This window comes from Lotus japonicus, chromosome 4 (genome assembly GCF_012489685.1).
Source record: "Lotus japonicus ecotype B-129 chromosome 4, LjGifu_v1.2".
NCBI classification, from domain to species: Eukaryota; Viridiplantae; Streptophyta; class Magnoliopsida; order Fabales; family Fabaceae; genus Lotus; species Lotus japonicus.
In genome coordinates, this window is record NC_080044.1 from 41,050,368 (window position 1) to 41,194,546 (window position 144,179).

Consider the following 144,179-nt stretch of genomic DNA (forward strand, 5'->3'; position numbering starts at 1 on the left):
CGTCACTCCAAACGGCATCACTAGGTACTCGTAGTGTCCTTAACGTGTCCTGAAAGCAGTCTTCGGTATATCCTCAATCTTCACTCTGATCCGACGATAGCCTGACCTCAAATCTATCTTGGAAAATACGGTAGCCCCTCGTAGTTGGTCCATCAAATCATCTATCCTCGGCAACGGGTATCTGTTCTTGATCGTCGCCTTGTTCAATTGTCGATAATCCACCCACGATCTCGACCTTCCGTCCTTCTTCTTGACTAACAACACTGGCGCTCCCCACGGTGAAACACTCGGTCGAATGAATCCCTTTTGCCGAAAGATCCTCTAACGACTCCGCTTCAAAACTAAACGCCCTAAAATCCTACGATTCGTACCCATAAGGAATTTCCCTGAGATCCTAGCTTCCTTATCAACGCCTCGGTAAAACAACTCCCTAGCTCCGCGTGCTATTCTAGATCTCGTGTAACCTCTATAGTTAAATCACGAGCAACTTCGAATAAGGTCCTACTAGGGATAATAATCATAGGATCATAGTCTAAGTAGTAAATACAAGTTAGGCGCGTCACACTCGCTTGAATATAAAATAGTAAGTTATTCTAGAATACGAGAACAGTTAAAATATTACCATCGTTCCCACGTTCTTCCTCGTTCGACTCCTCAACTCTTGCTCCTCCCTTGATATGAATCCTTTCCTCTGTAGCAAGTTGTTTTCCTTTCCCAACATTCCCTGATGATTCGCCCCTGAGTGCCTTGCAATCTTGGGAGAAATGTCCCGGTTGGTTGCAATTGAAGCATAGACTTTCTTTGGTCTTGCAGTTCACAGCTAGATGCCCCTCTCGGTTACACTTGAAGCATCTCCGTCCAATCACTGAGCATTTGTTAGCAAAATGCCCAAACTTTCTGCAACGAGTACATGTCACTCCTTTGTCACCAACTGGCTTCCCCCCCAGTATCAGCAGTCGTCGGTTTGTACTCTCTTGAGATAAGATTTCTTCCCTCGGAACGCTGATATGGTCCCCACTTATGGTAACTCTTCCTTCCGTTGTAGCCTTGGGAACCTGACCTCATTGGTCCCCCAGCTCCAGTTCGGTTCATTCCTCTTTGTTGATACATTGCTGTCGCCATCAGTCGTTGATGATGCTCACGTGTAGCCTCCGCCATCCGGTTAAGATCCACCATCCTATATCCCATCGAACGTCCGATTAGTACTAACCATACGGTAGCACTAGACAAACCACTCAATCCGATTGAGTAGTAACGCAAGCAATTAGAGCGAAAATCGCTCTGCAGACAATCAATTTTCACTCTTTGCAGAGTCACACAACCTAGCACAAAAGACCTATTCCCCAAAGACTCCCAAAAGACTCGACTAAGCTCTGATACCACAATGTAACACCCCGATTTCCAGGTGTCACTTTAGTAACCAAAAATAGACTTTACGCTGAAAACAGGTAATTTTTTCGTTTGATACCTTTTAAATCAAGCAATAGAAAATAAAGACAAAACCCAACCAACACACAAATATTTACACATGTACAGCCTCAGCTGCACTCCCATGTCACGCGCACTCGCAGTGACTCCAAAGTAGTGTGCCCGTAGGCAAATAGTTACAGATCCAGAAGTGTGAGTGAAAAGGTTATAATTACAATCCACTGGGAGAAAGTCGGCCTCAAAATGGCCTAAGCAAAGGCCCCTATAGTCCGACTGACTCACTGTGATCCCTCAATAAGAGAACCACACAAAAGCCATGCGTCGGGAACCTACCCCGTCCCAAAAGCAAAACGAATCAGAGCTCTACACAAATATGACGCCTGCCTAACTCTACCAACCCATAACTGCTCACACATCCGAGTCCTCGGCGAACTGAAGACGGCAAGTTGAAGCTCAGCTCCATGCGTTGTAGAACTTCTTTCGTCAGATGTTCACACTCGTCAGTCCGGTCCTCCATGACCCTTCCCCGGTACGTCGCTCGATGACCCACAACATCGATCACCCAAGCGGTGGGGGCATCCCGATCCGCAAGCTCATATCTGATCCCCCCCGAGGGAGAGACCATCGAACGCCAGTCGACCATCGACATCTGGCAGCAGGCCGACCGCCCAAACACAAACATACAAACAAAGCCAAGGCGCTAGGGTCAACTCACAGCAATAAGTAGATATACACTCAACATGTGATATGGGGTATAGATATATGTTGATATATATACATATAAACAATCCTAGCATGTTATGGCTCTAACATTGCTTCAATAAACAAACAGCACACAATCTCAGTCAGCATGAATGTATGCGTGAAATGCACAATATGTATCCGGATTTGTGACGCGTTCCCGTTCGCCACAAGTGAAGCATTTTCACTATGGATGGACCATTCCCGTTATCCATCCTGGATGAAATCCATCCTGGATGAACCATTCCCGTTATTCATCCTTGGTGAACCATTCCCGTTATTCACCGAATGATGAACCATTCCCGTTATTCATCATTAATGCAAGGTGAACCATTCCCGTTATTCACCATGATATGCACAGGTGAACCATTCCCGTTATTCACCCGATTGAATGCAACGTGGTTAGCCAAACAACGAATCGTCCTTACCACGAAAGTGTTTAGCTCACAACCCAATCTCAACAAACCCATGAGTTAGTGTCGGTCAATACAACACAACTCGGAGTAAGTGTCGGTCAATACAACACAACTCCATCCACAGAATACACAAGGGTCTAGTGTCGGTCAATACAACACAGCCCAAACAACAAGAGCACTAGGTGTCGGTCAATACAACACGGCTCCACAACACTCCCCAAGAGTACTAGAGTACTCGGTGACTTTCAATCATCACCATAGCTCACCTTAGTGGCTTCCCCCAATTCCGATAACTCTCCAAACCCACAACAAAGTCGACTTTTCCCCGTCTTTCGTAAATATTTTCCCCTTCAGTTCTCCTATGCTTAAACGTTAATAAAAATTGTTTCAATTCGAATTAGTCAAGTTATGAGTTTATTTCTCAAAGTCTAAGTTTCCCAAATCTTTAGTTTTTCAAAGCTCTATCATTCTAAGTTTTCAAAGATCAACCACCCAAAATACATTTCCCGGGGAAAGTCTAAGAATTCCAACATATGGCTAAGTCTCAAACCCCACATTTGGACTTGCCTAGGGTTGTTCATCCAACCCGAAATATCAAAGATCACCAGATCAATGAATCTCCACTCCGAAATTGCGTCAAAACGCTCAATCCAACAAAAGCACAACATCACAAGTATGGAAAAGCATCATAACATCAACTCATCATCAAAAACAACATCAGATAAAACATAAGTCGAATTTATCGATGCCTATCATGCAGTCATAGCTAATATATAGTAAGTTGCCCTAACCTCGAGCAGATCCAGCTTCGCAAATCAAATCTCCTTCACAGGAATGCCTTGAAACTTCCAAAGTTCCTTCAACTGAACCTCGGAGGAAAAACAAAGCAGAATCCACACAAAATCGATTAGTTCGATCGCAATACAATACATAAACGATAGACAAAGCATCAAAGCTTCAGAATACGACAAACGGGTACGAAAGGACAAGTTTTCGAAAACGAAAAACTCCCCTCCCCTTAGGAAAAACCCACGGCCATAAGGAGAAAAGGGCTTCGGCTCTTTTTCTTCGATCAAATCAGTTTACAAGGTAGTTTTAGGGTAAAACTAAGGCAAAGAAACTGTCAGAACAATTTTCGGACAATCGGGCCGAAATACGACTACGCAGGGGCATTTTGGTCCAAAATAAAGGCTCAAAACTTCAAAGTTATCAGTTCTGAAAACAAATTTGACAGCAACGATCCTCATGATATCCGTGACAACAAATCCTAAAGGCACGAAGTCAGATTAAGTCTTTTCGACAATAAAGTTTCGAAATGTGAGACAAAAAGAGTTTTGAGTCAATTTTTCAGATCCTGGACAACTGAATCGCAATCAGAGTTTACTGACAGAGGTTTTAGACTCAGGGGAACATAAGGAACATAACCCAAGCGAGAAATCAGAGAAATCGGACAATTTTAGAAAAAGCTCAAAACTTAGAGCACAGAAACGACTTCAGAAACTCAGCAGAAACAGAAATCAGAGGCAGGATTCATGATAGTTACCTCGATACCTAGAAGTAGGGACGAACTGCACGAAGATTGGTCAAGTTTTCGCGGAAATCCCCTCCCCCCTTGCTCCCCACGAAATCAGCCACAAATGGAAAGAAAATGAGAGGATTTTGCTTTTTCGCGCTATTTATAGGCGGGTGAAATCGCGGGAAAATGAAAATTTCGCGATTCCGATTTTTGCAGCACGATCACCGAGAAATTCTAAGAGAGATTCTGGCGTCGGAATTCCAGAACTCAAAACAAATATCTAGGATTTGGGAAAAACGATATCGAAAAACTCAAAAGCGGTGTCGGTTAATCTGCCCCGAAAAACTACTTTTTGCTGTGATGCTCAAACGACAAAACTTCCAACTGAAGAAAGATTGGAAACGTCGAAACAAGTCTGGCAACGCGGACGGAATCTTCGTTAGAAGTCCCGAATAGAAAAAGTCTTCATCCATTGCTCGAAAATAGGGTTTCGAAGCAAAGAAATTAGCGTCGGCGGACATCCGAAAAGTGAAACCTATCGTGCGTACAGTCCAGAGTTCCGAAATGAAACGCTGGTCGATGGAAAAATAAAGAGAATCTTTAAATTTTCCGAGAGTTCGAAATCTCACTCAAAACGTTGCTTTAAGAGCGAAATAGTCTATTCTGGACACGCTCGCCCTAAGGCAAGTGTGCAGACGACTCGCACTAACTCCGAAAACAACTACGCAACATTCCTCAAGCAATTCCTGAACTTTCTTCTTCATTAATCTTCCTCAAATGTCAAACTCCTGTCACGCTTACACTGATTCTACGCGTGAGTCGGAAACTAGCTTGTTCTGAAAATCCAGGTCTTACAATACTCCCCTCCAAAAAGAAAGTTTCGTCCTCGAAACTCAGAGTTCTGCAAAAAGTTCGGAATACAGTTCCTTGATCTTATCTTCCAATTCCCATGTAGTAGTGCCTGTGTCATTGTTCCTCAAAATCTTTACTTAAGCAATCTGCCTTCCCCTTAACTGTTTCACTCTTCTATCCCCACTGCTAACTATCGGCGTCTCAAAAGACAAAACATCATTCAACCTCATGTCGTCTGACTCGATTACTTGCGTCGGACCTCTGCTTGAAATGATACCGGTTGGCATTCCGTGCAGTCGCACAACCTTAGCCACTTACTTCTTTACTTTCGGTCGTCCGGAATTCTTCTTAAACTCAGTGCCTCTCTGTCATCTCAAAGTAGATACTCAACTTGTCCTCGTGATCTTCATCTACAGTCCATCACTTGTTCGTTCGATAACTCTTAGACGAAACATTGCGTTGGAATCTAATAGTCCATTAACGTCACATCCAACTTCGTAACTATCATCACTCGCACAATGAAATCAATCTCCTACTTAGTCACCATTCGAATTAAAAATCGACTTATGTCCTTATTTCTTGTCCTTCACTAATCTTATCCCCTTCAACATCAAGTTATCAACAACTTATAAGATAATCCTCTTCTTAATATCTAACAATCCATTATTATCGTCTTCTTCCTTAGAACTTCCCTCACTCAAACCTATTTACACTTACTGAAATCCCTAACACTTCGCACGAATCGAGACTTATCCTCTAGAAGATTAAATCATAACTATACCTCAAGGGACTTAACTAGCCATTACATCTTCCGATCCTTCAACATTCTGAGATTTAACTCTTATCGTAACCGCTAACACCACTAAATCTCTTATGTGTACATGAATCTCAGCTCACTAGGTCAACCTTAGCCCTAGGATTCTCATTCAACTTTAGTAAAATTCACTTGTTACTCGTAATATGCATTATCAAAATCCATAACAAAGTCCCATTGACTCTTATACTCTACGAAACTCGTCAAAATATAACAACCTCAGGTATTCATCTTAATACTAACACCTTCCTTTCTGTGACTCAATCACCATCTCGTCAATCAACTTCTTAATCTCCCAATCAAATTCTGACAAACTTTGAGTCCTTCACACCTTAGACAGACATTCATAGATTTAAAACCTAAACCTTCTCCAAGTTTGGTCCTCTAATGTCCTTTAATCCTTCAATACTTCTTAAATGAATATCCGTTTCTTAAAAACTATAACTCCTTCACTTACCCAAACGACCTGACCAGTGTCGTCATGCTTTCACATCCACAACTTATTATGCTAACATCATTCAAATCATATCACATGGCTCATTATGTCTGCAACCTCATGATCAACATCAATCGATCACCAACTTATAACCAACCTTATGACCCTACACAACCCAAGATTCATTTACTTCAAGATCACTCTTATATTATACCTCAATGGTCTTAACCCGAAACCCATCTCCAGGTCTTCCTTCTTCTAAGATTCAACTCCTATTGTCACAGCTACAACTGTAAGATCTCTTACTCGTATGCGATTCTCGACTCTCAAGATTCAATCTTAACCCTAAGATTTCAATCCAACTTAGTAAATCTCACTTAGTAATCTCAGCATATTTCCTTGGAATCCATATCACCAACCTCAAGTATTCAACTTATGCTAAAACTTTCTTTCTCCAACTTAATCATTAATTCAACACTTTTCAAGCGAAAATTCATCTCTTAAGACTATAATGTCTCCACATATTAATCCAACGCTTAGCAAAACTTATTCCTCGAACTCGACTATAACAATCTAGTTCAGAGTTAATTCTTCTCAATCTCGCTACCATCAAACAATCATCTATAACCGGATATTAAATCCAACCTATCTAATCTCTAATAATCCCACGTCAGAAATCACATAACCTATGACTTCATAACTTCCGAGAAAATACTTAAAGATTTTCCAACATCAATTCTATTGGCTTAGTCTACCTCTACTTGGAGTAATCACACGAACTAACCAATCAATGTCTATACGAAAATCATCAACTTCCAAAGGTTCAAATCTTAATCTTGTACAATCAAATGCTTAACACGAACTTTCCTCCCAAATCCGACTAATCCTCAATCAATTCAAATTCATCTTACCCGTCCTTCTATCAAAGTCCATAACCAGCTGTGATTCCGAATATCACCCCCTCAATATTAGGTTGATCAGGCCTAATACATCGAAGGTGGAAATTTAGAAAAACCCACTGGAACAGACAATGAGATCCTAACATCCAGTAACCACAATTATCCTGATATCAAGTTCCTAACGATTCCGCTACGGAACCACACACCCTCAATCCATGTAAAAGATTAATCCTTCCTCGTCAATTGAGTCAAAGGTCCAACAATCTTGGCAAATCCCTCAATGAAGCGTCTATAATATCCAGCTAAATCCACAGAACTTCTGATCTCTGTCACCATCTTCGGTTGCTCCCAAGCCAAAACAGTCTCCACTTTCGCCGGATCCACAGCTATGCCCTCCTTCGAGATAGCATGGCCTAAGAAATTGACTTCCTCCAGCCAGAATTCACACTTGGAAGGGTTCTCATACAGCTTTTTCTCTCTCAACAATTGTAAAACTTGGCGCAAATGTCCTTCATGTTTATTCGCGTCCTTCGAATAGATCAATATGTCCTCAATAAACACCACCACACGCCGATCTAAGAACTCCTGAAAGATGCGGTTCATGTAATCCATGAAAACAGCAGGTACATTCGTCACTCCAAACGGCATCACTAGGTACTCGTAGTGTCCTTAACGTGTCCTGAAAGCAGTCTTCGGTATATCCTCAATCTTCACTCTGATCCGACGATAGCCTGACCTCAAATCTATCTTGGAAAATACGGTAGCCCCTCGTAGTTGGTCCATCAAATCATCTATCCTCGGCAACGGGTATCTGTTCTTGATCGTCGCCTTGTTCAATTGTCGATAATCCACCCACGATCTCGACCTTCCGTCCTTCTTCTTGACTAACAACACTGGCGCTCCCCACGGTGAAACACTCGGTCGAATGAATCCCTTTTGCCGAAAGATCCTCTAACGACTCCGCTTCAAAACTAAACGCCCTAAAATCCTACGATTCGTACCCATAAGGAATTTCCCTGAGATCCTAGCTTCCTTATCAACGCCTCGGTAAAACAACTCCCTAGCTCCGCGTGCTATTCTAGATCTCGTGTAACCTCTATAGTTAAATCACGAGCAACTTCGAATAAGGTCCTACTAGGGATAATAATCATAGGATCATAGTCTAAGTAGTAAATACAAGTTAGGCGCGTCACACTCGCTTGAATATAAAATAGTAAGTTATTCTAGAATACGAGAACAGTTAAAATATTACCATCGTTCCCACGTTCTTCCTCGTTCGACTCCTCAACTCTTGCTCCTCCCTTGATATGAATCCTTTCCTCTGTAGCAAGTTGTTTTCCTTTCCCAACATTCCCTGATGATTCGCCCCTGAGTGCCTTGCAATCTTGGGAGAAATGTCCCGGTTGGTTGCAATTGAAGCATAGACTTTCTTTGGTCTTGCAGTTCACAGCTAGATGCCCCTCTCGGTTACACTTGAAGCATCTCCGTCCAATCACTGAGCATTTGTTAGCAAAATGCCCAAACTTTCTGCAACGAGTACATGTCACTCCTTTGTCACCAACTGGCTTCCCCCCCAGTATCAGCAGTCGTCGGTTTGTACTCTCTTGAGATAAGATTTCTTCCCTCGGAACGCTGATATGGTCCCCACTTATGGTAACTCTTCCTTCCGTTGTAGCCTTGGGAACCTGACCTCATTGGTCCCCCAGCTCCAGTTCGGTTCATTCCTCTTTGTTGATACATTGCTGTCGCCATCAGTCGTTGATGATGCTCACGTGTAGCCTCCGCCATCCGGTTAAGATCCACCATCCTATATCCCATCGAACGTCCGATTAGTACTAACCATACGGTAGCACTAGACAAACCACTCAATCCGATTGAGTAGTAACGCAAGCAATTAGAGCGAAAATCGCTCTGCAGACAATCAATTTTCACTCTTTGCAGAGTCACACAACCTAGCACAAAAGACCTATTCCCCAAAGACTCCCAAAAGACTCGACTAAGCTCTGATACCACAATGTAACACCCCGATTTCCAGGTGTCACTTTAGTAACCAAAAATAGACTTTACGCTGAAAACAGGTAATTTTTTCGTTTGATACCTTTTAAATCAAGCAATAGAAAATAAAGACAAAACCCAACCAACACACAAATATTTACACATGTACAGCCTCAGCTGCACTCCCATGTCACGCGCACTCGCAGTGACTCCAAAGTAGTGTGCCCGTAGGCAAATAGTTACAGATCCAGAAGTGTGAGTGAAAAGGTTATAATTACAATCCACTGGGAGAAAGTCGGCCTCAAAATGGCCTAAGCAAAGGCCCCTATAGTCCGACTGACTCACTGTGATCCCTCAATAAGAGAACCACACAAAAGCCATGCGTCGGGAACCTACCCCGTCCCAAAAGCAAAACGAATCAGAGCTCTACACAAATATGACGCCTGCCTAACTCTACCAACCCATAACTGCTCACACATCCGAGTCCTCGGCGAACTGAAGACGGCAAGTTGAAGCTCAGCTCCATGCGTTGTAGAACTTCTTTCGTCAGATGTTCACACTCGTCAGTCCGGTCCTCCATGACCCTTCCCCGGTACGTCGCTCGATGACCCACAACATCGATCACCCAAGCGGTGGGGGCATCCCGATCCGCAAGCTCATATCTGATCCCCCCCGAGGGAGAGACCATCGAACGCCAGTCGACCATCGACATCTGGCAGCAGGCCGACCGCCCAAACACAAACATACAAACAAAGCCAAGGCGCTAGGGTCAACTCACAGCAATAAGTAGATATACACTCAACATGTGATATGGGGTATAGATATATGTTGATATATATACATATAAACAATCCTAGCATGTTATGGCTCTAACATTGCTTCAATAAACAAACAGCACACAATCTCAGTCAGCATGAATGTATGCGTGAAATGCACAATATGTATCCGGATTTGTGACGCGTTCCCGTTCGCCACAAGTGAAGCATTTTCACTATGGATGGACCATTCCCGTTATCCATCCTGGATGAAATCCATCCTGGATGAACCATTCCCGTTATTCATCCTTGGTGAACCATTCCCGTTATTCACCGAATGATGAACCATTCCCGTTATTCATCATTAATGCAAGGTGAACCATTCCCGTTATTCACCATGATATGCACAGGTGAACCATTCCCGTTATTCACCCGATTGAATGCAACGTGGTTAGCCAAACAACGAATCGTCCTTACCACGAAAGTGTTTAGCTCACAACCCAATCTCAACAAACCCATGAGTTAGTGTCGGTCAATACAACACAACTCGGAGTAAGTGTCGGTCAATACAACACAACTCCATCCACAGAATACACAAGGGTCTAGTGTCGGTCAATACAACACAGCCCAAACAACAAGAGCACTAGGTGTCGGTCAATACAACACGGCTCCACAACACTCCCCAAGAGTACTAGAGTACTCGGTGACTTTCAATCATCACCATAGCTCACCTTAGTGGCTTCCCCCAATTCCGATAACTCTCCAAACCCACAACAAAGTCGACTTTTCCCCGTCTTTCGTAAATATTTTCCCCTTCAGTTCTCCTATGCTTAAACGTTAATAAAAATTGTTTCAATTCGAATTAGTCAAGTTATGAGTTTATTTCTCAAAGTCTAAGTTTCCCAAATCTTTAGTTTTTCAAAGCTCTATCATTCTAAGTTTTCAAAGATCAACCACCCAAAATACATTTCCCGGGGAAAGTCTAAGAATTCCAACATATGGCTAAGTCTCAAACCCCACATTTGGACTTGCCTAGGGTTGTTCATCCAACCCGAAATATCAAAGATCACCAGATCAATGAATCTCCACTCCGAAATTGCGTCAAAACGCTCAATCCAACAAAAGCACAACATCACAAGTATGGAAAAGCATCATAACATCAACTCATCATCAAAAACAACATCAGATAAAACATAAGTCGAATTTATCGATGCCTATCATGCAGTCATAGCTAATATATAGTAAGTTGCCCTAACCTCGAGCAGATCCAGCTTCGCAAATCAAATCTCCTTCACAGGAATGCCTTGAAACTTCCAAAGTTCCTTCAACTGAACCTCGGAGGAAAAACAAAGCAGAATCCACACAAAATCGATTAGTTCGATCGCAATACAATACATAAACGATAGACAAAGCATCAAAGCTTCAGAATACGACAAACGGGTACGAAAGGACAAGTTTTCGAAAACGAAAAACTCCCCTCCCCTTAGGAAAAACCCACGGCCATAAGGAGAAAAGGGCTTCGGCTCTTTTTCTTCGATCAAATCAGTTTACAAGGTAGTTTTAGGGTAAAACTAAGGCAAAGAAACTGTCAGAACAATTTTCGGACAATCGGGCCGAAATACGACTACGCAGGGGCATTTTGGTCCAAAATAAAGGCTCAAAACTTCAAAGTTATCAGTTCTGAAAACAAATTTGACAGCAACGATCCTCATGATATCCGTGACAACAAATCCTAAAGGCACGAAGTCAGATTAAGTCTTTTCGACAATAAAGTTTCGAAATGTGAGACAAAAAGAGTTTTGAGTCAATTTTTCAGATCCTGGACAACTGAATCGCAATCAGAGTTTACTGACAGAGGTTTTAGACTCAGGGGAACATAAGGAACATAACCCAAGCGAGAAATCAGAGAAATCGGACAATTTTAGAAAAAGCTCAAAACTTAGAGCACAGAAACGACTTCAGAAACTCAGCAGAAACAGAAATCAGAGGCAGGATTCATGATAGTTACCTCGATACCTAGAAGTAGGGACGAACTGCACGAAGATTGGTCAAGTTTTCGCGGAAATCCCCTCCCCCCTTGCTCCCCACGAAATCAGCCACAAATGGAAAGAAAATGAGAGGATTTTGCTTTTTCGCGCTATTTATAGGCGGGTGAAATCGCGGGAAAATGAAAATTTCGCGATTCCGATTTTTGCAGCACGATCACCGAGAAATTCTAAGAGAGATTCTGGCGTCGGAATTCCAGAACTCAAAACAAATATCTAGGATTTGGGAAAAACGATATCGAAAAACTCAAAAGCGGTGTCGGTTAATCTGCCCCGAAAAACTACTTTTTGCTGTGATGCTCAAACGACAAAACTTCCAACTGAAGAAAGATTGGAAACGTCGAAACAAGTCTGGCAACGCGGACGGAATCTTCGTTAGAAGTCCCGAATAGAAAAAGTCTTCATCCATTGCTCGAAAATAGGGTTTCGAAGCAAAGAAATTAGCGTCGGCGGACATCCGAAAAGTGAAACCTATCGTGCGTACAGTCCAGAGTTCCGAAATGAAACGCTGGTCGATGGAAAAATAAAGAGAATCTTTAAATTTTCCGAGAGTTCGAAATCTCACTCAAAACGTTGCTTTAAGAGCGAAATAGTCTATTCTGGACACGCTCGCCCTAAGGCAAGTGTGCAGACGACTCGCACTAACTCCGAAAACAACTACGCAACATTCCTCAAGCAATTCCTGAACTTTCTTCTTCATTAATCTTCCTCAAATGTCAAACTCCTGTCACGCTTACACTGATTCTACGCGTGAGTCGGAAACTAGCTTGTTCTGAAAATCCAGGTCTTACAACTTTCCTTCTTGTAACTTGATTACCATCTTGTCGATAAACTTCTTAATCTCCCAATCAAATTATGACAAACTTCAAGTCCTATACACTCATGACAAGAATTAATAGACTTAAAACCTAAACCTTTTCCAAGTTTGGATCTCTGATGCTCTGTAGCTCTCCAACATTTCCTAAAAGAATATTCATCTCTTACAACGACAACTCCTTCCCAAGGAAAATCAATTACTTAACACGAACTTTCCTCCCAAATCCGACTAATCCTCGATCAATTCAAATTCATCTTACACATCCTTCTATCAAAGTCCATATCCAGCTGTGATTCCGAAAATCACCCCTCAATATTAAGTTGATCAGGCCTAATACATCGAAGGTGAAAATCTAGAAAAAGCCCACTGGAACAGTCAATGAGTTCCTATCATCCAGTAGTCACAAATATCCTGACCTCACATCCTCAACGATTCCGCTACGGAACTATACGCCCTCGCCATCATACGTATACTATCCATAAGAAATCTCTATAAGATTCATTCTTCAGCTTCTAGCTTCTTGTTAAACGCATTGGTGCAAAACTACTTTCTAGGTTTAACGTGTCATTCTAAACCTCGTATAACTTCTATAGCTAAAATACGAGCTACGGTCAAATAAGGTATTAATAGGCGTAATAACTATAAGGTCAAAGCTTAGACAGTATAAGTAAGTTAGGTGTGTTTGCACACGCTACGAGAGTAATGGAATATATTATACTAAAATGAGAAAGAATGGTTAGAAGGTTACCGTCGTTCTTGCGCTCTCCTCTGGCTAACTTCTTCGATCCTCCTCCGTCCATGATATAAACTCTCCCCCTAGTAGTGAGGCGCTTTCCCCTTGCAGTGTTAACAGATGGCTCCTTCTTGGGCGCCTTACAATCCACAGCTCGATGTCCCACTCGGTTGCAATTAAAGCATCTTGGTCCAGTCACTGGGCACTTGTCAGCAAAATGTCCAGTCTTCCCACACCTGAAACATGTCACATCCGTGTTGCCGACTTGATTCCCTGCACCTCCAGTAGCAAGGGTCATCGGTTTGTACTGTCCTAGGGTATAACCTTCCCCCATAGGGCGCTGATAAGGCTTCTTCATCTGAAACCTTCCTTTTCCAAGACTGTCTTGGGAACTCGACCTCATCGGTCCCCCAGTTCCAGCTCCATTCATCCTTCTATTTTTCATCAGCTCCACCTCTGTGGCCTTCTCCACCAAAGCTTGAAATCGTATAATCCCCAAAGGCCTCACTGAATCTTCGATGTCTGCTCTCAGCCCATTCAGAAACCGCTTACACATGTAGCGTTCATCAACATGGTTGTTGAAAAACTGGAAGTGCTTAGCCAATGATTCCAGCTTGGAAGCATACTCAGGTACGGTCATGCTCCCTTGACCCAGGGTCAGAAATTGTGCCTCCCGCTCGTCTCGAGCGCTAGTTTGAAAGTACTTCTCTAGAAACGCAGTACGAAAGGAGTTCCAATTCACCTCTTCGTGGTTAGCTCTCATAATTCCTCTGGTACCCTTCCACCAGTACTCAGCGTCGCCCAGCAGCAGATAAGTTGCCAGGCCCACCTTAGCCCCTTCAGCAGTCTGCAGTACTTCGAAAATCTTCTCAATTTCTTGGATCCACAAATCCGCATTGTCCGGGTCAGTCCCACCCGTGAACTTGGGTGGATCCTGCCTTCTGAAATCATTCAGTCCTGTGTTTTGTCCAGGGCTACTTCTCTCTGAAGCCGGTGTAGCTTGCGTGTATCCTCAGTAGCACGCCTATGAGCATTGTCATTCGTCTGTACAGTAATTGCTTGGACCAAAGTGGCCACCATCTCAGCAAGTTGGTTAGAGTTCACCATGTTCTGTTAAGTTAAGCAAACAGTTAGTACTCATCATAAGATAGCATTTCCATAACTATACAATATGATTAAGCAATAACTTCAATTAATTTTTAAGCGAAAAATCGCTTGCAGACAATCAATTTTTTTACTCTTTGCAGAGTCACACAACCTAGCACAGAAGACCTATTCCCCAACAACTCCCGAAAGACTCGACAAGCTCTGATACCACAATGTAACACCCCGATTTCGGTGGCGTCACTTTAGTAACCAAAATAAACTTAATGCGGAAAAACGTAAATATTTTTTTTTTGATGACAACTAAGACTGAAATTAATAAAACCCAAATGCGAAAAGTAACAGAACTAATACACAATACATATAACATTCTCCGCTGTAAGTAGCGACCTCGTCACGAGTAACCTCCAGTGACGGAAAGTAGAAAAGTGTAACGCCCGTAGGCAAAATGTACAATCCCAAAATGTTAGGTCAGTTGTCAGCAACACAAGCCCTCAAAAATAAGAATAAGTCAGAGCTAGGACACTAACACCCAACCTTAATAGACTCTAATCACCCATCCCCCATACTTCCATCATCGACTCCCATCTGGTCATGCATGAAGTCCGGGTCCACGTCGAAGGCTCAATATTAGTCATTTCGCTCCGGGTCTTCCCCGAACGACGAGGAATTACGGAAGAATCCCCCAACGACATCTGACAAAAAGGGCATACATAGCCCCCCAAACACAGGTAGCACGTGCAAGGGTCAACTTACGGAATATAGGATAGAGAATACAAGACACCAGATAAAGTATAAGGGGTATATATATATATGTTGTCTATATACATATAAGTTCTGCATTGTCTACCCTAAGGTTTAAACATAGCATGTTATCAACACTCTAGTACAATTCCATCATCAAAGCACATAACGATATCTATCAACATCTACTCATCAAAACACATAACGATGTTTATCAACATCAACTCATCAAAACACATAACGATACAATTAGAGTGCATGATATGTCAATGCAACGTCACTCTCGACGGTTCCAGAAAGAGTAGGCTGGGCACGTTTGAGTCGGTCCTAACACTGGCATTGTGTCGACCATAACTCCCGAGTGTCACTTACAACCTTGACATAGCCGGATCAGTCCTAACCCTGCGGGTCGACTTTTCCCTCCGCTATGCCCGACAATAAACAGGTCGATCCTAACCTCACGGTCGATCATATCCCCCGTCGATGTCCGAATTACCCGAAGGTATAAACTGTACCCGAAGGCATAAACTGTACCCGAAGGCATAAACTGTACCCGAAGGCATAAACCGTACCCGAAGGTATAAACTGTACCCGAAGGCATAAACTGTACCCGAAGGCATAAACCGTACCCGAAGGCATAAACCGTACCCGAAGGCATAAACCGTACCCGAAGGCATAAACTGTACCCAAAGGCATAAACTGTACCCGAAGGCATAAACCGTACCCGAAGGCATAAACCGTACCCGAAGGCATAAACTGTACCCGAAGGTATAAACTGTATCTCATGATGATCTCCAAATCATCCGACTCATCTCTATCCGATGGTCAACACTGCTCAACGAGCAAAGAGCATCAACATGCTCGGAAACTACCCGTTTCCCGGCTTATCTCTCAGATAGCCGAACAACACAACTGCTCCCAGAGCACAAGAGTATCAACATACTCAAAACCTCTCAATATCTCAACACTTGGATCCGACGACACTTCTCGTTTTCCAAAACTAAGATTCGACTCCTAAGCTTCCTTCGAGATTATTATCATTACTTAAAGATTTAGAGGTTGTTTAAGGTCTTATGAGTTTTCTTCACAAAATAATATCCTTTTAGCCTTATCGCAATTCTTATAAGTTCTCGGGATCTCCAAATCCCCAAATGACTCCAGAGAATGTCTCGATCCATAAAACACCATAACAAGGCCCGAATCTCATTCGTCCTATCAAACTTTCCCCAAAACTCTCAAAATAAAATCGGCATGACCTGCCCGCTATTCTCACTATTCAGAAACTCAGATTTCATTGCAAATGCATAATTAACTCAGCACAAACAACCAACATGTCAAATCAACATATTATGCAATAACCACATAGCACTTAGCATATTGTAACACCCCGATTTCGGTGGCGTCACTTTAGTAACCAAAAGTAAACTTAATGCGGAAAACGTGAAATATTTTTTTTTTGATAATAACTAAGACAAGACTGAATTAAATAAAACCCAAATACGAAAGGTAACAGAACTAATACACAATACATATAACATTCCCCGCTGTAAGTAGCGACCTCGTCACGAGTAACCTCCAGTGACGGAAAGTAGAAAAGTGTAACGCCCGTAGGCAAAATGTACAATCCCAAAATGTTAGGTCAAGTGTCAGCAACACAAGCCCTCAAAAATAAGAATAAGTCAGAGCTAGGACACTAACACCCAACCTTAATAGACTCTAATCACCCATCCCCCATACTTCCATCATCGACTCCCATCTGGTCATGCATGAAGTCCGGGTCCACATCGAAGGCTCAATAGTAGTCATTTCGCTCCGGGTCTTCCCCGAACGACGAGGAATCACGGAAGAATCCACCAACGACATCTGACAAAAAGGGCATACATAGCCCCCCAAACACAGGTAGCACGTGCAAGGGTCAACTTACGGAATATAGGATAGAGAATACAAGACACCAGATAAAGTATAAGGGGTATATATATATATGTTGTCTACATACATATAAGTTCTGCATTGTCTACCCTAAGGTTTAAACATAGCATGTTATCAAATCTCTAGTACAATTCCATCATCAAAGCACATAACGATATCTATCAAAATCTAATCATCAAAACACATAACGATGTTTATCAACATCAACTCATCAAAACACATAACGATACAATTAGAGTGCATGATATGTCAATGCAACGTCACTCTCGACGGTTCCAGAAAGAATAGGCTGGGCACGTTTGAGTTGGTCCTAACACTAGCATTGTGTCGACCATAACCCCGGAGTGTCACTTACAACCTTGACATAGCCGGATCAGTCCTAACCCTGCGGGTCGACTTTTCCCTCCGCTATGCCCGACAATCGACAGGTCGATCCTAACCTCACGGTCGATCATATCCCCCGTCGATGTCCGAATTACCCGAAGGTATAAACTGTACCCGAAGGTATAAACTGTACCCGAAGGCATAAACTGTACCCGAAGGCATAAACGGTACCCGAAGGTATAAACTGTACCCGAAGGCATAAACTGTACCCGAAGGCATAAACTGTACCCGAAGGCATAAACGGTACCCGAAGGTATAAACTGTACCCGAAGGTATAAACTGTACCCGAAGGCATAAACTGTACCCGAAGGTATAAACTGTACCCGAAGGCATAAACGGTACCCGAAGGTATAAACTGTACCCGAAGGTATAAACTGTACCCGAAGGCATAAACTGTACCCGAAGGTATAAACTGTACCCGAAGGCATAAACGGTACCCGAAGGTATAAACTGTACCCGAAGGTATAAACTGTACCCGAAGGTATAAACTCTACCCGAAGGCATAAACGGTACCCGAAGGTATAAACTGTACCCGAAGGTATAAACTGTACTCATGATGATTCCTCGAATCATCCGACTCATCTCTATCCGATGGTCAACACTGCTCAACGAACAAAGAGCATCAACATGCTCGGAAACTACCCGTTTCCCGGCTTATCTCTCAGATAGCCCAACAACACAACTGCTCCCAGAGCACAAGAGTATCAACATACTCAAAACCTCTCAATATCTCAACACTTGGATCCGACGACACTTCTCGTTTTTCCAAAACTAAGATTCGACTCCTAAGCTTCCTTCGAGATTATTATCATTACTTAAAGATTTAGAGGTTGTTTAAGGTCTTATGAGTTTTCTTCACAAAATAATATCCTTTTAGCCTTATCGCAATTCTTATAAGTTCTCGGGATCTCCAAATCCCCAAATGACTCCAGAGAATGTCTCGATCCATAAAACGCCATAACAAGGCCCGAATCTCATTCGTCCTATCAAACTTTCCCCAAAACTCTCAAAATAAAATCGGCATGACCTGCCCGCTATTCTCACTATTCAGAAACTCAGAGTTCATTGCTAAAGCATAAATAACTCAGCACCATCAATCAACATGTCATATATCAGCATAATAGGCAATAACCACATAGCACTTATCATATAAGGCATGCACCACACATCCTAGATTACCCACATAGCACATAGCATGTAAGTCAATCTCCAAAAACATTCAGTAGATGAATCATCTACATTGTCAGCCGAAGCCTCAGAAAACATTTTCCCAATCATACACAAACAAGTGCATAAACAGTAATTCAAGTCGAATGCGTCGACACCTAAAGCATTAGCTAGTAAGGTAAGTTGCCCTTACCTCTAGTTATTCCAGCGTTCTCCTCAAACGTTCCTTCACAATGAGCTCCTTGATCTTCAGGAAATTCTTCAAAAGAACCTTTAAAGTAAAACCACAGTATTCTATCAAAATCTATCGGAAACTAAGCTATCAATGCTCACTAAGGTTACACGAAGTAGTTCATACTCCGAGGTACGATAATCTAGCGCGAAAGGACAAGTTTTCGGAAAAGGAATTTTCCTCCTCCTCCCCTATAGGGCTCGGCCACTTTTCACAATTGTGGGGCTCGATTTTTCTTCGATCAAACTTGGTTCCTATGCTTTCATTAGCCGTAACTAAGGGTATTCTGAACTCGGAAAAATTATCGGATCAAAAACTGTCGCAGGGGTATTTTGGTCATGATTTTTAACTTAGAAATTTCAAAACTGAAATCCCAAAAACCAAATTTTGCAGGGACGTTACTAACGACGTTTATGACAACTAATCCTACTAACACTAAGCTAAGGCGATAGTTTTTAGCCTAAAGGTTGAAGCTTTACCTCAAAAACTCCAAAAATGGGTATTTAAGGCTAAAATTGATTCCGGCGGAATTCCGGCGACATAACGGAAAATCTAATCCGGCAGAAGTGATCTTGGGCACATATAGAAGAGGTTTAGAATCAGAAATGAAAGATTCAGGATAGTTTTGCAAAAACCCATAAACTATCCACTCAGAAAACTCTACAGAAAAGCTATGGAAAAAGCGATCAGAGGTAAGGATTAGCGACTATACCTCGAAGCCTTGAAGTAGCAACTGATTGATCGACGATCAAGCAAGAGATGACGAAAAACTCTTCTTCCTTCCTCTTCAATGGAGCTCGCGGGTTTGGGAGAGAAATGGAGGAGTTCTTGTAAATTTTCTCACCTTTCTTGCTATATGTAGAAGATGGAAATTCGCGGCGAAATGAAAGTTTCGCGAATCTGATTTTTCCGGCGTCATTCTTCATGAATTCTAAGATATGTTTTGGCGAAAGAATTCCAAAACTAAAATGAGGTCTCCTTATATTTTTGGCAACAGATGCATAGTCGGTGTAAAACTATTTTTCCCGATAAGTTGCTTTTTGCATCGAATGTCGGAATAGAAAACTTCCTTCGGAAGAAAGATTGAAATCATCAAGAGAAATGGGTGTACGCGTGTGGAATATTCATTTGAAGCTCTGAATAGATAAAGTCTTCATTTTCGAGAAATTCTAGGGTTTTGAAATACCAGGGATTCGGTTTCGGCAAACTTCCGATGATTGGAATCGGACGTTCGTAGATCCTAGAGTTTCGCCTCGAAACGATTGTGATATATGGAAAAAAAAGAAGTTCTAACATTTCTCTGAAGATTTTTGGAATTAACTTCCATCGTGCCTAAAAGTGAAAATTAGCTATATACTAGAGTTTCTGACCTAGGTTTAAGCGTACAACGATCGTACTATAACTTTTATCGATCATGGTGTAATCCTTTGACTTTTCCTGAACTTTCTCCTTCATAAATATATTTCATTTAATAAACTTTCGTTTAGGTTTCCCTTCACATTACATCAAGCCTAATCGTAAATGGAAATCTCTTCCACTTATTCTAAGCTTAAAATCTTGGGTCTTACATTACTACCCTCCAAAAAGAAAGTTTCGTCCTCGAAACTTAAGGGTCAGTAATAGTTCTGGATATTATTCCTTGATCTTTTCCTCTAACTCTCACATAACACCGTCCGTGTCTTTATTCCAAATAATTTTCACTAAAACACTCTGCTTTCTCTTCGATTGTTTCACTCTTCTAGTCCCAATGTTGACCAACGGCGTCTCAACAGACATATCATCTTTCAACTTGCCGAGGTTTAACTACAATCATCAATGATAACACCACTAAAACTCTTACTCGAATATGATCTCCAGCTTCTGAAGTCAATCTTTACCCTAAGATTCTTATTCCACTTAGCAAAATTCACTCGCTAATCTCTAGCTCGTATCACCAAAATCCATAACAAGTTTCATTCACTCTTAGACTTTAAGCAACTTGTCCAAATATGACAACCTCAAGTGTTCATCTTAATACTAACACCTCCCTTTTCTGTAACTTGATCACTATCTCGTCAATCAACTTCTTAATTTCTCTATCAAATTCTAACCAACTTCGAGTCCTAGAAACTTAAGACAACAGTTCATAGACTTAAAACCTGAAACTTCACCAAGTTTGGACCTCTAATGTCAGTTAATTCTTCAATGCTTCCTAAATGAATATCCATTTCTTCAAACTATATCTCCTTCGCAAGAGAACTTATACTTAATGCGAACTTTTCCTCCCAGCTCGACTAATCCTCGATCCAATCAAGTTAATCTTACCAATCCTTCTATCAAAGTCCATAGCCAGCTCTGATTCCGAATATCACCCCCTCAATATTAAGTTGATCAAGCCAATACATCGAAGGTGAAATTTAGAAAAACCCACTGGAACAGTCAATGAGTTCCTATCATCCAATAGTCACAAATATCCTGACCTCACATCCTCAACGATTCCGCTACGGAACTACACGCCCTCGACATCATACGTATACTATCCATAAGAAATCTCTATGAGATTCATTCTTCAGCTTCTAGCTTCCTTTTAAACGCATCGGTAGAAGACTACTTTCTAAGCTTAGCGGGTCATTCTAAACCTCGTATAACTTCTATAGCTAAAATACGAGCTACGGTCAAATAAGGTATTAATAGGCATAATAACTATAAGATCAAAGCTTAGACAGTATAAGTAAGTTAGGTGTGTTTGCACCCGCTACGAGAGTAATGGAATATATTATACTGAAATGAGAAAGAATGGTTAGAAGGTTACCGTCGTTCTTGCGCCCTCCTCTGGCTAACTTCTTCGATCCTCCTCCGTCCATGATATAAACTCTTCCCCTAGTAGTGAGGCGCTTTCCCCTTGCAGTGTTAACAGATGGCTCCTTCTTGGGCGCCTTACAATCCACAGCTCGATGTCCCACTCGGTTGCAATTAAAGCATCTTGGTCCAGTCACTGGGCACTTGTCAGCAAAATGTCCAGTCTTCCCACACCTGAAACATATCACGTCCGTGTTGCCGACTTGATTCCCTGCACCTCCAGTAGCAAGGGTCATCGGTTTGTACTGTCCTAGGGTATAACCTTCCCCCATAGGGCGCTGATAAGGCTTCTTCATCTGAAACCTTCCTTTTCCAAGATTGTCCTGGGAATTCGACCTCATCGGTCCCCCAGTTCCAGCTCCATTCATCCTTCTATTTTTCATCAGCTCCACCTCTGTGGCCTTCTCCACTAAGGCTTGAAACCGCATAATACCCAACGGCCTCACAGAATCTTCGATGTCTGCTCTCAGCCCATTCAGAAACCGCTTACACATGTAGCGTTCATCAACATGGTTGTTGAAAAACTGGAAGTGCTTAGCCAATGATTCCAGCTTGGAAGCATACTCAGGTACGGTCATGCTCCCTTGACCCAGGGTCAGAAATTGTGCCTCCCGCTCGTCTCGAGCGCTAGTTGGAAAGTACTTCTCTAGAAACGCAGTACGAAAGGAGTTCCAATTCACCTCTTCGTGGTTAGCCCTCATAATTCCTCTGGTACCCTTCCACCAGTACTCAGCGTCGCCTAGCAGCAGATAAGTTGCCAGGCCCACCTTAGCCCCTTCAGCAGTCTGCAGTACTTCGAAAATCTTCTCAATTTCTTGGATCCACAAATCCGCATTGTCCGGGTCAGTCCCACCCGTGAACTTGGGTGGATCCTGCCTTCTGAAATCATTCAGTCCTCTGTTCTGGTCCAGGGCTACTTCTCTCTGAAGCCGGTGTAGCTCGCGTGTATCCTCAGTAGCACGCCTATGAGCATTGTCATTCGTCTGTACAGTCATTGCTTAGACCAGAGTGGCCACCATCTCAGCAAGTTGGTTAGAGTTCACCATGTTCTGTTAAGTTAAGCAAACAGTTAGTACTCATCATAAGATAGCATTTCCATAACTATACAATATGATTAAGCAATAACTTCAATCAATTTTTAAGCGAAAAATCGCTTGCAGACAATCAATTTTTTTACTCTTTGCAGAGTCACACAACCTAGCACAGAAGACCTATTCCCCAACAACTCCCGAAAGACTCGACCGTGCTCTGATACCACAATGTAACACCCCGATTTCGGTGGCGTCACTTTAGTAACCAAAAGTAAACTTAATGCGGAAAACGTGAAATATTTTTTTTTTGATAATAACTAAGACAAGACTGAATTAAATAAAACCCAAATGCGAAAGGTAACAGAACTAATACACAATACATATAACATTCCCCGCTGTAAGTAGCGACCTCGTCACGAGTAACCTCCAGTGACGGAAAGTAGAAAAGTGTAACACCCGTAGGCAAAATGTACAATCCCAAAATGTTAGGTCAAGTGTCAGCAACACAAGCCCTCAAAAATAAGAATAAGTCAGAGCTAGGACACTAACACCCAACCTTAATAGACTCTAATCACCCATCCCCCATACTTCCATCATCGACTCCCATCTGGTCATGCATGAAGTCCGGGTCCACGTCGAAGGCTCAATAGTAGTCATTTCGCTCCGGGTCTTCCCCGAACGACGAGGAATCACGGAAGAATCCACCAACGACATCTGACAAAAAGGGCATACATAGCCCCCCAAACACAGGTAGCACGTGCAAGGGTCAACTTACGGAATATAGGATAGAGAATACAAGACACCAGATAAAGTATAAGGGGTATATATATATATGTTGTCTACATACATATAAGTTCTGCATTGTCTACCCTAAGGTTTAAACATAGCATGTTATCAAATCTCTAGTACAATTCCATCATCAAAGCACATAACGATATCTATCAAAATCTAATCATCAAAACACATAACGATGTTTATCAACATCAACTCATCAAAACACATAACGATACAATTAGAGTGCATGATATGTCAATGCAACGTCACTCTCGACGGTTCCAGAAAGAATAGGCTGGGCACGTTTGAGTCGGTCCTAACACTGGCATTGTGTCGACCATAACTCCCGAGTGTCACTTACAACCTTGACATAGCCGGATCAGTCCTAACCCTGCGGGTCGACTTTTCCCTCCGCTATGCCCGACAATAAACAGGTCGATCCTAACCTCACGGTCGATCATATCCCCCGTCGATGTCCGAATTACCCGAAGGTATAAACTGTACCCGAAGGCATAAACTGTACCCGAAGGCATAAACTGTACCCGAAGGCATAAACGGTACCCGAAGGTATAAACTGTACCCGAAGGCATAAACTGTACCCGAAGGCATAAACTGTACCCGAAGGCATAAACGGTACCCGAAGGTATAAACTGTACCCGAAGGTATAAACTGTACCCGAAGGCATAAACTGTACCCGAAGGTATAAACTGTACCCGAAGGCATAAACGGTACCCGAAGGTATAAACTGTACCCGAAGGTATAAACTGTACCCGAAGGCATAAACTGTACCCGAAGGTATAAACTGTACCCGAAGGCATAAACGGTACCCGAAGGTATAAACTGTACCCGAAGGTATAAACTGTACCCGAAGGTATAAACTCTACCCGAAGGCATAAACGGTACCCGAAGGTATAAACTGTACCCGAAGGTATAAACTGTACTCATGATGATTCCTCGAATCATCCGACTCATCTCTATCCGATGGTCAACACTGCTCAACGAACAAAGAGCATCAACATGCTCGGAAACTACCCGTTTCCCGGCTTATCTCTCAGATAGCCCAACAACACAACTGCTCCCAGAGCACAAGAGTATCAACATACTCAAAACCTCTCAATATCTCAACACTTGGATCCGACGACACTTCTCGTTTTTCCAAAACTAAGATTCGACTCCTAAGCTTCCTTCGAGATTATTATCATTACTTAAAGATTTAGAGGTTGTTTAAGGTCTTATGAGTTTTCTTCACAAAATAATATCCTTTTAGCCTTATCGCAATTCTTATAAGTTCTCGGGATCTCCAAATCCCCAAATGACTCCAGAGAATGTCTCGATCCATAAAACACCATAACAAGGCCCGAATCTCATTCGTCCTATCAAACTTTCCCCAAAACTCTCAAAATAAAATCGGCATGACCTGCCCGCTATTCTCACTATTCAGAAACTCAGAGTTCATTGCTAAAGCATAAATAACTCAGCACCATCAATCAACATGTCATATATCAGCATAATAGGCAATAACCACATAGCACTTATCATATAAGGCATGCACCACACATCCTAGATTACCCACATAGCACATAGCATGTAAGTCAATCTCCAAAAACATTCAGTAGATGAATCATCTACATTGTCAGCCGAAGCCTCAGAAAACATTTTCCCAATCATACACAAACAAGTGCATAAACAGTAATTCAAGTCGAATGCGTCGACACCTAAAGCATTAGCTAGTAAGGTAAGTTGCCCTTACCTCTAGTTATTCCAGCGTTCTCCTCAAACGTTCCTTCACAATGAGCTCCTTGATCTTCAGGAAATTCTTCAAAAGAACCTTTAAAGTAAAACCACAGTATTCTATCAAAATCTATCGGAAACTAAGCTATCAATGCTCACTAAGGTTACACGAAGTAGTTCATACTCCGAGGTACGATAATCTAGCGCGAAAGGACAAGTTTTCGGAAAAGGAATTTTCCTCCTCCTCCCCTATAGGGCTCGGCCACTTTTCACAATTGTGGGGCTCGATTTTTCTTCGATCAAACTTGGTTCCTATGCTTTCATTAGCCGTAACTAAGGGTATTCTGAACTCGGAAAAATTATCGGATCAAAAACTGTCGCAGGGGTATTTTGGTCATGATTTTTAACTTAGAAATTTCAAAACTGAAATCCCAAAAACCAAATTTTGCAGGGACGTTACTAACGACGTTTATGACAACTAATCCTACTAACACTAAGCTAAGGCGATAGTTTTTAGCCTAAAGGTTGAAGCTTTACCTCAAAAACTCCAAAAATGGGTATTTAAGGCTAAAATTGATTCCGGCGGAATTCCGGCGACATAACGGAAAATCTAATCCGGCAGAAGTGATCTTGGGCACATATAGAAGAGGTTTAGAATCAGAAATGAAAGATTCAGGATAGTTTTGCAAAAACCCATAAACTATCCACTCAGAAAACTCTACAGAAAAGCTATGGAAAAAGCGATCAAAGGTAAGGATTAGCGACTATACCTCGAAGCCTTGAAGTAGCAACTGATTGATCGACGATCAAGCAAGAGATGAAGAAAAACTCTTCTTCCTTCCTCTTCAATGGAGCTCGCGGGTTTGGGAGAGAAATGGAGGAGTTCTTGTAAATTTTCTCACCTTTCTTGCTATATGTAGAAGATGGAAATTCGCGGCGAAATGAAAGTTTCGCGAATCTGATTTTTCCGGCGTCATTCTTCATGAATTCTAAGATATGTTTTGGCGAAAGAATTCCAAAACTAAAATGAGGTCTCCTTATATTTTTGGCAACAGATGCATAGTCGGTGTAAAACTATTTTACCCTATAAGTTGCTTTTTGCATCGAATGTCGGAATAGAAAACTTCATTCGGAAGAAAGATTGAAATCATCAAGAGAAATGGGTGTACGCGTGTGGAATATTCATTTGAAGCTCTGAATAGATAAAGTCTTCATTGTCGAGAAATTCTAGGGTTTTGAAATACCAGGGATTCGGTTTCGGCAAACTTCCGATGATTGGAATCGGACGTTCGTAGATCCTAGAGTTTCGCCTCGAAACGATTGTGATATATGGAAAAAAAAGAAGTTCTAACATTTCTCTGAAGATTTTTGGAATTAACTTCCGTCGTGCCTAAAAGTGAAAATTAGCTTTATAGTAGGGTTTCTGACCTAGGTTTAAGCGTACAACGATCGTACTATAACTTTTATCGATCATGGTGTAATCCTTTGACTTTTCCTGAACTTTCTCCTTCATAAATATATTTCATTTAATAAACTTTCGTTCAGGTTTCCCTTCACATTACATCAAGCCTAATCGTAAATGGAAATCTCTTCCACTTATTCTAAGCTTAAAGTCTTGGGTCTTACACATATAAAGCATGCATCACACATCCTAGATTACCCACCTAGCACTTAACATGAAATTCACTCTCAAAAACATTCAGTAGATGAATCATCTACATTGTCAGCCGAAGCCTCAGAAAACATTTTCCCAATCATACACAAACAAGTGCATAAACAGTAAATCAAGTCGAATGCGTCGACACCTAAAGCATTAGCTAGTAAGGTAAGTTGCCCTTACCTCTAGTTATTCCAGCGTTCTCCTCAAACGTTCCTTCACAATGAGCTCCTTGATCTTCAGGAAATTCTTCAAAAGAACCTTTAAAGTAAAACCACAGAATTCTATCAAAATCTATCGGAAACTAAGCTATCAATGCTCACTAAGGTTACACGAAGTAGTTCATACTCCGAGGTACGATAATCTAGCGCGAAAGGACAAGTTTTCGGAAAAGGAATTTTCCCCCTCCTCCTCTATAGGGCTCGGCCACTTTTCACAATTGTGGGGCTCGATTTTTCTTCGATCAAACTTGGTTCCTATGCTTTCATTAGCCGTAACTAAGGGTATTCTGAACTCGGAAAAATTATCGGATCAAAAACTGTCGCAGGGGTATTTTGGTCATGATTTTTAACTTAGAAATTTCAAAACTGAAATCCCAAAAACCAAATTTTGCAGGGACGTTACTAACGACGTTTATGACAACTAATCCTACTAACACTAAGCTAAGGCGATAATTTTTAGCCTAAAGGTTGAAGCTTTACCTCAAAAACTCCAAAAATGGGTATTTAAGGCTAAAATTGATTCCGGCGGAATTCCGGCGACATAACGGAAAATCTAATCCGGCAGAAGTGATCTTGGGCGCATAAGGAAGAGGTTTAGAATCAGAAATGAAAGATTCAGGATAGTTTTGCAAAAACCCATAAACTATCCGCTCAGAAAACTCTACAGAAAAGCTATGGAAAAAGCGATCAGAGGTAAGGATTAGCGACTATACCTCGAAGCCTTGAAGTAGCAACTGATTGATCGACGATCAAGCAAGAAATGAACAAAAGCTCTTCTTCCTTCTTCCTCTTAGCAAATTCGCAGGTTTTGGAGAGAAATGGTGGAAATTTGTGATATTTTCTCATTTCTTGGCTATATATAGAGGTTGGCAAAACGCGGTAAAATGAAAGTTTCGCGAATCTGATTTTTCCGGCTTCATTCTCCATGAATTCTAAGATAGGTTTTGGCGAAAGAATTCCAAAACTAAAATGAGGTCTCCTTATATTTTAGGTGACTAATGCAAAGTCGGTGTAAAACTATTTTACCCGATAAGTTACTTTTTGCATCGAATGTCGGAATGGAAAGCTTCCTTCTGAAGAAAGATTGAAATCATCAAGAGAAATGGGTGTACGCGTGTAGAATCTTCATTTGAAGCTCTGAATAGAAAAAGTCTTCATTGACGGTTGATTATAGGGTTTTGAAAAACCAGGGATTCGGTTTCGGCAAACTTCCGATGATTGGAATCGGACGTTCGTAGATCCTAGAGTTTCGCCTCGAAATGATTGTGATATATGGAAAAAGATAAGTTCTAATATTTCTCTAAAGATTTTTGGACTAAATTCCTACAGTGTTCCAAAGCTGGAAGTTTGTTGGAAATTATATTCCTATAGTGTTCCAAAGCTGGAACATAGTTTTGTTTCCTAAGGTTCTTGTCCTAGGTTTTAAATGCGAATATTAGTCGTGCTATAACTTAAATCAACTTCGATACAATCCTTTGACTTTTCCTGAACTTTCTCCTTCATAAATATATTTCATTTAATAAACTTTCGTTCAGGTTTCCCTTCACATTACATCAACCCTAATCGTGAATAAGAAGTTTATTCACTTAGCATAAACTTAAAAACTCGGGCCTTACAGTCGGAGCGACTTTGAAGATCATAAGAATCAAATGAACAATCTCTTCTATGATCTGGCCTCCAAGATTGATCTGCTCCTGCATCGTTTTGGCTAATGGCCACTCTACCCCTTTTCGTTCTATGTAATTTAAATTCCTGACAATTTGCACTTTAAATTTCTGGACTTTGTTATCTCCGTACTTCAGTAATCCTTATCGTTCTTATGTTATCCTATATGCATGTCGGGTTTCTATTTGCATGTCTCTTTTTAATAATGCCAAAGGGGGAGAAGAGAGAAAGAGATAGGATGATGGAGGATATTGTAGGATATTGTGCTTAATAACTTGTGCTTAATAACTTGTGCTTAAAAACATAGCCTACTAAAGTCAGGGGGAGTAACGTAAAAGAATTTTTTTGTCACACCCTGTCAAGCTCAAATTATTTTGAAACTTTACTAAACTCAGGGGGAGTTTATTATTTTAATTACCTCTTTCTAAAAAAATTGTCATTATCAAAAAGGGGGAGATTGGTAAGTTCAAACGCATCATAACGTTTTTAAAATCTTATTTTGATCATAACAATTTTATAGTAGAAGTTTCATTGAAAATTTATCTACTGATAACGTTCTCAATTTCAGGAGAAACTTGGCTATATGTCACACGCTTCAACGTTCTATCAATTATTAAAAGGATATTTTCCTCAGAAAATAGAAGTAACTCTGCCTCTACTGTACCCCAGTGAAGACTCTGATCGTTCAATGCCACGTCATCAGTCAGATATATCAAGAAGTATTTTGAGCGCCAAAGTCATAGTTTGATTACAACCGGTTGTCCCACATTCAAATCCAATGACAACTATTTGAATCTCATTCAAACTAAAACACATGAAGACAAATTTACTTCAGCAAAAGGCACGCTGACCAACAAGGGAAAGTACAAGCCGTCAACATCAAATTGTCAAATTGTCTCATGTCTGAAAAGTAGCCCAAAGTCTATCACCACCTACTAGCTGACAAACATCACCTTTTGAGCTAAAGGATAGACTTGCTTCAGAAGTAACATTTAATGAAGCTACCAACCAAGCCTTTTGAATCAACGGTCTGATATCAACCTTCAACGGCTATCTCAACGGTTGGATTTTATCTCACAACGGCTACAACACTAGCAAGCAAGTATTTAAGACACTCTTGAAGATCTGAAGGAACAAGAATTAACTCCGAGAATAGAAGCATTCAAGCATTCATTTCAAACTTCTCAACAACATTCAAAGCTCAAGTAGATATTCCTAAGTGTCAAACACAAGCCATAAATTCTGCCAAGTGAAAGAGAAAACCCCGTACCTTAAAAGAGTCATATCTCTTTATTCTCTTTACACTTTTGTAGTAACTCTTAAGTGATTATATAGTCAGATCTGAACCCAAACACTTAGAGTTTCAGTGCTTTAAAGTCTCTACCCTTACTCTTGAAAGAAGAGAATCTTTGTAGAGTGATTTAAATCTTTGTAAGATTTTGGAGAAGTCCGGTACAATACTTATAGGAGGAGTCCTGCAGAATACTTGGAGAAGTCCGTGATAATACTTGGAGAAGTCATGTCTAATACTTGGAGAAGTCTTGTCTAATACTTGTATTGGAGAAGTCCTTAATACTTGCTAGTGAAAATCTTGGTGGTGGCCAAGTACTGGACGTAGCTCAATCGTTTAGGGTGAACTAGTATAAATCTCTGTGTGCTGATCGTTATGTTCTATTTATTGTTTTACTTCCGCTGCACTAAACAGTTTGTGAAAAGTCACACTTAAACGTTTTTACCAAAGAACTAATATTCTTTTCATAAAACTAAGTTTTAAAAAGCAATTTTCAAGAACACAATTCAAACCCCCGTTTCTTGTGTTACTTATTTGCAACTCAGATTGCTGTGGATTCCAACACCGAGGATGACTACACTAGTAAGGAGGAGGAGGAGGGTCGGGAGACCCGCTTGCTTGGGTGACTTGAGTAGGTGTATTTAGTTGTAGCTCTGATTCGTCATTTGTACATTTTGGGACAGGGTAGGTTCCCGACATTTTGCTTTTTGTGTGGTTCTCTGATATGGGAATCACAGGGAGTAGTCGAATGTTAGGAGGTCTAGAGGAGGCCGTTTTGGATTGACTCGCCCACACTTTGGAGGAATGTAATTATAACTCTTACATATTGAGCATTGGACGTGTACATATTTGCCTTCGGGCGCACTTTCTGTCACTTGCAGGTACTTGTGACACTTATGGTTACAGCAGGGGATGTATATATATGGTATATATGTTATAAGTTTTTGAGTTAAGTCCTAGTTTGGAGAAGTCTTTTGTTCTAAAACGAAAAAAAAAACACTTACATTTTCCGCACATAGTTTTAGGACAGGTTACTATTGTGGCACCCGAAAGTCGGTTTATGTTGAGTTAAATCTTAGAAGGTTTATGTAATTGGGCTACATGTTCAACTTCTTCATCAGGTTATTTGACATGTTGAAACTATCACATGGCCAGCGCCGGGGAAAGTGTTATGTATACAAAGTGGGTTCAAGAGAAAGAACAATAGTAGCTGAAATGGTTTTTTTTTTCCTTGAGGGATGAAAAAATAAAGGGCAAAGTTGATAGTAGAGTCATCTTTTGAGAGGAACAAAGCTTCCAGTGTAGAAGCCTTTGCAAATTGTTATGAGTTCATCAAAAGGACATCTATTTCTTCCTTGGATCAAATTTAAGAATCATTTGATTTTTTTGGCACAATACTGTAGTAGAAACTTATGAATCATTATATAGTTTTGTTTTTCTTTACTAGAGAGAAATTGCGAGTAGGAAATGAAGTATCTTCACATGTAGATGAGGTTATAAGAACCAACTACTTCCGTGAGAATATGCCAACATACGTTTTATCAAAATCATTTTTCTTCCGGTGCACCATGCGGAATATTAAAGTACACTAATTTGATAGTGAAAATATGTGGTAAAAAAATCTCACGGGAAGAATATTTTATATAAAGTATTTTAATGTACAAACTAATTGAAAAAAATTGATATGATTTCAGCTCTTTTTTTAAATATTTTAAGAGCAACAAAACATAAAATTGTAAACTTTTGATAGTGGAAATGAGGTGTTGTTTAAAGAATGATAGGGAAAGAAAATTATTGATGAAGTCAAGTGAAATAAAGATTCAATTAACAAATCAAATTTGATTATTTCGTAATGGTGTTGTGCCATTTTGTAGTTAGATCAAAATTTATAAATTTATACCCTCATGTGTGGATTTGAAGATTTTAGCCCATTAATTCCTTTATTTTTTATTATCCTTATATTTGTTAAATGAAGTTGTCTAAATGACCCAAGAAAAGTTTGGGTTTAATAACCCATCATCCAATCACATTGAAGATAAGTGAGTTGAAATTTCTATAATTTATTTTTTAATTTATTTTCAACTCACTTATCTCCAATATGATTGGATAATGAGTTATTTAACCCAAACTTTCTCATGGGTCAGACAACCCTTGTTAAATACGTGTATGAAAACAAAAAATTATTGATGGTCTCAATTTATAATTTTTTAAATATCTACAATCCTTGTACTATCATTTTTAGTATCTTAAATTTTTTATAATTAAAGAATTAATTGATGTATCAATAAGATGATAAAAAATTTCATCGTGCAACGCACGGGTAAAAACACTAGTTTCTTTAAAAAAATAAGCAAGTGAAGTCCTAATATTAAATATAATATTTGTAATTTGTTTTCACTTATTTTTAAAATAAGTTTGTCACTTATTACTTTAGAAGTTTATTAGCAAATCTAAAATTATATTTAAAACTTAACTTTCTCGCTTATTTTTTAAAATTATATAGTAAAATGATATGATTTTACTGGTTAAATATTTGGATGGTCTTTTCTGTTTTTAATTAATATTTTTTATTTTATAATAACAGTTATATTTTAGTTGTTTATTAAAAAAAAACTTAATAGCATTTTTGGTCGCCCACTTATCACAATTTGGCAATTCTGGTCCCCCATGGAATATATTAGCCTACAATGTCCCTCACGTTTACTAATCGTTGAAGTTTTTGTTTTCCGTGAATTTTAACCCAATATTTAACGATTTTTATAAAAAAAAATTTAAAAACCTAAAACCATAAAATTGTTAATCAGATTACATAAAATTGTTCTTTAGGTCTTGAAAAAATCATGAGTTAAATTTTGCTTAACTAAATTGCAGGTAACAAGCACGGGGACAAGGTCATGAATATGGGTAATCAAAGGGTACGAGAATGACTACGGGTATTTTTTGAAAAAGAGTGAGAATGGGTATCATAGTAGCCTACTAAGATCTAATCCATTGTCATCCCTAAGCTTGAACCATTATAGATAGGTTAAGTCAATTGAGTTATTTTAGTAGTTAGAAATAATTAGGTGGCAAAGCACTTATGTAGGTTTTCTCCTATGTTGTGTAACATTATAAACAATATCTTTCTCTTCTCGTTCAAAAAAAAACTCTCCATTCGAAAAATATTGGCGACATGGACATCGCATTACACACAAAAAAAAAAAAAATTAACATTATAAGCCTTAATTGTATAGCAAATCCCTTACCGTTGGACAAAGATTCTTTGACCAAAAAGAAAAAAAAGACAGACTCACATGTGCTTATGTCCTGTTGTCTGGTATTTCTTGACTTAAAAATATTACCCTTATAGACTAATGCATATATGATGTAGTTTTTGAGAGGTGTGAGGTTCTCCAACTCAATTTGAATAGAAAATCATGTGTCAACACTATTTAAAGAAAACTATACATTCAGTTGTAAACAAAAGAAAAACTAACTGTTACTACCAAATAAACGGAACCACATATTTACCAAACAAAAGTCAAAGCTTTGATATACACCCAACAATAATATTGCATGACCATCACCTTCCATGCTCAAAAAACTTAGTCAAATGTGCATCTAAATCAATGAGGTTTGGCTGGATTTGTTGAATGAATGTACTTTAAAATTGGTTCTGTGCTTATTAATTTTACACCCTACCCAGCAAGAAATTAACAGCTCCAATATGAAGGACCAAAGGTTCATGAGGAAAGTGAAACCCTAGCTCTAAAACTTATTGCCACGCAGCCTATCAATTCAAAATCATCAAGTCTACGGCTTCAAGGCCAAAGCAAGACCAACCTTTGCACTTTTTTCAATTGCCCCAGTATCCACCTCGCCAACAAGAGATACGCGGGTCCTTGGATTCCATTCATGCTGGATCAGAGCACTTGCTCTGCCATAATTGTTCACCCGAGCTTTCAGTAAAGTTATTGGGTCAAGAGCATGCTGGGTGCCAATAGTCAGTATATTTTCGTTGCTAGAAAAGCTATGTGAAAGCTCCGCACCAACAGCAGTGTTAGTCAGCGGACTAACAACATGGTAATATGAGGCGTTAAGAGAGTCACCTTTATCATTTCTACATTCATCAACCAACAAAGGAACAAATAAGTTAGGAGATTAATTCAAATTGTATAATATAGGTAACCCTCCATGGCTTGCAGATAACTACTACTTACAGAGTAAGAGATGCAATAAGGTCAGCATGCGTGACGTTCAATCCTGCATTGTACTTGGTAAAGTTGCCAGAGGCAGTATCAAATGAAAGATCTGTCCCAACAGCGACCAAATTATTTCCAATGATACCAGAGAAGTTAACAATAGGGCTTGCTGTCAATCCAATGCTAGTGCTGATTCCAGCATATTCATGTTGGTATTGGAGTTCCACCTATTAAGTATGAACATAATTATCATTCAGGATAACTTGGAAATATTAATATTGACTGTTGACATAAAGTGAATGAAAGAAAACGTAAGTAAATCATAATATAGTTGATAGAAGAAAGAAAAATGGTTGTTTATTACCTTGCCAGATTTCTGATCTGGAAAAATAAAGCTAAAAATTGTCTTCAGTCCAGGTGCAGGTTCATCCACAGTGATGGTTGTATGTAGCTGAAAGTGTTCAGTCAGACAAAAAAAAATGCAGCATGAGCTCTATCTATTCATCAGATATTATGTTGTATCAGATTCAGTATGAAGTAGTCAATTTGATTTAGAAAGGATAAAAAGTTACCTATTACCATTATAATGAAAGATAAATGTAATAAATCTGAAGATGCACAGTCATGCAAATAGCTCTCGAAACAAAAAATTGGCAAACCAAAAGCCATATAATAATCGATTAACAATGTATATAACTATATATCTAAGGTAAAAGATCCCAGGCAGAAACATGATTTCCATCTAAAACTTGAAAACAAAGAATCATATCAGACAAATCCTTGCACAAAATTTTACAATCACAAAATGACTCAAGTGTATGAGTAAAATTTATCTCAGCAAAACATTTCAACTCACATTTGAGTTAGTGTCCACTTTGACATCTGTAGTGATGTTCTTGTTCTTTAGCTTAGTGCTAACATCCGCCAAATATATCTCGCCCTTCTTGACACCGGTTGAAGTGATTTCCTGAATATAGAACTCAATGAGAACACTGAAATGCTGCTCTTACCATAAACCAATGAAATCCAGATAGAAGCTAGCTAATAATTATTTCAATTACAGTGAAATCTTCTTATCATTTTCAACATGCATATCAATTTAACTGCAAAAAAAGTATACGATTCCATCAACTTGAGAAAAAATAAAAAAGTAAGAACTATAGAACAGGCAATAAAGCTTAGAAATCAGCGCAAATTACAAATAAAAAACTTCAACTATCATTTTCATAATTCAACAGCAAAATAGTATATTAGTATAAGTGTCTATCATCTTAAGAGAAAAAAATAGAGTTAAACTTAGGAAGTATGAAAAATCACAAAGAACCAATGTTCAAATTTCAAATAAAATAACACTTCAAAGGCAAATAAAATTGTGAAAATTGATTAAATAAATAAAATTAAAGAACATACCACTCCAGCAGAAGTGTAAGTGGTGATGGTGAACTTGTGGTCATTCTGATAATCTTTGAACAGAAGATCTGAATATTGATTATCGGTGTCAGTGAGAAATTCATCGAGATTAAATCAACAAAAAAAATACAAATCACGAATAAGCTAAACGAATCGGTCACCTCGAGCTTTCTTGCCGATGTCGGAGTAGAGACCTGGACCCTTCACCATGATTTTCTGGAGAAAACTGAAGCGGAGGAAATGTGTGGGAGTGGTAGGAGGAGAGTGAAAAACAAACCCTAATATTCGGGAGGGAGAGGATGAACTCTAGCCGTTAGATGGAACGATGAAAGTGTGAACGTTGATTTAGAAGTCGAGCGAGTGACGCCTCGAGAATCGGGACAATAGTTGAGTTGGGAGATTGGGAGAATATTCGCCATTCCAATTCGGATGCTCGTTCTATTTTCTTCTTCTTTTTGTTGGTTATATGGAAAAGAATGCTCTTTCTATTTGTCACTTGATGAGTTGTATTAAAAACATTCATTATGTATTTATCATCCAACGTAAGGTTTAAATACTCTAGAGGTCCTTGAAATTGTCTGCCGTACGAAAATTAGTCTTTGGAATTTTTTTTCCGATTCCGAATCCCTAGAATTTTTTTTTATCAGGATAAGTCCTTACTCGTGTTTCCAGCCTATGTTGCTCAATTTTTACTAAGTCATTTATTTCATGTGACTTTTCTATTTTTTTTAATACACATGAATTAAAAAAATAAAATTAAACATTTAAAATTAAAATTAAAATCTAATTAACTTAAGGCTTAAATACTCTTTCGGCCCCTGAAATTGTAAAGGGAATCAGACTTGGTCCTTGTAAAATTTTCACATCTAATTGGGTCCTTAAATTTGTTTTTTTAATCTAATAGGGTCCAAACTGTGTTTCAGCCTGATGTGGCACGAATTTTGCCTGATGAGCTTTTCCACGTGGCTTTCTATTTTATTTTTAATGCAGATGTATAAATGATTTGAACAAATTAAAATTAAACCCAAATTAAAAACTTAATTTCTCATCTCTTTTTTTTTTAATGATAATTTCTCATCTCTATTCATCCTAATTCCTACATAGCCTCCTTCTCATCTTCCCTTTCTGGTGCAGTACCCATACCACCATGTTACTTCTTCCTCTACCCAACGTGACAACCACCACTCACGCACACTATGCCTTCTTCTTCCACCACCGCACCAAAGCCACGGACAAATCCCCCAACCGGATCGACACAAAACACCTCAATCACCACCGCACCAAAGCTTCACCATTGTTAGATCTCGCACAAACCTCCTAGGGCCTCTATGAAGAAGAAATCTCCATATTCCTTTCTCGGTGCTTCCTCTTCCAGATCCCACCCCCATCGTAAACCCAATCCTACCAGGTTGAATGATTTCTGGATCTGGGACTTCAGGGAAAGGATTCGTCGCCGAATCTCTATCGATCCCTTCCTCTACTCACCGATCTGGGTTGAGATTTTTGAATTAGGGGTTTTTTGGGGTTTGTTGGACACTGCCATCGAAAGTTGAAGATGATGGTGGTATTCCCATCTAACTATTGCTAGTTGGACGTGATAAGGGATCTGCCAAGGGCTGGGCACATCATATGAAATAAGGATTGATTTTGGGTGATATATATTGAAGCTAGTGCTAGTCTATGTTCATCTTACTCTTGTCGGTTTAAACTCTAATTCCAATCCTTTTGGTTTTTCTTGTGCAAAATTCGTGCCACATCATGCAGAAACACACTTGGGACCCAATTAGATTAAAAAAAAAAATTTTAGGGACCCAATTTGATGCAAAAATTTTACAAGGATCAGGTCTGATTCCCTTTACAATTTCAGGGACCAAAAGGGTATTTAAGCCTTAACTTAATTAACCCTAAGTCTAATTAACCCTAAATCCCTAAAAAGATTTTAATAAATTTTTAAATTTAAATGTTTAAATTTAAAATTACAATCTTATTAACCTAATTAACCATAAATCCCTAAATCTAATTAACCCTAAATCCCTAAAAAGATTTTAATTTTAATTTTAAATATTTAATTTTATTTTTTTAATCCATATGTGTACTGTTATTGGGCTTACGACCTTTGTAACTTAGTGGGCTTATCAACTTTGTAATATTGGGCCAAGCGACCCATGACCCGCACGGGTCATAACCTACATATAAATAAAGGACACCGCCCAGGCGGTGGGGGATCCAACACATTTTTTTACTCATTTCTTACTTTGTCTCATTCTACTGTAGCTTTCAAATTGCTTAGCCCTGACCGGAAAGTTCTAGACCGGAACATTGGCGCCCACCGTGGGGTCGAGGAATTCAATCCTAGGCTTCTAATTCACTAAAAATGGTGAATCGATCTGGGGCGAATGGAAGGGAGAATCATGTCAACCATGTCAACCATGACAACGTTCCTCCTGACATTCTGCAGCAGATCATGGCGGATCTAACTGATCTCCGCCAACATAATCAACAACTGCAGACTCAACTTACTGAAATCAATCAAGTTCGGGGCTTGCAGGAGGGCGATCGTAGAATGGCAGAGACGGTGGTAGACTTCCAACCGTTCACAGATGACATTGCAAATTCTACTGTTCTAGATAATTTGAAAACTCTTGTTCTTGATTCATATTTTGGGGATTCTGACCCAAGGGATCATTTGGTGTATTTCAACACCTAGATGGTTATTGTGGGTGCTTCGGATGCTTTGAAGTGTAAGATGCTTTCTTCAACCTTCAAAAAGTCAGCAATGACTTGGTTCACAACGTTACCACCGCGTTCAATTGCTGGATTCATGGACTTGTCCGCCAAATTCTTGTCATAATTCTCAACCAGCCGCGCCCAAAAGGTGACTCCAGCGGCTTTATTCAATGTGCAACAAAGGCCTAATGAAAGCCTCTAATCTTTTATGGGGCGTTTCAATCAACTATCGGTGCATTTGGAGGACAAGATGCCAGAAATATGCATAGCAGCTTTTGAACTTGGTCTTCAATCAGGCAGTTTGAACAGTAATCTAAGCTGTAAGCCCGTGTAGACGATGGTGGAGTTGCGTAGCAGGGTGCAAGGTTTCATTCAAGAGGAGCAAAGTGATCGCATAAAGAGAAATCGCAAGAACGCTGCAGTTACCGGCCAACAACCGCAGTCAGATTCAAAAAAGGCAGCGGTTAATGATCAGCGTTCGGGCGGAGCGGTTACAAAAGGTGAAAGAAGTTACAATAATTCAGGTCGTTTTGATAACCGCTCTAATTTTCGAAATCGTGCTCAGCCTTATGGGAATCGTGGTTATGGACAATCAATGACGTGGACCAGAAACCAACAGGACAAGTCGGTCCCACTTGCAGTTAATTTAACAGAGGCTTTGCACATGTGTTTAGAGGCGAACACGATTCGTTTCCCAAAACAACCGAAGCGCCCACCAAGCAACGTGGATAGAAACAAGTGGTGCGAGTATCATCGGATCACGGGACACAATACTGACGACTGTTTTACACTGAAAAGGGAAATCGAGGCTTTGATAAAAGCGGGTTATATGCGGCAACTTGAGGGGTGAAAGGAGTCAGATGGAGCTGGAACCTCAACAAAGCGTGATGAAGTTGGAAATGAAATTGAAGATGTAGAACCAAAGAAGCAAGCTGGAGGTGAAACCAAGGGGCGTATTCATTCTATATTTGGAGGATTCCGAGGAGGGGGCATGACCAATTCTTCAAGAAAGCAGTATGTTCACTCCATAAATGTTGTATACGCTAATGAATGGGGAAGTTGGGGAATCAACCAACCCGATATCACATTTACTGTTAGGGATTTTGCGGGAATTCAACCTCATGAGGATGATCCGATTGTGGTGATGCTGAAAATTGTTGATTATGAAATTGAGAGGGTACTTCTGGATCAAGGGAGTTCAGCAGATTTGATTTATGGGGATGCATATGAAAAACTTGGGCTTACAGAAGCTGATTTGCTGCCATATGATGGGGCGTTAGTTGGTTTCTCAGGAGAGAAAGTATTTGTAAGAGGGTATGTAGAATTAAGTACAGTGTTTGGCGAAGGTAAAAATGCAGAGACTTTTGCTATTAAGTTTCTAGTGGTAAAATGCACAACGTCGTATAATGTGCTCATTGGAAGGCCTTCGTTGAACAAACTTGGGGCGATTATTTCAACAAGACATTTGACAGTTTAGTATCCGTTGACTAAAGGTGGAGTTGGGACTTTGAAGGCTGATCAAGTGGTTGCTAGGAAATGTTTTTCTGACAGTTTCAAGCAATATGGTCACATGGGAAAAACAGCAGTGAAAGAGGGACACAAAGTCTTTGGGGTGGACGTTGATCAAGAGGAGATTAGTTTGGATCCGAGAGAGGGCTTTTCAGATTTTAAAATGACTCCAGAGGAAGCAACAAAGACAGTGAAAGTGGGCGAACGGAATTTGAAGGTTGGGGTAAATCTAACTTCAATTCAAGAAAGCAGGTTGGTGCAATTGTTAGCTGAAAACATGGATTTATTTGCTTGGAGTGCACAAGATCTTCTAGGAATTTATCCAGAGTTCATATGCCACAAATTGGAACTGAACCCTGGTGTGAAGCCAATCGCCCAATTAAAGCGCAAGATAGGTGAAGAAAAAGCACTTGTAGTGAAGACGGAAACTAACAAGTTGATTGATGCAGGTTTCATAAGGGAGGTAAAGTATCCTACTTGGCTGGCGAATGTTGTTATGGTTAAAAAGAGTAATGGGAAATGGCGAATGTGCACGGATTATACAGATTTGAACAAGCCTTGTCCGAAGGATTCATATCCACTCCCAAACATTGATAAATTGGTTGACAGGGCTTCTGGATTCGGAATGTTGAGTTTGATGGATGCCTATTCCCGGTATCATCAAATTCGAATGTATGCGCCAGATGAAGAGAAAACTGCATTTATGACGAATCAAGCAAATTATTGTTATCAAACTATGTCATTTGGGCTTAAAAATGCAGGAGCTACTTATCAGAGGTTGATGGATAGGGTTTTTGAAAAGCAGGTAGGGCGCAATATGGAAATTTATGTGGATGACATGGTGGTCAAATCATTAGAGATGGGTGGTCATTGTTTGGACTTAGCTGAAGCTTTTGGGGAAATCAGAAACCATAATATGCGCCTAAATCCGGAGAAATGCTCTTTTGGAATTCAAAGTGGAAAATTCTTGGGCTTCATGATTACTAGGAGGGGAATTGAAGTTAATCCAGATAAGTGCATGGCAATTTTGGAAATGCAAAGCCCAACGTCAGTGAAAGAAGTGCAGAAGTTAACGGGAAGGATTGCAGCTTTATCAAGGTTTCTACCTTGCTCAGGAAGTAAGGCGGCTCCGTTCTTTCAGTGCTTAAGGAAAAACAGAGTTTTCCAGTGGACAAACGAATGTGAACATGATTTTCAAAAGTTAAAGGAGCATCTATCTAAGCCTCCTATATTGTCAAAGCCAATTCCAGGTATCTCGTTGTCAATTTTCATTTCTATATCAGATAATGCTGTGAGTTCTGTCTTATTACAAGAATGTAAAGATGAGTTGAGAATTATATATTTTGTGAGCCATGCTTTACAAGGGGCTGAGTCAAGATATCAAAAAATAGAAAAAGCTGCACTAGCTTTAATCATCTCCGCCCGAAAGTTGAGGCCTTATTTTCAAGGTTTTCAAATTAAAGTCAAAACTTACTTCCCTCTGCGTCAAGTACTGCAAAAACCTGATTTAGCAGAGCGTATGGTTTCTTGGGCTGTAGAGTTATCAGAGTTTGGTATAGTGTTTGAGAAAAAAGGCCAAGTAAAGGTGCAGGGTTTGGTAGATTTTGTGAATGAAATGTCTCCAGAAGAAAGAATATCAGAGGAAGTTGAATGGATTTTGTCCGTTGATGGTTCATCGAACTTAAAGGGAAGTGGGGCTGGCGTAGTTTTGGAAGGTCCAGGCAGAGTAACTATTGAGCAGTTTCTCAAGTTTGATTTTAAAGCAAGTAATAATCAAGCAGAATATGAAGCGATCATAGCAGGAGTGCGGCTCGCCATTGAGATGAATGTACATTGTCTCTTAATCAAAACTGATTCTCAGCTTGTTGCAAATCAGATAAAGGGAGACTATCAAGCGAAGGATACCCATTTGGCTAAGTATTTGATAAAGGTTCAAGAATTGCTGAAACAGATGGACAAGGTTCAAGTTAATCATGTGCCAAGGGAGGAAAACATCAGGGCTGACATTTTATCCAAGCTAGCAAGCACAAAGAAGCCGGGTAACAACAAGTCAGTGATTCAAGAGACTTTGAAAGGTCCGAGTGTGAATGGAGATGATGTTGTGATGGTTACAGGAGGAGCAGCTTTGGATTGGATGGATCAAATTCGAATTTGTTTAGAGGCAGATGGGTCAGACTTAGCTTTGTTTTCCAGAGATCAGATTCATGAGGCAAGTCATTACACGGTGCTGGGAGGTCAACTTTACCGAAGGGGCGTTGGAATTCCTTTGTTGAGGTGCGTTAACAAATAAGATGCGGAAAGAATTATGTTTGAAGTGCATGCGGGAGTTTGTGCGAGTCATGTAGGAGGAAGATCATTAGCCTCAAAAGTGTTAAGAGCACAGGTTTTTACTGGTCAACCCTAAAGGCCGATTGTATGGAATATGTCAAAAAATGTGAAAAGTGTCAAGTTTTTGCAGATCTTCATATAGCACCTCCGGAAGTTCTAAGTTCAATGAGTTCTCCGCGGCCATTTGCAATGTGGGGCGTAGATATATTGGGACCGTTTACTTCAGCAAGAGCTCAGGTCAGGTTTGTTTTAGTGGCAGTGGATTATTTCACAAAGTGGATTGAAGCAGAATCCATGACAAAGATAACAGCTGAAAAGGTTAAGAAGTTTTATTGGAGGAAAATAATTTGCAGGTTTGGCGTGCCAGCGACAATTGTTTCTGACAATGGAACACAATTTACAAGTAGGAAAGTTAGAGATTTCTGTGAAGAAATGGGAATTGAGATGAGGTTTGCTTCGGTGGAGCATCCGCAATCTAATGGTCAGGTTGAGGCAGAAAATAAAGTCATTTTAAATGGTGTGAAGAAACATCTGGGTGAAGCAAAAGGTTTATGGGCTGATGAGTTAATAACTGTAATATGGGCTTACAACACAACACCACAAACCACTACAGGAGAAACACCTTTCAAGCTTGCTTATGGAGTTGATGCAATGATTCCAGTGGAAATTCAGGACATGACGTTTCGAGTTGCAATGTATGATGAAGAGCAAAATCAAGAAAATATTTTGGTGGATTTGAATTTGGTTGATGAAGTGAAGACCGAGGTTCGATTGAGAGAAGCTGCAGTTAAGCAAAGATCTGAGAGGCGTTACAATTCACGAGTGGTGCCCAAAAACATGCAAGTGGGCGATTTGGTATTACACAGGAAGGCGAAGGGCCCAACTGATTCAAAGCTGACACCAAATTGGGAGGGGCCGTACAAAATTTTGCGTGACTTGGGACATGGGGCTTACCACCTGGAGGAGTTATCTGGGCGCATGATTCCAAGGGGGTGGAATGCACAACATTTGCGCTATTATTACAGCTGATTCTCCGTTCTGAAATTTCCTTGTCAGTTTGTTTGTTGTGTTTAAAGACTATGTCGTGTTCGTTTGTTTTAGGGTTTGTATGTTTGTTTCGTGTGTTAAGACTATGTGGTTTGCTAAGACTTAGTGGCATGCACTTTTTTCTCTACCCGGAAGGGATAGTTTTTAACGAAGCATGACACAATATTATAATGAATAACAAGTAAGCACTCTTTTCTCTACCCGGGGCGGGAGAGTTTTTAACTAGGCATAACCTTTTAAAAAATCGAATAGTTTCTTTTTCGGCACATTATTTATTTCCAACTTAGGTCTATCAATTAGGCGATGCTAGACAATTGAGAAAGAGTAAGCCTCTTAAAACTAGAGCATTTGACCACGAATTCATGAGCACAGTCTTAATTTGGATTTAAGCTTGTCCAAATTAAGCACAAGTCTCCAAGCGAGCAAAATCTTATATCAGAAAAAATTGAACTTCTGATACATTACTTTTTGATTAATTTCAAAAATGCTAAGGCCTTATGAATTCAAAGAATAGTTGGTAAAGAAATATCAAAGGTTTTTCATGATTGTGATATAAGGCTAACACCTTAAAGTGAAATGGATGAAGATAAAAGGTACTTCTGCTGTGATTTATTTCATTTATTTTATTGTCATATTGCCCAGTGTACTTCGTAGTATCATGAAGTTAGGCAGTATCTTGGTACTTTGGGCCAAAGTCTTAATCTTAAGATTTCATGCTAGGATTAGATTAGAGTGAAAAGGTTGCAAGAGTAGGATATTTGCGAGGATATCAAGGTGGACATGGCATAAACAAACTGAAAATTTAATTCATAAAGGGGGCGTTACAAGGAAGGAAAAAGCAGGAAATTACAAGGAAGGAAAAAGCAGAAAAAGCAGAGAGCAAAAGCATTCAAATTTTTTCTGGCGAAGGATTAGTGATTTTCTCCTTCGCCCTCGTTGTTATCACCATCTTCATTCTTTTCTTCTTCTTCTTCTTCTTCTTCTTCTTCTCCTTCATCAATACTAGGAACAATCAGTTTCCCATCAATGATCCTAGCATAAGGATCAATACCTTCAGTCTTGATAGGCACATCAGGATTAAGGAACAAAATTTGTTCTTTGGCTTTGAAAAAGCCAGCTTCAACTTGTGCTAGGATAGAAGTCTTCAAAGAAGTAGTCTCCTCGGAAAGGTTGGCAGCAGATTTCTTCAGGTTTTCATTTTCAGAGGCTAATAAGTTCGCCTCTTCCTTAGCTTTTTGGGTTTCTTCTTCTTTCGCCTTCATCAGGGTTTGATTCTCTTCCGCTATTTTCTTCAATTTTTCAAGTTCCAAAGCTAGATCCGCGGCTTTTTTCTCACTAGCTTTGTTGGATTTCTTCATCAATTTCATGGCTGATTTCAACTTAGCATTTTCTTTCTCTTGTTCTTCAAGTCTCTTGGCAGCAGAAAGTCCATCAAACCTGTGGGACTCTATCTCAATCATTTTGGAAATTGCAGCAATTTCCAAGCCCTTAGTCATTAAGGCTTGACACGCCTCTTATAGGCCAATCTTCTTAATTTTCTCTCGATCTGCTTCAAAGACAAGGTTTGTGTCCACCAAGGAGTTGAAATTGATTCGAGAATCCCAAAGCGATGTGACTTCTTCAGAAGTCATATCTTCAAATTCTTTAAGAGCATACTTCCAGGAAAGGGGTGGGGCGCTGGAAGATCCGTACTGGTTTCCCCCTTTCACCATGAACTTTTCCATTGAAGATTGGATGGAGATCTTTTCCGCGGGCTTCTCAGAACTTTGGTTCTTTCTTTTTCTCTTTTGGGGAGGATTCTTTTCTGTTTCGGACTGACTTCCTTCGAGTTCAATCAAAGTTTTGGCGGGCGATGGTTTGTTCTTCAACGCCTGTTGTTCACGACGAAAGCGGAGAATGTCGTCTTCTGAAAGGTGAGACATCTTGGCTGAAAAAGCGTAAAGAGAAAACCAAAAGTTAGAATTTTCTTTATAGAGGTACAAGTTGGAGAAAGTAAAAAATACGTCCCTTACCAACAAATTCAGCCAATTTTCTTTCTTTGAATGCCAATTAGAAGTCTTGGAGATTTAGATGGATAGTTGACAGAAAATCAACTTCTAATTTTTCAAGGGTTGTTAAAGAAGTTTCAGCCACTCTATACATAAGCTCGGGATTATCAGTCCAGTAGAAAGGGAATCTTGGGGTGTGGTCATCAAAATAGAAAATGTCTTTACATTTCTCTGTTTCCTTTAGTTTAAAAAACTTTCCTTTCCAATGCTTATAGTTGCTCCTAAATAGGGTGAATAGTCCACTTCCCCTAGCGGCAGATAAGGAAATATATTTGCCTTTCACTTTCATCCCAGTAGTTTCTAAAAAGAAGAATAACTTGTTGCAGGTTGGCACTATATTTAGGCAAGTACATAAAAGTTCAAAAGCCCTAAGGTAAGCCCAACCATTGGCTGAAAGTTGTGTGGGGGCGATGTTCATCAAGGCCAAACTAGAACAAGTAAAGTCAGAAAGGGGAAGTTTGTATTCTAGATCAAAAAACATGGTTTTAAAGAAATAGGTGTGATTTTTCCCATTAGTATCGGGCTTTCCAAAACGACAAGGCTCATCTGGGGCACACACAACTATGTCTAAGTAAGTATCATCGTCATCAGCTCTAAATGTGTATTCAGTTAGCAAATCCATCACTTTGAGGTGGTGCAATAATCATTGTATCTAGTAGTGATTTTCCGAGAGATCTAGAGAGAATCAGCAACCGTGGGGTTCTTACGATTCTTAGGTGCTTTACGAGGATTTTGAGCAACCATTTTGAGAGAAAAACTTCCTGAAATTAAAAGGAAATGGGGACTATAAGGGTGGTGATTAGTGTGAGAAACTCTTTTGGATTATGCATTTTGAGGTATGTTAAATAGATAGGCAATCAGTTCTGGGTAGATCTCCGGTAATAGAAAGCTTAAGTTTGAAAATTAAGATTTTGGATTGCAAAAGGAATATGAACGAGGGAGAGAGAGAGAGAGAGATTACAAGGAGTGTAGTTGCAGAGTTTTGAGGATGAAGAAGACGCTTCTTGTAAATCCCAGAAATGCTTCAAGTGTTTGAGAGTCAGTAGCAGGTTTTGTTTAAAGTTTTAAAGAGGATTGTTGGGGAAGTTGGAAGTGCCAAGAAAGAATATGGGTAGTGCTTTTATAGGCGATGAGAGGAAGGTGAAGAGGTAACAGTTGGGAATAGACGCGTGTTTCCACGCATTGATTAGAGTTGTAAGTTTGGAAACGTGTCTTTTCGAGGGCCGGTGATTTTTCCTCTTCAAACATTTTTGGGGGGAACGATCGTGTCTTTAACGTTTGAATTGAATTTTACGTGTGTGTTGTTTGGTGGATTTAAGTCAATGGGTTTCAAATGCTGAATGAAAGCAAGCGTTGGGGAATGGTCAGATTCTGCTTCGCCATGTGATTAGATTGATAGTTTCAAGTTTCAAAATATTTGCATATCTTGTTTACGATTATGACAGGGACAAGACATTGAAGCGACATGTCAAGATTTTGGTCAAGATTTTATAAACTGAAGCAAGTTAAATGGTTTCGTCATACTTACACATGTGAAGTTGTGAAGCGATGGGCGAAGTTATTTTCACTTGTTGTAGAGTTAATGTAACAATTGTGTAATCACTATGATGGAGCCTGCGAGCTCATTTCAGATTTTGTCTTATGATTTTTATACTTCACAGGGCGAAAATGTTGTATTGTGGGCTCTACTATAAGACACACTGCATCTTGAAGAAGACTTTAAGATTATGTGTCTTGTGGGCTTGTGTACTGTTATTGGGCTTACGACATTTGTAACTTTTTTTTTCGAAAGCAAAATGATATATATGATATGATAGTCAAGAAGATACAAATCAGCAAAAAAGGATCCAGCAGCCAAAAAAGCCAACCGAGGAAATATGCTCAGACAAGCCCCCAAGACAGACTATACATCCAGCCCTAAAAAAGAAAATAATAGACCCTATACCCCATAGCAATCAAATCCAAAAGACCAAAATAACTTCCAAGAAGCTTCTCAAGAAACAACCCCAAGAAAACCCACACATCAGACCAAGATGAACACAACCAAACACCATCCCTAAGGAGGTTTGCGCGCTTGAATTTGGGCAGCATTCTGGTTCAGAGCAGTCGCATCTGTACAATCATATGACATGCCTAATCGTTTCCCCATCAAGAGGGCACTCATCGCTCTAGTCATAACACCATGAGGCTCCGAAAACTCCGCCGGCAAAAGCATCAATTGATTCCCTTCATGTGCCTCCAAAGAAGATGAGCCTTCCGGTACACCGTAACCTCTAGAGGGACCATCTGGATCCTTCTTCTTCCTTCCACTCTTCTCAACTAACCTAGGCCTACCCCTAGGCCTAGAGGCTTTTACTTCACAACCACGAGGTAAAGAAAGCACCTCATGAGACGAAGCAATAACCCTCCTCCCTAACTCCAGCAGTGTGACAGACACCCAAAGCATCCTCCAAAATGTACCTCTAAGAAGCCGGACACCCAAGCAACCCTACACCAGCAGAAAAATCACAACCCAAAGACAAGACTTCCGGGAACAGGAAGTCGGAGGGTATCCTCTCCCCATCAGCCAACATCAAGCCAAAACCAGTCCGACAAATTAGAGAATTAATTTCAGGAAACAAATCTGCATTACGCACCCAGGGACCGCTGTCAAAAAACCTACACAAACCAGAAATCATCTCTCCCTCTCCTGGTGAAAAGAGCGAGGCGCTGGTCCCATAATCCTTCCCCACCAAAACCTCCTTCCAAGACTTTGAAGCTAAACCAGAATCACTTGCCAACAGAGACGGTGAACAAAGCTCATCCAACTTTGTCGCCGAATCTTTGACACTAGCCTTCTGAATACCCACTTGAATCGGAGGCCTAGCCAACACAACAGAAAGAAACCCACCTCCAATTCGATACCCATCCACATACCGAATAGCAGCAAAAGCCTCCTTCCTAGAAGCAAATCTTACAAAACCAAACCGGAACTTTCGACCCTGTTTCCTCACCCGTTAAACAAAGACATTCTTCAGCTTTCCCAGATGCTTGAAAAGACCTCGGACCTGGTGATACCCAATCGAATCGGTAATCCCATCCACAAACAGCGAAGTGCACAACGAAGGTGGGAAGCGAAAGTCGCCATCGAACTTCCCCTCGTCGTCATCCTCAGGCACACCTTCATCATCATCATCATCGCCGCTCTACTGCACCACTTGTCGTTGCCCACCGGAAGCCGCTGCCAGACCAGCCACAGAGCCATTGATGCCCTGTTTCATCATGCGTCCAAGACAGAGGAAGAAGAGCGTTCTTGAAACAGATCGTGAAAGGCTCAGAAGGAGCAGGTGCGGACGGTTGAAGTCAAGCAAAAGGTGGACTGGTGGCAAGGAGCACCCCAGCGACCTGAAACGCCGTCGTCGCCTTGGGAAATCCCACTACGACATTTGTAACTTAGTGGGCTTATTAGCTTTGTAATATTGGGCCAAACGACCACGGGTCAGGACCAACATATAAATAAAGGACACCGCCCAGGCGGTGGGGGATCCAACACATTTTTTACTCATTTCTTACTTTGTCTCGTTCTACAGTTGCTTTCTAATTGCTTAGCCCTAACTGGAAAGTTCTAGACCGGAATAATATGTATTTAAAAAAAAATAGAAAAGCCACGTGGAATAAATGACTTGGCAAAAATTGTGCCACATAGGCTGGAAACACGAGTAGGGACTTATTCTGATTAAAAAAAAATTTCAAGGATTCAGAATCGGAAAAAAAATTCAAGGACTTATTTTCGTACGGCAGACAATTTCAGGGACCTCCAGAGTATTTAAGCCTCCACGTAATGAAAGTGTAGTTGTACCGGAAAAATCCGTTACAGTTTTTTTGATCATAATTTAATACACCTGAACTGCCCTGCACTGGAATTACTTTTGGAAAACTTGTGCTTTGCCTCGTTGTAAGGAAACAGGTTGGAGGGCGATTTCGAGTTTGCTTCCAATTCGTGAAGCTCTTTTCATATGTGGGATTTTGTCGGACCTCGGTCCCTTTGTCTGAGGTGTCTCTCCAAGCCGAAGTCCATCTACCATGCACTTTTCCTTTCCCCGAAGGTCTAGCAGATGTGGTTCGCTCGGCCCCTCGGCTTGCGATGGGATCTTGGAGGGACGACAGGCGGGGGGTTTGATATTCGTGATAGTGATTGTAACGCCCCAACTTTCGGGGGTCACAATAGTAACATTTCTCCAAGTAAATATGCAATAGTTTTCATAAGCAGTTCTTGAAAGAGGGTATTTTTTATTTTTCTAATGAAAAGAGATTTTCAAAACATGTTATGCATAAAGACCATACATATGAAGTGGATAAGAGTAGCAAAAGAAATGGGGGTTTGAATTGTGTCAACCAAAAACTTGGTTTTCCAAACGATATAAAGATTCATCATCTTCGTTGGTATCGTTCGGTGCAACGGAAAGTGTAAGCAAGGAAATCGACGATGGACACCAGCCATTTTATCCTGGTTCACCCCCCCCCCCCAAATGATAGGGCTACATCCAATTGATAGCAACGCCAAGATTTCACTAAGCTCAAGGATCAAGGACTTCTCCGTACAAGTATTATTTGACCCCTGCCTCTTCCGGCAAAACAAGTATTCTTTGTCTCTGCCTCTTCAGACAGAACATATATTCTTTGTCCCTGCCTCTTTAGGCAAACAAGTATTCTTTGGCCATTGTCTTACCAAGTGCCCTTGCCTTGAACATTGAGATAGGGTATAGTACCTATAGTAGAGAGATTGCACTAAGAGAAAGAATCTAGAGAGAGAGAGAGTTACCGCTCAAGAGAGAGAAAATAACTGAATCTCAAGTGTGTATTGATGAAATGAGCTAAGAGACCCTTACAAATGGTAACCGCTCTCTATTTATAGTGTGGGAGCTGAGCCTGATGAGTGTAACTACCCCTGTTGGGCCGGTTGGGCCTCGCTAAGGGAGGCCCAATTCCCAGGCTGGGCGACCGCCACTTGGCAGACAACCCCTGGGCGTAGGCCCCCTAGGGACTCGCCCAGTCCACCAGACATTGTTGAGTATTCTTTAGACTCTGCCTCTCCGGGAAAAACAAGTATTCGTAGGACTCCTCCTTACTAAGTATTATTAGGGCTCCTCCTTTACAATTAGTTTTATACATGGCTTCTCCCAAAACAATTTTTCTCAAGATTGTCTTCTTCTACATAGATTAGATCCATTAAGCCTAGGAACTATAAAGTATTGTTTGTCAGGTTTGACTCTTATGCATATACTTTATCTTCAATTACATGGTAGAGGTAGAGAAGATTTGACTCTAGATCAGTACTCTTCATGTAGAAATAGACGATAGTGATGATAATCTCTGAGTGATGGGCTCTGAGGCTTCTTTTCACGCTTAAATGGGTCGATCATCTGAGTCGCGGGCATCAAGAGAATGAGACGTCGTGACGATAGAAGTAATTAGGGTGCGGGAGACACTTCTTGCTGTTGATATGTTGGTCAAGGACGATGATTGTTCGCTAGACGTGCAGGCCATAGAGAGGACCATTCGTTCGTTTAGACTAACCTTCGTGACATGTTGTTGGTCAGTCAAGGGGATAAATCTTAATCGTTTTTGTTAACCAGTGAAGGGGATAAAACTTAATCGTGTTTGTTGATTGGTTAAGGGGATGAACCTTAATCGTGTTTGGTGATCGGTTAAGGGGATGGACCTTAATCGTGTTTGTTGATCGGTTAAGGGATGAACCCTAAGTGTGTTTTGTAAGATCAAGATTTGATCAGTGGTTACATCTCTATATTTTGATGATTACAATTAAGGTTTTTGAGGATGAACAATTATGGTACTCTAACGTTTGTCATTTTGAGTTGTGACAAGCAGGTTCTAATTCTGACCCAAGCCGATTCCATCAGAAGAAGAAGACCCAAGGGTAACCAAAAGAGAGTTCTAAAGCTTACCATGTTCGTTCAGAACAGTGGAAAATCCTTCAGAAGTTCTGAAGATAGAAGCTCTCAAGAGGTACTGAAGAACCAGAGTCAGAAGTTCTGAAGACCAGATGTTCCAGAAGGAACGGTCCTGAAGTAGAAGACTCAAGTTCTGAAGACCTGCAAGAAGTTGGCTCTGAAGACCCAAGCTATTCTAGCTCTGGCGTTCAGAAGTTCTGAGGAACATGCCCAGAAGCAGAAGTTGCAAGGTCAGAGGATCCAAGTTTCCGTCTGACTCTGATCAGAAGCTTCACCAACATCCATCTGAAGCACTCCAGATCATAAGTCAGCTGGTGAAAGGACATGTCGCTGTCATAGTACACATCGTACAGTCATAGCCTGCCCGCCACCTACCACGTTCAGCCTAGCAGTCTAACTAATATTACAAGATTGCCACTGCAACGGGCAAAACCCTAGCAACGGCTACACCATATGCCTTGGAGTATATAAGGGCTAAACATAGAAGAAAGAAAATAAGAAACTTTGCTGATATTCTTGAATTCATTCTAACCAATCTCTTAGCAATATTTCTTCATTGTTCTTGAACATCTGAGTTTACCATTAGCTTTTCAGAAGCATTTCTTGTAAACCCAAAACCTTTTACAAACACTTTGTAAAGTTCCTTAAGAGACCAAGTTTGGTCGGATCTTGAGAGGACTAAATCAAGTTTGGTTCAGTGTTTAGCTAGTCTTGAGAGGATCGGTTGATCAGCTTCTTGAGAGTATACTAGTGAGAAAATCAGTGTACTGTTAGTCACTTTGCAGGTTGCAAGTGCAGTTGTAACGTTCATTGATTTTAGTGGATTGCCTTCATCAGAAGAAGGAAGAAATCACCTTCACGGGTGGACTGGATTAACTTGAGCTTTTATCTCAAGTGAACCGGGATAAAATACTTGTGTGCTCTACTTCATATTCTTTAGCACCTAGTTCTTATTTTTAAGTTTGTCAAAACTTAAAAAAAGGGAAAACTTTTGTTTAAAAACTCTATTCAAACCCCCCCTTTCTAGTGTTTTTCGCACCTTCATGTTTGTTGATCGATTAAGGGGATGAACCTTAATCGTACTTGTTTTGTTTGGTTAAGGGGATGGACCTTCATGGTGCTGTTTTGTTTAATTAAGGGGATGGACCTTAATCTTGTTATTCGGTTTGATTAAGGGGATGTATTTGGTTGGTTGATTATGGAGGATGAAACTCAATAGCATTTTAATGGATCGGTTAGGAAGTTAAATCCTAATCGCGTTGAATTAATCGACTTACCGTTGGGGCGTACATGTGTTATATTGGCCCGTGGTGCTGCTCTTATAAGTATATGTGACAAGCTTGTGAACCAATGACATGACTTATCGTTTTTACAGGATATGAACATATGTTGCTTTTAATAACCTATTATTTGCTGTCTATTGTTATACTGACTAATGCTATAGCATATTATACATTACCCTAGGAAGTTGACCCTTGCATGCCTTGTTTGTGTTTGTTGTTGGACGGTCAACAAACTGCCAGATTGTGAATTGAAAAGCGTGCAGAGATTCTCTGCAATTCTAAATAAAAGTTAAGAATTCAAGGTACAATTTGCAAAATAACTTGCGACTTCAAGGTACCATATACACCTCAGATCCTAAATGTCCAAAACTATCCCATTGTGCTAAATAATTTTTTTTACCCCTTTTTGCTATGTTTTTTTTTCAACATTATTCAGAAAATAAAACCGAAAATTTCGTCTTAATGAGCAGTCATCTTTATCCAGGAACCTATTAAAGACATGTACAATCAATGCCAGTTGTTGGATACATTTTTGTCATAGTATATAATATATCATATACTTGGTGAAGATGGTAATGTATAATACAATTCATTCTTTGATTTGTTTGAATGCTTTCTAGTTCTAGATAAGCCAGAATTTGGGTGAAATGAACCCTCTGCACTGCAGCCTTCTCTATAATGCTGTTTATATGCAATTCACTCTGGCACGGCTCGAATCATTTCAATTGTCACCGGCCATTCATCTGAACAAATTTCTGGAGGTATATCATACACATGCCTCCTAAGTAATGCAATGAGAAGATTGGCGAAAGGAATATATACATATATAAATTGTAGTATTATGATGTCTCCCAAATCTTATAGTCATTTCCCTCCAAAGCTGAGGTCCATCCACTAGGACCAGGTGGTTCAAAATGACCAGGTCCGATCTTCATAGCAACTTTTCCATCTATGATGGCACCATATACATCTCTTTCCGCCTTGCAAATTTTAACCTACATGCGGGGAAGAAAAGCTCAACATCAGAAATATCCAAATAATTGACAGACACTAGAAAGAAATACTAGTATATAAAATAATGTTCTTCTGCTACTTACCGTACTCCTGCAGTTGATCTTGTTCCGCCTCCTGATAGAGATAAGTGCCGCTATTTCAGTTTTGTAGTGAGAGAAAAGGTGGTCGAAGAACACTGATGGAGTCCCTGGGTGACTAAGAATGTATGCATATCCTTGCATTTCTTTTCCACTGGGAAATCTCCAATGACCCTTCAAGAGAAAATATGAAAGAAAATTTATGATATATTAAGCATAACAAAAACATAAGAACCAACTGGCTGTATCAGTGTTGTATACATATGGGCGGCTCAATTAATTTATTTTTCGTGTATACAGCCCTATTTCCTTATTTTCAATCATGATAACAGATTATATTTTCCTTAATTCTAGTATAGAAATTAATAGGATTATTTACATTCTTCAGTGTAAAATTGTAATAGGTATCTGTACTGTATCTAGTGTAGTTGAGTAATTATATTTTCAGATTACTCAAGGGTCTGGTACCCATAAGATTTTTATGGGTGTGGTATGTTAGGACCGAAAATGTAATTGGGCCTTTGGTGCAAGAAAGGATTGGGCCTAAGGTTTGGCAGGTGTATTCTAGAAGGAAGAAGGGAATCTCCAAGGCAACTAGCAGTGAGCTCAGCATAACAGAATAGGGAGTAAGAGAGAGAGAGGTTGTGATTGTAACCATCTTAGTATAAAGAAGGCTAGGAGAGAGGTTGAGAGGTATCTTATTTCATTTGCTAATTTTGAGATGGATAGGAGGCTATAAGCTTCCTATAAGGAGCCTAGCTCTTGTCAGATAGGAATACCATTCCTTCTCTGTATTAAGCCAATTTCATTCAATAAACAATCACTTACAGTATTTGATTCCTGTTTTTCCTTATTGTTCATTGTTAGGGAAATAGATTCCTAACAATTTGGTCTGACCTATCGGATCAATTTCACCGTGAGCCAGTGAATGCCACCCAAGAAAACCACCAAGGTTGCAGTCACCCAGATGGAGGCTAAGATCGATGCGTTGGAGACAGAGCTTGCAGCTATGCGAACGTCTCTGTCAGCGGTCACTACGGCTACTCTGGTAGCGATGGTGGAAAAGGCGGTGGGGAAAACGGTACCCACGGAGGAAGATAATGGAAATATGGGACCTGTAGGTGGTTCTGGTGTCAAAAGCCCTGAATCATCCGGAGGCAAGGGAGGAGGGTTCCGACGGACTTCGCTTCGGGGAGAGGCTTTGGAGGAATTCCGGCAATCAGTAAAAAAGGTAGAGCTACCCCTCTTTGACGGGAAGGATCCAGCTAGGTGGATCTCACGCGCGGAGGTGTACTTCCGTGTCCAGGAAACATCACCGGAGGTAAAAGTGGGTTTAGCGCAACTGAGTATGGAAGGAGGCACGATCCATTTCTACAACTCGCTCCTCGAATCTGAAGAGGAGTTGACCTGGGAACGGTTGCGGGACGCACTTCTGGAGCGCTACGGTGGCCATGGCGACAAAGACGTTTATGAGCAGCTTACTGAACTCCGGCAACGAGGTACAGTGGAAGACTACATCACGGAGTTTGAATACTTAACCGCACAGATCCCGAAGCGCCCAAAAAAGCAATACCAAGGTTACTTTTTGCATGGGTTGAAGGATGACATCCGGGGTAAGGTTATAAGCTTGGTAGCCATGGGAGGCATGAACCGAGCTCGACTTCTTGTTGTTGCTCGAGCTGTAGAGAAGGAGGTGAGAGGAGAGGTTGGAACGGGTCAATCTCAGAGCAACCGTTTTGGGCCTTCGGGTTTTCGATCAGGAGGAAGCGGGTCGGGCAAAACCGGGGGAACAGATTGGGTTTGGGTCAGAGGAAACAAAGAAACGGGCTAGGAGGGCAAGCCCAACAACAACAACTCAAGAGGGGAGCAAACAAAAAACGTTGGAGAGGTGAAAAGGGCTGGGGCTCGTGACCGTGGTTTTAACCATCTCACTTACCCGCAATTACTGGAGCGAAAGCAAAAAGGCTTACGTTTCAAGTGTGGTGGGTCTTACCACCAATGCCCCGACAAACATCTCCGGGTGCTGATCATTGAAGAAGACGACCAGGACGCCGACGAGGGAAACATTTTGGCAATGGAGGTCAACGAGGAGGAGGGCGACAACGAAGGTGCGTTGAGCCTGATGAGTTTAGGGAGCATGGGAGGGACAAGAAGGAATGCCCCAAACTATGAAGCTCCAGGGCGCTGTTGAAGGAGTTCCTGTGGAGGTGTTAATCGATAGCGGAGCTACTGACAACTTTGTGGACAGCCAGTTGGTACGCAGAATGGGCTGGGAAGTCGAAGATACCCCAAGGTTGATGGTAAAGATGGGAGATGGATACCGTTCTCAGGCTCAGGGGCTTTGCAAAAATTTGGAGCTCTCTCTAAATGGGTACCAATTGAATTGCTCTCCTCAATTGTTCAAGTTGGGAGGACTCGACATCGTGTTGGGCATAGAGTGGCTCAAAACGTTGGGAGATACAATCGTTAATTGGCAGACCTTAACCATGAGTTTTTGGAGTGGACATCAATGGGTGAAGCTGCAAGGGGTTCGCACTGATAGAGAGATCCTTGGTTCGTTATAAAGCCTTCTATCTCCTGTCTCAGGGAAGGAGCAAGTTCTTCTGAGGACCAAGGGGAACATGGCAAACCTTGTCCAAAATCCGGTTGACATCACTCCAGGCCAACAAGGTCAACTACAGGCATTGTTAGATCGTTTCGATGAGGTTTTTCAGGGAAAAACAGGGCTGCCCCCAGGACGGGGAAGAGAACAACTTATCGTAATTCAAGAAGGACAGGGCCCGGTCAACGTGAGACCTTACCGGTACCCTTACCACCAAAAAAATGAAATTGAGAAGCAGGTAAGGGAAATGTTAGCAGCTGGGATCATTAGACAGAGCACGAGTGCGTATTCAAGTCTTGTAATCCTCGTGAAGAAGGATCACACATGGAGAATGTGTGTGGACTATCACGCTCTCAACAAGGTAACTGTGCCAGATAATTCCCGATTCCCGTTATTGAAGAGCTGCTAGATGAACTCCATGGTTCGCGATACTTTTCCAAGCTTGACCTGAAATCAGGATATCACCAGGTAAGAGTACAAGCTTCTGATGTGCACAAAACCGCGTTCCGCACTCACGAGGGCCACTATGAATATATGGTGATGCCCTTTGGCCTCATGAATGCGCCTTCTACTTTTCAGAGCCTTATGAACGAGGTTTTTCGCTCTATGCTGCGTCAAGGAGTCTTGGTATTCTTCGATGACATTTTGGTTTATAGCCAAACTTGGGAAGAACACATGAATCATCTTGAGGAGGTATTGCAACGTCTGCAAGCTCATAGCTTAACTGCAAATAGGAAAAAATGTCAGTTTGCAACAAGGTCTATGAAATACTTGGGCCATTTGATCTCTGAGCAGGGTGTCGCTGTGGATCCAAGCAAAATAGCAAGTGTGGTGTCTTGGCCCATCCCAAAAAATGTGAAAGGAGTACGCGGGTTCCTGGGTTTGACGGGATATTACCAGAAGTTTATTAAGGATTACAGCAAAATAGCAAGGCCCCTCACTGAGTTGACAAAAAAGGATGCTTTCCAGTGGCATGATGGAGAACAACGGGCTTTTGAGGAACTGAAAAGGTGGTTCACTACTGCCCCTGTTCTAGTGCTACTAGATTTTACTCAAGACTTTCAATTGGAGTGTGATGCGTCGAGAGGAGGCATTGGAGCAATACTGTTGGAAGGGAAACATCCAATAGCCTATTTCAGCAAAGCGTTGGGCCCAAGAAATCTGGCTAAGTCTGCTTACGAGAAGGAACTCATGGATGTGGCACTAGCAATCCAGCACTGGCGGCCTTGCTTGGAAGGAAATTTGTGGTGTCGACTGATCAAAAAAGCTTGAAAGAGTTTCTGCATCAGAAAATAGTAACTGGAGACCAACAAAATTGGGCTGCAAAGTTGTTGGGCTACAATTTTGATATAGTTTACAAACCCGGAAAGACCAACCAGGGTGCAGATGCTTTATCTCGGGTTGAAGAAGCTGGGGAATTATGTACACTGATGTCTTATCCAGTTTGGGAAGAGCAAAGTCTGATTCAAGAGGAGATTCAGAAGGATGCAAGGTTGATGAAAATAATCAAGGAAGTGGAGTTGGATCCGCAATCCCATCTGGGTTATAAGGTATCTCAAGGAACTCTGTTATACCATAATCGCTTGGTACTTTCCAGTACTTCCTCCTTCATTCCCAAGATGATTCAAGATACCACACCACCCCTCAAGGAGGTCACTCTGGATTCCTGCGAACTTATCGACGTTTGGCAGCCAACCTATATTGGCTAGGGATGAAGAATACGATTCAAGAATTAATTAGGAGTTGCGACACTTGTCAACGACACAAGCATTTGGCTGCATCGCCGGCAGGACTCCTTCAACCTCTGCCCATCCCTAATCAAATCTGGGAAGATGTTTCACTTGATTTCATCACTGGGTTGCCCCGCTCGAAAGGATACGAAGCCATATTCGTGGTGGTGGATCGCCTCACAAAATACTCGTCCATCATCAGCGATCGCGACCCTCTGTTTGTCAGTCACTTCTGGAAGGAAGTTTTTCGTCTACAGGGCACACACCTGAAGTTAAGTTCGGCATAGCATCCTGAAACCGATGGACAAACCGAAATCGTCAACCGTTGTTTCTCCGCTCGAAAGGATACGAAGCCATATTCGTGGTGGTGGATCGCCTCACAAAATACTCGTCCATCATCAGCGATCGCGACCCTCTGTTTGTCAGTCACTTCTGGAAGGAAGTTTTTCGTCGACAGGGCACACACCTGAAGTTAAGTTCGGCATAGCATCCTGAAACCGATGGACAAACCGAAGTCGTCAACCGCTGTTTCTCCGCTGATCAACCCAAGTCTTGGGCAACATGGCTTCATTGGGCCGAGTACTGGTTCAACACCACATACCACTCTGCAACGCAGCTGACTCCGTTCGAAGCAGTGTATGGCAGGAAGCTACCAGTGCTCACTCGCTGGGCATTGGGCGAAACCAGGGTGGAGGCTGTACAACTAGAGCTCCAGGACCGCGACGAAGCTCTTCGTCAACTGAAACAACATCTCCGCGTGGCTCAAGAGCGAATGAAGTCTCAGGCCGATGCAAAACGCACCGATAAATCTTTCCAGGTTGGGGAATGGGTGTTCGTTAAGCTGAGAGCTCATCGAAAACTCTCAATAGCAAAACGGGTCCATGCGAAACTTGCAGCACGCTACTATGGACCTTATCCCATTGTAGAGAAAACTGGAGCTGTGGCTTACCGGTTGCGGTTGCCGGAGGGATCACGTGTTCATCCGGTTTTCCATATCGCGTTGCTGAAAAAAGCTATAGGGAACTATGACGTCGAGACAGAGCTGCCAGACCAATTGGATGGGGATGAGTTTCCAGTCATGCAGCCTTTGGAGATCTTAGCTACTCGAGTCGTGCAACGTCAAGGAACTGATGTTTCTCAGGTACTGGTGCAATGGCAAGGGAAATCGATTGAAGAAGCAACTTGGGAAGACAGGGTTACAATTCAAAGTAAGTTTCCCACCTTCAACCTTGAGGACAAGGTTGGATCTTCAAAAGGGAGTATTGTTAGGACCGAAAATGTAATTGGGCCTTTGGTGCAAGAAAGGATTGGGCCTAAGGTTTGGCAGGTGTATTCTAGAAGGAAGAAGGGAATCTCCAAGGCAACTAGCAGTGAGCTCAGCATAACAGAATAGGGAGTAAGAGAGAGAGAGGTTGTGATTGTAACCATCTTAGTATAAAGAAGGCTAGGAGAGAGGTTGGGAGGTATCTTATTTCATTTGCTGATTGTGAGATGGATAGGAGGCTATAAGCTTCCTATAAGGAGCCTAGCTCTTGTCAGATAGGAATACCATTCCTTCTCTGTATTAAGTCAATTTCATTCATTCAATAAACAATCACTTACAGTATTTGATTCCTGTTTATTATTGTTCATTGTTAGGGAAATAGATTCCTAACATGGTACCATAGTGACATGTGCAAGTAACAAGTTTACACATGTAAATAAGGATTGACTTGCAAATACATAACTATTTATTAGCCCTTCCTGTAGGTAATAGAGTATGTAAAGATAGGGACTGTTTTGCAAATAACTCAAATAAAAGTAATAAAATCTACGCACGTAATAAGTTGCTTATATTAGACAAATGTGGCTTCCACCTATTGGTACACCTAATTAAAGTAACGTACCTTAAGCTGGCTTAAGGTACCAGAGCAAGCACCTATTCTTCATATCAAGCCGCTGGCCCTTACTTTCATTTTTAGCCCATTCTCTAGTTTTTTCAACAGTGTGCACACGTAATAAGCACCAAGAGTCTAAGATCCATTCATTGTCGTGCCAGTCCCAACTTACTCAGAGTTGCCTGTTCTCTTCATTTCAGACACCATTAAGGTCCATTTCGTAACTCAGAGTCTAAGATCTAACATTCATACTCTTGAAAAAACCGTTCCTATTCTATTCACACCCCTCGATCCAAAAGATCTACGAGTCCTACACACCAGCTATCATCTTAGGTTAGAGTTAGGCCTTAACCCGAATTCAAGGGACCAACAGACTTGAGCTTCACTTGTTCAGGTTGTCCTTTATCAAACAAAATGTACACATTGAAAACCTTAAGGCATCAATCACCATGTCAGATGACAAAAGTTTTTACTTCATAATCTTGAAAAATCCTTTCCTATTCCAACCGCACCCCGCAACCCAAAAGATCTACGAGTCCTACACACCAGCTATCATCTTAACGATGCAACTACCTACAATGGGCCACAATTTATTTACACTACCACAATAGAGGCCTGCTAGGGACTTGAAGTCTTAAACACATTGAGGGCACTACTATTAAGGATGATCCCCTTGCAATTCAGCATCCCATGCTCCAAATTGTGACCTACAATTTTGTATGAAGTGCAAGGTAAAATATTGAGGTCACACCTCCAAAAATATTTGATGTGGTAAAAACATGATAATATGACAATGAGTTGGCAATCTCCACCCACGATTCGGTTTTACTATATTATAATAGATAGATAGGGAAGATAGTTTGTAAGGATCAATGCTTCTCCCTCAAGAACTTGAATCTCTCCAGCTACCCAAGAGCCAACCATCCTGCAGGCCAACAACACCAGACATATTCTTTTATCACTTAATTCTTGAATAGCAATTTTTAAGATTTATTACCTTTGTTTATAAAATATCATTGAATAAAATATTTTTCAAATTATTTCTTTCAAGTCCCAATTCTTAAATGCTTGTAATTCTAAATTTTGCTATATCTTATTAACAACTTGTTTTATCCAATGAATACGTATCATGACAATGAATATGTTAAATGATAAGTTAATTTTTAATTGTTGGTTACATTTTGTTTAAATGTCTTTATGTATTTCTTAGTGGTTAGAAGCATATTAATGCTTAGTGGTTACAAGCATAATACTGCTAGAAGTTAATATTTTTTATGTAGTTGCATAAGTTACATCATTTTATCTTCTCTATTCACTAGTATTAATAGAGAAGCATTGTAAGTTCCTCATCAAGAAAAATCAGAAAAATAAAGAGTTTAAGTCATTCTCCTATATTTTCCTCTACCATACTTCCGCTGCTCCAACAAATTTGGTACCAGAGCTCCAATTCAGTAACATGGCATCATCAAAAAATTCAGTTTTCTCATATACAACAAGTCCAATTCCAATTTTCAATGGTGAACACTATGATTACTGGAGTTCACAAATGGAGACCATCTTCCTTTCGCAAGATCTATGGGACATGGTTGAAGAAGAGTTTGAAGTGCGCCCAGACCCAAAAACAATAGACTGGACTGATGTCAAAGAGAAAGAATACAAGGAGAATGTGAAGAAAAATTCTATAGCATTGAGGATTATCCAACAAGGAGTAAACAAAGCTATTTATCCCATAATCTTTGGTATTTAAAAAGCCAAAGAGGCATGGGAAGCACTGAAGACTGAATTTCAAGGATCAGAAAAGGTGATTGCAATCAAGTTGCATTACTTGTGGAGTGAATTTGAAAATCTGACAATGAAAGAAGGTGAGAAAGTCAAAGAATTTTTCTCAAAGGTGGCTGAAAAAACCAATCAAATAAAAAGTTGTGGAGATGATGTATCTGAAAAGAAATTGGTTGAGAAAATCCTTCAGAGTCTTCCTAAAAAATTTGAAGACATTGTTGCTGTTATTAAATAAACAAAAGATCTCTCAAAGCTCACTTAATATGAGCTTATGAGGTCTTTAGAAGCTCATGAACAAATACAACAACCAGCCATCGGAGCAAGTCTTTCAAGCAAAGCAGAACTTCAAAAATTCCAAATTACAGCAAGGAGGAAGAGGAGGTCAAAACTGTGGACAACCTTCCAAACAGAGGTCGTGGTGGTAGACAATCTGAAAACAGTGACAGAGGAAGAGGAAGAAGAGATTCCTCATGGCAGCAAAGACCTTCTGATAACTATGATTCTTGCTGCTATGCTTGTAAGAAATATGGTCATGAATCTGAGGATTGTCGTTATAAATTCACTAGGTGCAAAATTACTAATCATTCTGATAGGGATTGTTGGCATAAAAGGGAAAATGATGGGAAAAAAATGCTATCAATTATTCTGCAGAAGATGAAACAAATAAATTGTTCTTTTCTGTGACTGATGATATAAAACCCGGTGAGAAATGATATTTAGATAGTGGTTGCAGCAATGATGTAACTTGAAACCGGAATGTATTTGAAGTTTTGGATACAAATTTCTCATCTGTGGTTGAACTTGGTGATGGGAAGGAAGTGAAGATTGAAGGAAAAAGTGTCATAACAATCCACATAAGTGAAGGTAACAAAAAATTCATTGATGATGTTCATTATTCTCCTAATATTTGTCAAAATCTTGAGTATTGGACAGATGATGAGAAAAGATTATAAGCTGATTTTTTATGATGATAAATTTTTTATAAAATATCTGGAGGACAAGCTGCTGTTGTGATGCGGACTCATAATAATCTTTTTCCTCTCAATATGAAGTTCCTCCAATATGCTGCCTTCAAAAGTGAAAGCCCAAATGACTCTTATCTTTGGCACTTGAGATATGATCATTTGAATGTCAAGGGTCTACAACTATTGAAACCGAAGAATATGGTTGTGTAAGATCAAGATTTGGTCATGTGGTATAACTCTATGTTTTGATGATAACAAATATTTATTTGTGGATGAACAATTATGGTACTCTAATGTTTGTCTTGAGTGTTTTGACAAACAGGTTCTGATTCTGATACCAGAAGATATATTCATCAGAAGATCTGAAGATCAGAAGATCTGAGGATCAGATGTTCTGAGGATCAGAAGCTCTGAAGGTCCAGAAGCTAAGAAGTGAAAACTCTGAAGTCTAAGTGAAGCAAGTCTCTCTGAGGTCCAGAAGCAGAAGTTACGAAGGTCAGAGGATCCAAGCTTCCCTCTGACTCTGATCACCAATCTTCACAAGTTCAACATGAAGCGTCGTTAGATCAGAAGTCAATGGTTAAAGGCAAATGTCTCTATCAAGTAGTACAAATGCAGTGTACTATTCTGACAAGCCTACCTACCAAGGTTCAGCCACAGCAGGTTCTGGAAGTTCCAGAAATGCCCTCCAACGGTCACATTCTCTCAACAGAAATATCCTTTGCACCTTGGACTATTTAAGGCTGAAGAAAAGAAGAAAGATATGAGAGAGAAACCAAGAGCTGCAATACAAGAAAAGATTCAAGTCTCCACCTTCTTCATCAGTTCTTATTTAGTTTACACTTAGCTTATTCAGAAGCAAACCTTTGTAAACACCAACCTCAAACAGTTGTTTGTTTTTCCTTAAGGGACCGGGTAGGTCAGTATCCTTAAGAAGACTAGGATCTGTGTATCTTAGTGGTGATTCCTTAAGGGACCAGTTAGGTCAATATCCTTGAGAAGACTAAGAGAGTGAATCTTAGTGTTTACTAGTTCATTGTATTGTTAGTCACTGAGCAGGTTGCTAGTGCAGTTGTAACAAACTCTGAATAGTGGATTGCCTTCATTCTAAGAAGGAAGAAATCACCTTAACGGGTGGACTGGATTAGCTTGAGGGATTTATCAAGTGAACCAGGATAAAATACTTGTGTGCTTCTCTCTTCTCTCTATCTTTATCCGCAGCACCATCTATCTCAGATAAACCGAAAAGATTTACTTTAAATCTTAAGGGGAAAGTTTTTATATTCAAAACTCTATTCAACCCCCCCTTCTAGTCGTTTTTCACACCTTCAGGTTGTTGGTCTTCCAGAAATTCAAAAGAATGTTAAAGACTGTGAAGGCTGTGTTTTTGGAAAAATGCATCGTCTTACTTTTCCAAAAACTGCTCGGAGAGCACAAGCCCCTCTTGAGTTAGTGCATGCACATATTTGTGATCCATCAAGAACTATTTCACTGGGTAACAAAAGGTATTTTCTGCTCTTTGTTGATGATCATACCATAAATATTTGGCTTTATTTTCTTGAGCAGAAATCCGAGGCTTTCACTGTGTTCCTGCACTTTAAAGCTTTTGCTGAGAAACAAAGTGACTATGAGATAAAGACTCTTAGAACAGACCGTGGAGGAGAATTTATTCATAAGCCATTTCATAACTATTGCAAGGAACAAGGCATTCAAAGGCAACTTACAATCAGGTACACACCACAACAAAACGGTGTGACAGAAAGAAAATATTGCATAATTGTAGAAATGGCAAGGAGCATGTTAAAAGGAAAGGATCTTCCAAATAAATTATGGGCTGAAGCTGTTAGCAGTGTTGCATACATCCTAAATAGATCTCCTACAAAGGCAGTCCAAAACAAAACACCTTTTGAAGCATGGCATGTGTTGTAAATAAGGAATTAATATAAGAATTATTATTAGAATATTATATTCAGTATTAGGAGATTTATTCTCTTATTAGGAGATTGTGTACATAATTAGTTATTTCCTTATTTAGGATTAGTCTTCTTCTATATAATGTAATTACCCTTTGTATTCTGATTAAGAAATAATAATACAGTTTCTCCTACTTTCAAGTTGGTATCAGAGCTCCCGATCTTGGGAGTTCTGCTTCTGCGAAAAAAAATCCTAGCCGTCTTATTACGGCCCTTTTATCTGGTAACGTTTTCTGTTTTGCCATTGTTGGATTATACTGTTTGGAGGCTTGTGCTCTTCATCACCGGCCTGCCAACCTCTGTTCCTGACTGCGATTGCACAGAGAGGGTTCCCCGTGCCTTCTGGTCCTGTTTCCGAGGGTCGTTTCCTCACTTAGTTGGTGTTTTTTCTTAAGAAGCCTTTGGTTCTTCCATTCAAGGAGAGTGCAATCTTCTCTGTTTCTGTTATTTTCCTCTTGTTTCCCTTCTACAGTAACATCTCTCAGTATGTCTGGAGACGAGATTCCCATACCTAAGGAGAAACTCACTTCTGGAGTGAAAGGGGTATCTCTTCCACCTTTGACCCACAAAGATCTCCCGGTATTACAAGGTTCCTTTCGCTTGGATGGGCGCAACTACCTCCAATGGTCCGAGCTCGTCCGTCACACTCTCATAAGTCGCAAGAAAATCAGTTATATTGAAGAAACAGCCCCTGCTGAAACTGATCCACAATATGACACATGGCGTGAAGAGAATTCTCTTATTATGACCTGGTTTTGATACTCCATGATTCCGGAAATTAGCCGGAATTATATGTTTTTCCCTACTGCCAAAGAGATTTGGAATAATCTGGCACAAGCATACTCTAAGAAACAAGATCTCTCAGCTTGTTATGAATTGGAAAATAAAGTTTTCAATTCTAAGCAAGGAACTCTCTCTGTGACAGATTACTATGGGACCTTGAATGGTCTCTGGATTGAATTAGATCAGTATCAAAATCTGAAGATGAAGTGTGATTCTGACTCCACAACATTGAATAAGTTTATTGAAAAAGCGCGAATCTTTAAGTTTCTCTCTGGGCTTAACTCTGAATTTGATCCGATTCGGGTCCAAATTTTGGGTAAAGAGCAACTTCCCTCTCTCTCAGAGGTGTTCTCTATAGTTCGTGGTGAAGAAACTCGGAGGACAGTGATGGTGGAAGACAAATCAGTTGATGGTTCAGCCTTAGCCTTTGGAAAGGGTCCCATAAAAGGATCCACCTCTTTCGGACGCCCTAACCGTGATGATTGCCCCAACCGTGATGATCGCTTTAACGGTGATGATCGCTTCAACCGTGATGATCGTTGCACTTACTGTAAGAGGTCTGGTCACACCAAAGAGTATTGTTTCAAACTTTATGGAAGGGAAAACGTCCTTGCACGTATGAGCAAGTCCAAAGGTGCTCCGCAGAGGCGTGCAAATCACACAGCTTCTGACATGGAGAATGATGGTGAAGTCCCACCTGTACCACCAGCAGAACATGTCTCTAGCCTTAGCAAAGCTATTAGAGTAATATAGTTACTGCTATATTAAGTGTTACTGTTAAGTGTCATTAGGTAAATGCTGACTGTGTTCTGTTCAGTTAGTTGTGCCTAGCTGGTAGGTTTGTTAGAGAGTTAGTTACATGCTTAGTTGTCAAGGTTAGTTAGAGTTAGCTTCCTCTGCAAGCTAACAAATCTTATAGTATAAATACTGTAATCCCTCATGTATTCATCATCTTTTCAATCAATGAAATTCAGTTGAAGATTTTCAACATGGTATCAAGAGCTGAGTACGATCCTTGAAGATCTCTCTCTCTAGATTTTCGTTTTTCTTCTTTCTTCTTCATCACCATGGCTGATGAAGGTCATGCACAAGAAACTGCAGTTCCTGAAACTTCAGTTCCTGTTCCAGTTGCGGTTCTTCAACCACAATTGGCCTCTTCTTCTCTGGTTCACAAGCTCGTTCTGAAGCTTGATGATTCCAATTTTCTCTCGTGGAAGCAGCACGTTGAAGGCATCGTTAGAACTCATCGATTGCAGAATTTTCTTGTTCATCCTGATATTCCTCCTCGATTTCTCAGTGAGGAGGATTGTGTGAATGCAGTAGAGAATCCTGCATATCAAGTATGGGATCAACAGGATTCTGCTTTGTTCACCTGGCTTCTCTCGTCTCTGTCTTCGTCAGTGCTTCCAACCGTTGTCAACTGCACTCAGTCCTGGCAGATCTGGGAAGCTGTGCTTGATTTCTTTCAAGCACAATCGCTTGCACAATCGACGCAGCTGCGATCGGAATTGAGATCCATAACCAAGGGATCGAAGACTGCTTCTGAGTTCCTCAAGCGAATCAAGGCCATCGTCAACGCTCTGATCTCGATCGGAGATCCTGTATCGTTTCGCGAACACCTTGAAGCGATTTTTGATGGTCTTCCCGACGAGTATAGTCATCTCATGACTATCATCTACAGTCGCGAGTTCCCTTGCACGATCTCGCAAGCTGAAGCTATGGTTATCGCGCATGAAGCGCGTCTTGAGCGTTCTCGCACGCGACAGTTGAGTGCGAATCCTCCGTCAGCGCTCCTTTCTCAAGTTGCGCCACCGGCGACGCAACTTGCACCGGTGTCGTCGTCTTCTTCATCAACGTCGTCCCCGGCGACCTCTGAGGCTAACTATGCTTCAGGTTCCTCTGAAAACTCCTACGATGATCGTTCCTACGATAATCGCGGCAGTTATGGCGGTTCTCGTGGCGGTTACGGTGGTCGCAACGGTAGTAACAACTCTCGCGGTGGACGAGGAGGAAATCGAAGTGTTCAATGCCAGATTTGCAAGAAGTATGGGCATGATGCTAGTATTTGCTACCATCGTGGTTCATCATCTGGTTCTACTGGTTCTGCTGGCATGTTTGGCTTGCAGCCAACTGGTTTTGGTATGCCACTGCCTATGCATTCTCAGATGATGCCTCAGTTTGGATTCTCCCCATTTTGTGGTGTTCCACAATTTGGTGTACCTTCTCAGTTTGGTACATCACAGTATGGAGGCTTTCCAAACATGTTTGGTCAATTTCCTCAAGGTTTAGGCATGGGAAATTTTGCTCAGCAGCTTGGTTTCCAACCATCTGGAGGTTCACAGTGGAACTCTTCTCAGTTTTCTGGTGGATCAAGACCTGGAAATCCTCCAGTCAGAGCTCCACAGGCTATGCTTACTGGACCTACTTCATCTCCTACTGGCACTAACACTCCTGCTGCAGCAAATCTTAGCTCATGGTTTCCAGATTCTGGAGCTACACATCATGTTACCAATGATGCCTCAGTTGTTTCTGACAGTGTTTCCCTAACTGGTAATGATCATATCTACATGGGAAATGGACAAGGTTTGCCTATTATTTCTGTTGGACATGCCTCTTTTCCATCTCCTTATCATAAACACACTACACTCACTATGAATAATCTGCTTCTAGTTCCTAACATCACCAAGAACTTAGTTAGTGTAAGCAAGTTTGCTCGTGATAATCATGTCTTTTTTGAGTTTCACTCATCCTATTGTGTTGTCAAATGTCAGGAAACTTCTAGGGTTTTGCTCAAAGGAACTGTTGGTCCTGATGGTTTATACAATTTTGAAGGGATGCATGTTCCAACCCTTCCTCCAGCTTCATCTGTTTCATCTACATCTGTTTCACCAGTAGCTGCTCCATCTGTCTTTTCTGCTTCAGTTCCTTTGTCAAATGTACCTAGTGCTAGCTCATCTTCAAGTGCACCTAGTGCTAGTTCATTTTCTCTTGTGTCTTCTGTTAATAATGTAGATTCTGCCTATGACTTGTGGCATTGTAGGCTAGGTCATCCTCATCATGAGGCTTTACATTCTGCTTTGTCCAAATGTAATATATCATTGTCTAATAAAGCAAAATTTTCTAAATGTTTAGCTTGTTGTGTAGCAAAGTCTCACAAGTTACCCTCTTCCTCTTCTACTACTGTTTATGCTACACCTTTAGAGCTTGTTTTTGCTGACTTATGGGGCCCTTCCTCCATTGAGTCTTCTTGTGGTTACTCTTATTTTTTAACTTGTGTTGATGCTTACTCTCGTTTCACATGGATTTATCCACTTAGGCACAAATCTGAAACTTCCTCTGTCTTTCTTAAGTTTCAAGCTATGGTAGAGTTAATATTTAATCTGAAAATAAAGGCTGTCCAAACAGATAATGGCACTGAATTTAAACCTTTGCAATCTCATTTTGCTAAGCTTCGCATAGTGCATAGATTGACATGCCCCTACACACACCATCAAAATGGTAGTGTTGAAAGGAAGCATCGCCATATCATAGAAACAGGTCTATCATTACTTGCATTTGCTAAAATGCCTTCTCAATACTGGGATCATGCATTCCTGGCTGTTGTTTTTCTTATTAATCGTCTTCCTACTGCTGTTTTGGCCAATGAGAGTCCTTACTTCAAGTTGTTCAAGACTCTTCCTGATTACAAGATACTTAGGGTGTTTGGTTGTGCTTGTTACCCTCACTTAAGACCTTATACACACTCTAAGCTGTCACTCAGGTCCAAGGAATGTGTGTTTGTTGGTTACTCTTCATCTCATCAAGGGTACAAATGCATGGATGGTGATGGTAGGATTTTTGTGTCAAGGGATGTTATTTTTGATGAAGTTAAATTCCCCTACCCTTCCTTGTTTTCCTCTGCTGGGTCTGCTTCATCTGCACAAGGAATCACTTCAGAAATTCCTATTTTGGCTCCTCAAGTTCCTGTTCAGCACCAGCAGCCTTTTCAAGGCCAAGACTCAGTTGCAGCCTCTTCTTCTGGGAATTTTTCTCCGACTGAAGCTTCTGTTCAGCAACAATCTCAACCTACACCAGCAGCTACTGCCACTGAAGTAGCTTCACTTGGTTCTTCCTCTTCTGCTCCTATTCCTCAGCCAGTGGGAAATACTCACCCTATGCAGACAAGAGCAAAATCTGGCATAGTCATGCCAAGATTATTTCCAACTTTACTGCTCACTCAAGCTGAACCAGCTACCACCAAGCAAGCTCTCAAAGATCCTAAGTGGTTAGCTGCAATGAAGGCTGAATATGATGCACTGCTTGCTAACAATACATGGACATTGGTTCCACTTCCCAAGGATAGGAAGCCAATTGGTTGTAAGTGGGTTTTTAGGGTAAAGGAAAATGCAGATGGCACCATCAATAGGTATAAGGCCAGACTTGTGGCCAAAGGTTACCATCAAGTCAAGAGGTTTGATTATTCAGAAACCTTTTCCCCTGTGGTGAAGCCTATAACTATTAGGCTCATTCTTTCTCTAGTTATTACTAAGAGGTGGCATATTCATCAACTTGATGTGAATAATGCCTTTTTAAATGGAGCCCTTCAAGAGGAGGTATACATGCAGCAACCAAGTGGGTTTCAGCATGAAGACAAGTCTCTTGTTTGCAGACTTAACAAAGCTCTTTATGGCCTTAAACAGGCCCCAAGAGCTTGGTTTGACAGGTTGAAGTCAGCCCTTGTGAAGTATGGCTTTAAACCAAGCAGATGTGATCCATCTCTCTTCACTTTCTACACTCCAACTTGCTGCATCTACATACTAGTCTATGTAGATGACATTATCATTACAGGTAATTCCTTGCCTCTGGTTCAGAAAGTAGTGCAGAACCTCAACTCTGAATTTTCCTTGAAGCAATTAGGCCAACTTGACTACTTTCTTGGTGTTCAAGTGCATCACCTTCAGGACAGATCCTTGCTTTTGACACAAACAAAATATATAACTGACCTTCTTGAAAGGGCAGACATGGGAGAGGCCAAGGGGATCTCCACTCCCATGATTAGTGGAGCAAAACTCAGTAAATATGGAGCAGATTACTTTGCTGATCCAACTCTCTATAGATCAATAGTTGGTGCTCTCCAATATGCAACTTTAACTAGACCTGAGATCAGCTTTGCAGTTAACAAGGTCTGTCAGTTTCTAAGTCAGCCTCTAGAAGAGCATTGGAAGGCTGTTAAAAGGATTCTAAGATACCTTAAGGGTACTCTCTTTCATGGCCTGCACCTCAAGCCTTGTAGTTTGCACAATCCAGTCCCTCTTGTGGCCTTTTGTGATGCAGATTGGGGATCAGATCCTGATGACAGGAGATCCACCTCAGGCTCTTGTGTCTTTTTTGGTCCAAACCTTGTCTCTTGGAGCTCAAAGAAGCAAACCCTGGTTGCTAGATCGAGTACTGAAGCGGAATACAGAAGCCTAGCTAATACCTCTGCTGAACTGTTGTGGGTTCAGTCTCTTTTGCTGGAGTTGCAGATTCCTTTTTCTCCTCCTAGGGTGTTTTGTGATAACATGGGTGTCGTGGCTTTGACTCATAACCCAGTTCTTCACACTCGCACTAAACATATGGAGCTTGACATCTTCTTTGTGCGAGAAAAAGTTCTCAACAAGTCTCTTTTTGTGCATCACATTCCTTCTGTTGATCAGCTGGCAGATCTGTTTACCAAGGCTCTATCACCACTTCGTTTTGAAACTCTTCGTGACAAACTCAATGTGATTGAGAAATCCCTTTCTCCCCCACCTTGAGTTTGAGGGGGCCTATTAGAGTAATATAGTTACTGCTATATTAAGTGTTACTGTTAAGTGTCATTAGGTAAATGCTGACTGTGTTCTGTTCAGTTAGTTGTGCCTAGCTGGCAGGTTTGTTAGAGAGTTAGTTACATGCTTAGCTGTCAAAGCTTAGCTGTCAAGGTTAGTTAGAGTTAGCTTCCTCTGCAAGCTAACAAATCTTATAGTATAAATACTGTAATCCCTCATGTATTCATCATCTTTTCAATCAATGAAATTCAGTTGAAGATTTTCAACAAAAGCAGAATTGGAGCGTCTGAGAGCTTTTATGGACTCATTGAGTAAGCCCTCTGGTTCTTGTTCTCTCACAATGACTAGTAAGAGTTCTACCTTCTTATCTCTTAATGCTTTGAGTACTGAAAATGACTGGATTATTGACTCTGGTGCTACAGATCATATGACACCTCACCCCTCACATTTATCTTCTTATTCCACTTACCCTGGAAAACATTATATCACTGTTGCTAATGGATCTCAAAACCAGATTACGGGATGTGGTAACATTCACCTTAGTCCATCTCTTCCCTTAAAGCGTGTGCTTCATGTCCCAAAGCTTTCTAACAATCTTTTGTCCATCCATAAACTCACTCGAGACTTGAACTGTGCAGTAACCTTTTTCCATTCTCATGGTGTTTTTCAGGATCTTGTCACGGGACAGATAATTGGGATTGCTAAGGAACAGGACGGGTTATACTGTCTGCAGCACGAGGAAAGCAAGTGTCATCAGACGAGTTCAGAGTCCTGGAATACTTCTCAAATATGGTTGCGACATAAGCGTCTTGGGCATCCCCCTTTTAGTATTCTTAGGACCATGTTTCCCCATTTATTTTCAAAAGTGTCAGTCGAATCTTTTCATTGTGATGTTTGTCAGTTTTCTAAGCATCATCGTTCAACTTTTCTTCCTAGTAATAATAAATGTGCTCAACCTTTTGATCTTGTTCACTCTGATGTGTGGGGACCTTCGTCCATTTCTAATGTTTCTGGTGCAAAATGGTTTGTTACTTTTATTGATGATTGTACTCAGATTACATGGGTTTTTCTTAAGAAAGATAAGTCTGAGGTGTTTCAATTATTTGTTAACTTTTTCCACATGATTAGAACACAGTTTGGGAAACCTATTAAGAGGTTAAGGTCAGACAATGGGAAAGAGTATGTTAACAAGAATTTTTCTGAATTTCTTACAAAAAATGGTGTTGTTCATGAGTTGACTTGTGTTGACACCCCACAACAAAATGGGGTTGCTGAAAGGAAAAATCGTCATCTTCTTGAAATCACTCGAGCTTTACTCTTTCAAATGAATGTTCCTAAGTTTTATTGGGGGGAAGCTGCCTTGACGGCTGCTTATTTAATTAATAGGTTACCTTCTAGGGTTTTATCTAATGTTAGTCCTGTGCAGGTTATGACTAGCTTCTTTCCGTCAGTGCCCATTAAGTCAGGGCTTCAAAGTCGTGTATTTGGCTGTTCCGCCTTTGTTCATGTTCATGGTCATCATCGGGGTAAGTTAGATCCTCGGGCTATTAAGTGCATCTTTATAGGATATGCCTCAGATAAAAAGGGATACAAGTGTTATCATCCTCCTAGTCGTCGTGTCTATATATCCATGGATGTTACTTTTCAAGAATCAGAGTCTTTTCATCCCAATCCTCAGCTTCAGGGGGGGAATACTCAGGAAGCTGAGTCTCCAGAATTGTCTGTTATTCCTCTTCTACAGGAGCCCTTGATGCCTTCCTCCATTCCTATCACCGAGGACAGTGATGATGATGACAATGGTCCTGAACAAGTACCAAATCAGAATGATGACAATGGTCCTGAACTAGTACCGGATCAAAATAATGTTGACAGGTTCAGGATAAAGTACCAGCGGAAAGTAAAACCCGTCCTGATCCAACAACAAGACCAACCATCTGATCCTGAGGTAAGTGTTCCGAACCCTGAGCCTAGTAATTCCTATGAGCATAACCTTGATGACTTACCTATTGCCTTACGAAAAGGAAAACGTTCTTGTGCCAAGTACCCTATATCCCAATTTGTGTCTACTCAAAATCTTTCTGTGCAGCATCAGAGTTTTATTTCAGCTATTGACTCTATTAGAGTCCCTACATCAGTACAAGAAGCTTTAAAAGATAAGAACTGGATTCAAGCCATGAATGAAGAGATGCATGCACTGGACAAAAATGGCACTTGGGAGATTGTTGAGAAGCCAAATGACAAGAGGACAGTAGGTTGCAAGTGGATATATACCGTGAAGTACCGATCTGATGGCACACTTGACAGGTATAAGGCGAGGCTAGTTGCAAAGGGATACACCCAGACCTATGGAATTGATTATGATGAGACATTTGCTCCGGTAGCAAAAATGAACACCGTAAGGATCATTCTTTCCTTAGCAACTCACTTTGATTGGGAGTTGCAACAGTTTGATGTTAAAAATGCTTTCTTGCATGGAGCTTTGGAGGAAGAGGTGTATATGGAGATTCCACCAGGGTATGACCCTACTTCAGGAAGAAATAGGGTGTGCAAACTGAAGAAGGCTTTATATGGGCTCAAACAGTCACCCCGAGCTTGGTTTGGGAGATTCACTAATGGTATGGTGTCTCTGGGTTATAAACAAAGCCAAGGTGATCATACCCTCTTTATCAAACATACTCGAAATGGTAAACTCACTCTTTTGTTAGTCTATGTAGACGATATGATCATTGCAGGTAATGATGAACTTGAGAAGCAGAATCTGAGGAAAGAGTTGGCAGCCCAATTTGAAATGAAGGACCTTGGAAAGCTGAAATATTTCCTAGGTATGGAGGTGGCATACTCGAAGCAAGGGATTTTCATATCTCAAAGAAAGTATGTCCTTGATCTTCTCAAAGAGACTGGAAAATTGGGTTGTAAGCCCATGGGAGTGCCGATAGAGCAAAACCACAAGATTGGAAGTAGTGAGGAGGACCTTAGGGTTGATAAGGCTCAATATCAGAGACTTGTGGGGAAGCTCATTTATCTATCTCACACTAGACCTGACATAGCTTATCCTGTTAGTGTTGTCAGTCAATTTATGCATGACCCACAGGAGAGACACCTACAGGCTGAGGATAGAATCTTGCAGTATCTGAAGGCCAGTCCAGGGAGGGGTCTGTTGTTCAAGAAGAGTGAGCAATTGTCTATGGAGGTTTATACTGATGCAGATTATGCAGGGTCAATTGTTGACAGGAGATCCACTACTGGATATTGTATGTTCTTGGGTGGAAATTTAGTTACATGGAGGAGCAAGAAGCAGAATGTAGTTGCCAGATCAAGCGCAGAGGCAGAGTTCAGAGCCATGGCTCAAGGAGTTTGTGAATTGTTGTGGATGAAGATCATACTAGATGATTTGAAAATAAAGTATGAAGCTCCCATGAGACTCTTCTGTGATAATAAGTCTGCCATTAGTATTGCGCACAATCCAGTCCAACACGACAGAACAAAGCACATAGAGATAGACCGGCACTTCATCAAAGAGAAATTGGATAGTGGTCTTATATCTACACAGTACGTCCCCTCAGGACTTCAGTTGGCTGATGTGCTCACCAAAGGACTTCCCTTGGAGCGGTTTAGAGAGCTTACTTGCAAGCTGGGAATGATAGATATCCATTCACCAGCTTGAGGGGGGGTGTTGTAAATAAGGAATTAATATAAGAATTATTATTAGAATATTATATTCAGTATTAGGAGATTTATTCTCTTATTAGGAGATTGTGTACATAATTAGTTATTTCCTTATTTAGGATTAGTCTTCTTCTATATAATGTAATTACCCTTTGTATTCTGATTAAGAAATAATAATACAGTTTCTCCTACTTTCAAGTGCATGGAAGAAAACCAATTGCAAGTCAACTTAAAGTCTTTGGTTGTATTGCTTATTCTCTCATTCCTTCTCAAAAGAGAGAAAAAATTGATGAGAAAAGTGAGAAACATATTTTCATTGGATATAGTGATGAGTCAAAAGATGTGTTTACTATGAATAATCAATTGGTGCTTTCAAGAGATGTGTTTTTTTGATAAAAGTGCAGCATGGAAATGGGAAGATGAAGATGCTCATCATGGGTTCATCGAACTTGCACTTCTTGCTCCTCTTGAACAATCCCCTCAAGATGTTGCTGGCCCATCAAGGAGTTATAATTATGAAGATGATTCAGATTCTGAAACTCCTCCAAGAAAGTTTCGTTCTTTATCTGAAATTTATGAATCTTGCAATATGTCATTTTTGGCAAGTGAACCATAGTTCATTGAGGAAGCTGTAAAAGAAGATGCTTGGAGGAAAGCTATAAATGAAGAAATGAGGAGCATTGAAAAGAACCAAACTTGGCAGCTGGTTGATCTTCCAAAAGGAAAGATTCAATCAGTTTGAAACGAGTTTATAAGACCAAATACAATGAAGATGGCAGTGTGCAAAAATATAAAGCAAGATTGGTAGCAAAGGGGTATTCTCAATTGCCCGGCGTTGATTTTAATGAGACCTTTGCTCCTGTGGCACGTATGGAGACAATTAGAACTCCGCTTGCCATTGCAGCTCAATTGGAGTTGCAAGTTTTCAGCTTGATGTTAAATCAGTCTTCCTTTATGGAAAATTGGAAGAAGCAGTCTATGTTCAACAACCTCAAGGTTTTGAAGCAAGGGGAAGAAGGAAATGTTTACAAACTTAAGAAAGCACTTTATGACCTCAAACAAGTGCCAAGAGCATGGAATAGCAAGATTGATGCTTATTTCTTGCGAGGTGGATTCATGAGAAGTCCATCTGAACCATCTCTCTATGTGAAGAAAAATGGAGCACATTTTTTAATGGTTTGTCTCTATGTTGATGACTTGATTTATGCAGGGCCCAATGCTAATATGGTGGACTCTTTTAAGGAGGCAACGATGAAGGAATATGAAATGACAGATCTTGGATTGATGAAGTATTTCCTTGTAATTCAAGTGAAGCAATCAAAAGGGGAGATCTTTATCATTCAAGAGAAGTATGTTTCAGACATGCTTTTCAGAATGGAGAATTCTAATCCAGCTCCAACTCCCATGGCTTTGAATGAGAAACATCAGCTTGATGATGGTGCAGAAAAATCAGATCCCAAAATCTATAGAAGTCTTGTTGGTTCCTTAATCTATCTCACTAATCCAAGGACAGATATAGTGCATTCAGTTAGTTTGGTTTCCAGATTTATGAATGGACCAAGTAGGCTTCATTTTGCAGCAGTCAAGAGGATTCCTCGCTATCTTTGAGGCACTAAGAAGCGTGGGGTCAAATATGTGAAAGAAGAAGGCTGCAAGCTTGTTGGATATACAAATAGTGATTGGGCTGGACGTCTTGATGACCGAAAGAGCACATCAGCCTATGTTTTTTGTCTTGTCTCTAAGCCTATCACATGGAGTTCTAAAAAGCAAAAATCAATTGCTTTATCATCAGCAAAAGCTGAATTTACTGCAGCAAATGAAGCCACCCGTGAGGCTATTTGGCTAAGAAGAATTTGGTGTGACTTGCAGCAAATGGTTGAAGATCCTAGTCCTATCTTCTGGGACAACCAATTTGCAATTGCAATGTCTAAGAAACCAGTTTTTCATGGGAGGTCAAAGGACATTGAGTTGCGTCACAATTACATTCGTGACATGGTGCTAAAGAAGGAAATTTACTTGGATTTTATCAATAAAGGAGAACAACCTGCAGATGTTCTTACCAAACCGGTGTCTTTTGAGAAGCTTCATAAATTTAAGGATGCTATGATGATTACAAATTAACAAATTAAGAGAGGGTGTTAAATGATAAGTTAATTTGTAATTGTTCGTTACATCTTGTTTAAGTGTCTTTATGTATTTCTTAGTGGTTACAAGCATATTAATGCTTAGTAGTTACAAGCATAATAATGCTAGAGGTTAATGTCTTCTATGTCCTTTTATCTTTTCTATTCACTAGTATTAATAGAGAAGCATTGTAAGTTCCTCATCAAGAAAAATCAGAAAAATAAAGAGTTTAAGTCATTCTCCTATATTTTCCTCTACCATACTTCTGCTGCTAAACTTTTATCCTTTCAACTATAACTTTTCTATACATAGAACTCCTGCACATATTAATAATTACTCTACTACAGAAATATGATTACATAGAGATATAGAAATCTACATAAACAATATGAAGAAATTCAAAGAAAAATTTCTAATCTGAAAATCTTCAATTTTTCTAGTGGCCTCATTCATAATAATAGGTGAAGCACAGTTGATCATTATAAATCATTTCAATCAAATTCCTGACAAAAATCCCGAATTGTATCAAGATGTTTTTGAAAGGGGTAGTCCAAACCTGGGTAGAACCAGTGTCATGATTTTCTATAAAACTAACAGCACGTGATGGCCACCATCCAAGAACACCAGGGGGTTTTCCCTTCTGATCTGACAAGCGCCAATATTCGCATCTTTCCAATGCCTACATGGAGTGGAATTCAAATGAAATGTCATTAAGACTATAGAATAATCAGACTGTCTGGTAAAATGCAAAAATGTTAACCGCATGCACTTTGTCAGCCCTTTTTATCTCTTCCTTTTGAGGCATCCCTTATAAAAGGTGCAGCGAGTTTCAGTTCAAAAAAAGTAAGAGGCCAAGTAAGGTTGTTTACATCAGTACAGTTGCATACATTCGGAAATGTGAAGATATCTGATGCCATGCATGGGTAGACATAGCCAGAAGAACTTATGAAAAGTTCTGTTAATTCTTTATATTCGTAATACAAGAATATATAAGTCAATATTATTCTCTCAAACAGGGGCAAAAAACCATTAAACCACAGGCATGGTAGCAAGCTGCTTATCAGCCACAAATATGAGATTCTTTCAGTAGAAACACTACCACTGTAACAGTAAAGTTAATGGCCAAAAAACGGCTCAAGAAACGTGTACTCACTTGAAACAAAAAAACTGTAAACCAATTCCCCAACAAAAAGACGAAACAGGTAATATTTCAAACATGACACTCAAGTCAGGCACGAGTTTGATAGAACCCAGCCAAGAAAAAGATAGACACTGTGATATTATGGAATATGAACCCTAATTCCCAAATAGGAATTAGAGAGAATGAACAAAGTTGTAGAGCATTCGAGAGGCTCTACTCTCTCCCAAGTCCCAATTTCCTAAATGATCCAAAAGATGCCTAACACTCTCAATAACCCTCTTATTTATAATATCCTCTCCATACTAACTAACTCCTTAAGCTAATAATACTCAAACTGAAATGCTAACAGAATTCAACTAACAAAGCTGCTAACTAACTTCCTCTGCGGGTATCTATTAGAGTTATACAACAAGAATATTTTTATACATGCAAGATGTAAATATGAACAAATAGTAGTGAAACCATCAAGTGCTTACAGAGTGAAGAATCCCTTTAGTAGTAACATCAAATGCACCAGCAGTACCACCAGTAGCATTTATCCAGTCAACAATCCTCTGCCGGTGTGCATCTTGGTTGTGATCCATTTCACCATATGTATAACTGAGAGAATCCCAGTACTCACCTACGGCAAAGTAAGGTTCACTTGCATCCAAGTAATCCTTCACATAACCACCCCAAAATCCTCTGACAAAGTCAAGCCTCCATCCATCATACCCAATTTCTTTCCTGAAAATTACGGTGTCAGAAAAATATACAATTCTTGCAATACTTCAATGTAACAGAAACAAAAAAGTGCAATATTTTCTTTCATTAACAAGCATCACAGAACATAGTATTATAGTATATGTTGAAATTATAAGGATTCTGGTAGAGGAAGAGGAAAAAAGATATAAAAGAGACTATGGATAATATTCTTTAATGTACTTGATGTCACACAAAGGACAATGGGCAAAGCACTAAGCCCTATTTATCAATACTATATTTGTCTATACTCTATACTAATACAAGACTCCTGATCCCAATCAAATAAGAAATGAGCCATGAAATATGATGAAAGATGAAAACCATTGCTAAGAGATCAACTAATACCTGATAATATTAAGATAGATTTTCAAGATATAACACTCCCCATAAAGTTATAGCTTATTAAACATTATTCTTGTGTTATGTCCCTTCGTGGAGGATCTTTTCATGGGTCTAGAAGCAAGAGTATTCTTCTTGCAACCCGGACTGAATAAAGAAGAAGCGGCTCGTCCTTGACAGAGCATCTTCAAACTTTACGGTTCTTAACAAAATTCTTCATTGATACGTTCAATTCAACAATCCCCCTATTTTATAAGAATTGAATTACAAGAAAATAGGAAACTAGATCCTATCAAATTAAGAAACAAAATCCTGAAGATCTTATCTTGATAAGATAGAATAAAATCCTATCTAATTAAAAAGATCCTATATCTAATTAAATAAAAAGATCATTGTCAACAGACTGTGAAATAGAGCATTTAATGCTCTTAATTAGCAGTTATATTTTTGTCTGTATATAATTATGTTGTTTCCAGTTTGTACTTAGTTTATTTTAGGTAGTTTCTTATTTTCATTCATTCTCCTTAATTCTCTCTTTAGTCAAGGATTTCCTTCTTTGACTTTGATCAATCACATGTAATTCCCTCTATAAGAAGTGGAATCCCTGTACAGTTTTTCATATCAATAATATCACCAAATATTTCAACTTAGCATCAGAGCAAAGATCTCTACGCATTTGATTTGCAGCCATGGCTGACAGTTCCTCTGCCAGCGATGATCAGAATACGGAGGAGATTGTGGTTCCCAAAGTCTCGCTGCCTCCAAGGCAGGAGCAGCGAGTCCTGTTCGGCGAATCTCATTCTGTCCAAATCACCACTTTTCGACTCAATGGGTCGAACTATTTCCGGTGGTCCCAATCTGTCCAGTTGTATATTCGTGGCAGAGGAAAACTTGGGTATCTTACTAGTGAGAAACTCATGCCAGATACTGCTGATCCACAGTATGCTGTTTGGGACGCTGAAAATTCCATGGTGATGACATGGCTAGTAAACTCCATGGAGGAGGACATTAGCAGCAATTACATGTGTTATTCCACAGCCAAAGAGCTATGGGATAGTGTCACGGAAATGTATTCAGATCTTGAGAACAAATCTCAGATCTATGAACTTACCTTGAAAGTCAGAGAAATTCGGCAGGGAGGTAATAACGTGACAAAATACTTCCACTCTTTGAAGCGAGTTTGGCAGGATCTAGATCTCTTCAACACTTACAAGTGGAACTCTGTAGAGGATGCCAAACACCATCGACAGACCGTGGAAGAAGGTAGAATATTTCAGTTTCTTGCTGGTCTGAATGAAGAGCTAGATGAAGTTCGTGTCAGAATCATTGGGAGAGCAACCTTACCTTCATTGGGTGAGGTCTTTGCTGAAGTTAGAAGAGAGGAAACTCGCAGAAGTGTGATGATGGGAAAGACCAAAACGGATGCACCTCCTTCTGAGACCAATGCTCTTGCTGTAGAAACTGCTGCCCTTAAGACTTCTACTAACCAGAAGAACTTCTCAAACCGCTGGTGTGATCACTGCAACAGACCAGGTCATACTCGGGAAAGTTGCTGGAAAATTATTGGGAGGCCAGCACATCTAAAGGGTGGCAAGTCAGGTCCTAAAAACCAAAAATCTTTCCCTACAGCTCATGAGGCAGAAAAGACTTCCTTGAAAAAGAAACAAGTTGAGGAACTCATAAGGTTGTTAAATTCTAATTTTTTATCTGGTACTCCTAGTGGTTCTGTGGCACAAACAGGTAATTTTTCTACCCCTAGCTCCCTTAATTGCACCTCAAATATTCATGCACCATGGATCATTGATTCAGGTGCTTCAGATCATATGACTAGCCTTTCTCCTTTATTTAAAACCTATTCTCCTTGTTCTGGAAATGGAAAAATTAGAATTGCAGATGGTTCTTTTTCCGCAATTGCAGGGAAGGGGAAGATTACCTTATCCAATAACATTGACTTAGGAAAAGTTTTACATGTGCCCAAACTATCTTGCAACCTTCTTTCTATTAGCAAAATCTGCAAAGATTCCAATTGCAGTGTGACATTCTTTGACACTCATTGTGTTTTCCAGGACCGGATTTCGGGGAAGATGATTGGCAGTGCTAAGATGAAGGATGGACTTTACTACTTTGAGGATGCTTTCGGAAATAAAGCAACTCAGGGTCTTTGTGGTATGAGTTGCACCTCTGTTAGGGACCAAATAATGCTCTGGCATAACAGACTAGGGCACCCGAATTTTCAATATCTTAGGCATTTGTTTCCAGATTTATTCAAAAATGTTAATTGTTCTTCTCTTGAATGTGAAAGTTGTGTTCTTGCAAAAAATCAAAGAGCTCCTTATTATTTTCAACCTTATCATGCATCTAGACCTTTTTACTTAATCCATAGTGATGTTTGGGGGCCTTCAAAATTACAACTCAATTTGGAAAAAGGTGGTTTGTAACCTTCATAGATGATCACACCCGGTTGTGTTGGGCCTACCTTATGCATGAAAAATCTGAAGTTCCTAATATATTTAAAAGTTTTTCACAAATGGTTGAAACTCAATTTGACACAAAGATCTCTATTTTGAGGAGTGATAATGGAACTGAGTACTTCAATCAAAATCTGAAAAATAAAGGCATTCAGCATCAATCGACATGTCCAAATACTCCTCAACAAAATGGCATCGCTGAAAGAAAAAATAAACATCTCCTTGAAGTAGCTCGTGCCATTATGTTTGAGAGTAATGTTCCAAAGTATTTGTGGGGAGATGCTGTCATAACAGCAGCCTATCTTATAAATAGAATGCCCACTCGTGTGTTGAATTATCGCACACCTTTGGAAAATTTCAAAACCATTTTTCCAGCATGTCGATTACATACTGATATGCCTTTAAAGGTGTTTGGTTGTACAGTTTTTATGCATAAACCTTCCACATCTCGGTCCAAACTAGACCCAAGGGCAGAAAAATGCATTTTTGTTGGCTATTCACCAAACCAAAAAGGGTATAGAGTCTTTAATCCTATCACAAAGAAGCTTTGTGTTAGCATGGATGTTACCTTTCTTGAACATCAACCTTTTTTTCAAAAAAAAATCCCTTCAGGGGGAGAATAATAATGTGAGTGAAGACAATTTTTTGCATGAAAAGCTGCCCATTCCTATTGTACACACGGAGAATACAAATTTTATTGATGAATGCAACAAGGAAGAACATGTGGAAACAAGTCCTGAAATTTCTAAAGGAAATCTTATGCCAGACTTAGGTGGAGCCCAAACAGAGAAAGAAATACCACAGTCAAAAAATGAGTTCCATGTTTATACTCGGAAGTATCCTAAAAGGACCAAAGACCAATCCATCATCTCTGCACCAAGCCAACCAGAAATCCCGGAAGAAGGCCAAGTAGGAATACCACAAGAAATTCGAGGTAACACTGACATTTTCACTTCTACTATTGAACTACCCATAGCTGTTAGGAAAGGAACCAGAACCTGCACCCAAAAATCAGAAAAATCTAGCACAAACCATCCCATTTCCCAATATGTTTCCTACCAAAATCTTTCCCCGAATCACAAAGCTTTTACCTCTAAAATAACAGATCTGTTTGTGCCTAGAAACATTGAGGAAGCACTAGATGATCCCAATTGGAATTTAGCAGTCTTAGAAGAGTTGAGTGCACTGAAAAAGAATGAAATTTGGGAAATAACAGACCTGCCACGTGACAAAAAACAGGTGGGTTGTAAGTGGGTATTTACCATTAAGTGCAAGGCAGATGGAAGTGTAGAGAGGTACAAGGCGAGATTGGTGGCAAAAGGGTTCACTCAAACCTATGGAGTAGACTATCAAGAGACGTTTGCTCCAGTTGCTAAGCTTAACTCTGTTCGGATTCTTATATCCCTTGCTGCAAGTTACAGCTGGCCTTTACATCAATTGGATGTAAAGAATGATTTCCTGAATGGGGAGTTAGAGGAAGAAGTGTTTATGAGTCTTCCCCCCGGATTTGAAGAAGAACTTGGAAGAAATAAGGTGTGTAGACTAAAGAAGTCATTATATGGGCTGAAGCAATCTCCAAGAGCATGGTTTGAGAGGTTTGGAACAGTGGTAAAAGGGCTTGGATGTATCCAAAGCCAAGCTGATCACACATTGTTCTATAAACATTCAGCAGATAATAAGGTTGCTATCTTGATTGTCTATGTTGATGATATTATTCTGACAGGTGATGATAGCTTGGAACTCAAAAATCTGAGGGAGAAACTTGCTAAAGTTTTGAAATCAAGGAACTTGGCCCATTGAAATACTTCCTTGGAATTGAGTTTGCAAGATCAAAGGAAGGTATCTTTATGAACCAGCGAAAGTATATTCTGGATCTTTTAAAAGAAACAGGATTACTTGGATGCAAAGCTGTAGAAACACCCATGGAGCCCAACTTAAAGCTGCAACCAGCTGAAACAGAAAATATGGTGGACAAAGGAAGGTATCAGCGACTAGTGGGAAGGCTAATATACCTATCTCACACCCGTCCAGACATTGCCTTTGCTGTAAGCATGGTAAGCCAGTTTATGCATGCACCAGGTCATGAACACTTGGAGGCAGTTTTCAGAATCTTAAGATACTTGAAGGGATCACCTGGGAAAGGGCTTCTTTATAAAAACCGTGGGCACCTTCAGGTAGAAGCCTACACTGATGCAGACTGGGCAGGGAGTGTGACAGACCGAAGATCAACATCAGGCTATTGCACCTTTGTTGGAGGAAACTTGGTTAGTTGGAGAAGTAAAAAACAAACCGTTGTAGCAAGGAGTAGTGCAGAAGCTGAATTTAGAGCAGTTTCTCATGGAATTTGTGAGGCATTATGGGTGGAAAAGCTTCTACAAGAATTAAAGGTTTTCAATTCTCCTCCAATAAAGCTTTATTGTGACAACAAGTCTGCAATATCTATTGCACACAACCCGGTCCTACATGATAGGACCAAGCATGTCGAAGTTGATAAACACTTCATCAAAGAGAAGATAGAAAGTGGGCAGGTTTGTATTACATATGTTCCCACTGCAAAGCAATCGGCAGACATCCTAACCAAAGGATTACCCAAGAAATCCTTTGACAACATAACTAGCAAGCTGTCTATGGAGGATATCTTTCGGCCAGCTTGAGGGGGAGTGTCAACAGACTGTGAAATAGAGCATTTAATGCTCTTAATTAGCAGTTATATTTTTGTCTGTATATAATTATGTTGTTTCCAGTTTGTACTTAGTTTATTTTAGGTAGTTTCTTATTTTCATTCATTCTCCTTAATTCTCCCTTTAGTCAAGGATTTCCTTCTTTGACTTTGATCAATCACATTATGTAATTCCCTCTATAAGAAGAGGAATCCCTGTACAGTTTTTCATATCAATAATATTACCAAATATTTCAACTATGATATACCTAATAAGATAAGAAACAACCAAAACTTATCTAATAAGGAAAAAGAATCAACTCTTATTAGGTATTAGGGTTTGGGGAAGAGGAAGAAGGGCAAGAGAGGAGACCAAAGCTGATAAAAAAATATTACAAGGACAAAAACGGATGCAAAAATTCCACGCGGGCAGCCTTTATTTGACTAGGATTACCATTGGATTGAAATACAAGAAAATAGGAAACTAGATCCTATCAAATTGAGAAACAAAACCCCGAAGATCTTATCCTGATAAGATAGAATAAAATCCTATCTAATTAAAAAGATCCTATATCTAATTAAATAATGGGATATTATGATAATATAATGGGATACTTATTTCCTTATTTATGTGATTTGTACAATTGCAAGAAGGAGATTTATATATTTTATTCATTGTATTATTTCCTTGTGATATTTCCTTAATAAGAATAGCCTTAGTGTATATAATGTAACCACCTATTGTGGTATGACATAAAAAATAAAATTACATCTCTTCTTTCAACTGATTGGTTTTCATATTCCATTTTATTTTACGATTTGTTTCCTTATTTAGTAAAGCTTAAAGAGTACAGTAAAATAAAAAATAAGGATTTATGTTGTTTTTTGTAACATAAGCTTGATGTCAAATCAATATTATTCAGTTTATTTTCCCTATTTAAATCCCTATAATTTTAATTTCGGTACATAAAGATACCCACAAATAAGAGATGATTAGACACCAACATACAGCAATATCTCCTATAAGCCTATAACTCAAGCATGTTTCTCTCGTAGAAGTAGATTTTTCTTGTTATATCATGATCTGAAAGCACAAATGAACTTTTACATGAAAATATGCTTTGTTTAACTGGTTAAGTCCTCCTTAGGTCTAAAACATAAAGTTTTCAACATAATACAATCATAATGATGAACTAGCAGTACGAGAGAAAATTAGTAAAACACTAAGCATTGTTTCAACACAATACCATTATAGTGTATGAACTAAGCATTGTTTATCACAATACCATCGCAATGTATTAAGTATCAACTAGCAATAAGCTGATTGGATATGCTGTTCTCTGACACAATAGATTTTGATAATAGTCATCTATTAAAAATTAGGATTTGGAATATTAACCTCATCCAGCATAACCATTCTTTAAGATCGTTTCTTACAAATTCCTGTGAATGATCAATGTTTGGAGCAGCATGGAAATTATCTCCACTACTCTTGTTGCCCCTCCCCTGTATGGCAGAAATAATATTCATTATCAATATCAGATTCATCAAAAAATATAAGAATATAATAGTATGTCACCTAAGAACATACAAAACTTTCAAATGTTTTAAGACGTGGTAAGAACCCTTTTACTTGAATCTTCTTGGCCTCTGCATCAGATGGATGAGAAGAATGCATTTATTTCTTCATGGTGATCTTAAAGAAGAAATCTACATGAAGCTTCCCTCAGGTAGGACTAATACTTCCCCAGTTCTCCTAATGTTGTTTGTAAACTCAAGCGTTCATTGTAAGGGTTGAAACAAGCACCTCGAGCTTGGTTTGAGAAGTTTCGCAGTACACTTTTAACTTTTCTTTTCTGCAAAGTCAATATGATCATTCTCTTTTCTTTACAAGTCTTCTAGCGGAATAGTGATCATTTTGGTTTATGTAGATGGTATAGTTATTACCGGTACAGGCAATGACTTGATTTTGACGCTTCAAGAGATGCTGCATAAAACCTTTCAAATGAATGATCTTGGACAACTAACCTACTTCTTTGGATTGGAGATTCATTATCGGTCTAATGATATATTTTTAAATCAGCAAAGTATACTCAAGATCTTATTTCATTGGCTGGTTTGAAGGGGGCAGCACTTCAGTGGACACTCCTAAGGAAGTAAATGTCAAGTTTCCGAAAGATGAGGGACATCACCACTAGCTTTGTCAATTCAAATGATCAACTAACACATGACTTTAGGAAGTCTTTGAGAGAAAATAGAATTAGTTATATGTGTAACGAAATTGGTTCATATAATTTATATGCAATAACTTCAGGGAGAGTATTAGAAATAATGTAAATAAGAAGGACATCCTGTAATAAATGTAATTAGGTAACATAATTATTGTAAATAAGGAAATTGTGATATTACGTATTCATTGAACCTATTATATATATTTCTTGAAAGCAAAGAGATGTCATTGATATAGAGTTGTACCTATTATGTGTATTACTCTATGATAGGTAGTTTAGACACACTAATTCAATCTAATGTTGTCTCTCTGCTTCTTCTTATTTAACAATATTCCTTTTTCCTCTTCCATACTTAATAGACTAAACTCTATAATTTCATTATAATCAATTCCATGGTCCCTTACGCTGTCGAAAATGATAAGAACCTTAGGAGAACCAAACCACAAAAACTAGTTATTGTAGTTGGAGATCCCTAGACCTAATAAACCCTGCACTTATTCTAGTGTGAGGTTCAGGTCTCTCCAAGTATAACGGCTAGCTTCCACATTGGAAGGATGGGATTCTAGTGTGGGGATTATAATGTCTTGGGCTCTCCAACTACAACAACTACTTTTTGTGGTATGGTTCTCCCAAGGTTCTTATCAATTAGTATGTTCCAGGTTCCCCATTTATTATTAGTTGTTTGACTCGAGCCCTTGATTGTGTCGTTTCTTTTACTAAAGATTCAGTTTTTTTTGCAGGGCCAGAGTTCAGGACGGATAATTGGCAAAGGATGTGAATCCAACGGTCTCTACCAACTCTCTAGCCAGCCCCACATTTGCACTGCCACAGATTCATCTCTCTTAATTCATGTTCAATTGGGACATTCTAGCCTTCCCAATTACAAAAAATGGTACCCTGCCTGTCAAAGCTATCCACTTTGTCTTGTGAATCTTGTCAACTAGGTAAACATACATGTTGTCCTTTCCCAAATAGAGTTGATGGTCGAGCCAAATCTCCTTTTGTTTTAGTTCATTCTGATGTTTGGGGTCCTAGTCGTACCGAGTCTACCTTAGGTTTTCTATACTTCGTCACCTTCATTGATGATTGCTCTCGTCGTACCTGGTTGTTTTTAATGAAAAAATGGTCAGAGTTGTTTTCCATATTTCAGCAGTTTTACCAGGAAGTAAAAACACAGTTTGGTGTTTGATAGGCTTTGGCCTAAACCTCCTATAACTAAGGTCTATGTGAGGCGCCAAGATAGGGATGGGGGTGCGCTGAACCCTAGCCAAACAGCACAAGGTGGTGTGCTGAAAACCTAGCCAAACCACACTAGGTGTTGCGCTGGTAACCCAGCCAAACAGAATTAGGATTTTATATTTTTATTAGTTAATTTATTTATCCAGTCAGCATTAGATACTATATTTTATTATTATCTTTTATTAGGTTTAGTATAAATAGAGGTGGCTGTACCTCTATTAGTTAGTTTTTGAGAGAATTAGGATTTGGAGGCTGGTTATTGGATACCAGGTGTAATTCTATTCAAGAACGTTCCTTCTTCTCATAATAAAACTATCTCTAAAACTATTCAGTTGATTCTGCCAGTGCTTTTTCCTTGCTATTTGTGTTTCCTTTTCATCGTAGTTACCAGTTCTAACACTGGTATCAGAGCACCGATTCGGTGCCCTGAAGAACCACGAAAATAATGAGGTTGCGCATGGTACAAACAAGAAGTATGACTCAAAACAGTGAAAAGTGGATTAAGAGGACGGAGGAGATGCTAACTCGAATGGAATTGAACGAGGCCAGGACCAAGAAAAACGAAGAGCTTCTTTCTGCGATCGCTGCCAAACTAGACGTGAGGCAGGTGAAATTCCCAAGGTAGAGGGAGGTGAAGGCTCAGGGGATCAGGGTGTGAACATTGGCGTAAACTGGCAATCCCAATATTCTCCGGGGAAGATGCGTTTGGTTGGACCCATAAACTGGAGCGTTATTTCAGTTTAAAGGATCTCACAGATGAGGAAAGATTGCAAGCATCCATGGTTGCTATGGAGGGAAAAGCTTTGAGTTGGTTCCAATGGTGGGAAAGGTGCAATCCTGCACCTACGTGGGAGGCTTTCAAACTTGGAGTTGTTAGGCGCTTTCAACCATCCATGGTTCAAAATCCATTTGGAGGAATTTGTAGATAAGTTTGTGAAGGAGATATTCTTGAATGGGTGGAAGGAAGAAATCCAAGTGGAAGTGTGACTATATGAACTTACTACTCTTGCTGAAGTTATTCGGAAAGCCCTCATGATAGAACACTAGAACTAACGGGTTCTACCGCAACAGCCCTTCAAGTAAGGTTGTCACGGTTAACTCTAAAGCAATATCTGAAAAGAAACCCGAGAGTTCTTTGGTAGGAACTGTCGCTGACAGCAACATAAGCAGGACAATGGGTGGTGTGTGTCTCAACAGGGGCGGTGAATTCAAGTACTTGACAGGAGCTTAGATAAGGGAAAAAAGGGGAAAAGGCTTGTGTTTTCGCTGCGATAAACTGTTCAACCGTGAGCATCGCTGCAAAAATATAGGTATCTATGACATATCTCTAGCGAATGTGAGACTTCTAACACACCCCATCACGCTTAGGGCTGGACATCTGGAGCGTGTAATTAGATGGATTGCACATCTTCAGGGTGGCCCAAATATGAGAGGTCTCCACCAACAAACAGATCTAGGATAAGCTTTGATACCATATAAGAATTTGGGAGGCCTAACTCAACCCAAAAGTTACCTCAAGAGTTGAGGGTTGCTCTACCCTTTGTAAAGGCTATCTATGTGATATCTCTAGCCAATGTAGGACTTCTAACAGTAAAAATCTATCAGTGACTTACGAGTTTTATATTTGTTTGTTTACTTAACAAAGTGATAAGAATAAAAAGTTCGAACATAAGGTCAACTATTTATAGTGTCTCTTCCTCACACAAAATGTAGATTTTCATCTTTTTGAACAATTGTATCTAATATAAATGTGAAGCCAATTGCATAGACACGTATATAAGATTAATCATATATATTTTAGTAAGATTGTCCCCCCTTGAACTTGAGATAATTGCTAATAACTAGTATAGCCTAATAGTTATTGTTATAATTATAAATCAGCAAAACAACAGTAAATGAACACAAAAAGTTAATAGACTTAATCATCAAATTAGTCTCTGTCTTTGTAAGATCGTTTGTGTTTGGTACCTCGCCGGAAAATATTATGATTCTCATCCCCACGATTGCAGCGAGTTTGCATTTAATCTTCGTCGGAGGGCGGAGCTCCAGCGAGCTTGCTGAGTGGCAAGCGAACGCTTACGTCGCCTTATCCACATCATTTTAAATTAATTTTTAATAACACATATTTAATTATTAATGAAATTTAAATAAAATTATTAATTAAAAAATCCTTAATTTCTGATTTCAGAAATTACTAAACTAAAATAATCTTCATCTTCATCTCTCTAGAAACCTGGAAAATCCCTAATCAAACTCCTCACCCTCTTCATGTTCATCAGAAAGCTTCATTCTTCTACCGTAAAGAACAAAAACATGCCCAAGCCTCCTCCTTCTATCCCTTGGCCGTAAATCCAACCTCTTCACCCTTCCACTCTCTTCTTTTCTTCCAAAGGAAATAAATCTTGTTCCCTTTCTACTATGTCGGTTAAAAAAAGCCACCACCAACTCTTCTACCCTGAATTCCATCACCCTTCTTTTGGGTTTCTTTTCATCTCCTCCCCCTTCTTCATCATCATCTTCCTCAATCCCTCCTTTACCCATTCCCAAAAAACTCGAATCTGAGAAAGTTACAACTTTTTTCTCCCATTTTTCTTCCAAGATCCAGCAAGATGATGAACCCATAAACATCAAAAGATGAGGAACAAGGAAAATGATGAGGAAAGAAAATATTTTTCTTCCAGATCCAGCAAGGGTGAACCCCCAATCACCATCATCAAGCCATGGTTTGTGGTTCTACTTCGAAGAGGAAGATGAAGAGGTTGTGGTTTCAATCTCCTCTTCCGATCTACTCTGATTTGCACCCAACCTTCAATGTTGGGGAAGAATGGAGGATGAAGATGTAGATAAAAATGACGTAAGCGTTCAACTTCCACTCAGTAAGCTCGTCGGAGCTCCACCCTTCGACGAGGACTAAATGCAAACTTGCTGGAATCATGGGGATGAGAATCATTATATTTTCCGGCGAGGGACCAATTGTAAACGACTTTACATAGACAGGGACCAATTTGATGATTAACCCTAATTAAAAATGTAAAAAGTGGAACTATATGCTAGGGGTTTAATAAGATAACATTTCAATTCAAATCTGTAATTTTCAAATGTATGTCACTTTACTAGGAAAAAGTAAGCAAAGCACAATATATATCTTCTTTCCTGAAAGCAAGTTCCGAGTTCCGATATAAATTATCAATGGCTCTCAATCTCAGCATAGATATTTGACAACCGTAGTAGTAGGGGAAAGAACTGTATCCGCAAGACAGTAATTTTGAATCCCATAAAGGAACTAGACATGTTGCAAGAAATAAAGAAAAAGCAGAGAATACATATTCAAGACTGTTGAGATATGTAGATAAAATAAATAGGGATAAATATATTTAGTATATTTTATCTTTTATTAGGATAGATCGTTTCCTTATTTAGCTATCCCTAAACTCTTGTATATACATATATGTACTCAGCTTCATGGAATAACCAATCAGAATATTTCATTCAAGTTGGTACCAGAGCTTCCTGATTCAAGTCTCCCTCTGGTTTACTAGTTTAGTTTAGGGTTTCAGCCGTCATAGGCTAACCCTTATTTTTACCGGTTAGATTTCCGGAAGCAACCACCGGCCGCCACCACTGCTGCCGGCTGCTGCTACCATAGTCTGCTGCTGCCGCCACCGTGATCAGCCGCCTCCGCCGCCACCGCCAGCCGCCACCGCCAGCCGCCACCGCCGCTGCCGGTCGCCGCTGACTATTTTTCTGGGTTTGCTTGTTTTTCTTCCAGGATTCCTCTTTTGTGGTTCGTTTCTGTGTTTAAGGTCTCTTGTTTCTGTTTTTTGGCCTGTTTCAGTCAGTGAGCCTTTCGTTTGAAGTGTGTTTGGATTTGTTTGGTTGCGGTTGTTTTCCCTGTTTCTGGTTGTTCTTTTTTTCATGGAGGATTTGCTGAAGGATAAGTCTCCCAAGGGTGAGAAGAAGAGTCTCATCTCATTCGCTTTTTCTAGGACCCCTGTTATCACTTATGGGAAGTTGAATGAGGCAAATTATCTAGATTGGTCCAATGCTGTTGAGATCTGATTTTTGGGTCAAGGTTTGTCAGAGCACCTTACTAAAAAGTGTGTTGATATTGATGCTTCTGAGAAGAAGGAATGGGAGAAGGCTGATTATCAACTTGTTTCTTTATTATACCAGGCAATTGAACCTAGACTGATTGTTCACTTTCGTCTCTACAAAACATGTTATGATGTGTGGAAAAAGGCACAAGACATCTATGCTAATGATATTCAGCGGTTGTACGATTCAGTACGTAATTTGGCAAATCTCCAGATGACTGATCTTAATTTGCCGTCTTATCTGACTAAGGCACAATCTACCATTGTGGAGCTGAAGTCAATGCTGGTTAATGACGATTTGAAGAAGGTGTTGGAGAAACTTGACAATATGTTCATGGTGTTTGTTTTGCATGGTCTCCATAAGGATCTGGAATCTGTTCGAAACCAGACCCTTACTCATCCCAATATTCCTACAGCGGAGGAGCTTATTAACCGTTTACTTCGTGTCCCTTCATCTGCCACTTCAGCTAGAGTTGAATCTCATACAGTCTCTGATTCCTCTGCTCTCATATCAAATTCTTTTGAGTCAGGGGGTCGAGGCCGTGGTCGTAAAGGTGGTGGACGTGGAAGAGGAGGTAGAGGAAATCTCCATTGTTCTTACTGTAAGAGGGATGGACACACACAGGATCGTTGCTACTCTATAGTTGGGTTTCCAAACAAAACTGCTAATGTCGCACAGTCTATGGAGTCCAAGGTTGAATCTGATGGTGCAAAGAATCACTCATTCTCAGCTGATGAGTACAAGGAATATCTCCAGCTGAAGGGCGCTCAACAATCATCTTCATCAGCAACTGTTGCACAAACCGGTAATTCTACGGTTTGTTACTCTCATTCTACACATGTTGGATCATGGGTTTTGGATTATGGTGCCTCAGATCATCTCACTGGTAATCCTTCCTTTTTCTCTAACTTATCTTCACCCAAAACTACACATCATGTTACCCTTGCAAATGGCTCGAAAGTACAAGCCACCGGTGTTGGGCAGACATCACCCCTTCCTACACTACCTTTGAGTTATGTTCTATTGGTTCCGGGATGTGCTTTTAATCTTATTTCTATCAGTAAATTAACCAAATCATTAGGTTGTGCCATGACTTTTACCTCTGATTCCTTCTTCATACAGGACCGGAGTACGAGACGGATGATTGGAGCAGGATCTGAACCACATGGACTTTATTATCTACAACAACCATCTTCTGCAATTTGTGCGGCTGCTGCTGAGTCTCCGAGTTTACTTCACCGTCGTCTGGGACATCCGAGTTTGGACAAATTAAAGAAAATGGTGCCTTACTTGTCCCAGTTGGAGTATTTTGAATGCGAGTCATGTCAGCTTGGGAAGCATGTTAGGTCATTTTTTCCTAGTAGTGTCAATAAAAGGGTCCTACGTCCATTTGATGTCATTCATTCCGATGTTTGGGGTCCAAGTCATGTTTCTTCTATCTTAGGATATAGGTATTATGTCAGTTTCATTGATGAATTCTCCAGGTGTACTTGGATATTTTTAATGAAAGATAGATCTGAGTTGTTTAGTATCTTTCAAAATTTTTGTCATGAAATTGAAACTCAATTTGATAAGAAAATTCGTGTTTTGCGAAGGAATAATGCTAAAGAGTATTTTTCTGATTCCTTTAACTCTTTTATGAAGTCTCATGGCATTATACATCAGTCTAGTTGTCCACATACACCCCAACAAAATGGGGTAGCTGAGAGAAAACATAGACATATTGTGGATATTGCTCGTACTTTATTGATCAATGCTAATGCACCTTTAAAGTTTTGGGGTGAAGCTGTTTTGACTGCAGAATATTTGATAAATCGGATGCCATCATCTGTTTTGGGTAATCAGATTCCTCATTCCATGTTGTATCCTAGAGAATCTTTATTTTGTGTTCCGCCTCGTGTCTTCGGTTGTACTTGCTTTGTTCATGATCTTTCACCAGGTCGTGATAAGATGTCTGCTCAGGCTGTCAAATGTGTCTTTCAATAAGTGTTGCTCTCCATCCACACATAAGTTCTACACTTCTGCAGATGTCACGTTCTTTGAAGATACACCTTACTTTGCTACAACTGGTCAACAGTCTGATCTAGATATCTTTCCTGTGGTCTTACCTGTTCCTCAGGTGTCTATGTCACCGTCTTCGGCCATTACTTCCCAAGCAGACACTTCCACTCCATCAGTGCCAGCTCCTGATATGTCTCGTTATCGCATTACTTATGAGCGTCGCCCACAACGTACAATAGCAGATGAGACCCACGACTCAGTTTCTGCATCAGATGAGTCTTGTGATTTGGTTCCTCATCCAGCCTCCTCTCCTGCTTCGGATCCTGTTGACTTGCCCATTGCCCTCCGGAAAGGTAGCCGTTCTACTCGTAATCCTCATCCTATTTATGATTTTCTCTCATATCATCGCTTGTCCCATGCATACTACGCTTTTGTTTCTACCGTATCTTCCATTACTGTACCTAAGACTATACAGGAGGCCCTATCTCACACAGGTTGGCGTCAAGCGATGATTGACGAGATGGCAGCTTTAGAGTCTAATAATACATGGGAGCTTGTTCCTCTTCCTGCAGGGAAATCTATTGTTGGTTGTCGTTGGGTCTTTAATGTTAAAGTAGGCCCTGATGGACATATTGATCGATTGAAGGCTCGTCTTGTTGCCAAAGGGTACACTCAGGTTTATGGCTGGGATAATAGTGATACTTTTTCACCAGTTGCAAAGATGGCGTCTGTTCGTTTATTTTTGGCCATGGCTGCTATGCGACATTGGCCCTTGTTTCAGCTGGATATTAAAAATGCCTTCTTACATGGTGATTTGGAAGAAGAGATCTATATGGAGCAACCACCAGGGTTTATTGCTTAGGGGGAGTCAGGACTAGTTTGTAAATTGCAAAAATCCTTGTATGGTCTGAAACAATCACCCCGAGCTTGGTTTGGCCGTTTCAGCAATGTTATTCAGCAGTTTGGTTAGTTCGTTGTGAAGCGGACCACTCAGTCTTCTTTAGGTGTTCATCCTTAAAGAGGTTCATTTATCTTGTGGTCTATGTGGATGATATTGTAATCACTGGTGATGATCAAGAGGGCATACAAGCTCTTAAGCAACACCTGTTTCAGCATTTTCAGACTAAGGATCTTGGATCTTTCCATTACTTTCTTGGGATTGAGGTAGCTCAGTCAAAGTCCGGCATTGCTATTTGTCAAAGAAAGTATGCGCTTGATATTTTGGAAGAAACAGACCTTCTTAACTGCAAGCCTGTGGATACTCCTATGGACCCTAATGTGAAGCTTCTGCCTAACCAGGGGGAGCCTTATTCTGATCCAGGAAGAACCCTAATGTGAAGCTTCTGCCTAACCAGGGTGAGCTCTTGTGGTTGAAGCACTTACTTGAGGAGTTGAAGTTTTGTGCGATTACTCCTATGAACTTAGTTTGTGACAATCAGTCAGCTTTATATCTTTCTTCTAATCCGGTTTTTCATGAACGAACAAAACATATAGAAGTTGATTGTCATTTTATTAGGGAGAAGATTCTTTGTGGTACTATCAAGACTTCTTCTGTTTCCTCTCAAGATCAGCTGACTGATATTTTTACAAAGTCTTTACGGGGTCCCCGGATAAAATATATATGTGACAAGCTGGATGCATACGATTTATATGCTCCAACTTGAGGGGGAGTGTTGAGATATGTAGATAAAATAAATAGGGATAAATATATTTAGTATATTTTATCTTTTATTAGGATAGATCTTTTCCTTATTTAGCTATCCCTAAACTCTTGTATATATATATGTACTCAGCTTCATGGAATAACCAATCAGAATATTTCATTCAAGTAAGACCATCACAAACAAACCTGAAAATGGGGATCATCAGCTACAATTGCCCGATCATCCCAGTTCAGACGACCTCCAAATATGTTCCAGATACCATTCTGATTCTTAAACTGGGCACATCGATGATTTATAACAGCATCTCCTAGCACTTTGATTCCAACTTCATGAAATTTTTTCACCACATCCTTCAGTTCATCAATGGTTCCATACCTGGTATATTAAATAAAAACATAATAGATCATATCAATGGTTCACTTTCACTAAGTTATATCATCATTTTATGTCCTGCGACAGTTATGGCTCTCTTTTTCATTAGTTGTCTAAATCACCACATGAAAGAATATTTCCTGCAACTGAAGTGAAACAGTGATTATAATATATGAAAGTGCAACAAATAGCATTTGTTTACGAGAGAAAGCAACTACCTAACAAAGGACCTTCTCTCTAAATATTTAATGATAACTGGCCCTCAAAACTATGAAATAATCTGAACTCTAAAAGGATTTTACCTAGAATTTAAATTGTATAAATCCTTTGGCATGTATCCTTCTGGTGAAACAGATTCTGTAGGTGGTGGTAACCAAATCACAGTGAAGCCTAAAGACATTAGTTCTGCAGCTTTCTCTTTAAGCTCCAAGTACCATCTTCCAGATTTATGAGATTCCCAATTAAACCCTTGGCATAATATTTCGTACCCCGTGCCTGTTCCTGATGATACTTTTAGAGGCGTGTCAGGTAAAATAAGTTTAGTTGGCTCCACAGAAACCTCAGATTCCATAATAGTTTCCTCTGAAAAAGTTGGAACAGAGCTTCTGAAGATACTATAAGCTTCAGCAGCCAACCTTTCAATTTCTTGAAGAATTCTTTCTTGTGCTTCTTTGGATTTCGTTGTTCGACTCTTCTCAGAGGAAATGTCTGTTACCAAATGACTTATTTCATTGATTATTCCGTCAGTAAACGCAGAGGTTGATTCCTCTTCACCTGCCTTTTCAGTCACTTCCATATGCACACCTTCTGATCGTTCCTCTTTGCTGCCAATTATTAAGCTACTAGAACTGGGGAGAGGGATGTAAAAGTCATTTCCCTTGTCATTTAACCATGTATTTTCATTTAACTTAAGAACAAAAAGAAATCCTGAAAATTCTTCTTCCAATGAGATCTCTACTGAACTTCCCTCTCCACTGTCTCTTGACTGCAAAAGAGGATGGACATGGAAATTTATCATCAAACACAGAAGCAGATGTAACTGCAATATTATTCTAACTGACGTATCCCAAATTTTCAAGTTTTTAAAGCAAAAGAAGGAAAGGGGAAGAGCAAGTGAATATAGCCTTCAGAAAAAAAAAAGTTGCTTGAATATCATGTATTCAACATTTCAATCATAATTAAGATATATTCATCAACAGATATCTTATATAACATTAGCATTTGAAAAAGAAGTGCAGTAAAATAAATGAGGTGGGTAAAGGGTACAAAGCAATGGTGAATAGACAGTGGACCAAATAGTCAAAGAAATGGTGAAGACATTTTAAAAAAGATAGAAGATACATTTGACTATGAGAAAACAGGAAAGACACGAAGGTTAATTCCTTCAGATATTGAAAGAAGCATAGTCTCAACTTTTATAGTCTGATAAGAACAGACCATATTTTGTGATTTATTTAATTATTACAATTTGAAAATGGATGGAAAATCAGATTTAAAATATTATGAAGAATCTTAGTATCGAACCATCTCCAATGAAGCAACAATATTGTAATATATTCGGTAACCTATACAACTTGTCAGATCTCTACCTGTAAGTGAGTTCTCAAAGCTCTGTCTTTAAATGGTACTGTTTCTGGTGGATGTGGAGCAGGGGGAACTTCCCACCTTCTCACATCATCCCTACAAACTCCCCAGTGAAGCAGGATATTTCCAGGTATATCCGATTCTAAATACAAAAGATTTTTAGCTGTCTCAGAGCATTTACTAATGGAGACACTGATAGAGTTATTGATAGTAACTTCCTTGGTGATTCGCAGTTCTACATAGAAACCTTCCAGTTGACTACTTTCTTGTTTTGGACTTTTGGATTCACTGCTGTTATCTTGAACTTTGCCATGTGTTGCTTCTGATTTCAGGAGAATGTTAGGTATCTGTCCCAAGGCCCCTGTGAGTGAGGAAGGACCATGACACATATCTGAGTTCATGATCACTAAAAAACTTGTTCTGATGACATAAATAAAAAGATAAGAAGTTAAAAGAAAAGAAAAAGAGCATCGCTAAAAAATATTATAAGCTTGATGAGTGATCTTTTTCAAAATTAAGTAGATAAAATTTCAGGTTGATGTTAGGATATGACCAAATTTCATTCTTCTGAAAAAAGCAGTTATCAACCATATTCTTACTTTCCCTATGTAAAAATGGAAATACTATAAAAGTGAATATATCAAGTGCAACCATGATCTACTATTTATTTTCTTTGCTGGAATATTCTTTTAAAGGTAAATGACTAGGCTTTATGTCAACATGTGATCCATGTTGCAACATTTTTAACAGCTGAGTATTGACCACTCTACAGTTCATTATCTATAAGCATATTAAGAATAGCTTATGATTTATACAACATCAAAAGTAATATATGGAAACAGTAAAAGATGCATTTTTTATTTATTCGACAGTAACAGAAAATAAAGCAATGACATAGTACAAATTTAAGAAGTGAGAGAAAATAGTTTATTGAAGAAGCAAAAAGAATCATGATGGGTATTGAACTTTCAAAAAACCTGCCAAAAGATTAAAGCTCTTTCTAGGTCCAATTATATTAGCATCCTCCTTGATGTAGTTAACCAAAGGAACCTTGAAATCTCTTCCTTTGTGTTGATACCAAGCACCAGTTTCCTTGTCCTACATTGACCGTAGCAATCAAATTGGAAAGAAGAAAAAATAATGAAAATGCATGGGGGAGGGGGGGGGGGGTTTGGTCAAATGGTTTTTTGGTAAACTACATATCCAACACTAACTAACATATCAAATTACTAACTGAAAGAAAAGTAAACCTTGAGAACAAAATTAACCGCTGAAATTCCATTGTTAGGTTTAATATCAATCCGGACTTCATGAGAAGTATCTCCTTCACCAGATGACGATGATTTCTTCAAAGGTGTCTCTATTGCGTAGTCCTGAAATTTTCACTTCATACTCAAACTTTAACTTTCTACATCGAAAATTGGCAACAATGAACGTGTTTCATATGATCATGAGAAGTCATGAAACCATTGTACCTTTATCGGAACAGATCCAGGGGGTATCATATTACCAGGGGGTTGATCCCATTCACTGCAGAATCAAACTTAGATCATAATCATATATTTCCATTGGATCACCAACATTAAGATTTAGATCTAACAATAATGTGAATCAAATAAAGTACAACCATGAGATATCACAAAATTTGAAAGAAAGCAAATTCAAACACTTGGCTTAACATGCTATACCTTCCAGCATCATCCAGACGGGAAACTCCCCAGTGAAGAATCCATTTCCCTGGTAAACTGCAACCAACGGTAAGCTCCCAATTTTTCAAATCCTTCCCTTGATCTAGTCTTACAAAGATCTTTCCCTCCAACTGCAGATTCCATTTCAATTCAGAGACAAATCCCATTAATGCCAAACGCAAAATTAAAATAAAGTTGAAGATAGAAAGCTCTTTGCCTTTTAGGTTTCGGAAGTACAAGCACGAGAAAAAATTAAAACTTTTTCAGTAGTACCTTTCTGCTTGATGGCAAAAAGCAAAAAAAAATAATAATAAGGTGAGAGAGACGAGACCAGTTCAATTCTGTTGATGGGGAAAGTCTGGTTGAAGAGGACATCAGCGGACTGAAGGGACTCGAGGGTATCAGTGTTTGTCGCAAAAGCTTGAAACCTGTGGGGTGGCGAGGAGTTGCAGAAGGTGGAATGGTGGTTGGAAGAGGCAAGGAGAGAAAATAACTTGGGCTTGAAACGGTGATTGTGAATGGGAGGAAGTTCTCTGCGGAAGTGGGTGAGGGTGAATTTGAAGAGTGGCTCAGAGAAAACACTGGTGGAGGAGATGTTCATGGTGGTATTGTTGTTCTTCTAGTTCTTCATTCTGCAAGTAAACGAGAAGGAAGAGGTTATAAATGCTCCAAACGGAACATTGATCCACACCCCTCTTAGCTCGCACCAACTTGTAAATGTGGACACTGATTTTTTTGAAATTTTTTAATTATTTTTAAATAATTAATTTTCCTAGGGATAGATCATAGATGAGATTGAACTTCGTTCGAAACAACACAATTTCCACTTTTATTTAAGGCTTAAATATTATTTTGATTCTTGAAATTGTAAAGGAAATCAAACTTAGTCCCTAAAAAAATTTCGCATTAAATTAGATGCTAATTTTTTTTAACCAAATTGGATCATAAAATGTGTTTCTGTCTGATGTGTCATGTTTTTTTAGTCTGTCAGCTTTTCCACGAGGCTTTTTTGAATATAATTAATAGTTATTCTTTTTTTTATCAACTCATTTCCTATTATCTATTCACGACCACCACCCATGCCACCATGCCTCTTTCTCCTTCACGCAACATCACCATCTTCTTCTTCTATACGTTGCTATAGCCCACACTCACCACTTAAATTCTAGCAACTGTTGGACATATATTATACCAAATGTCTAGGACATTGCGTACAACTTATTGCACATAAAACTTTAGATTAACAAGTAAAGAAACAGAACAGTAAAGCTAAACACAAGGAGTTGGTAACCTAGTTCGGTGCAACATTACCTACGTCTAGAGGGTTTTCACCCGAGAAAGCAAATCCACAATTAGTGTATTGGGACAATGGTTTTACAGAAGCAAACCTTGCTTAATACCCATGTCCCCTAATACTACCCAGTGTTTTGTACTTAGTCTTCCCCCTAAGTATGAGAGTCCCTCTCACTTTCTCTCACAATCACTGCCACAGTGATTGATCCCTTACAATAAGATTGAAGAAAAAACAAATAACTAACACACCGAAAACCTTAGCCAAGGAATAACAAGTGAAACATCTAAGGTAGGAACAAAGAACAATATGAACTCACAATAACAAAACCCTAAACTCTTATGATCAAAGCTCGTGTATTAGCAACTAGGTTTAGGTCTTCTTATATAGTAGTTTTTCAGGCCATGTCTTCAACGGGCTTGAACAACCTCAAAGTCCATAACACAAACAGGAAGTAAATCTTTTCAAACTAGTATCAAATCTTTTCAACTAAGATTTGACCAAAAAGATATAAACTTCGACAATTCAAACCAAATCAAATCATCTTCAGCAGATTTGATTACACTTGATATATTTCCCAATAACACGCGGAAGCTCCTTCAACAACCCTAACTTGTTGATCACGCAAAACAATCCAAAGCTTCTAGACATGGGTGTCACCCACAGTTGCTCCGCAAGGACATATGTTGTGCACAGATGACAGAACATCTTGTCCCACATCTTAATACATAAAACATCTTAGCTAAAATGTAGACAACTAAGAACATAGGAACAACAATCTCCCCCTTTGTCAAATTCAGTTAATACAACATATAACCACATCTGAGATTGCACAGACCACATAACTCCTCTGAATTGAGAACAACTTGTCAGCACATCAGAGTAGAGAAATATATCATGCCATAGCAAACCAGCTATCAACACTAAACATCTTGAATTGGCTTTAAAGCTTCATAACAAACTACCATTGTAAGACCAAGTTTTGGTTCTGTTGTACATCTCTAGGTTTTGATGATAACAAGTATATATTTGTGGATGAAAATTTTTGGTACTCTAATGTTTGTCTTTTAAGTGTTTGACAAACGTGTTCTCATTGTAATTTAAAGATGAATTCATCAGAAGTCAAAGACCAAACATTGACCAATGATCCGCTTCTGCACTCACTACGTTCTGATGAACAGTAGAATTTTCCTTCAGAATTTCTTAAGACGAAGCTCAGATAACGAGTTCTGAAGATCAAGTGCTGAAGAATCTGAAGACGAAAAGTTCTGAGTGAACGCTCAAAGACTCTGAAGACCCAAAGAAAGCTAGTTCTGAAGACCAAGTGCTTCTACTCTGAAGACCAGAAGTTTTGAGTGAACGGTCTAGATGTTGAAGACTTGAAGCTTTGAAGATCCAAGCTACCTCGTGACTCTGATCAGAAGCTTCACTTGTTTCAATGAGAAGCGCCTCAGAAGATCAGAAGTCAAAAGCAAAAGGCATGGGTCACTATAAAAAATACAAGAGCACTGTAATATTCTGACCTCCTACCTAACGAGGATCAGCCACGACCGATTCTGGAAATTCCAGAATTGCCCTCCAATAGATAGAATCTTTCAACGGAAACATCACTTGAAGCTTGGAGTATATAAAGGCTGAAGAAAGGAAGAAATAGCTAAGAAATTGCAATTCAAAATACACTCATTGAAACCCATTGAAATTAATTATTACCATTAATTTCTAACCGTTAATTTTTAACTTTACCTTTTAGTTTTCCAAATTCTCAACGGTTACTTTCAAAATTATTCACTTACCCACGATCTCACACACGATCACCACTCACTTACACATTTTCAAACTCTCATCTTTCTCAAACCGTCTGTTCTCTCTCGTGTTCTTCATCTCCCTCAAGACTTCAACATGAATCCTCAACAAGAATCAACCGTACAATTCTACAAGGAATTTACAGCCCAAGAAGAATCTGACAGTGCGGATGGCCCTGTCTTCCCTACGCATGTGTTACACTCTTCTACCGCCAGCTCTTCATCTACTGTTCCACCCAAATCCAGTTCTGAAAAGGATGAAGTTGCGCCAATCACAGAAAGACCAAGCTTTGTCACTTGCATTCTCAGTGTTCCAGAACTCGTTGTTCATGCTGAACCTCGAGAGGACTTCAACAACATGAAGGAAAATGGAGTTGATCTAAGAGCAGAGATGACTGCTCAAGGCTGGGAGACCTATTTTGCAAGGCTTCATGGTCATGTCTATGAAAAGCTGGTAAAGGAATTCTTGAGACAAGCAGACTGTGATGACAACTTTGTTGTCTCACATGTTCTCGAGCAGAGGATAACCATTACTGAGAAATCTATTGCTAAGCTTCTGTTTTTGACAACAAATCTTCTTTGATCAAGGGAACTGTCAACAAGGCGATCTTCACTACCTTTGAATCAAAGAAGACAGATTATAAGGTCAAAGATCTGTTTTCTGACCAAAGAGTCTGGCATATGATTATTCTAACCTACATCAATCCTAGGCCAACCACCAACTCTGCAGACTACATCAATGAAGGTATGAAAAACGGTAGAAAGGGGGGGTTTGAATAACGTTTTCAGAATAAAACTTCCACCTTAAGATTTTAGCAAATCTTTCGTGAACAAATAAAGTGCTTAAGATAAGAGATAGAAAAGCACACAAGGATTTTATCCTGGTTCACTTGATGAATCACTCAAGCTAGTCCAGTCCACTCGTTAAGGTGATTTCTTCCTTCTTAGAATGAAGGCAATCCACTAATCAGATAATTGTTACAACTGCACTTGAAACCTACAAGTGACTAACAATTCACTGACTTAGCTCACACTAAGATTCACTCTCTTAGTCTTCTCTAGGATCTGATCAACCTTGATCTCCTAAAGGTAACTAAACAACTGTTTAAGAAATATTGTTTACAAAGAAATTGCTTCTCAAAAGCTTGTAGTAAACACAATGAGTTCAATGAAGAAAGAATGCTTAGAAGATTTGAATATAGCTTGCGCGTGTGAGATTCTTCCAACCGCATCTTTCAATCTTCAGCCTCTATATATACTCCAAGGATTAGGGTTTGAACGCTGCATGGGAATGCTACTGTTGGAGGGCAGATCTGGAATTTCCAGCTTCTGCTGTGGCTGAGAATGTTAGGTTAGGTCGTCAGGATAGTACATCAGCTTTTGTACTATGGATAGTGGCTTGACCTTTAACCTTGTAGACTTCTGATCAGAGGAATGCTTCGTGTTGGAACTTGTGAAGCTCGTTGATCAGAGTCAGAGAGAAGCATGGATCCTCTGACCGTTGGACCTTCTGATTCTGAACTCAGAGGGAAGTTCTTGGTCTTCAGAGCCATTTTGCTTCTGGACTTCAGAGTCTCCACTTTTCAGCTTCTGGATCTTCAGAGTCTTCTACACCATCAGAACATCTGAACCTTCAGAGTGTCTGGGTTGTCAGAACGTCTGGATCTTCAGAACTTCAAGTGAGTTGAGTCCACATCAGAGCTTGATAAACTTCAGATCTTCTGAAGCTTTTCTACTGTTCAGATTGAACATAGAGATTGCGAAAGCGTTGCTTGGGTCACTCTTTAAGCAAAGTGCTTCTGATTTGTGTGAGATTGGATTAAGGTCAGAGCCTGTAAGAGCACACTCAGAAAAACATGTTAGAGTACCATAATTGTTCATACTAAAATGTTAACTTGTAATCATCAAAACATAGAGTTGTACTACTCGATCAAAACTTGATCTTACAATCAACGCTACTCAGAAGTACCTTCTGTACTGTTTGAAGAAGTATGATAAGATTTTCCTTCCCTTCATGTTGTTCATGTATCTGAAGGAGTCAGTGAGAAAGACCAGAACCACTGACAATGTGAAGAAGAAGGTCACATCCTACATTCCCTTTGGGATATTTCTATCTGACTTCTTCGTTGAAAATGGGCTGGTCATATTTTTGGAGGATGCTAAGTATACAAATGATCTCACTGCCACTTTTGGAGATGCTCTGAACGCCAAGAATCTCAAGCACATGGGGATTCTGGACAAGGTTAATGTGAGTCCAACTGATGATGCTCCAGAAGCTATCATCCGGAATAGGAACCAAGTTGAGGGATTCCCCCTCTGGACCAAGCATGATGCTCTAGAAGCCATTATGGAGTATCTGAAGATGATGGCTGAAGAAAACTTGGAAGTGGACACAAAAGAGTTCATCCAAAGACTTCCAGATGCTCCTCCTGCTTAAGAAGCTCCTAAAGGAAGGAAGCACAAATGATCAGAAGCCTCTGATATTGACCAGAAAAAGAAGAAGAAGCCCAAGGCAGAAACTAAGGAAGCATCTTCTCATATGGCAACGCATACCGATCCCATAACTTCTGCAAGGACTTCTGCACGGAATTCAGGTAAACCTATTCCTTCTGCTAGCATTGTTAATGTTTCACAAGTCAATGCATTTACTTCTGCACCAACTCTTCCACCACCACAAACAGCTACTTCACAATCTACTCATTCAAGTGAAGAAACTCTTTCTTCTGAACCAAGGCCAATTTCAGTGGCTTTACCTATCACCCAACCTCCTCATTCACCATTTCCACCCCTTGTAAATTCTCCATATGCTCAGAACACTTTTGATCAGATGCAAATCGCTACTGCTTCTGACATTGTGACTTCTGAAGCACCCGCTTCTGAAGCTCCTGATTCCACTCTTGCCTTATCTGCTCCACCTGCTTCTGAACTTCAGCTTGCCATATATAATCCTACTCCCACAAACCTTACTGAATGCATTGATTTGTTTAGCATTAATGCTTGCACAAAGATTAGGAATATTTCTGCAGCTACTAGTTCAACTCATCAACCGAACTATGTCAAAGCTCTTTGAACGGACTTTCAACAGTGGATGTAAAACCGTTTCCAAGATATGCACGACTTTTCTGATATTGCCTTAGAAGCCAGTGTCAAGTGTGGCGTCCCTCTTCCACAAGTGACGTCTCCGTCCAAATCCTATCACTCGTGAACGAGCGACACGACTTTTTTTGTGTGTGTTTACGTTATCATTAATCTTCCCTAATCATGTACCAACTCAGAGACCACTAAGACCGTTTCCAGTCTAAGAGTTCCCCTCTAACTTTTCAGATAGATGACCTTATCCCTAAGATAAGCAAGTTAGCAACAAACAAAAGCATCACACACATAACATGCGTGGCCTAAGCCACTACAGAGAGTTCAAATGACAGAAATTAATAGAGTGTTCAAGTGAGGATACACATGTCCCCACAAGGCATCATCAAATAAAAACTGGATTAATCAAGAAACTAATAGAAACTTTGATCGGAACGTTCGCTTCATCCCCCAATCTCCTCCTCCTCGGGATCCTCCTCCATCTCTCCACTGTTTCCCTCCGCCTGCACTGGCACCGGTACCCTTTCTCCCAAACCATCTAGCCTCACAAACCACTGTCTATAGACCCGGGCATCTCTGGAAAAACTCGGTGATCGTACCCTCTTCCTAGCTGTGGTCCTAAAGCATGGCACGATCCTCCGGTGCGGAGAACCCACAGACTCTCGGGACGCCTGACCGCGTGTGAAGAGATCCTGCAGACTCCAGACTCGTATCGGCACTGCTCGAATCGGCTCCTCCTGGGGTACGAGATCCACTCCAACATGCGGATCGGGATCTGCACCAAACTGAGGGGCTGGATCCACCTCCGGCTGAGGCTGTGGCGGTGGATCAGGAACAGGCGGTCGGAATTTCCTAGCATGCCTTAGCATATAAAAGGAAAATGTGAGAGGGATAGTCATCGGATAGCCAAGCTCATCAGATCCAGGTACCCTGCACCATAACATAGTCAATCCATTGTAAAAGCAGAACCCTGTGTTGGGTTCGAGGAACCAGCCAATGCTGGATGAGAAATCAGCGTGTATGGCGAGCACCGGGGGGAGGCTCATCGTCTAACCTGTGATCTGCTTTATGAGTAAAAATAATGCAAGGGTGAGTCAAACGCGACATTGCACAAGATACATGCCAAATAAGCAAAAGATAAAGTTCAAGATAACATACTATTAAATACAAGCACGTTAACAAACACACACAATATCAAACATATCATGAGGGTTTCATCACCTTATACCTTCATCCTTCGAATTGACTTCTCTCATTACTTCTTGCCAAATGGTGAGTTCATCGCCAACCTTTTTATTTTTATTTATCATGTGATGAGTATGTTTTTAGGGCCCGAAGCCTGGGCTTCTTTAATCTTCGAAAAGTCGTCTCGAGAATATGGACACTCCTTACAACCCACTCTTTACCAGACATGATCGCTCAGTAGCTCACATACAGAAATACACAACTTCGCGACTCCTGATACTTTGCATCAGGCCGGCCTCTCGGACCCTGCCGGTAGCTGATGGAGAGGTAGAGTCATTGTGTAAGTTCCGGGTCTATTCATCTCCGAACAAGACCACCATTGGCGTCTCTGTATTCCCATTCTCATTAGTGGTAGTGATAATACTTTCCTACTCCTTGTCGCTCCAAAAGCTTGTTTACAAACATCATCCATCGCCCCCTTATTCTCCTCAATAATTTATAGCGATCTAGAAACAAACATCTGTACCTTAGTCTTCAAGTAAGTACACCTCAATGTGGTTGGAGGTGAGATCCGTGAGGATCAAGTAGTTGGGTTTTAAGGCAGGAAATTCTCATTCATTCCGGCAATGGTTATGTACTCTTATAATTGATTTGATAAAAATGTTACTACCTATCATCTATTAATTCCTTTTTATGATTGTCATTATCTATCTCCCTAAGGTGATTCCTAATATGTGATGGGTAGGTCTAGTTCTCAAAATAAAGTATCAATAACACATTAAGCCGATGAATTATTTCCCTATACCCTCCTACCTCAGATGTTTAATTTTTTATTGTCATAAGACAATTCTTTTATCCGAGCCATTAGGCTAATTTCCTAAGTATCGTCATATCCCATGGCATACTTTATCCCCTTTCTATCAATGCAGCAATACAACATGCACAAGCAATTCACAACATGAATCACAAGCAAACATTCAACATCACTTCATCAAGCATATAATTCAATAGCATTTGCAAACAATAGCATTTGTCCAACTCCCCTTACCTTGATTTCTTAGTGGCTGAGAGTCTTGAGGCTCCAAGCCTGCATTCATAGGTCATATAAGTCATAATATGCTCTCTAATCACTTAATTAAGGTTAATTAGGGCTTAACTACACTTAGTCATTTCCTAAGTTTATTTTCAATCCTTAAGGTCTTTGTCACTATTACTAAACCTTCCTCTGATTATCCTAAGGTCCTTAATAATTTAGAATTAGTCCCCTAGTCCTTAGCTAAAGTCAGATTATGCAAATCAAGCTTAATTCTACTTAATAAAAAATTCCATTAGTCATAAGCTTACTTGCAAATTAAGAAATTCTATCCTAAGCTTCTAACATACTTCCAGTAGCCTATTCCTATAGTTTTCCACATTATGAGTTCAACTAGACCACTTTCAGAGGCATCTGGACACTGTAGCTACCTCAATTAGCCAATTTTAGAACCAGCCGAGAGGTGCATTTGGGGGTTTTCACCTCAGAGCTCTATCTTCAATTCTACCTATCCTAAAAGGTTCTACCATGTTCCAGAAGCATAGACTAATCAATTTGACACTCCAATTCGAGGCCTGAAGCTCAACCCGATAACGGGTTTGAGCTTCAAAATTTGAATATTGGTTCCATCAATTCCTAGCGATTCATGGCTCTAAACTGCTCTAAAGCTTCCTAAAAATGTTCTAACATGCTTAAGGATATGTTTTGGAGCGAAAATGATACGAAAATGAGCGAGTTGCAAAAACTCACTCGCTAGAGAAGACGACACTCGTCGGAGAAGACGACCGGAGTTGTCCAAATCGTCACGTCCAAGCTGTTCTGGGCACTGGAACTTGATCTACATGTTATGGTGATGAGTTTGGTATCAATGGGTGTTGCTATGGAGGTCTAGAGCATGAGGAATGTCGAGTTACAGGTTGAAGAACTCGCTGAATTCTGGAAAACGCTCGCCGAAGTTGCAGGTTCTTCTCGGTTATGAGCTTCCCTTGCTCAAAGCTTGGCAAAAATAACCCAGATCGATTCCTTACCCTCTCAAGAACTTAATGATTCAAAAATTACACTCTAACACTCAGTGAATTGAGAGAATCGAAGAGAAGAAGCTTGTGAAGCTCTCCTTGGGTTTCCTCTCTTTCAGGGCTCTCTGGTCACTCTTGGCTCGCTCTGGGACTTGGTATGAAAAGTTGAGGACTCAAGGGCTTCAGAATGGTCCATTATATAAGCTGAAAGCTAGTAATTTTTGAAAATCAAGTTTAAGCTCTAATCCAAGTTGCACCACCTATAGAATTTCATGCAGCTTGATTATCACAAGGTTCCAGGAGTTGTTGCAGGTCTGATCACGTCCAGGCTTTATTTAGGAAGGGTTTATGGGAACTAGAAGTCATCATGGTGCTTACTATTTGTAACGCCCCGATTTCTCGAGTGTCACACAGTAACTAATCACGTGTATTTTCGTAAAGAATTTTCGTCGCTTAATTAATTAAACCTTCTTAGTGACAAAGATTTTTTTTAGTTGAAACCTCTTAAGTTCGGATGTGAAAATACCAATATTAAACGATGGAATAAAACGGATAAACAACTTAACCAAAATTAAACATTGTAATTAAAGCATAGTACGGTGGCCACACCCATGTGTGAAAAACCACATTTTCAAATCCTCAAAATGGGTTACAACCGAAATAAAAGTATTAAACTCATAATAAAAAGGGTTCAACAAAATGAAAGTAAATAAATAAGTTCGATATCTCGTTCCCGGAAAAACCTAAGTGCATCACTCCTCGACTCAGTCTTCCTCATCGCTAGAGATCTCCACAATCTCAGCCTTCAAGAGATCCTCGTTCATACGTCGCTTCTTCAAAGGTGACACAGGTACGAGCAGTGGCTCCAACGAAAAGTCATAGAGACCCATAATGCAACAGGCATCATGGTCTTCCCACATGTTTGGCACTACAGGAATCTGGTCGTCCTCGGCTTTGTTGTCTTCTAGCCTTGGCTCCTCCACTGGCGTCTACACTGGTACCGCAACTGGCTCCAATGGCTTCTGAACCTCAGCATGTACCTCTTCGGATGGATCAGACTCGGCCGAAGCGACTTGAGAACCAACGTCCTCGGGGTAGGGAGACCTCGGCGGAGGATACGACATCCTGATCTTCCCCGTTATCCTTTGAACTTCCACTGTCTTGCCCTGTTGGTCTTTTCCGGTTAGTTTGATATCGCCGACATACACACGACGAATCCCGGACGTGTCGGACGTCCAGGCTCGGTCCCGCTCCTCATCATAGAGCTTCATCTCCCAGTTGAGGGTCGTCGCTGATACCCTCGTGGTCATCTACCCTCGTGGTCATCTACCCCCCCCCCCCAACAAAACAAATAAACAAGTAGTGCAAGGGTCAGATCGCAAATTACATAATCATAATCCATATCATAAAGCACAGTAATCATGCGTTTATGTAATTTAAGTTTTATGACAGTTAGTCAGTTAGACTAGCGCATCCTCACATCACACAACCCACCAAAACTCTTTGGCCAATCACATACATCCGCAGATATACAATCACGTGGATTCGCAATGATCCACAAACACAAGTCTCACGGTGACCGCAGTCAACCAAATCACGTGGAGCCGCAATGATCCACAAAATCTCCCTCGCGTGCAAGCTACCGTTTGTCTCTAACGGCACCATCGTTCTCATGGTACATAGTCTCACCTAGACCTATGTTCCATTATTTCTCGTTTACTTGCAAGCGATTAATCTCATTCTCTTTGTGAAGGCTCTAATATTATCCTAGAGTCTTACACATGCATCGAATAAATATAACGATAGAGCAATCACAGTCACATCGGGAATTACAGCTAGGTGAGCGACCCTTTGAACAGTTATTCGAATGAACATCATAAAACACATCCTCATGCATGTCAAATCGTGGCAAAACCATCAGGTAAAACATCGTAAGACTCATGCATCCAAGCGAAAGAAAAGAATTCACCGAACCCCCAAAAATAGGGTTTGGCCGAACCATAAATAGGACCTTAGGGTTTTCAAAAAAAATTTCTTTTCTTTCTCTTTGATCACATGGTCCTAATACAGCCCCAAAACATACTTTAATCATACAAGCAATTCAGAATTCATCACAACACAACCATCATGTTATAATGTACAATTTTTGCATGGCAATTTAGCAAGCATGCAAGTAATTTTCACATGTCATCAAGATCCCAATCAAGTAAATAGTTTAGAGTATAGTGGAGCATGGCATCATGTTGCAAAAATACAGCAAGCATCACAAACTCAAACCCTCATGCAAAACCACCATAATCATAGATTCATGCATGGCAATTCATGTCAAGACTCCCTAACAACCTACCCCTCCTAGACCAGCCCTTACCTTGGCCTTTAGGCTTGAAATAAGGATGAAGATGAAGAGTAGAATTCTGGTTTTTCCCTTCCTCTCCCACGCGTCTCCCTTCTTCTCTCTCTCGCTCGCGTTCCCTTCTCTCTCTCGCACGTACACGGCCGGCGGTGGCTAGGGTGCAAGCGGCGGCGGCAAGGGTGCAAGAAGGAGACTTCTCTCACTTACTCTCTTCTGTTTTACGTGTTGCAGAGGTGCACAAGGGTTTCTATCTTCAGACTTGTGTGAAAAGAAAACCCTTCCCCCCCCCCCCAAACCCTCTTAAGCCCGCGGCCTCCCCCTCTTCAAGGGCTAGGGCTTTTTTTTCTTTTCTTTCAAGCCCGATCCAAGTCAACTCTCTTGACCCACTAATTTCCAAGTAATCAGACCTGGAACCCAAATAAAACCCTCCCACTTTCTCTAAAATCAAAGGTAGATTCGAAATTCAAAAGTTATTATTTTCAACAAAAATCGCTGGCATTGTACAGCCAGACCTTCGCTCACAAAAATTCAATTATCTTGGGCTACAGATATCGGATTGACACGAAACCAATTGGAGAATTTAGCTAACTCAGAGAGCGACAACTCTCATGAAGGAAGCTTCTCCAGAAAAGGTCGTTAAGACCTCTTAAAAATTCATACAAGGTCACAGACAGATTAGCAATAAAGTCAAACTTCACTACAAACTTCATTTTTATTGAATAAATCACTTAAGCATTACATAGTCAAGGTTAGGGTCTTACACTATTGATGAATAGTAGTGTGTCATCATGGATGAATAGTAACCTAAGGCACCGGTTGTCAATTATTTTATTCTGTCTTCAAGTCGGGACAAAATGGCTACTATGCTTCATCATTTTCTACAGCTAAGGGTTTTCTAGTAGCGTATTTCCCCTCTGAATGCTTAATACTAACCCATCTTACTTATTAGGGTTTGGTTTGTTGGTTCGACTATCGATCGATCTGAGACAGTGTATCTCTGCTGTCAAGAGATTCGATCAGAGTAGCTTCCTATCTTCATATACTCGAGTCTCTCATCTAAGTGGGAGTTATGACGACCATGTCTTTGGTACTTTTGATTGTCGGTTCGATCTAATCGTCACACCGACTTTCTATCATCGCATCGTAAATCGTGTACAAAAATTAGGTCACATATATACACACAAGCACATACATACACGTATATAATATATATATGTATATATATATATATATATATTCATACTTACTCATGTTTAGTTAGAGTTCTAATCCTAGTTTGTTCCTAGTTCTAGGGTTAAGTCATCGACTAAAGGTCATCGCCAGATTGGTTAGAGTATGAGATGTTACATCATGGCTGCTGAAGACAGAAAGGCAGAATTGGACACAGAAATGGATGCTAAGAGAGCTGTTGAAGAAAGGAAAGCTTTTGAAGCTCTAAATAAAGCAACTCAAGAAGCAAACAGAAAAGAAGAAGAGAAAGCAGAAGCTGCAAAGGAAGAAGTTGAACGCCTAGAAGCCTTAAAAGAAAGAGCTGCTAAACTGAAGGCTCAAGCTGCCGAGTTAGAAGCACAGGCTGGAACTTCTGAAACTGAACTGGTTGGAACTTCTGCTCCAAGACCCTCTGACGTAGAAGCAACCTTGGCAACCATTCAGGCAGAACAACAAGCATTCATACAACACATGGCTGAACAAAACAAGGTCAACTCAGAACTCAAGGACATGCTTGCTCTGATCCTTACCAAGCTTTCTGGGCCACAACCTTAGTCCTCTAGGAATTCTGATTTCTTTGTGTTTCTGATGCTTTTAAAACTTTATTGTTTGGAGAATTAAGCGATCAATTATGTAACATCTATAAACTTTCTCTTAAGCATTGCACGACTTACATTCACTTCTTCTAGAAGTGCTTATCATTTGCTTTTAAGCTCCGATAGCTCTGATACACTAGTTATGCTCTGATATACTTGTATCAATTATTGCTCTAATCACATATTTTATATATAGATTTCTCTGATCACATATTTTATATATAGCTCATAATCTAGACTCTTCTAATGTTTTCATTAGGTCTTAGATTCAGGGGGAGATTAGCTCAGAATCAAGTTCAAGTCTTAAATTCAGAAGGAGCTGAACAAGCTATACATATCAGGATAAGTTCTTTGCAAACCTTAAACTCTCATTGTTTTAGTTTTTGTTCATCAAAATACATAGTTTTGTCATCATCAAAAAGGGGGAGATTGTAAGACCAAGATTTGGTTATGTTGTATATCTCTAGGTTTTGATGATAACAAGTATATATTTGTGGATGAACAATTTTGGTACTCTAACGTTTGTCTTTTAAGTATTTGACAAACAGGTTCTGATTCTAATTTAAAGATGAATTCATCAGAAGTAAAAGACCAAACATTGACCAATAATCCGCTTCTACACTCACTACGTTCTCATGAACGGTAGAATTTCTCCTTCAAAACTTCTGAAGACGAAGCTCTAATAACAGGTTCTGAAGATCAAGTGCTGAAGACTCTGAAGACCAGAAGTTCTGAGTGAACGACCAAAGACTTTGAAGACTTGAAGATTTTGAAGACCCAAAGAAAGCTGGTTCTGAAGACCAAGTGTTTCTACTCTGAAGACCAGAAGTTCTGAGTGAATGGTCCAGATGCTGAAGACTTGAAGTTCTGGAAATCCAAGCTACCTCGTGACTTTGATCAGAAGCTTCACTAGTTCCAATGAGAAGCGCCTCCAAAGATCAGAAGTGAAAAGCACAAGGCATGGGTCACTATCAAAAGTACAAGCGCAATGTACTATTCTGACCGCCTACCTAAAAAGGATCAGCCACAGCAGGTTCTAGAAATTCTAGAATTGCGCTCCAACATATAGAATCTGTCAACGAAAACATCATTGAAGCTTGGAGTATATAAAGGCTGAAGAAAGGAAGAAATAGCTAAGAAACTAAGACATAACATTGCAATTCAACATACACTCAAGCAAATCCTTAGCAATCTATTTCTTCATTGTTCTAAATCTATTTACACTTGCTTGTTTAGAAGCACTTCATTGTAAACCCAAACTTTACTCAAACTTCTTTGTAATTCCTTAAGGGACTAGTTCGGTCAGAAGCCTTGAGAAGACTAAGATTTGTGTCTTAGTGGTTGCTAGTTCATAGGTGCGTTAGTCACTTAGGAAGTTGTGCTAGTGCATACTGTAACAACTTTTTATTAGTGGATTACCTTCATTCGAAGAAGAAAGAAATCACCTTGACGGGTGGATAAAATCAAGTGAACTAGGATAAAATCATTGTGTCAATCTCTCCTTTATCCTTTGCACCTTTTATCCTAAGAAACCAAAAGTTTTACTTGAAATTTAAAGGGAAATGTTTTATTTGCAAAACCCTATTCAAACCCCATCTTCTAGTGTTTTTCATACCTTCACTTTTAGCAAGTTCTTCTTCTGATATTTCACCATCACTAGACTCATTGTCAGAATTGCATTTCACTGTGAGACCCATGTCTTGAGATTCTTCTTCTTCTTCTAAATCGTCATCTGACCAAGTTGCCACCATTCCTTTCCCTTGTGTCTTCAGATATATTGGACCTTCAGCCTTAATGTGACCATACCCCTCACATTCATGACATTGAACTCCTTTGCTTTTGTTAGGTTTATCCTCTTCCTTATTTCTACGAGCATATCTAGAGTTCTTGACAATGTCAGACCGTTTGTCTGGAACATTTGGCCTAGGTTTTCTGTCAAATCTTCTCATGACTTTGTTGAACTTTCTTCCAAGTAAAGCTATTGCCTCAGACAAATTTTCATCAGAGTCCTTTTCACTTTAAACATCATCTTCTGTATTGGATATAAAAGCTATGCTCTTGCTCTTCTTGTATGTTGTTACTTGTTGTCATGCATTTTGTCAAAAACAACTGGTTGTCGAAGCCGATGCCGTGGCATCAGATTTTGTGCAGCTAGGACATCAGTCCTCTGCTTGGAACGTTTTTGTGGGCCCTTGAAGATCTTATGAAGATATGGTTTTATAAGTTACTTGAAGTTCAAGTAGATGTACCAGAAGGGTTTTAATTGTGGTTTGTTATTTGTTGAAACAATCTTTGATAGAAGATTTGTTTCTATCTTTACTTGTGCAAAACGCAACAAGATCTATGGAGATAGCGTTCTGTTTGAATTGTTGTTGCAATCTGTTACTTCAGCCCAAGTTAAACCTAGTGCCCATGTTGCCGCTGTTGGACTGTATAAAAGGATGAAGACCTAAAACATGAAGACCACCGAAGCTAGTTGAGAGAGATTAAGTGCTTTAAGATTGTTCATTGTTCTTTGTCCTTGTTACTTGTGATCACACTTTGCTCTCTGATTCTATAAAGCAAAGTTGTGATCTGTGTTGTTTGATTCTTCAAACTCTGATTGTTGATTGTTTGTTTACCAATCACTGAGGCAGTGATTTAGAGAAAGTGAGAGGGGCTCTCATACTTAGGTTGAGATACTGAGTAGAAATACACTGAGTAGATTAGAAAGTGAACTATGAACTGTGGTGTTCATGAGTGTCTGTAATTCTTGAATCTTGAGATAGTGGATTTCCTTTCATTAGGTGCAAACCCTCCAGACATAGGCGAAGTTTTCACTGAACTGGGTTAACAATTCTTGTGTCTTGTTTACTTGTGTTTTTAAGTTATTGCTATTACTGTTAGTCGATTGTCGAACTCATTGTCCCAGCATCGCGTAGGACATCAATTCTAAGGGAACCTGAATTTCAATTGGCATCAGAGCAGACACCTTGTTCTGATTGGGTGAGCTCCAAAGAATTTAATTCAGTTCTCATGGATAACAAGGAGGGAGGATCAGTCAACAAGCCACCCATTCTGGATGGTACTAACTATGACTACTGGAAGGTTCGCATGACAACCTTTCTCAAGTCAATTAACAACAAGACTTGGAAAGCTATTGTCAAGGGTTGGAAGCACCCCACCAAGGCACAAGCTGAAGGTACTTCAACCATTGCTGCTGAGAAACTTGAGGAAGAATGGACAAAGGAAGAAGATGAAGCTGCTCTTGAGAATTCTAAAGCTCTAAATGCCTTTTTTAATGGTGTTTACAAGAATATGTCCAGGCTCATTAACACTTGCACTGTGGCCAAGGATGCTTGGGATATACTGAAGATAGCACATGAAGGAACTACTAGAGTGAGAATGTCAAGACTTCAGATGCTTACTACTCAGTTTGAAAACCTGATGATGACTGAAGAAGAAACTATCTCTGAATTTCACATGCGTGCTCATGATTTGTCCAATGCTTCATTTGCTCTAGGAGAACCTATGTCAGATGAGAAGCTTGTGAGGAAAATCTTGAGGTCTTTGCCCAAAAAATTTGCTATGAAAGTCACTGCAATTGAGGAGGCTCAAGACATTGAGAACATGAAGGTTGATGAGCTCATTGTGTCTCTGTAGACTTTTGAGTTGAAACTTGGTGATAAGCCCGAAAAGAAAAACAAGAGTATTGCTTTTGTGTCTAACACAGATGAGGGTGATGATGAAGACTGTGAAGGTGAATGTAACACCCCGATTTCCAGGTGTCACTTTAGTAACTCAAAAATAAACTTTACACGGAAAACAGGTATTTTTTTTCTTTTTAATAAAGCGATAGAAAAATAAAGACATGACCCAGCAAACTAAACTAACCGATGTACAACATATATAAATATGTACAGCCTCAGCTGCACTCCCACGTCACGCGCACTCGCAGTGACTCCAAAGTAGTGTGCCCGTAGGCAAATATGTACAGATCCAGAAATGTGAGTAAGAAAGTCATAATTACAACCCACCAAGAGTAAGTCAGCCTCAAAATGGCCTAAGTAAATACCCCTATGGTCCGACTGACTCACTGTGATCCCTCAGTAAGAGAACCACACAAAAAGCCATGCGTCGGGAACCTACCCTGTCCCAAAAGCAAAACTAATCAGAGCTCTACACAAAATATGACGCCTGCCTAAACCTACCCTCCCAGTACCGCTCAAAGCTCCTCCTCCTCCTCCTCGTCGCTCGGCGAGTAGTTGTCGACTTCGGTGTCGGAGTCAGAGTCCACCGTGATCATCTCGGTATCCAAGTCCACGACCTCCTTCCTAACTGTCCTGCGAACAACCCTAGTCGAGCCCATCTCAACATCTACCTCCTCAGAAAGGACATCCTCCTCCACCACACGAACCAGGGGTTCCACACGGTAGCCGCGTGATGGAGTAAACGGAAAACGGCGAGAGGCAGATGGAACAACAGGCTCCCTCTTCGGCTCCACGAGCCTCGAGGACGACGCAACGTCGGTAGGATCGACAGCAGTAGCAGGAAGTGGCGCGACAGGTGCATCAACATCAGCCTCGATCTCGGATGGGTCCTCCTCGTCCGATGAAGATGAAGGTGGTGCAGGTGGTCCTCGACCAGTACCCGGTCCACAGCGAACTGAAGGCGGCAAGTTGAAGCTCAGCTCCATGCGTCGTAGAACTCCCCTCGTCAGACGTCCACGCTCGTCAGTACGGTCCTCCATGACCCTTCCCCGGTACGTCGCCCGATGATCCACAGGATCGATCACCCAAGCGGTGGGGGCATGCCGGTCAACCAACTCAAACCTGATCCCCCCCGAGGGAGAGACCATCGAAAACCAGTCCGCCATCGACATCTGGCAGTAGGCCGACCGCCCAAACACAAACATGAAACCAAAGCCAAGGCGCTAGGGTCAACTCACGGAATAAAGTAATTATACATACAACATGTGATTGGGGTATAGATATATATGTTTATATATATATATATATAAATAATCCTAGCATGTTATCGGCTCTAACAATGCTTCGATAATTCAAATAGCATACGATTCCAGTCAGGGTGAATGTATGCGTGAAATGCAATTCAATATGATCCGGATAGTTCAATTGGGATGGGCACCATCGAGTCAGTCCTAACACCGGCCTAGTGTTTAACCATTTCCGCTCGGGTGTCACTTACAAACCCATGCATAGTCAGATCAGTCCCAACCACCCTAGGTCGTACCACTCTGCCCGCTATGCCGAAGATACATCCAAGTGTTCTTCGATGAAGGTCGTCCCAACCTTCGTGAAGCCGTCCCAACTTCACCGAGGCCCAATCTTTCAATCGTACAAACCTCGAATGTATGCATGATGCAATATGGTTAGCCAAACATCGAATCGTCCTCACAACGCAAGTGTTTAGCTTAATTCTCAAATTCAAAACTCAAGAGTTTAATGTCGACCCTACGACATAACTCCAACAACAAGAGTACCCAAGTACTCGGTGACTTCCTCTCGTCACCGTGGCTCACCCCCGTGGTGTCCACCAATTCTCCAGAACCCACGACAAAGTCGACTTTTCCCCGTCTTTCGCAATCATTTTCCCTTTTAGATTCCCTATGGTTTATTCGTTAATGAAAACGTTTCGAATTGAATTAGTCAAGTTATGAGTTTAATTCTTGAAGTCTAAGTTTCCTAAAGTCTCTAGTTTCCAAAATTCTAGTCTTTCTAAGTTTGCCAAAAACCCCACCAAATGTAATCCCGGGGAAAGTCTAAATTTATAAACGAATGGCTAGGTCTCAAACCCCATGTTTGGACTTGCCTAGGGTTGTTCCTTCAACCCGAAAGATCAAAAGGAATCAATTCAGTGATTCTTCTCTCCGAAAACGCGTCAATGCGCACAATTTAATAAAACATCAATATCATAAGTCATGGTAGCAACATAACAATAATTCATCATCATAACCAATATCAAAATAATATACAAGTCGAATTTATCGACGCCTATCATGCAATCTTAGCTAATAGGTAAGTTGCCCTAACCTTGAGTTGTTCCAGCCTCGCGGTATAGGTTCTCCCCACAAAGTTGCTCCGTAGAACCCAAAGTTCCTTCAACTGAACCTCGGAGAAAACGAAGCAGAAATCCACACAAAATCGATTAGCTCGATCACAACACAACTAATTAACGATAGACAAAGCATTTAAAGCTTCAGAGTACAACAATCGAGCACGAGAGGACGAGTTATCGCAAAAACGAAAACCTCCCCCCCCTAAACATGCTCTCGGCCCTAAAGAGAAAAGGGTTCCGGCGCTTTTTCTTCGATCTAAATTAATTCCTAGGTAGTTTTAGGGTAAAACTAGAGTAAAGAAACTGTCGGAAAAATTTAAGAACGACCGGGTCGAAATACGACTAGTTAGGGGCATTTTGGTCCAAAATTAAAGCTCAAAAAACTCAAAGTTAAAACTTCGGAAAACAAATTTGATGGGAACGTTCACAACGACATTTGTAGCAACTAATCCTAAAGGCACTAAGTCGGATTGCGACTTTTCGACATTAAAGTTTCAATATGTGCGCAAAAGGGTTTTTATACAGTTTTTCAGATCCTCGGCGACTCGATCGAAATCGGCGCACAACGGCGAGTGTTCTAGGTTGTTGGGCAAGCATGGAAGGTATTTCAAAAGAAAAATCGGGAAAATCGGACAGTTTTACGAAAAGCTTGAAACTTTGAGCACAGAAAGAGATAAAGAAACGCGACAAAAAGAACGATCAAAGGTAAGAATCAAGCAAGTTACCTCGATGCCGTGAAATAGAGACAAACTGCTCGAAGATCGGTCAAGAAACGACAAAGTTCTTCTCCTCTCCTTGCTCCTCCAAACCCGCGGCCTCCAATGGGTGAATGGGTAAGATTTTGTGATTTTTCTACTATTTATAGGAGAGTGAAATCGCGGGAAAATGAATATTTTGCGATTCCGATTTTTGCAGCACGTTTATCGGTGAATTCTAAGCGAGATTCTGGCGACAGAATTCCAGAACTCAAAACAGGTTTCTTGAATTTGAGAAAAACGATCCAAAAGCGGTGTAAGTTAATTTGCCCCGAAAAACTACTTTTTGCTGTGAAAGTCAGATGACAAAACTTCGTTCTGAAGAAAGATTGGAAATGTCGAAAGAAATCTGGTAAAGCGGATGGAAACTTCGTTAAAAGCTCCGAATAGAAAAAGTTTTCATTCAGTGATTGAATTTAGGGTTTTTAAAGCAAAGAAATTAGCGTCGTCGGACTTCCGAGAAGTGAATCCTATCGTGCGTACAGTCCAGGGTTCCGAAATGAAACACTGGTCGAAGGAAAAATAAAGAGAACTTCTTATTTTTCCAAGGATTTGAAGTTTCTCTTAAACATTGCTTTAAGAGCGGAATTAGCCTATTCTGGACACTCTCGCCATAAGGCGGGTGTGCAGACGACTCGCACTAACTCCTAAAACAACTATGGTACAATCCACAAGCAATTCCTGAACTTTCTTCTTCATTAAACTTTCCCAAACGGCAAACTCCTGTCACGCTTACACTGATTCTACGCGTGAGTCGGAAATTAAACTTTAAATCCAGTTCTGCAAATCCGGGTCTTACAATACTCCCCTCCAAAAAGAAAGTTTCGTCCTCGAAACTCAGGGTTCCGTGAAAAGTCTGAGATACTGTTCCTTGATCTTGTCTTCTAATTCCCATGTAGCGTCTCCCGTGTCGTTGTTCCATATCACTTTCACTAATGCAATCTGCTTCCCTCTCAGCTGTTTCACCCTTCTGTCCCCAATGCTGACCGCCGGTGCCTCTAAAGTCAAATCATCCTTCAGTTCAACATTGTCTGGCTCGATTACATGTGTCAGGTCTGAAATGTACTTCCTCAACTGCGACACGTGAAATACATCGTGAATGTTGGAAAGAAACGGTGGTAGCGCAATCTGATACGCAACTGGCCCAACACGACGAGTGATCTGGTAAGGTCCAATGAACTTTGGCGTGAGCTTCCTTGACTTAATAGCTCGGCCAACTCCAGTAGTTTGAGTAACTCGTAAAAACACATGGTCGCCCTCTTCAAACTCTAGGGGTCTGCGCCGCTGATCGGCATAACTCTTCTGTCTGCTCTGCGAAGCTCTCATTTTTTCTCTGATATGCTTAACCTTCTAAGTCGTCTGTTGCAGAAGTTCTGGCCCAATCAACAAACTCTCCCCATCTTGATACCAACACAACGGTGTCCTACACTTTCGACCATACAAAGCTTCATACGGTGCCATCCCAATGCTCGCATGAAAACTATTGTTGTATGTGAATTCGATCAATGGCAGAAGATCATCCCAGCTTCCTCTGTTGTCCAACACACAAGCACGAAGTAGATCCTCTAACGACTGAATAGTTCCCTCTGTTTGCCCGTCAGTTTGTGGATGATACGCCGAACTCAATCTCAGCTTGGTTCCTAACGCATCATGAAGAGGTCCCCAAAAGTGCGATGTAAACTTCGGATCACGATCAGACACAATACTCGTCGGAACTCCGTGTAGTCGCACAATCTCAGCCACATAAATCTCAGCCAACTTTTCCACGTTGTAAGTAGTTCTCACTGGTAGAAAATGCGCTGACTTGGTCAAACGGTCCACGATTACCCAAATCGAATCGTGTCTCTTCTGTGTTCTTGGAAATGCCACCACAAAATCCATGGAGATGCTATCCCATTTCCATTCTGGCACATCTAAGCTCTGTAACATACCGGCAGGTCTCTGATGCTCTACTTTCGCCTTCTGACAAGTCAAACATGCAGCTACATACTCGGCCACTTGTTTCTTCATTCCCGGCCACCAGAAATTCAGTTTCAAGTCTTGATACATCTTTTTCTTTCCAGGATGAATGCTCCACTTGCTTTTGTGTCCTTCATCCATGATCAGCCTTCTCAATTCTGGGTTGTTGGGTACACAAACTCTGTCCTTGCATCGCAGGATGTTGTCAGTCCCTATCTTGAACTTTGGGTCTTTCCCTTGAATCACTAAGTTTCTCTTCTCTAGCAGAAACGCATCTTGCAATTGTTGCTCTCTAATCTCTTCCATCAGTCCACTGGCGATTCTGATCATACCGAATTTCAACATTCCCTCAGACGGTGTCACACCCAAACTCATATCTCGAAATTGTTCCAGCAACTCCAGCTCTTTAACCATCATTGACGAGACATGCATCTTCCTACTCAAAGCATCAGCAACTACATTTGCCTTCCCAGGGTGATATTGCAGCGTAAACTCGTAGTCCTTGATAAACTCCATCCATCTTCGTTGTCTCATGTTCAGCTCCTTCTGATCGAACAAGTATTTAAGACTCTTGTGATCGCTAAATATCGTGAAAGTACAACCATAGAGGTAATGCCTCCAGATTTTGAGCGAAAACACAATGGCAGCTAACTCCAAATCGTGCGTCGGGTAGTTCTTCTCGTGAGTCTTCAACTATCTCGAAGCATAAGCCACCACTTTCCGATGTTGCATCAGTACACATCCCAAGCCTTGATGTGAAGCATCACAGTAGACCTCATAAGGTTCCTCCGGTTGTGGCAAAATAAGCACAGGTGACGTCGTCAAACGTTCCTTCAGAGTCTGAAAACTTGATTCACACGCCTCAGTCCATGCAAAAGGTTGATCCTTCCTCGTAAGTTGAGTCAAAGGTCCAACAATCTTGGCAAATCCCTCAATGAAGCATCTATAATATCCAGCTAAGCCCACGAAACTTCTGATTTCTGTCACTGTCTTCGGTTGTTCCCAAGCCAAAACAGTCTCCACTTTCGCTGGATCCACAGCTATGCCTTCCTTTGAGATAACATGGCCTAAGAAGTTGACTTCTTCAAGCTAGAATTCACACTTGGAAGGGTTCGCGTACAGCTTTTTCTCTCGCAACACTTGTAAAACTCGGCGCAAATGTTCTTCATGTTCCTTAGCGTCCTTCGAATAGATCAGAATGTCGTCAATAAACACCACTACAAACCGATCCAAGAACTCATGAAAGATGCGGTTCATATAGTCCATGAAAACAGCAGGTGCATTCGTCACTCCAAACGGCATCACTAGGTACTCGTAGTGTCCGTAGCGAGTTCTGAAAGCAGTCTTCGGTATATCCTCAGTCTTCACTCTGATCTGATGATAGCCTGACTTCAAGTCTATCTTGGAGAATACGGCAGCCCCTCGTAATTGATCCATCAAATCATCTATCCTCGGTAACGGGTATCTGTTCTTGACCGTCGCCTTGTTGAGTTGTCGATAGTCCACACACAATCTAGACTTTCCGTCTTTCTTCTTGACTAAAAGCAATGGCGCTCCCCACGGTGAGACACTTGGTCGAATGAATCCTTTTGCCGAAAGATCCTCTAACTGAGACTTCAACTCTACTAGCTCCGTAGGTGCCATACGGTAAGGTGCAATCGAAATCGGTCCGGTTCCGGGTACAATGTCGATCACGAACTCTACGTCGCGTACTGGCGGTAGTCCAGGTACGTCTCCAAGAAAAACATCAGCGAAGTCTCGAACCACCGGGATAGTAGAGTACTTCTGAGTGCCCTCGCTCAACGATGCACTAATGTGGTTAGTAGAAAGGTACTCGAAAAGATCCGAGTCGGGGAACACCACTTTCCTTCGACTACAGTCCAAAAGACAATGGTAGTGGGATAACCAATCCATCCCTAGGATTACATCTAGGTTTTTAAGGGCTAAGCATACTAGATTGGCATGAAAAGTTCTATCTCTATATACTACTGAACAGTGCATGCATGCGACATTAGCAAGTAGGGTCCTAGCAGGTGTAGTTACCATAAGATCAAAACTCAAAGCAGTAATAGGCAGATTCAGTCTTGATACGCAATCCTTAGAGACCAAAGAATGAGTTGCACCAGAATCAAAGAGTACAGTTAGAAGGTTACCGTCGATTTCACATTCCCCTCTGATCAAGCCATCCACTCCTTCAGCATCTTCGCCATCCATTGTGTAAACTCTTCCCCTCGCAGCTGGGCGCTTTCCACTAGCAGTATTCACAGACGGTTCAGCCTTAGGCGCCTTGCAGTCCACAGCCAGATGCCCGGGTCGATTGCAGTTGAAGCATCTTGGTGGCGTTGTGCAACTGCTTGCATAGTGTCCGACTGCTCCACACCTGAAGCAGGTCACGTCACTGTTTGGGGTACGGTTTCCCGACCCTCTAGAAGCAGCAGCAGCAGCCATCGGCTTGTAAGATCCTGGGGTAAACCCTCTCCCCGCAGGACGTTGATAAGGTTTCTTCGCCTGAAATCTTCCACTTCCTTGAAAACTCTGAGGTGCCGACCTCATTGGTCCTCCAACTCCAGCCCTGTTCAATCTCCTGTTCTTCATCAGCTCTACCTCTGTAGCCTTCTCAACCAATGCCTGAAACCGCCCGATCCCTAACGGTCTCACTGAGTCCTCAATATCAGCCCTCAGTCCCCTCACAAAGCGCTTGCAGATATAGGGTTCGTCAACCTGATCACGGAAAAATCGAAAGTGTTTGGCCAAGGATTCCAACTTAGCAGCATATTCCGGAATAGTCATGCTCCCTTGACGAAGAGTCAGAAACTGCGCTTCACGCTCGTCACGAGCACTATCAGGAAAAAACTTCTCCAGAAAAGCAGCACGAAATGAATTCCAGTTCACCTCCACATGGTTTGCCTCCATGATCCCTCTGGCGCCCCTCCACCAATACTCAGCATCACCCAACAGTAGAAAGGTTGCCATGCCCACCTTGGCTCCCTCAGCAGTCTGTAGCACACCAAAGATCTTCTCTATTTCCTCGATCCAGAGATCCGCTTTGTCCGGGTCAGTACCGCCCGAGAACTTAGGTGGATCCTGTCTCCTGAAGTTGTTCAGCCCGTTGTTCTGATCCAGAGTCACCTCCCTCTGACGCTGGTGTTGATCACGCGCTTCCTCCGCAGCACGCCTCTGAGCGTTGTCATTTGCCTGATTAGTCATTGCCTGAGCCATAGTGGCCATCATCTCAGCTAGCTGATTCGTGTTCACCATCGTCTGTTACCCCATGAAAACTGTTAGTCCTAATCGTACGATAGCACCAGAAGACTATTCCATATGATCAAGTAACAATGCAATCAATTAGAGCGAAGATCGCTCTGCAGACAATCAATTTTCACTCTTTGGAGAGTCACACAACCTAGCACAGAAGACTTATTCCCCAAAGACTCTCAAAAGACTCAACTAAGCTTTGATACCACAATGTAACACCCCGATTTCCAGGTGTCACTTTAGTAACTCAAAAATAAACTTTACGCGGAAAACAGGTATTTTTTTTTCTTTTTAATAAAGCGATAGAAAAATAAAGACACGACCCAACAAACTAAACTAACTGATGTACAACATATATAAACATGTACAGCCTCAACTGCACTCCCACGTCACGCGCACTCGCAGTGACTCCAAAGTAGTGTGCCCGTAGGCAAATATGTACAAATCCAGAAGTGTGAGTAAGAAAGTCATAATTACAACCCACCAAGAGTAAGTCAGCCTCAAAATGGCCTAAGTAAAGACCCCTATGGTCCGACTGACTCACTGTGATCCCTCAATAAGAGAACTGTAAGACTTGGATTTGCAGAACTAGTTACTTTTTCGACTTACGCGTAGGATCAGTGTAAGCGTGACAGGAGTTCGCCGTTTGAGAAAGATTAATGAAGAAGAAAGTTCAGGAATTGCTTGAGGATTGTTTCATAGTCGTTTTCGGAAGTAGTACGAGTCGTCTGCACACCTGCCTTATGGCGAGAGTGTCCAAAATAGGCTAATTCCGCTCATAAAGCAACGTTTAAGTGAGATTTCAAATCCTTGGAAAAATATGAAGTTCTCTTTATTTTTCCTTCGACCAGTGTTTCATTTTGGAACCCTGGACTGTACGCACGATAATATTCACTTCTCGGAAGTCCGACGACGCTAATTTCTTTGCTTCAAAAACCCTAAATTCAATCACTGAATGAAGACTTTTTCTATTCGGAGCTTTTAACGAAGTTTCCACCCACGTTGCCAGATTTGTTTCGATGTTTCCAATCTTTCTTCAGATCGAAGTTTTGTCGTCTGACCTTCACAACAAAAAGTAGTTTTTCGGGACAGATTAACTTACACCGCTTTTGGATCGTTTTGGATCGTTTTGTTTTGAGTTCTGGAATTCTGTCGCCAGAATCTCGCTTAGAATTCACCGATGAACGTGCTGCAAAAATCGGAATCGCGAAATATTCATTTTCCCGCGATTTCACCTTCCTATAAATAGTTGAAAAATCAAAATATCTTCCATTTTCTTCCATTGGAGCCGCGAGTTGAGGAGAGAAAGGAGGAGAGGAGATTTTCGCCGAAACTTGACCGATCTTCGAGCTGTTTGTCCCTACTTCAAGGTATCGAGGTAACTAGCTTAATTCTTACCTCTGATCATTGTTTCTACTGCGTTTCTATATCTCTTTCTGTGCTTAAAGTTTCGAGCTTTTCGTAAAACTATCCGTTTTTCTTGATTTTTCGCTTGGGATATCTTTTGTACTTGCCCAACAACCTAGAACACTCGTCGTTGTTCGCCGATTTTGATCGAGTTGTCAAGGATCTGAAAAACTGATTCAAAACCCTTTTGTGCATATATCGAAAAGTCGCAATCCGACTTCGTGCCTTTAGGATTAGTTGCTACAAATGTCGTTAGGAACATCGCTATCAAATTTGTTTCCCGAAGTTTTAACTTTGAGGTTTTGAGCTTTTATTTTGGACCAAAACGCCCCTAAATAGCCTTATTTCGATCCGATCGTCCGAAAATTTTTCCGACAATTTCTTTACCCTAGTTTTACCCTAAAACTACCTTGTAATTAAGTTAGATCGAAGAAAAAGAGCCGAAGCCTTTTTCCTCTTGTGGCCGAGAGCATGTTTGTGTGGGGGGGGGGGGTTTCGTTTGCGAAAACTTGTCCTTTCGTACTCGATTGTTGTATTCTGAAGCTTCAATGCTTTGTCTATCGTTAATGAGTTGTATTGTGATCGAGCTAATCGATTTTGTTTGGATTTCAGCTTTGTTTTCTCCGAGGTTCAGTTGAAGGAACTTTGGGTTTCTCAGAGCAATTGTGTGAAGAAAACCTAGACCACGAGGCTGGAGCAACTCGAGGTTAGGGCAACTTACATATTAGCTAAGATTGCATGATAGGCGTCGATAAATTCGACTTATGCTTTACTTTGATTTTGATTATGATGATGAATTAATGTTCTGATGTTTTCCATAACTTATGATATTGAGATGTCATTGAATTGTGCGTTTTGACGCCACTTCGGAGTGGGGAATCATTGAACTGGTTATCTTTGATATTTCGGGTTGGAGAAACGACCCTAGGCAAGTCCAAACAGGGGGTTTGAGACTTAGCCATTCGTTTGTATACTTAGACTTTCCCCGGGATTTACATTTGGTGGGTTTTTGGAAAACTTAGAAGGAATAGAATTTTGAAAACTAGAGACTTTAGGAAACTTAGACTTCGAGAACTAAACTCATAACTTGACTAATTCAATTCGAAACATTTTTATTAACAAATTAAACATAGGAAATCTAAAGGGGAAAATAATTGCGAAAGACGGGGAAAAGTCGACTTTTGTTGTGGGTTCTGGAGAATTGCTGGACACCAGGGGGGGGGGGTGAGCCACGGTGATGATTGAAAGTCACCGAGTACTTTAGTACTCTTGTTGTTGGAGTTGTGTTGTATTGACCGACACTAAACTCTTGGGTTTCGAGATTGGGTTTTGAGCTAAACACTTGCGTTGGGAGGACGATTCGATGTTTGGCTAACCATATTGCATCATGCATCATTCGGGGTTTGTACGATCGAAAGATTGGGCCTCGGTGAAGAACGGGAATGCTTCACGAAGGTTGGGGAATTGTCTTCATCGAAGAACACCTGAGTGTATCTTCGGCGTAGCGGGCAGAGTGGCACGACCATTGATGGTTGGGGCTGATCCGACTATGCATGGGTTTGTAAGCGACAACCGAGCAGAGTTGGCGACACTAGGCCTGTGTCGTGCGGTCTCGTGGTGCCCATCCCAAACAACTATCCGGATCATATTGAATTGCATTTCACGCATACATTCACTCTGACTGGGATTGTATGTTGTTTGAATTATTGAAGCATTGTTAAAGCCAATAACATGCTAGGATTATTAACATATATATAAACATATATATCTATACCCCAATCACATGTTGAGTGTATAATTACTTATTTCCGTGAGTTGACCCTAGCGCCTTGGCTTTGGTTTCATGTTTGTGTTTGGACGGTCGGCCTGCTGCCAGATGTCGATGGCGGAGTGGTTTTCGATGGTCTCTCCCTCGGGTGGGATCAGGTTTGAGTTGGTGGACCGTCATGCCCCCACCGCTTGGGTGATCGATACTGTGGATCATCGAGCGACGTACCGGGGAAGGGTCATGGAGGACCGGACAGACGAGCGTGGACGTTTGACGAGGGGAGTGCTACGACGCATGGAGCTGAGCTTTGACTTGCCGCCTTCAGTTCGCTGTGGACCAAGTACTGGTTGAGGACCACCTGCACCACCTCCGACTTCATCTTCTTCCGATGACGAGGACCCATCCGAGATCGAGGCTGATGTTTCTGCACCTGTTGCGTCACCTCCTGCTACTGCTATCGATCCTACCGACGTGGCGTCGTCCTCGAGGCTCGTGGAGCCGAAGAGGGAGTCTGTTGTTCCATCTGCCTCACGTCGTTTTTCTTTTACTCCACCGCGCGGCTACCGTGTGGAACCCTTGGTTCGGGTGGTGGAGGAGGATGTTCTTACTGGAGAGGTGGATGTTGAGACGGGCTTGACTAGGACGGTGCGTAGGACAGTTAGGAGGGAGGTCGTGGACTTAGATACCGAGATGATCACGGTGGATTCCGACTCTGACTCCGACAGCGACGTGGACAGCTACTCGCCGAGCGACGAGGGAGAGGAGGAGGAGCTATGAGCGGTACTGGGATGGTAGGTTAGGCAGCGTCATATTTTGTGTAGAGCTCTGATTCGTCTTACTTTTGGGACAGGGTAGGTTCCCGATACATGGCTTTTTGTGTGGTTCTCTTGATGAGGAATCACAGAGAGTCCGTCGGAATATAGGGGTCTTTTGTTGAGGCCATTTTGGAGCCGACTTTCTCTTGGATGACTGTACGTATGACTTTTACTTACACCACTGGTTCTGTACATATTTGCCTACGGGCACACTACTTTGGGGTCACTGCGAGTGTGCGTGACGTTGACGTGCAGCTGAGGCTGTACCTGTTTATATATGTTGTACATCGGTTAGTTTAGTTGCTGGGTTGTGTCTTTATTTTCTATCGCTTTAATTTAAAAGGAATCGAAAAAAAATATACCTGTTTTTCCGCGTAAAGTTTATTTTTAGTTACTAAAGTGACACTCGGAAATCGGGGTGTTACATTGTGGTATCAGAGCTTAGTTGGGTCTTTTGGGAGTCTTTGGGGAATAGGTCTTCTGTGCTAGGTTGTGTGACTCTGCAAAGAGTGAAAATTGATTGTCTGCAGAGCGATTTTCGCTCTAATTGATTGCATTGTTACTTAATCATATGGGATAGTTTTAGTGCTATCATATGATTAGGACTAACAGTTTCCTTGGGGTAACAGACGATGGTGAACACGAATCAACTAGCGGAGATGATGGCCACTATGGCTCAGGCGATGACTAATCAAGCAAACGACAACGCTCAGAGGCGTGCTGCGGAGGAAGCGCGTGAACAACACCAACGTCAGAGGGAGGTGACTCTGGATCAGAACAAGGGGCTGAATGACTTCAGGAGACAGGATCCACCAAAGTTTTCGGGAGGTACTGACCCAGACAAAGCAGATCTCTGGATTGAGGAAATAGAGAAGATCTTTGGCGTGTTACAGACTGCCGAGGGAGCCAAGGTGGGGATAGCCTTTCTGCTGTTGGGTGATGCTGAGTACTGGTGGAGGGGCGCCAGAGGGATTATGGAAGCGAATCATGTTAAGGTGAACTGGAATTCTTTTCGAACTGCTTTTCTCGAGAAGTATTTTCCTGACAGTGCTCGTGACGAGCGTGAATCACAGTTTCTGACTCTTCGACAAGGGAGCATGACCATTCCGGAGTATGCTGCTAAGTTGGAGTCTTTGGCAAAACACTTTCGATTTTTCCGTGACCAAGTTGATGAACCCTACATGTGCAAGCGTTTCGTGAGGGGATTGAGAGCTGATATTGAGGACTCATTGAGACCGTTAGGGATCGTGAGGTTTCAAGCATTGGTGGAGAAAACAACAGAGGTAGAACTGATGAAGAATAGGAGATTAAACAGGGCTGGAGTTGGAGGGCCAGTGAGGTCAACACCACAGAATTTTCAAGGAAGGGGAAGATTTCAGACGAAGAAGCCGTATCAACGTCCTGCGGGGAGAGGGTTTACCCCAGGATCTTACAAGCCGATGGCTACTGCTGCTACTTCTGGAGGGTCGGGAAACCGTACCCCAAACCGTGATGTGACCTGTTTCAGATGTGGAGCGGTCGGGCACTATGCAAGCAGTTGCACAATGCCACCAAGATGCTTCAACTGCAATAGATCGGGGCATCTGGCTGTGGACTATAAGGCACCAAAGGCTGAACCGTCTGTGAATGCTGCCAGTGGAAAGCGCCCAGCTGCGAGGGGAAGAGTTTATACAATGGATGGTGAACATGCTGAAGGAGTGGATGGCTTGATCAGAGGGGAATGTGAAATCGACGGTAATCTTCTAACTGTACTCTTTGATTCTGGTGCAACTCATTCTTTTGTCTCTAAGGATTGCGTATCAAGACTGAATCTGCCTATTACTGCTTTGAGTTTTGATCTTATGGTGACTACACCTGCTAGGACCCTAATTGCTAATGCCGTATGCATGCACTGTTCAGTAGTATATAGAGATAGAACTTTTCATGCCAATCTAGTATGTTTACCCCTTAAAAACCTAGATGTAATCCTAGGGATGGATTGGTTATCCCACTACCATTGTCTTTTGGACTGTAGTCGAAAGAAAGTGGTGTTCCCAGACTCGGATCTTTTCGAGTATCTTTCTACTAACCACATTAGTGCATCGTTGAGCGAGGGCACTCAAAAGTACACTTCATTGCTAAGTTTAGAGTGGAGAGGATTCGGATGTTCATGGCATTCCGGTGGTTCGAGACTTTGCTGATGTTTTTCCTGGAGACGTACCTGGACTACCGCCAGTACGCGATGTAGAGTTTGTGATCGACATTGTACCCGGAACCGGACCGATTTCGATTGCACCTTACCGTATGGCACCTGCAGAGCTAGTAGAGTTGAAATCTCAGTTGGGGGATCTTTCGGCAAAAGGATTCATTCGACCAAGTGTTTCACTGTGGGGAGCGCCAGTACTTTTAGTCAAGAAGAAGGACGGAAAGTCGAGATTGTGTGTGGACTATCGACAACTTAACAAGGCGCTGGTCAAGAACTGATACCCGTTACCGAGGATAGATGATTTGATGGATCAACTACGAGGGGCTGCCGTATTTTCCAAGATAGACTTGAAGTCAGGCTATCATCAGATCAGAGTGAAGACTTAGGATATACCGAAGACTGCTTTCAGAACACGTTACGGACACTACGAGTACCTAGTGATGCCGTTTGGAGTGACGAATGCACCTGCTGTTTTCATGGATTACATGAACCGCATCTTTCATGAATTCTTAGATCGGTTTGTGGTGGTGTATATTGATGACATATTGATCTATTCGAAGGACGCGAAGGAACATGAAGAACATTTGCGCCAAGTTTTACAGGTGTTGCGAGAGAAAAAGCTGTATGCAAACCCTTCCAAATGTGAATTGTGGCTGGAGGAAGTCAATTTCTTAGGCCATGTTATCTCAAAGGAAGGCATAGCTGTGGACCCAGCGAAAGTAGAGACTGTTTTGGCTTGGGAACAACCGAAGACAGTGCTAGAGATCAGAAGTTTTGTGGGTTTAGCTGGATATTATAGACGCTTCATTGAGGGATTTGCCAAGATTGTTAGACCTTTGACTCAACTGACGAGGAAGGATCAACCTTTTGCATGGACTGAGGCGTGCGAATCATGTTTTCAGACATTGAAGGAACGTTTGACGACGTCACCTGTGCTTATTTTGCCACAACCGGAGGAACCTTATGAGGTCTACTGTGATGCTTCGCATCAAGGCTTGGGAAGTGTACTGATTCAACATCGGAAAGTGGTGGCTTACGCTTCGAGACAGTTGAAGACTCACGAGAAGAACTACCCGACTCACGATTTGGAGTTAGCTGCCATTGTGTTTTCGCTTAAAATCTGGAGGCATTACCTCTATGGTTGTACTTTCACGATATTTAGCGATCACAAGAGTCTTAAATACTTGTTCGATCAGAAGGAGCTGAACATGAGACAACGAAGATGGATGGAGTTTATCAAGGACTACGAGTTTACGCTGCAATATCACCCTGGGAAGCAAATGTAGTTGCTGATGCTTTGAGTAGGAAGATGCATGTCTCGTCAATGATGGTTAAAGAGCTAGAGTTGCTGGAACAATTTCGAGGTATGAGTTTAGGTGTGACACCGTCTGAGGGAATGTTGAAGTTCGGTATGATCAGAATCGCCAGTGGACTGATGGAAGAGATTAGAGAGCAACAATTTCAAAATGCGTTTCTGCTAGAGAAGAGGAACTTAGTAATTCAAGGGAAGGACCCGGAGTTCAAGATAGGAACTGACAATATCCTACGATGCAAGGACAGAGTTTGTGTACCCAACAATCCAGAATTGAGAAGACTGATTATGGATGAAGGACACAAGAGCAAATGGAGCATTCATCCTGGAATGACAAAAATGTATCAAGACTTGAAACTGAATTTTTGGTGGCCGGGAATGAAGAAACAAGTGGCCGAGTATGTAGCTGCATGTTTGACTTGTCAGAAGGCTAAGGTAGAGCATCAACGACCTGCTGGTATGCTACAGAGTTTAGATGTGCCAGAATGGAAATGGGATAGCATATCCATGGATTTCGTGGTGGCTTTGCCAAGAACACAGAAGAGACACGATTCGATTTGGGAAATTGTGGATCGTTTAACTAAGTCAGCGCATTTTCTACCAGTGAGAACTACCTACAACGTGGAAAAGTTGGCTGAGATTGATGTGGCTGAGATTGTGAGACTACACGGAGTTCCGACGAGTATTGTGTCTGATCGGGATCCAAAGTTTACTTCGCACTTTTGGGGAGCACTTCATGATGCGTTAGGAACCAAGCTGAGATTGAGTTCGGCGTATCATCCATAAACTGACGGGCAAACAGAGAGAACTATTTAGTCGTTAGAGGATCTACTACGTGCTTGTGTCTTAGACAACAGAGGAAGCTGGGATGATCTTCTGCCATTGATCGAATTTACATACAACAATAGTTTTCATGCGAGCATTGGGATGGCACCGTATGAGGCTTTGTATGGTCGAAAGTGTAGAACACTGTTGTGTTGGTATCAAGATGGGGAGAGTTTGTTGATTGGGCCAGAACTTCTGCAACAGACGATCGAGAAGGTTAAGCAGATCAGAGAAAAGATGAGAGCTTCGCAGAGCAGACAGAAGAGTTATGCTGATCAGCGACGCAGAACCCTAGAGTTTGAAGAGGGCGACCATGTGTTTCTACGAGTAACTCAGACTATGGGAGTTGGGCGGGCTATTAAGTCAAGGAAGCTCACGCCCAAGTTTATTGGACCTTACCAAATCACTCGACGTGTTGGACCAGTTGCGTATCAGATTGCGCTACCACCGTTTCTTTCCAACATTCATGATGTTTTTCACGTGTCACAGTTGAGGAAGTACATTCCAGACCCGACACATGTAATTGAGCCAGACAACGTTGAACTGAAGGATGATTTGACTTTTGAGGCACCACCGATTCGTATTGGGGATAGAAGAGTGAAACAGCTGAGAGGGAAGCAGATTGCTTTGGTGAAGGTGATATGGAACGACGACACGGGAGACGCTACCTGGGAATTAGAAGACAAGATGAAGGAACAGTATCCTGGACTTTTCGCAGAACTCTGAGTTTCGAGGACGAAACTTTCTTTTTTGAGGGGAGTATTGTAAGACCTGGATTTGCAGAACTAGTTACTTTTCCGACTCACGCGTAGGATCAGTGTAAGCGTGACAGGAGTTCGCCGTTTGAGAAAGATTAATGAAGAAGAAAGTTCAGGAATTGCTTGAGGATTGTTTCATAGTCGTTTTCGGAGTTAGTACGAGTCGTCTGCACACCTGCCTTATGGCGAGAGTGTCCAGAATAGGCTAATTCCGCTCTTAAAGCAACGTTTAAGTGAGATTTCAAATCCTTGGAAAAATAAGAAGCTCTCTTTATTTTTCCTTCGACCAGTGTTTCATTTCGGAACCCTGGACTGTACGCACGATAGTATTCACTTATCGGAAGTCAGATGACGCTAATTTCTTTGCTTCAAAAACCCTAAATTCAATCACTGAATGAAGACTTTTTCTATTCGGAGCTTTTAACGAAGTTTCCACCCGCTTTGCCAGATTTGTTTCGATGTTTCCAATCTTTCTTCAGAACGAAGTTTTGTCGTCTGACATTCACAGCAAAAAGTAGTTTTTCGGGACAGATTAACTTACACTGCTTTTGGATCGTTTTTCCCTAATTATAGAGATTTGTTTTGAGTTCTGGAATTCTGTCGCCAGAATCTCGCTTAGAATTCACCGATGAACGTGCTGCAAAAATCGGAATCGCGAAATATTCATTTTCCCGCGATTTCACCTTCCTATAAATAGTTGAAAAATCAAAATATCTTCCATTTTCTTCCATTGGAGCCGCGAGTTGAGGAGAGAAAGGAGGAGAGGAGATTTTCGCCGAACCTTGACCGATCTTCGAGCTGTTTGTCCCTACTTCAAGGTATCGAGGTAACTAGCTTAATTCTTATCTCTGATCATTGTTCTATTGCGTTTCTATATCTCTTTCTGTGCTCAAAGTTTCGAGCTTTTCGTAAAACTATCCGTTTTTCTTGATTTTTTTGCTTGAGATATCTTCTGTACTTGCCCAACAACCTAGAACACTCCCCGTTGTTCGCCGATTTTGATCGAGTTGTCAAGGATCTGAAAAACTGATTCAAAACCCTTTTGTGCACATATCGAAAATTTAATGTCGAAAAGTCGCAATCCGACTTCGTGCCTTTAGGATTAGTTGCTACAAATGTCGTTAGGAACATCGCTATCAAATTTGTTTTCCGAAGTTTTAACTTTGAGGTTTTGAGCTTTTATTTTGGACCAAAACGCCCCTGAATAGCCGTATTTTGATCCGATCGTCCGAAAATTTTTCCGACAATTTCTTTACCCTAGTTTTACCCTAAAACTACCTTGTAATTAAATTAGATCGAAGAAAAAGAGCCGAAGCCTTTTTCCTCTTGTGGCCGAGAGCATGTTTGTGTGTGGGGGGGGGGGAGTTTTTCGTTTGCGAAAACTTGTCCTTTCGTACTCGATTGTTGTATTCTGAAGCTTCAATGCTTTGTCTATCGTTAATGAGTTGTATTGTGATCGAGCTAATCGATTTTGTTTGTGTAAGACCTGGATTTACAGAACAATTTAATTTCCGACTCACGCGTAGAATCAGTTTAAGCGTGACAGGAGCTTGATATTTGAGAAAGATTAATGAAGAAGAAAGTTCAGGAATTGCTTGAGGAATGTTGCGTAGTCGTTTTAGGAATTAGTGCGAGTCGTCTGCACACCTACCTTATGGCGAGAGTGTCCAGAATAGGCTAATTTCGCTTTTAGAGCAACGTATTAAGTGAGATTTCAAATCCTTGGAAAATTTAAAGGTTCTCTTTATTTTTCCTTCGACCAGTGTTTCATTCTGGAACTCTGGACTGTACGTACGATAGTCTTCACTTCTCGGAAGTCCGACGACGCTAATTTCTTTGCTTCGAAACCCTAAATTCAAGCGCTGGATGAAGACTTTTTCTATTCGGGACTTCTAACGAAGTTTCCGTCCGTGATGCCAGATTTGTTTCGATGATTCCAATCTTTCTTCAGAACAAAGTTTTGTCGTCTGAACATCACAGCAAAAAGTAGTTTTTCGGGACAGATTAACTTACACCGCTTTTGGGACTTTAGATATCGTTTTTCCCAAATGTTAGAGATTTGTTTTCAGTTCTGGAATTCTGTCGCCAGAATCTCTCTTAGAATTCATCGGTGAATGTGCTGCAAAAATCGGAATCGCGAAATTTTCATTTTCCCGCTATTTCACCTTCCTATAAATAGTTGAAAAATCAAAATATCTTCATTTTCTTTCCATTTGGGGCCGCGGTTTAAGGAGAGGAGAGGAGAGGAGATTTTCGCCGAAACTTGACCGATCTTCGCGCAGTTCGTTCCTACTTCAAGGTATCGAGGTAACTAGCTTGATTCTTACCTCTGATCATCGTTTCTACTGCTTTTCTGTAGTCGTATCTGTGCTTAAAGTTTCGAGCTTTTTGTAAAACTGTCCGTTTTTCCTGATTTCTCTGTTGGGGTATGTTCTCTACGTGCCCAAGAGGCTAGAACCTTCGTCGGTATTCGCCGATATGGATCGAGTTGTCAAGGATCTGAAAAACTGATTCAAAACCCATTTTGCGCACATTTCGAAACTTTATTGTCGAAAAGTCGTAATCTGACTTCGTGCCTTTAGGATTAGTTGTTACGGATGTCGTTAGGATCATTGCTGTCAAATTTGTTTTCCGAAGTTATAACTATGAGGTTTTGAGCTTTTATTTTGGACCAAAACGCCACTGGATAGCCGTATTTTGATCCGATCGTCCGAAAATTTTTCCGACAGTTTCTTTGCCTTAGTTTTACCCTAAAACTACATTGTGAACTGATTAGATCGGAGAAAAAGAGCCGGAGCTCTTTTCCTCTTTTGGCCGAGAGCTATTTCAAGGGGGGGGGGGAAGTTTTTCGTTTTTGAAAACTTGTCTTTTCGTATCCGATTGTTGTATTCTGCAGCTTTAATGCTTTGTCTATCGTTAATTAATTGTATTGTGATCGAGCTAATCGATTTTGGTTGGGTTTCTGCTTTGTTTTCTTCGAGGTTCAGTTGTAGGGACTTTGGATATTTCAGAGCAATCGTGTGAAGGATATTTGGACCACGAGACTGGAGCAACTCGAGGTTAGGGCAACTTACTATTAGCTATGAATGCATGATAGGCGTCGATAAATTCGACTTATGCTTTACTTTGATATTGATTATGATGATGAATTAATGTTATGATGCTTTCCATAACTTATGATATTGATGTTGTATTGAATTGTGCGTTTTGACGTGACTTCGGAGCGAAGAATCACTGAACTGATTCCTTTTGATCTTTCGGGTTGGATGAACAACCCTAGGCAAGTCCAAACTCAAGGGTTGAGACTTAGCCATTTGTTTGTAAACTTAGACTTTCCCCGGAAATTTCTTTTGGAGGGCTTTCTTTTGGAAAACTTAGAAAATAGAACTTCGAAAACTAGAGACTTTGGGAAACCTAGACTTTGAGAAATAAACTCATAACTTGACTAATTCAATTCGAAACGTTTTTATTAACGATTAAACTATAGGAGAACTAAAGGGGAAATAATTGCGAAAGACGGGGAAAAGTCGACTTTGTAATGGGTTTTGGGGAATTGGGGAAAGCCACTGAGGCGATCTACGGTGATGATTGAAAGTCACCGAGTACTCTCGTACTCTTGTTGATGGAGTTGTGTTGTATTGACCGACACTAAACTCTTATTCTCGTACTCTTGTTGTTGGAGTTGTGTTGTACTGACCGACACTAACTCCGAGTTGTGTTGTATTGACCGACACTAACTCTTGGGCCTTCGAGATTGGGTTTTGAGCTAAACACTTATGTTGTGAGGACGATTCGATGTTTGGCTAACCATATTGCATCATGCATCATTTGGTGAATAACGGGAATGGTTCACCAATGCATCATTTGGTGAACAACGGGAATGGTTCACCAATGCATCATTTGGTGAAGAACGGGAATGCTTCACCGATGCATTATTCGATGAGGAACGGGAATGCTTCATCATGCGGTGAATAACGGGAATGGTTCACCAAGAGTGAAGAACGGGAATGCTTCACTAGTGGCGAACGGGAACGCGTCACAATTATCCGGATCATATTGAATTGCATTTCACGCATACATTCATTCTGACTGGGATTGTGTGCTGTTTGCATTACTGAATTATTGTTAGAGCCGATAACATGCTAGGAATATATTTAAATATATATAATAACATATATATATATATTCCCCAATCACATGTTGTTTGTATATCTACTCTATTCCGTGAGTTGACCCTAGCGCCTTGGCTTTGGTTTCATGTTTGTGTTGAAGGTATGAAAAACGGTAGAAAGGGGGGGGGGGTTTGAATAACGTTTTCAAGATAAAGCTTCCACCTTAAAGATTTTGACAAATCTTTCGAGAACTTAAGTGCTAAAGATAAGAGATAGAAAAGCACACAAGGATTCTATCCTGGTTCACTTGATAAATCACTCAAGCTACTCCAGTCCACCCGTTAAGGTGATTTCTTCCTTCTTAGAATGAAGGCAATCCACTAATCAGGTAAGAGTTACAACTGCACTTGAAACCTACAAGTGACTAACAATTACACTGACTTAGCTCACACTAAGATTCACTCTCTTAGTCTTCTCTAGGATCCGATCAACCTTGATCTCCTAAAGGAACTAAACAAACTGTTTATCAAAGAATTGTTTACAAGAGATTTGCTTCTAAAAAGCTAATAGTAAACTCAATGAATTTCAGATGAAAGAAAGCTTAGAAGAATTTGAATTTGTCTTGCGCGTATATGAATGCTTCTAGCCGCTTCTTTCAGTCTTCAGCCTCTTTATATACTCCAAGGATTAGGGTTGAGCGTTGCATGGGAAATGCTACCGTTGGAGGGCAGTTCTGGAAAATCCAGCTTCTGCTGTGTCTGAGACTGTTAGGTAGGTCGTCAGGAAGGTACAGTTGCTTTTGTACTTGGATAACGACTTGACCTTTAAACCAAGGAGACTTCTGATCAGGAGAAAGCTTCATGTTGGAACTTGTGAAGCCGGTTGATCAGAGTCAGAGGGAAAGCCCAGATCCTCTGACCATTGTTTCTTCTGATTCTGAACTCAGAGGGAAGTACATGGTCTTCAGAGTATCTTGCTTCTGGACATCAGAATTTCACTAATCAGCTTCTGGATCTTCAGAGTCTTCTACACCATCAGAATATCTGAGCCTTCAGTGTTTCTTGGTTATCAGACTTTCTGGATCTTCAGAACTTCTAGTGACTGAGTCCACATCAGAGTTTGTATAACTTCATAACTTCTGAAGCTTTTCCACTGTTCATACTGAACATGGTGAATGCGAAAGCGTTGCTTGGGTCGCTCTTTATACACAGTGCTTCTGATTTGTGTGAGATTGAGTTGAGGTCAGAGCCTGTAAATAGCACACTCAGAAAGACACGTTAGAGTACCACAATTGTTCATATCAAAAGGTTAACTTGTAATCATCAAAACATAGAGTTGTACTACTAGATCAAAACTTGATCTTACAATCTCCCCCTTTTTGATGATGACAAAACTAAGATTTTTGATGAACAATTCTTAAACATTAAACTGAATTCACTCAGAGTTTAGAGATATAGAATAAGACTTATCCTGATGTGAATAGTTTATCTTGCTCATTCTGAATTCAAGTCACTGCTTGATTCTGAGCTTAGCTCCCCCTGAATCTAATACTTGATGAAAACATTAGTAAAGTCTAGATTCTGAGCTAAATGATATAAGAGTTCAGAGTGAAAAACTTATGACATAGATGAAAATAGAGTAATCAGAGCGCATAAGTAATCAGAGTCACGGACAAGGTATCAGAGTCTTGGGTATCAGAGTCAAATTAGAATCACTTCAGAGGAAGTGAAATGTATTCCTTGTATTTGCCCAGTGACACATCTATGGTCATAAAGGTGGAACTCTTAAATTCTCCAAAAGAAAAATAAATCGCACTAACACATCTTACACATCAAAAACTGGGTTTACTCCCCCTTTTTGTCATAAGCAAAAAGCTTGGGGTGTGAAAAACTTAGCTTGAAGTACAAGGTACTCCCCCTTAGAGAAGGTCTAAGTTTAAAGACAATTAAAATGATGCATGAATCAGAGTTAGGCGAAATAAATAGAAGAGTTAATGCAAGAGAAGAACGTTTACCACCGGCCAAGGGAGTAAAGAGGAGGGTCAGTTACCAAGAACTTAACCTCGAGAAACTGTAGGAGCATTAACTTTCAGAGAGAAAGTGAAGCCTATATAAAGCGTTGGAGAGAGGGGTAAGCTTCACAACATCATACCAGAGAAAAATGGCATCATACATGATCGCATTAGAGGAGCTGAGAAAGAGAGCCTTTGAGGAGGACTTGTTTCTTAACATTAGGCATCCAGAGGGTACAACAACCATCTCAGAGCTAACACGGACACTGTTGGAGGAGGACCTGCGTCCAGAGTTGAATAGAGACTTGAGGGAATTTCTTGCCTTCGTGGAGGAGGTGCAAGAACTCAGCCAGCTTGAACTAAAGCTGCTGGAAGAAAAAGAGATCTTGGAAAAGAAGCTCAAGATTGCAGAAGAGATTCTGGAGAGGGATGAGCTAAAAGACAGGCTCAACAACATCCAGTATGCACTGGAGCGTCTGGAGAAGGAGAGGTCAGAGCAGCGCCAGGAGTGCAGAAGAATGAGGAGGGATCCTCCATTCTAGGATTTTAGGAAAAAGAAAAAAATGTATGATGTAAAAGCGGTTATGATGAATAATAAAAAAAATTTGCAAACATAATGTCAGATATATAGATATATATGCATAGATAATCACAAACGAGCAAAGTAAAGATTAACAAGAAAGAGCCAGAGGTTAACGAAATAAAACACAGGTAAAGAAAAAGAAATCAAAACGAAGAGATCCTAAAGCTAGGGTTTATCAGATCGACGCAGAAGTTCCATCATCATTTGCTTCATTTCAATCAGCAGAGACTCATGAGTGTCAAGACGTTGTTCCACAATGTCGAGTCTGGACGAGTTTGGCTGTGTAGAACTAGAAGGAACATTCTGAGCAGCGTGAGGAGCTGGAGTGGAAGCAGAAGCAGCAGGAGTAAAAACTACGGGTGTAAGTGCTTGGCATCTAAGAGCTTCAGCCTCAGCTTCAAGTCGTTCTGTCTCTAATCTGGCTTGTTCAGCTTGAGCTGCTGCTTGACGTGCAGCTTCTTCGGCTTGTTCTTTCTTTCTTTTGGCTTCTTCAATAGCTTCAAGTAGCTTATGTCTCTGTTCTTGTTCATGAAGAGCCACCCTTCTAGCAAACCTTTGCTTTGCAGCCTCGATCCTCTGACTTCCCTCTGCATTCAGTAGCTGCATCATAACGGGAACTTGAGCCACTAGCCAAGTGCTCAGATTGTTCCACTCTTCAGCCACATGTTCAGCATTCTCGCTTAAGTCAGTCTGACCTTGCACATTGCGTAGCATCAATGAGGCTTCATGATGGAAAATATTGATGCACTCAGAGAGAGATGTGGGTCGGAGGTGAGTGTAAGGAATTATAGAGAGGTTGGTTTCAGGAGAGGCTGGGTGATTGCTGCTGTGAGCTTCAGAGGCACCTTGTGGAGAGCCAATGTTAAACATTTGAGCATTTGGTTCAGAGGTTCCAAGGTGAGGTTCTGAAGTTTCAACCAGAGGATGGGGTGATCTAACTAAGGAGTGGTTAGACACAGATTCTTCTGGTTCAGGTTCTGGTTGAACAGGCTCTTGTTGGTCAGGGACAGGGTGAGCTTGTTGAGCCAAAGGGTCTGCCTCATGTAAAGGATTGGCCAAGATAGGTTCATCTGGGTCAACTAGACGTTCAGGTCTAGGGCCAGGATATCTCCTAGGGCTTGGACAAGTGAGATAATATTCTTCTAAGGTAGACACCTTTTCTTTTCTAACTTCCATGAATTTTCGAAGGGATTCAGAGTTGTTGGAAGGAGAAGAGTCAGCAACATTTATTGGGAAGGATACAGGTGTAAGGGCTGTGGAAGAGTCTGTATCCGTGGTTCTGGGAGCCAGACGTTCTGATGCTCTTGGGACAGAGTGATCAGAGGTTCTGGGTCCAGATTCTGTTTGGTTAGGCTCTGGTTTCTCAGGGATGATGGGTTCAGAAGGTAATGGGTTGTACTGGATGGTTCTGGAGCAAATTCCAGAGAAGGTTGGAAAAATGAAGACCTTGGGGAATGTGGTGGAGAGGTGGTTTGTGCAGCTGGTTGGGACTCAGGAATGGGAGTGAGTGGATTTGAAGATTGTTTGAGCAAGGCTGATATGGGGAGTGCATCAAATAAATTCAAATCATCATCAGAAGCAACTGCAGACTTACTTGATTGTGCTGATGATCTTGTCACTCTGGCAGGAGTTTCAATCCTTCTGATCACTTCAGCAGCTGGTTCCACCCGAGTAGGCTTCATCACAATTCTGACCTGCTTCTTCTTCTTCTTAGGAGAAGGAGGACCATCCTCATTATCACCATCATCTGGCTTGCTGGTTTCATCATATTTTCTCTTGGATTGACCAGCCTTCTTCCCTTTGGTCAGAGGGACATCTGATTCCTCAGAAGATTCTTCTAGGATCATCTTCCTCTGAACTTTCTTCTTGATAGGAGAAGGAAACTCTGGAGCTGGCGGCAGTCTGCTGAAGAATTCATCGAGATCAATTTCATAGCCTTGAGCCCTTAGGTCTTCAACATAGCACCTAATGGCTTCAGGATTGTCTGCCTGTGTCCACAGAGGGTAGTCATTCAGAGGCACCCTTCTACTTCTGATTTCAGAAGATGTGTCTTCATGGGCAGGAGCAATCTTCTTCTTGACTAGGCCCATTTTCTTTAGAGAATTCGCAGTGAAGACATCACTGACAATGGTGGTCAGATCCTCTGTGCATCCAGCATTGACCAGATCTTGAATGAGGCCACTCTCAATGAAGAGATCAGACAACAGTCTCCCAAGGGGGATATACTTGATTGCTGACTTGATGGAGGCAGTTGTCCTAGACTTCCGGATACACTCCTTCAAGTAGGAGAACAGGAAGTAGGGAAGGCAGATCTTCTTCTTGTCTTGGATGAAGAACAACATCGCCTTCTGGTTGAAGTTGATGTAGTCTGGGGAACTGCCCTTTGGTCTCTGATTTATGCAGTTGAGCAGAATCTTGTGCCAGATCCTGAGCTTGGGATAAAGGTCCATCACTTTGTAATTAGTCTTGCCCGGTTTGTAATTGGTGTACAGGGCCTTGTTGGTCTCATCCTTCGTCTTGGGTTTCAGCTTCGATTCAGTGAATTGGAAACGATACCCAAGAGCAGTTTCTGCACCCAGCAGATTCACGAAAGACTTCTCTGTAGTAATGATCTTCCTTCTAAGAATGTGAGATACCACCTGAGTATCATCGCAGTCGGCGTGCTTCCAGAATTCCTTGATCAGTTTGTCATACACCGGTCCTCGAAGCCTGTTGAAGTAATTTCCCCAACCTTGAGCTTGGACTTCAGGACGAAGATCATACCCATTTGTAGCAAGGTTGTCGAGGTCGAATCTCCATTCTGCCAGTACTTGAAGTTCCTCAGGAGCATATACGCAGTGAACGGCACAGCCCCGTTCTGCAATCGGAATAATCTGCTCTTGAGCTTGACCTTGATCTTGATTCGGATTCTCAGGACCCCTTTGACCTGTTGCTAGACCAACTACCATATGAGGGAACTGGGTTGCATCTGCAGTAGCTCTTCTGGTTTGACTCACCATTTTTGGAGCGGTTGAAGGTTTAGGTAGAAGATGAAGGTTGAAAGATGAAGAGAGATCGAGAGAGAAATCGAGGGTAAGCGGTTTTGAAATAGCAGAAGAGAGAGAGAGTAAAAACCGAAAGTGAAGGAGATCGTGTGTGTATAGTGGGTTTTGACAAATAACCGTTGTTGATTCAAAAAGCAATTTAAAATCAACGGTTGAAAATTAAAGATAGATAGTAACAGTAAATACACATATCACACACAGGAGAGAAGCACATCTACACGCAACATGACAGACTGTCACACGGGCACAAGGAACTATGCATCAGAAATACTGACACACGTGTTGCTATCTCAGCTTCAGAGTTAGTACCAATGGGTACACACACTCTAATTGAGTTACCTTCTGGACTAGACATCTTCTGATCAAGAAGTATCATAGTCAGAGGTTCTGATCCATCTTCACTCTGGACAAAAGTCCATGTTCAGATTTTTCAGAATAAAATTAAATATATCCTCTGC

The 144,179-nt window shown here is 40.7% G+C and overlaps 2 protein-coding genes across 4 annotated transcripts; both read right to left on the reverse strand.

Annotated features, from left to right (window-relative positions):
- Positions 1 to 33,704: 33,704 nt before the first annotated feature.
- Positions 33,705 to 36,164, reverse strand: LOC130714295 (mitochondrial outer membrane protein porin of 36 kDa-like). Its single transcript, XM_057564199.1, has 6 exons — positions 35,968 to 36,164; positions 35,807 to 35,874; positions 35,253 to 35,363; positions 34,761 to 34,847; positions 34,415 to 34,623; positions 33,705 to 34,314 (listed from the first exon to the last, which is right to left on the reverse strand). The coding sequence occupies exons 1-6, from the start codon at positions 36,014 to 36,016 to the stop codon at positions 34,008 to 34,010; spliced, it is 831 nt and encodes a 276-aa protein (XP_057420182.1). The 5' UTR covers positions 36,017 to 36,164; the 3' UTR covers positions 33,705 to 34,007.
- A 17,010-nt stretch (positions 36,165 to 53,174) lies between these two features.
- LOC130714461 (alpha-amylase 3, chloroplastic-like) lies at positions 53,175 to 99,988 on the reverse strand. Of its 3 annotated transcripts, XR_009011287.1 has the most exons (14): positions 99,632 to 99,988; positions 99,301 to 99,431; positions 99,088 to 99,142; positions 98,863 to 98,985; positions 98,590 to 98,710; positions 97,618 to 97,973; positions 96,331 to 97,013; positions 95,842 to 96,031; positions 85,826 to 85,932; positions 78,693 to 78,942; positions 77,632 to 77,754; positions 64,279 to 64,333; positions 53,797 to 53,964; positions 53,555 to 53,694 (listed from the first exon to the last, which is right to left on the reverse strand). XR_009011287.1 is itself a non-coding variant. In XM_057564354.1 (13 exons), the coding sequence occupies exons 1-13, from the start codon at positions 99,899 to 99,901 to the stop codon at positions 53,539 to 53,541; spliced, it is 2,733 nt and encodes a 910-aa protein (XP_057420337.1). In that variant the 5' UTR covers positions 99,902 to 99,987; the 3' UTR covers positions 53,175 to 53,538. The 3 variants fall into 3 exon arrangements, 1 of the variants encoding a protein (XP_057420337.1); XM_057564354.1 differs by lacking the exon at positions 64,279 to 64,333 and having other exon boundaries at positions 53,175 to 53,694; positions 99,632 to 99,987; XR_009011288.1 differs by lacking the exons at positions 53,555 to 53,694; positions 64,279 to 64,333 and adding an exon at positions 60,009 to 60,924 and having other exon boundaries at positions 53,827 to 53,964.
- Between the last annotated feature and the right edge of the window lie 44,191 nt (positions 99,989 to 144,179).

Bases quoted from the DNA above. Each gene is read 5' to 3' on its own strand.
- LOC130714295 (XM_057564199.1), bottom strand. From the start codon at position 36,016: ATGGTGAAGGGTCCAGGTCTCTACTCCGACATCGGCAAGAAAGCTCGA. The intron at 35,875-35,967 runs GTGACCGATTCG...ATCAATATTCAG, and splicing joins CATCGGCAAGAAAGCTCGAG to ATCTTCTGTTCAAAGATTAT. The intron at 35,364-35,806 runs GTATGTTCTTTA...TTCTATATTCAG, and splicing joins CTTACACTTCTGCTGGAGTG to GAAATCACTTCAACCGGTGT.
- LOC130714461 (XM_057564354.1), bottom strand. From the start codon at position 99,901: ATGAACATCTCCTCCACCAGTGTTTTCTCTGAGCCACTCTTCAAATTC. The intron at 99,143-99,300 runs GTATAGCATGTT...TTGATTCTGCAG, and splicing joins CGTCTGGATGATGCTGGAAG to TGAATGGGATCAACCCCCTG. The intron at 78,943-85,825 runs GTTAATATTCCA...CGTAATTTTCAG, and splicing joins GAATGGTTATGCTGGATGAG to GAAAGAAATTGGGTATGATG.